Source organism: Geotrypetes seraphini, chromosome 14, assembly GCF_902459505.1.
Source record: "Geotrypetes seraphini chromosome 14, aGeoSer1.1, whole genome shotgun sequence".
Taxonomy (NCBI): Eukaryota; Metazoa; Chordata; class Amphibia; order Gymnophiona; family Dermophiidae; genus Geotrypetes; species Geotrypetes seraphini.
Window position 1 is genome coordinate 6,470,352 of NC_047097.1, and position 144,179 is coordinate 6,614,530.

General features: G+C 41.3%; 2 protein-coding genes across 8 annotated transcripts; both read left to right on the plus strand.

Annotated features, from left to right (window-relative positions):
• Positions 1-20,892: 20,892 nt before the first annotated feature.
• RBPMS2 (RNA binding protein, mRNA processing factor 2) lies at positions 20,893-101,874 on the plus strand. 2 transcript variants are annotated; one of them, XM_033920536.1, is made up of 8 exons: positions 20,896-21,393; positions 53,819-53,896; positions 57,533-57,571; positions 65,204-65,266; positions 72,241-72,391; positions 78,353-78,501; positions 100,267-100,341; positions 100,856-101,874. In XM_033920536.1, the coding sequence occupies exons 1-7, from the start codon at positions 21,328-21,330 to the stop codon at positions 100,330-100,332; spliced, it is 612 nt and encodes a 203-aa protein (XP_033776427.1). In that variant the 5' UTR covers positions 20,896-21,327; the 3' UTR covers positions 100,333-100,341; positions 100,856-101,874. The 2 variants fall into 2 exon arrangements, with proteins under 2 accessions (XP_033776428.1, XP_033776427.1); XM_033920537.1 differs by lacking the exon at positions 53,819-53,896 and having other exon boundaries at positions 20,893-21,393.
• A 4,732-nt stretch (positions 101,875-106,606) lies between these two features.
• TERB2 (telomere repeat binding bouquet formation protein 2) lies at positions 106,607-132,066 on the plus strand. 6 transcript variants are annotated; one of them, XM_033920531.1, is made up of 8 exons: positions 106,607-106,763; positions 108,115-108,187; positions 110,204-110,285; positions 115,481-115,620; positions 117,037-117,098; positions 120,056-120,141; positions 126,010-126,098; positions 131,665-132,066. In XM_033920531.1, exons 2-8 carry the CDS (start codon positions 108,124-108,126, stop codon positions 131,805-131,807), a joined length of 666 nt encoding a protein of 221 aa, XP_033776422.1. In that variant the 5' UTR covers positions 106,607-106,763; positions 108,115-108,123; the 3' UTR covers positions 131,808-132,066. The 6 variants fall into 6 exon arrangements, with proteins under 6 accessions (XP_033776422.1, XP_033776424.1, XP_033776423.1 ...); XM_033920533.1 differs by having other exon boundaries at positions 106,695-106,730; XM_033920532.1 differs by having other exon boundaries at positions 106,735-106,796.
• The last annotated feature ends 12,113 nt before the right edge of the window (positions 132,067-144,179 follow it).

A 144,179-nucleotide genomic window follows, 5' to 3' on the forward strand; every position in this document is an offset into this window, starting at 1 on the left:
GATAAACGTCTTCTCCGCTATGTAAGCAATGTGTATATTTCATATTTTATTATTGTTTTATTATTATTTTACTCTTAAACCCACTTATTGAGTTTTAATTTAGTTCTTAATATGCCATAATGCTGTATGGTACTTAGCTCGGGTGTTGTATATTACCCGGCTTTCCTCCACTGATACGACGGAAGATCTCCGTTTCACTCTCACATGAGTATTGAGAGCTTCTTCAGGACAGCATTTTGTAAATCAATTGTTTGGTTCTTATAACCGCGAAGCTGTTATCACCGCAATCTAGTGCATTGAAAATTGCCAATACGATTACCAGCGAAGGAGCTAGTTTTAACAGCATTCTACGTCATTTCTGACTTTTGTAAGCCAAGTAACTAAGATTAGCTCTGGCAACTGGCTATGGGCATTTGAGATATATAGTCTTCACCTGTGTCTATGAATAAGTTGGGATCTTCTTGATCTTTAGTTCAAGATTAAAACCATAAAAGTACATAATGGCTAATGAAATTTTCAGCACTATAGAAATGATAAATAGTGGTAGTAGTAAAATAGTAAATGATGCACTAGGCCAATGGAGGACCATTTTCAAAAGAACATCTAAGTCCGACTTTGGATGTTTCCCACAAAATGCCCAAAGTTAGAGGTAGAGAAACAGCCATTTTCAAACGGGACATCCAAATCATTTTTTTAAAATCCCCTACTTGGACATCTTAGCCACCAAAATGTCTAGGCTGTCAGGACGTATAATTTTATTTGCCAGTGGTCTCAAACTCAAACCCTTTGCAGGGCCACATTTTGGATTTGTAGGTACTTGGAGGGCCTCTGAAAAAATAGTTCATGTCTTATTAAAGAATTGACAATTTTGCATGAGGTAAAACTCTTTATAGTTTATCAATCTTTCCTTTTGTCATTTATAGCTAAAGAGACATATGATCAAGAAACTGTTTTACTTTTGTGATTATGATAGACATGCTGAGGGCCTCAAAATAGTACCTGGCGGGCCACATGTGGCCCCCGGGCCGCGTGTTTGAGACCACTGTTATTTGCCATTTCCAATCACAGAAACATTCAAGTTAGAAATGTCCAAATCTAGACCATTTAGACATGGGAGGGGCCAGCAATGTAATGGACTGGTCACATAAACATCCCAGTACAGCAGTGGGGCACCTTAGAGGGCATTGCTGTGAACTTCACATAAAAGGTGCCCTATACATCTCACCAATTTAAATGTATGGCGATCCCTCCAAAACCCCTAAAACCAATTATACCCACCTATCTATCACCCCAATGGCCCTTATGGATGCAGGTAGAACTTATATAATATATATATATATAGGATTTTGGTAGATTTTGGAAGTGTCTAAGTTATGTCCTGGAAAAGGTTGGATTATTGCCACAAAACATCAAGTCTAACCTGGCCTACAGCCCACACATATTCAACTCAATACACGCCTCTAATACACCCTTTTCTGAGTTGGACGTTTTGGAGGGTATTTGTATCGATTATCAGTACTTAGACATTTTGCAGAAAAAAATGTCCATGTGCTGATTTTGGGATGTTTTTGTGTTTTGAAAATGTGCCTAAAAGTGTTGTAGGAGGGTCTTTGTTTTTTTATTTATTTATTTATCGAGTTTTCATTAACATATCAAGTATCCACTTGTACAGAAAGATAAAGTTAAACAGAAAAAGAAAAAATACTTTACCAATAATAATGATTTAACCAGTATAATAGGAATTTAATTGCTTAACTTTAACTCAAGTCCTCAAAATAGAATCCAAGGCTTAGAATCAGCGAGCAATTAATAACGCAAATAAGAAACATAAGAAATCAGAAATATCCATTAGTTAAGGAAGCATATCAAACTTCAATAAGCACTCATGTTATCCCTGCTTTCAATCGGGCCTCAGACAAGAAGGTTGTCAGTTGGCTAGGGTAAAAAAAAATACATATTTTTGCATTTGATATTATATCACACATTTGCATGAGTGACGAAGGAAAAAGGTCGCCGCAAGAGCAATAACACCCGGTTTCATAATCAAAAATTCATGTCTACGTTTTTGTGTGTCTCGTGCCAGATCTGGAAACATTTGTATTTTAAATCCAAGAAATTATTTTTGTTTGTTTTTAAAGAAAAGTCTAAGTAACCAATTTTTATCTTGTGCTAAAGCTACTGTAAGACGAAGTGTTGCCGCTGTTGCCACTTCCCTATCCGAAAGTTCCAAAAGCGATGTAATATTAGGTGATTGTTGATCATCCTGTAATTTGAATTGTCCTTCTCTTCTTATAGGTAAATAATACACCTGAGAAAAAGGTGGCAACAGATCCTCTGATATTTCCAAAACTTCCATCATGTTGCGTTTTAACATATCTCTGGGAAGTATTGTCACTACTTTAGGAAAGTTGATTAATCTAAGATTATTGTTATGAGAAAAGTTTTCTAAAGATTACATTTTCCTTCTCAAATGTATATTATCTCTTACTAGAGTTTCCGTAATTTGTTTAGATGCTACAGTAGATGTAGGAGGGTCATTGAGCAAATATGGAAAGGATCCAAGCTTCATAGCATTTTTAATTGTTTTTATTTTTTGCACTGCTCACCTTGTGTAATGCAAAAGAACATAAGAATAGCCTTACTGGGTCAGACCAATGGTCCATCAATCCCAGTAGCCCGTTCTCACGGAGGCCAATCCAGGTCCCTAGTACCTGGCCAAAGCACAAAGAGTAGCAACATTCCATGCTACTGATCCAGGGCAAGCAGTGGCTTCCCTCATGTCTTTCTCAATAACAGACTATGGACTTTTCCTCCAGGAACCTGTCCAAACCTTTCTTAAAACCAGCTACGCTATCCGCTCTTACCACAACCTCTGGCAACGCATTCCAGAGCTTAACTATTCTCTGAGTGAAAAAATATTTCCTCCTATTGGTTTTAAAAGTATTTCCCTGTAACTTCATCGCGTGTCCCCTAGTTTTGTAATTTTTGACAGAGTGAAAAATTGATCCACTTGTACCCGTTCTACTCCACTCAGGATTTTGTAGACTTCAGTCATATCTCCCCTCACCTCTTGCTGCTTCTTCTGAAATTTGGTAATCAGCATGAGCATGACTAACAAAGACTAGACTTTGATACAGAGATTCAACTGTATTCTGACTTTATGGTACAGTTCAAAATGAGCATTAACCGACCAGAGGTAGACAACAAAGGAGGTGATCAGATCTGCTGGTCATGATGACTTCTATATACCTTTCCATGAATATAGTTTTCCTCAAACCATTGGATGAAGTCATCTGCTTCTGCAAGCTCAAACCAAGCCAGTGTAATTTCATTTGATTGTAGAAATGCCAGCGCCCTCTCTTCAGTCGGTTAATGCTTGTGTTGAGCTCAGTGTACCACAAACTCAGAATATACTTGAATCTTGATACTGAAGACTTGAAGTACCAGTTGATTATGCTCATGTTGGTGTCTTTAAATTGATTTCTGAAGTACTGAAGAAGCAGCAAGAGGTGGAAGGCTAGATTGAGCGCATTATATGAGACGAGCAATGTAACCCCCCCCCCCTGAAAAATGATTAGAAATGCTGTGGAGATTGGATCTTTTTCATATGATTCCCTCCTACACTTTAGATTCCATGCATGGCATAGTGCATAATCTCTAATTTTAATTTAATTAGCCATTACTGTATATACTTTTATGATTTTACTCTGGAATTGACATTATACACGTGATTTTTGAGAACTTGAAAGAATACATATGTATGTTGTTTCTGCTTATGTGTTTGATTTTAAACCAAATATCTCAAACTAATTTTCTTTTAAGTAAATTGTATCATTGGCAGTCAATTACTTTACATGAATGGTCATTAGAAAAATTATCCATTAGGCAAGCTGTAATTACACCAATTGATGTGGCTTGGTGAGGCTCCCAGATATGCATACAACTTGCAAAATAAGTTGTATATACCCTTGCGCATTTAGGTCTTTGGCTGGTGTAACTGCAGGAACATAATTGTTAGACGCTGCCAATGCTGGGTTATGCTAGCATCTTCTAATGGAATCTGGGCACCCAGATGCAATTATAGACTAGGCGCTCACTGTTCGTCATCAGGGGGCAATTCTGTCCAGGTGCTCACATTTACACATGCATTTTGTTTAGAATATTTGCATATGCATATGTATGTGTGCATTAACAGGTGTATAAGCCAGCTTGCTTAACTTACATAGCATGTATTTACAAGGAGCCATAAGTAGGAGCAGAGAATGGGTGGGGCATAGATGGGGTTTCCACTTACACATATAACTTGCTGGTTAAATTTATTTATTTGTATTTAAAACATTTCTAACCTATTTAATCTTAAGTGGTTTACAAAATATATATAGAATCATAATTTGACATACAAAAATGAAAACAAACACAGCATAATATATCTAAAATTCATCTCAACCAGTAATATAATCCAGTTAAAAGCCTCCACAAACAAAGTTGTTTTCAATACCTTCTTAAATTCTGAATATCAGGGAGCAGCCTTAATGGTCCAGTCAAATTATTCCATAATGAAACACCTGCCACCAAAATTGCAGATGTTCTAGTATTTCATGTAACAGCTCATCTGTTGCCATTTGCAACACTCCCTCTGATCTTAAGGATCTGATTGGTTGATTTAAGCATGCTCAGAGAGGATATTCAATGGCACTTAACTGGGCGGAAACCAATGACTATGACTGCTGAAGCTCTGTTTAGTGACTGCCAGGTTAGTGATAATATTCAGTCTGCTAATCAGGTAAATTATGACAGCAAAAAGACTATTCTAATTGTATCCACTAAACTAACTGGGCACCAGTTTGAATATCAGTTGGGGCCAAGTTAACTTCTGGGTGGCTCTACTGACCTGGATAATCAATGCAGGAGCCTGGACATGGGCCAGCTTTTAATATCCAGACTTAATCCCTCAGTTGTCAGGAGCTTATAAACCACTGACAGCTAGATACTTGGGACATGGGTTGGCCATTTTGGAAACAGATTACTGGGCTTGATGGACTTTCAGCTGCCCCAGTATGGCAATTCTTATGTTCTTCTTATGAACATTGCCCCATATTAGTCAACTTAAAAAAAAAGTCACATGCCTCTTCTTCTTTCCTTCCCTTCTACAGTCAACATCACCACTTGCCAATTTCCCTTGCCCCATAGACCTTTCCTTTTGAAACAGAGGCAGGTCCAAACCCTGATCATTGAAATGATAGCAGTAGCCCTAGGCCATTGTTTTGGCTCAAGTGTTGGGCTTGTGAATCAAACACAGGAAAGAGTGGGGAAGGGACATTGTGCATCAGCCTTTAGAACAATCAATTTATTAACAGTATATATAAAAACCTCACACACATATAAATTGGCACAAGTCTAAAATAAGAGTCCTTAATCTTTTCCAGTTGGACCCCAACATGGTCCGTGTTTCGGCTTTTGAAAGTACACCTTCCTCAGGGGTATGCTTCTGATCCAGTAGATGGCGCTGTTATAATGGAAATCTAAAATGGATGGATCTAAATTTGTGTAGAAAAGACTTGCAAAAAACCAAAGCATTCAGATCAATTGTTACAATACAATCCACACGCAAACAGTTGTTTGTGAGGTTTTTATATATACAGTATAACCTTGGATTGCGAATAACATGGTTTGTGAGTGTTTTGCAAGATGATCAAAATGTTTGATAAAATTTTTAACTTGATCAACGAGCATTGTCTTGCAATACGAGCACTTCGATGCGCGCCACATCATCACAGTACGCACAACATATGCACGTCGCATCGCTGAGCGCAGCTGAATGCAGCAATTAAGCTTAATACAAGCATGCACAGCGTACACACACAATTTACCCGCAGTACAATATACCCTAGCCCAATACATCCCGGCCTTGCCTTCACTGTTGCACAGTCCCTGAACCCCCTACTCATTGGCTGAAAATCTACATAGTCCTACCCAGTTCCCTGAGTGCCCACCTAATCTCAATTCACTGCGGGAGAGTAGTGACTGTTCTAAACGAGCGAGGTCTTGCAATACAAGTATGTACAGTATATTTTATATTAAAGTTTCTGGGTTGTGGAACGAATCGGCTGAGTTTCCATTATTTCCTATGGGGAAATTCGCTTTGATATACGAGTGCTTTGGATTATAAGCATGCTTCTGGAATGAGTTATGTTCGCAAACCAAGGTACCGCTGTACTCTTAATAACTGATTTTTCTAAAGGCTGATGCACAGTGTCCCTTTCTCACTCTTTCCTGTGTTCAGTTCCATTATCCGTGAGGTTTTATTTTCCTTTCTGTTTTGGTCTTGTGATCCAAGCACACATTAGTTCAGTCTCCAGACCCTGCAAATTCATATAGAGCCACTGCTGCTGCTGCTACATCAGTTAGGCTTTGGACTAGTTCCTGTTGTGAAAAATAAAGGTCTGTGGAGCAGAGGAGAAAGAACGGGAATCTGCTGTTTTGAAGGTTGGCAGTTAGCAGAAAACTGGCACTTACATTGGGCCTCTTTTCTGCTCCTGTCAACCACCAGAGTTCTATAAAGAAAACCCACAAAGCTGGCCAAATTCCATCAGGTTGGCAGTTCTACATACAAATCAGAAAAATAGTAAACCCCCCCCCCCATATGATTGACAAAGTATTGGGGAGATGCAAATCCAGTATTTAGTTCACATCTGACAGTGTTCCAAGATCACTAGTTGAGTATTAATCAGAATGCATAACTGTTGCTCTTTGCATTCTAGGTGGTTTATAAGTAAGTGAATACCTTTTTCAGGCGTAAATATTAAAGCAAATCTAAGTTACTTATAAAACAGAAGATAAGTATTCCCAAATATTCTTGTTATAATTAGTGAAAAACAAACTGGAATGTTAGCATGATGTTTAGAATCCAAACAACAGCTGGAATACACTGGAAGAGAACCAGGTGGGAAATTGCAGAGGCTTGACAGTTAGGTTGTGCGTTTCAGCCAATCAGTGATGATCCTGATCCAGTCAGGAAGAAGGGATACATATGCTACAAAATGCAGCCAATTCTCGTAACCTCATGGTAGCCTAGTGCAAACTTTGGAGGAAATATGCAAAATTACATCAGACAAGATTGTTAAAGACTCTTTCTAAGCATCACAACATGCAGCACAATTTTTGTAATTCATTGCTGTAATGAAACGGCTGCAATGTACTGTACAATCCTTTCATGAAATATGTCCATCAGTCAGATTGCTAGAGAAACTGGGCCTCTTTTCCCTTGAAAAGATGAGACTGAGAGGGGACATGATCGAAATATTCAAGTTATTGGAGGGAATTGACTTAGTAGAGAAAGAGAGATTGTTCACCCTCTTCAAGGTGAAGAGAACGAGAGGGCACTCTCTAAAGTTAAAAGGGGATAGATCCCATACAAATGTAAGGAAGTTCTTCTTCACCCAGAGAGTGGTGGAAAACTGGAACGGCTCTTCTGGAAGCTGTTATAGGGGAAAACACCCTCCAGGGATTCAAGACAAAGTTAGACAAGTTCCTGCTGAACCAGAACATACGCAGGTAAGGCTAGACTTAATTAGGGCACTGGTCTTTGACCTAAGGGCCGCCAAATGAGTGGACTGCTAGGCACGATGGACCACTGGTCTGACCCAGCAGTGGCAAATCTTATGTTCTTATGCTTGCACACCTACATCGATGTGCTCTTAAACCCCCCCCCAAAAAACAAAAAAAACCAACACCAAACAAACAAACAGTAATAGCTCAACATACCAGAATAAGGTATTTTTCATTTTCAGAAAACAGGACAAGGCCTTTTTGTTTATGCAAACATATTCTTGAATATGCAATGTCCATAAGAAGATTTTAATCTTTGGTTAGGCTAGTTGTGAAGAATGGGTCTTCATTTTATTTTTGTTTTGTCTATTCTAATATATGCTTTTTAATGTGTAAGAAAATATTATGTATATCGATTGTGAGCCACCCAGACTGGTAGATGGTGTGGGGTAGAAAATTTAAAAATAGATAAATATTGTACCCTGTATATAGTAGTGCTGCCGGCTATATGCTCCCTGTGGATTTAGATGGAATGCCTATGCTCCACTCTGGCATTATCTGGATAGAGGCAAGAATTTTCAGCAGTACCCTTCCCTATCCCCAACATAAGATCATAGGAAAAGCCATGCTGTTAGGTCAAGCATCCTGTCTTTGACAGTGGCCAGTCTGGGTCACAAATTTCTAGCAGATCTCAAAATATTAGACATATTTTATAAACTGTTCTCCGAGGGGAGCTCAGAACGGTATACATGAATTTATTCAGGTACTCAAGCCTTTTTCCTTGTCTGTCCTGGAGGGCCCACAATCTATCTAATGTACCTGGGGTAATGGTGGACCAGGTGGCCTGCTCAGGGTTACAGGAGACAACGTGGGCTTGAACCCACAACTACAGGGTATCGAGGCTGTAGTTATAACCCCTGCATCACACTCTCAGCCATTGGCTTTGTTTTGAAATTATGCATTGAGTTATGAATTGTTTAGGAACTGTTTGGAGCTGTTTTTATCAACTGTATTACCTTTGTATTAATATGTTGAATTTACATTTCTATTTATGAAATGTATTCTGATCAATTTCCCCCAAATTTTGCATATGGTGCCGCATGTTGCACGCACATGGTTTATATATCTTTACACATCCAGGGGGGTGAGGGGTTGGAGGGAGGGGAATAAATATTGATAGTGATATTTGGGTAACTTTATTCTTTATTTGTATTGTATATTAGGATATATTATGATATTATTATATGCAGGAAAATGAAATTATTGAATGATATTTATGTTACCTGTATAGATAATAGAGTAATATGTGGAATATCAAACCCCCAAAAACAAAAAGAGTGCACACAGCTGGTTTGTATGCACAACTTAATTAATTGGCATAATTGGTGCCAATAATTGAAACATAACACCTTGTAATTGATGCTAATTGACAGTAATTAAAAGTTACACACACAACTTGGAAAGCCCAAATTCTGTAAAACGTATGCGCCAGTTGTAGTGCATGAATTTGAAAAGGGTGTATGGCCAGAGGTGGATCATGGGTATTCCTAAACGTTATATGCACTTTTATTTATTTATTTAAAAACATATACCACATTTAAACCTAAGCGGTTCACAAAGTACATGCACGGTTTTCAAAAACAATACAATGAATATTTAAAAAAACTCTCCAACAGTATTATTAAAGTGAGCAGTTTTCAAAAAAAGGCCTCTATAAATAAAGTCGTTTTTAGCAACTTTTTAAATCTCTGAATGTCAGAGAACATCCTAAGTGACCCTGTCAGATTATTTCATAGTAGCACCCCTGCCACTGAGATTACTGAAGCCCTCATTTTTGCATAATGTATGCTTGACAGCCCTTCACTAACTACCCGCAATGTCCCCTCTGACCACAGGGCATGACCTGGTTGATATACTTCCAGCACCTGAGTCAGATACCAGGGGATCTGAAAGTGTATCACTTTAAAAATCAACAAAAGAACTTTATAAACAATCCGATATTTCACTGGCATGATTATAGAATAAGCCTGATCCATGCAAAATTTAGTTGCAGACATTTTATCTGGCCTACATAGGTGCACCTAAAAGTTATGTGATGCATAGGTTCTTACCACGACTCTATATAAGGTACGTGTACCTTGTAGAATCACGCTAAGTGCCATTCTAGTCAGCGCTGATATTTTTTGGTGTTATATAAAGAAACAGGCCCTTTGTGCAGTCCTATGATTTCAAAAAGGTGAGATAAATAAATAAATTATAGGTGTATCAGATTAGAAGTATACAAGGGGCCGCTGAAAAGTTCTCAGCCCAACCAAGACGAGAATGATGTGGAGCCATGAAACTTACAAGTTATTCCACACTTCTCTTGACACTTTTCATTTCAATGAGGCAAATGCATCTAGCAAATGGGCACAAGTAGAGGGAAATCAAGCCATTGTGACATCACTGATGAAATTGGCTCTTAGGCATTGGTGGAATGAGGCATTATGACATCACAATACAAGGGGCCGCTGAAAAATTCTCATCCCAACCAAGAAGAAAATGATGTGGAGTCATGAAACTTACAAGTTATTCCACACTTTTCTTGACACTTTTCATTTCAATGATATGAAATGAAACGAAAAGTGCCAAGAAAGGTATGGAATAACTTGTCAGTTTCATGGCTCCACATCATTCTCTTCTTGGTTGAACTGAGAACTCTTCAGCGGCCCCTCATAATCTGTGTAGGGCTACACACCACATATCTGCACACACACAAAAATTATTCCAGGAACAAATGTGGAAACAGTTGTCCTGTAAATCTTTCTTTCTCAGCATGTCAACTCTGTCTCTTTTCTGTTCCTGCTTGCATTAAGTCATTTCCCTCATGGGGGTCTGGGGTAAGGGAATTACTCAGCCATATAACCTTTACAGGCACTTTATTTCTATTCTTTGTGACTGCAAATTTAGAGCTCCCCCCTCCCCCCCCAACTTTCCTTGCGGGAGTCATGTCGGGCTGCCTTATGCTGCTATAGGGCAGCAAAAATAAATATATTCTTTGCTGTCATCAGGTAGAGGTAGCCGAAGAAAACATGAATCAAGGACAGTTAACAGCGGGATCTGGATAGTCCCTGCTGCTGTCCATCAACATCCCCCTTTGCTACATAAATAAAAACCAACACACTTTATTATGGTATATAGCCGCAGCTCTTTATTTAATCCACCATAACAATAAATTAACTTGAGTAACTTAACATCATTAACATATTGAACCTCAATTGACAAACAACATCAGCAAGCTCCTCCCGAGCTGCCCCGTGTAAACATTAACCTTTGCCCCCGACCCCGCCACAAACAGCAAGCGTCTGAGGGGTGGCATGACCTCATGCCCCTTTAACCCGGGCCACCTGACATCCAAGGCACGGCTCCCAGCCATCCCACCGCTCATCACCGGATGAGCCCCAGCACCCAGTAGCTCGGGAGACCCGCCTCCCCAAGCCACCAGGGCCACCAAACCAAAGGCGGGTGGGTGGGAGAAAAATCACCCTGGAGGACCTGAGACAAACCAAGTCCTCCAGGGTCCCGATTTATCTATTCCCCTGCCTGCCCCTCTACCTCAATTTCAATCTATCCTAGACTCGCCTTTTGGCGCGAGCCCCTCCTCTATTCTTTTCTTAAGTTTACCTAACTAACGGTCCTCTCCCCCCCCCAACTTGCCTCGCGGGCAACACAAGGTCCTCCCAGCCTCGTGTTACCCTACGCCCGTCGAGACAAGCTCTCGGGCTCCTTTTAACTGCTACTATGGTAGTTCTAAGGCTGGCCCTTGTGCATGTGTTTAGCTGTACAGTGTGGATGGAGCAGAGTGGAATAAGGCACAGAGAAGAGATCTGTGACCTTGTTCAGTCACTTGTGGCTGATCTCATAAAATCTGCTGGTAAACATTTAGCAATTCCCATAGAATCAGTCACCAGGGTGTAAAGGGCAGATTCACTTTACTGGTTTCCCTTTCTTTTATAAACATCTGCTTTAGCATATAGCTACCCCACTACAGCAATGTCGGTTTCAGGAATGTAAATATCTACTATACATATGTTTAGGTGCATGTTAGACTGGGTGAATGTGCTTTCAGATTTGTTCATAGAGGTCTATGTGGGGAAGAAACTACAGAGGCTTGGCAATAAGGAATTCCAGAAGACAAAGGACAGTATTACCAGGAATAAAAATGGCCCTTGAAAGATATAATCCTTTCTTAAAAACCTGATGTGGCCATGTTTCACCCTCAGGCTGCGTCAGAGGTTCAATGATACAGTGAATGCCAGGATCAGCTACAAGGTTATTTCTACCGAATAGAAGAACTATGAACTGAGAGCGTTTTCTGTAACATTATTGTAGTTTTATGATACGATGTGAATGATAATTTTGTCAGTTTTTAATGTTGTTTGTTTTATGTGATTATGCATGTTATTGTAAGACATCTAGGCTTTAAGTGGATAACTATTTTTAATAAAATAAATAAGTAGAATAAAATAAATATCAAACCACTTTCATAATGTCTCTCAAGGAGCATCACAGCTGATTGACTCATGCTGTAGTACTTCTCCACCAGAGCCACCGCTGGAAGGCTATCCCACCATCCTTTTTTGAAGAAGTATTTACCTATGCCAAGAATCTCTGATTGATGGAACTCAATTCATGATATCTCACTATCTAGTGTTTTAAAACCTATTTTGTGTGCTAGTCACTTGCTTGAAGTGAATCACCATTTCTTCTCTCTACCAGCCATGCCTTCATTTCCTTTTTTTGCAGCTGACATGTCACTTCCTCACTGCTCTATCCCAAAATGTACTCTTTGAGCCAAACAGAGGGGAACTAGCAGAACAATTGTGGAGGAAATCCAGAAAAGGGGCGACTTCCCTTAGCTAACTGCTGGAATCCTCATTATGTCGCTATGGATAACAGGCCAGGATATTTGTAGCCACATATTTGACAAATTTTACAATAATATATACAGGATGCCTTAGTTTTCCCAACTTTTTTTTTTTAAACTGGAAAAGTATTTTATGCCTGAAATTACCTTACACAAGGAATGATGTACATTGCCAGTAGGACGAGTCATAAAGACCCTTGCTGGGGAAGGGAGTTCTTTCCTGACTTCTGATCTGAGCTGGTGAGGGAACAGTCATGTCAGAGTACAGATCTGCTGTTTGAACCCAAATTCTGCCCTGGCTCTAGACTGGAAATGAAACCGTTTAACTGCTATTGGGAGCCAGGAAAGTATAACAGTCTTTTCAAGCATGGGAAACTGATAAGGATCAGGACCCTTTTAAGGTTCTCTTTTGGCACAATGCCAGCCACCAAAGAAATGGGAACCAGAAGCTCTTGTGTAATTTATAGCATATCATAGGTTTCCAGCACCTCTGGCCCCTGCTTCCCCCACTCCAGGCAGTCCAATTCCAGCTGACAGCAGGAGGAGGGGCACAGCTGGCCGTGCAGTGGGCCCAGCGATTCTCCAACCTGCAATTCCAGACACCAGTGATTCTCCTGTGATATAGATCACAGCCCTTTTCTTGTCTTTACTTACTCCCTTACATCCATCTCTGACATTTTCAACTTTCTTCCATTTTATTTCTCTACTTCTACATCCGTTCTATCAGCTATCCCAGGGGTAGGCAATTCCGGTCCTCGAGAGCCGGAGTCAGGTCAGGTTTTCAGGATATCCACAATGAATATGTATGAGATGGATTTGCATGCATTGCCTCCTTGAGATGCAAATCTATCTCATGCATATTTATTGTGGATATTCTGAAAACCTGACCTGGTTCCGGCTCTCGAGGACCGGAATTGCCTACCCCTGAGCTATCTGGATAGCGAGTGACACTAAAAATATTTGGCTATATCTGTAAACACTGTGGTCGAATTCAGAGGAAATGCCAACAACAGAATTTAAATATGGGGGGGGAGGGGAATTCCTTTGCTTCATAATATAGGGAGTTCAGTATCAATATTGGTTGCTTTTTTCTGTACTCTCAGTATTTTTGAGAGTTTTCACAAAATGTTTAGCAATGGTGGTAGCTTCTCTTAAAAAAAATGGAGACTCTGTTTTCCCTTATCTAGAGATGATTGGTTAGTGAATGACTATTTTGCTGGAGAGTTCAAGTTATGTTCTCAGATGATGACTCAGCTGCTGGAGTCAGTGGGGTTGTCACATCTCCTGTCCCAAGGTCAAACCTTTAATCCATTTCTGAACTTAACTTCCTGCCAGTACTTAGCTTTTATAAGTGTTTAAGGGTGGTCTGGATATTGTAATCTTAGAACTTTTCACATAAATTTATTTGATTGGGACCTGGGTGGGACCATCAAATGCAAGGAGGCCATATGCAATTATTCCACAAAAGCTGCACTTTTCTCTCAAACAATAAGGTAGACCAGTGGTTCCCAACCCTGTCTTGGAGGACCCCCAGGCCAGTTGGGTTTTCAGGATAGCCCTAATGAATATGCATGAGAGAGATCTGCATATAATGGAGGTGCCAGGCATGCAAATCTGCTCTGTGCATATTCATTAGGGCTATTCTTAAAACCCGACTGGCCTGATGGTCCTCCAGGACAGAGTTGGGAACCCTGAGGTAGACTACTCTAATATTTGCACTCTGAACCATTGAATAAACTTAAAAGTCTGTTTTGGCAAGAAAATGGGACAATAGCAGTATTAAACCAAACAACGAGAGAAAGTCTTGCCTTAGAACAGTGCATCGCAAACTGTGTGCCGTGGCACACCAGCGTGTCTCCTGAGATTTCAAGTGTGTCGCGACACACTGGCAAGGAGAGTTATCCACACCAGAGGCACGTCCTGTAGGAAGTCAGCCAGCGCAGGTGACTCTCCGCCTGGCCGGCATCTCTCCTCCTCTCCCCCTCACCTCCCGGATCCCTCCACTGAAGCAGGTCGCGGCCTCTGTGCACTTCCAGGTGCCTTCGGGCCGGGGCACTGGATTTAGTGTGCCGCCAGCCAGAACGTTTACGAGACACTGCCTTAGAGTGTTAAAACAAACAGAGAAAAGGCGAGAGATGTTTTTAGCGCATGCAGGATATTACCACGCGCTATACCGCACGCTACATGGCTAGAACTAATGCCAGCTCAATGCTGGTGTTAGCGTCTAACGCGCGCTATTCCGTGCATTAATGCCCTAATGCAGCTTCATAAAACGAGCCCTTGGTGCTGTAAGTGGTTGGTAGATTATATCTTTTGGCCTCTGGAACTTGTAGAGATGATAGGAGGCTCTGTCTAGAAATATGCAATCAAACCAAGATTCTCCTGTTCTCCTTTGGTCCTAGGAATGAGCTTAAGTGGCTACTGTCACTGCAAATGCTCCTAGACTTCTCATTATAGATTGTCCTCACTAGGGTAGCCATGTACTTTAAATCCTATATTTGCTTGGGCTTAGATAGCTAAGCTGGAGAGACAAGGAGACAAAGACACAGATTTGAACCGAATCCAGGATTCTTTACCCAAGAAGGTTCCCTTCATAATTAATCTCCTCCCCTCATTATAACACTAGACACTGTGGGAGTTCTCTAGCAAGAAAGTACCCTGAATGCACGATTCCATGCTGTCTACATATGTTCAGTAGTTCTTGTTTGTTTAAGTTTTGGAATTGGGTAAAGCAGAGCATGCCTTTAAGGATGAGACATGCAGTACATGGGATTACCTTCTGTTTTCACTTTCTGTCTTAAGCTGATCTGTCTTCACTTGTTCAAAAGTCAGCTTATTATGCACTGTCCACTGAGGGAGTGAGCAGCATACTAGACCTAGGCCTGAGCTCAATTTCATTGTTTCTGAAATGTCTCTAGGAGGAATTATGTGTGCAGCAGAATGACAGAAAAACTTGCCTTATGGAATTTCATCATTTATCTCAGCTTCCGAACTATGTGAATGAATTATAGTAGATATTGCTGAAAATCTGTGGTATGTGGATAAATTATGGTGACTGCTTTGCACCTGGATAATCTGTGCCAGTGGTTGGGTTTAACCCAGCACAGAATATCCAGGTCAATAGAACTTCTGCAACTGTAATGTTTAAATACTGAGCAGTTAAAAATCAACATTTTAGCCATCACAAGTCAAGTATACTTGACGGAGTGTAGGATTTAAAGGCTGTAGGATTTAAATTTTGATTGTAACTCTCTTTGGACATTCTTTTGATGAAGACTGTAGTGAAATGGAACTAAGCAAATAAATATTGACAAATAAAAACAAACCATTTTATTGGTCATTCTTTGCAAGAAGGTGTTAAAGGTCTCAGTCTGGGAGATCTACGGGCAGATGTTCCGCTTGGCAAGAGACTTTCTGGAAGAACAAAATGTAACGGTAGACAAACCTAGTAGCAGAAGAATCTCCAACAATGGAGAGTCCTGTTCTCCTGCTCTTAGCTTAGTTCTATTTAATTTCAATGTAGTGATAGCACGGCTCCTGAATCAGCTCTTTAAACTCAGAATCAGAACTGAAATTCTTGATCTGTGAAATTATTTTTCTTCCTCCCAACTCAGCGGAATGTTAGAAAGAAATTACACAAATGGGGGTCGAAAAAAGTTATATTCTGGAAGCAAAAATAATTCTCTGAAAATTCAATAGAACGGAAACAGATTTGTCATGGAGAAAAACGCAGTGAAAAGGCATATTAAGTTGAAAGTGGGCCTTAAATAAATGGCCCATTGCATTTCTATAGGAGAAGCAGCTCCAGCATTGTACATAATGGTTACAGAATTGCACTTTTCAAATGGCCACTTCTTCCGATCTACTCTCTCAAGTCACAAATACACACACATATGCACAAATACATGCATATAGACCCACAAACAAAACAGCACACATGTACACATGCACATATACAGATAAGCATGCAGAGACACACACATACACACAAACATAGATATCCATGTTCTGCTTTAGGGAGATGGCAGGAACCTCTAGTGGTTCTAAAGTATTGTATTGTGACCTGATTTCAACCCCACACTTTTCAGGGGAAGATTCTCCTGAGAAGTGAGGTAACATTAGGAGGAGACTCCTTTTGGGAAGGAATTTTGGATTGGTATAAAACCCAAGTCTTAAGAATGCTAGCTGTCTTTAGTTTCTGGTTCCTCGGCCACCACACTGCAAGGGAAAAAAGGATTTTTCAGTAGCCCAACCATTGTACCATCAGGAGCAGAGAAGTGTTGAAAGGCGACAGTGGGTGCTTAGGCTTCTGCACTTTCCCAGAAGAAATTAAGCAAGTCTGAGTATAAGAGACTGGGAGCCACTGGTATTGGAAAAGAAATGATACAGTGAGTATCCCTTGAATCTGAGCAAAGAGGGCCAGGCAGCCAAAAGGAACTGCATCTGACCGCATCCGAGTTCAGTCCAGCTCTTGAAGCTATTCAAGAGAAAAGAAAAGGAGTTTCCTGGAGAGTCCTGTATGAATTAAGTGACTGTAAATGTCTGTTATTTTTTGCTCTCTGCCTTTAGTGTTGCAAGTTGGTCCTTTCAAAACTTTTAATTCAAAACCCCAATTCTGGCCTGGAGTGGAGAGTATGGATTAATTTGCCAATTTTTTAGTCCTGAACTGGCCTCAAAATACAGTATCCAGCGAGAATATTATGTTATGTTAATCAGGTTTTCTACTCCACCTTTACCTATTCAGTTCAAGGTCAGATTACAATAGAAGAGATTGGGTCAGTTACCCAGGAAGTCATAATGGACAATTTTACAAGGACATTCAATAATACAGTTAGGTTATAGTTACAAATACATAATCCATGTTCAAGTATGTCATCGGTGGATTATAGGAGCGGAGGCAACATGGATTCACTAAAGGCAGGTCTTAGACAAATCTGATCAATTTCTTTGACTGGGTGACCACAGAATTGGATAGAGGGAGTGCACTAGATGTGGTGTATTTAGATTTTAGCAAAGCCTTTGACAGTGTTCAACACAGACGTCTAATAAATAAACTGAGTGCCCTCGGGATGGTCCCCCAAATGATGGGCTGGGTCATGAACTAGTTGAGTGGAAGACGACAGAGTCGAAATGGTCAAAGGAGATCGCTCTGAGGAAAGGGATGTTACCAGTGGTGTGCCTCAAGGTTCTGTTCTTGGGCCTGTTCTTTTTATCATTTTTATAAATAATATTGCTGAAGGGCTGTCGGGTAAGAATTGCCTCTTTGCAGATGATATCAAAATCTGCAATAGACACTCCAGATGGTGTGAATAATATGAATAAAGACCTGGGGCTCCTTTTATGAAGCCGCGTTAGCGGCTTTAGCGTGCACACCTTTTAAGCGCGCGCTAACCCCCGCGTTAGCTGAAAAACTACCGCCTGCTCAAGAGGAGGTGGTAGCGGCTAGCACGGCCAGCACATTGGTGCACGCTATTACGTGCATTAAACCGCTAACGCGGCTTCGTAAAAGGAGCCCCTAGTGAAGCTTGAAAAAAAGGTCTGAAATTTAGCAGCTAAAATTTAATGTTAAGAAATGCAAGGTCATGCATTTCGGCTGCAAAAACCTGAGGGAATGGTACAGTTTAGGGGGTGAAGAACTTATGTACACAACAGAAGAGTGGAACTTGGATATAATTGTATGTGATGATCTTAGGGTGACCAAACAGGATGAAAAGGTGATGGCGAAAGCTAGAAGGATGCTAGGGTGCATAGGAAGAGGCATGGCCAGTAGGAAAAAGAATGCATTGATGCCCTTGTATAAGACTCTGGTGAGACCTCATTTAGAATATTGTGTACAATTCTGGAGCCTTAAAAAAATATATAAAAAGGATGGAGTCGGTCCAGAGGAAGGCTACTAAAATGGTGCATGGTCTTCGTCATTAGGCGTATGGGGACAACCTTAAAGATCTCAATATGTATAATTTGGAGGAAATGTGGAAGAGGGGAGATATGATAGAGACATTTAAATACCTTCATGGTGTACATGAAGTCGACATGAGTCGAGTCTTTTTCATTTGAAAGGATGCTCTGGAATGAGAGGGCATAGGATGACGGCATAGGAGTAATCTAAGGAAATACTTTTTTTACAGAAAGGGTGGTAGATGCATGGAACAGTCTCCCAGAAGAGGTGGTGGAGACAGACACTGTGTCTAAATTCAAGAAAGCCTGGGATAGGCACGTGAGATCTCTTAGAGAGAGGAAGAGATAATGGTTACTGTGGATGGGCAGACTGGAAGGGCCATTTGGCCTTTATCTGCCATCATGTTTCTATGTTTCTATCATTATGTCCCAGGAAAATAACCCTGCAAGTTGCTGTTACATCCCCTGAATTTGTGCTCCCAGTCTGCCAAGCAGTGTATTAACACTGTGAGGACCACTCCAGAATGCTCATACAAACATGCATGTGTGTCCACATATAGGGTCTGTCCCATTCCCACTCTATTCCTGCAGGCTCCATCTTTGTTCCTGTCCCATCTCCATGAGCTCTGTCCCCATTCCCAACCCACCCCATCGGACTATGTCCTTATTTGCACAAGCCTCAAACACTTATGATTTTATATGTAAATCTTTTTATTAAAGTATAAAAAGGGAACATATTCTGAACAACTGTTTATAATTCATAAATAGAGCCTTTCATTTTTTTGTACAACCTTACCAGCGATTCAGTTGCCTATGTTTTTACATCATCTGAGAAGGTAATTGGATTGTCTTTCAGACATGGGTGTAGAAGAGAACCTAAACTGTGTAGTGGATGAACGGGAAAATAAATGTCTATTAAATCCTGGAAATGTTCCTTGATGCCAGCAACGCTGGACGAATCTGCTACAGTAACAGTAAGATGGGCACATGATGGAAGGACGTTGCAGATGGTGGGAGTCTGATCAGCAGACAAGACACAAATAATGTCATTTAACAGTAGTTCATTTATGGCTCCTTTAGAAAAGCACGCTAGCGGTTTTAGCGTGCGCTAAAATGTCATGCGTGCTAGCCGCTACCACCTCCTCTTGAGCAGGTGGTAATTTTTCAGGTAGCGTGTGCTAAAAATGCTAGCTCACCTTTGTAAAAGGAGCCCTTAAATCCAAAAGGAGTTTTTGCAGTTTAAAAAAAAAAAAAATCATTGAATTCAGTTGTCAATTGCCTAACATGTTTTTACATATTGATACTAGTATCAGGTTTTTAGAGAACGGCATAGGGACAACGTTTGTCGCCGTTCCTACCCTGTCCTTGCCCCGTGGTTAACCGCAGGGACCTGGCTCCATGTCATTCTCTACCAGGAACCCAGAAAATCTGATCTTCTGGTTGGTCTGCTCTGGGTTTCTGTGAAACCTGCCATCTACAGGTTCAGAGGCAACGCCTGGCTGGGAATACACCCTTAGATTCTGGGATGCTCTTCAGGGAAATGGCGTGTTCTCGCCTCCAAGCTGCGTTCTATATTGCTGTGTCAAGTGCCTCAAAAGCTAATCGTGCCCATAAGGCACAAGAACAGCAGGTGGGATCCGAACTGGGCACTCTTAGACGCCAAGGCCATTGCCCTAACCACTAATCTCCCCCTCCCCCCATTATGAGACTTTCAGCAGTAATTTCAATGGGTAGAACCAGAAACTGGTTTGGGATGCAAATGCAAAACTAGGGCAGAGAAAATAAATAAATCTTCCTCCTGGAACTAAATAACTTGACAGCTCAGGTGATGGTTTATAAAATGGAGAACCCTGTTTTTATTGTTCTGTTTGCGATTTTGGAACATGTTATGCTATAGAAATCAGCTGTGTTGACTCTGTTGCGGTTTCCCTTCCGCGTGATCAAGGGTCAGACCCAAACGAAACAATATTTTAAGGGCAGAATTGTTCTCAAGCTTCTATTTGTATGCAGATCCTCCCACTTCTATTATCCCTGAAACTACAGAGAACAGGCTCTCAGCATTAATTTTTTTTTTTTTTGGAACGGGAAAGAAAACCAGTACGAGCTATCTCGTAAAAGAATCCCTTCCACAAAGCCTGATCCCCCCGGGGAGGTGAACCGTTTCCAAAAAAATGCGCTTGTTTTAAGAGACTGAACTAGATCCCCGCCCCCTTTAAAAAAAAAAAAAAAAAAAAGGTCAATCATGTAAGTTCATCGAAGTTGCAAAAGTTTTCGTAGAGAAGGGGGGGGGGGGGGAAGTTTGCAGCTGGCGAGTAATTGGCCGGGCGGTTTCCCAGGGCGACGGTGATGCAGTGGGGAGGGGGCTGGAGCTGATTCCAGCTGAGTCCCATTTCTAGCATCAGGGCAGCTCTCCTGCCTTACCCTCCTCCCCCGCCTTTTTTTTTTTTTTTAACTTTAATTGATGATGGAATAGAAAAGGAGGAGAAACCGAATCAGGGCTTTATTCGGAACCGCTTTCCCACTGCTTAATTTTCACGGTTCCCCCCCCCCCACCCTTCGTTAAATATCTAGTACCGGTTGGCTACATGTGAACGCGCAGGGTATATAACGTCACTCCCCCCCTCACTCTTTTCACCTTCACAGCGCACCTTGTCCACTTAAATCACCTTTCCTTATTTTTTTTTTCCTCTTTCTCCCTAAAGAAAAACAAAAGAAAGTAAACCTCTTGGAGTTTCACTTGGGGGCACTTCTTTCAACTTTTTCACGGCTAAGCACCAAGGTAGTTTTTTTTTTTTTTTTTCTCCCCCTTACTAAAATATATCTTTGACCCAAAAAAAAAAAGGAAGCCAAAAATACTTTCTAAAGCAGCACTACCAAGAGAAAGAAAATAATAATAATTGAAGAGAGAGAAAAAAAAAAGTCCTTCAAACCAACTTGTGGAATCTGTGGACGAAGCAGCTGTGGAACTTCCCACCATGAGCAACCTCAAACCGCAGCAGCAGCAGCAGCCAGACCCTGAGCACAGCAACGGCGAGGAAGAGGTGAGTCCTTTGCGCCTCGCAAACCGAGCCTGGCTTGCAGCGTCGCTTCCGAGCGGCCGGGTCCAAAACGAGGGGGGTAAGTCCGAGCTTCATGAAGGAAGAGAAAGTGAAAGATTTGGGAAAAGAGATGTGGCGTCCCCCCCCCTCTTTCTCGGTCTCATTTTTTCGCCTTACTTCCTGCTGAAGCGATAGAATGAACTCGGTTTTCGGCGCCGGTTTTAATCTATTGGGGGGGGGGGGGAAGGGGCAGTTACTGCGAGTTCTAGAACGGGGGGGGGGGGGAGGGGAAATTCCTGCGAGTTCTAGAACGAAAAGGCTGTAGATTAAAGAAACTCGAGTTCACGTCGAAGAGGCACGAGACGTTTATCTGGTTGATGGTGGGCCGAGATGTCTCTTGATGGCGTTTGTTCCTTTGACACTGGGGGTAACCGAGCTATTGAAGTTTAGGATGCAAAAAGAGTGTTGTTAAGGTCGTAAGTTTTAACTTTCGTGTTGAGGAATGAGCTAAAAGAAATCTTGCCCAGTCCTTTATAGAAGTTTAAAGCATTCTAGGATTTTATTTTATTTTTTTTTCCCGCTCCACAAGGTGCCTCTGGGGTCACGAATGGGCTGCGCTCGGCTCTTACTAAGGGCGAGATGACCGGTTTCCGCTGGCTGTTTGCCCAACTCGGTTTACTACACAACGATGCAGACTTTACTGCTAATATGGCCTTGAACGCCAGTTAATGGCTCGTTTAGGTTTCTGGCCCAAATTTTGATATTTAGTTCAGTGTCAGAATAGTTTGTCTTTATTTTCACTTTGGTGGTCTCCTTTCCAACTATTTTGGAGTGGAATGGCTTTGTATTTCAGAAAAAGTGGGTGTCGAATTAAAAAAAAACACTTGTGTTTAATTCTTTCCAAATAATGTAACATGTCTAGATACATTCTAAGTGGCTCTTAAGTGAGCCTTAAGCTTAACGGCCTATTGGCTTGCTGCTCTGAATTTGGGCAGGGCGGCACTCCATAGTCCATGTACAAACTTTATAGGGTATTTAAATAGTGGAGCTGCAGTCCCTTGCGCTGTCCAATAGAACCATGAGTTTTTGGAGGGAGCGACTTCAGTAACCTTTTTTTAAAAAAATTGGGGTTTATTAACAGTCTTTATGAAGGTCACACAAGGCAGTGTACAGTTTTACGTTCTTTTAACAGCATAACAGTAACAAAATGACCACTTAAATAAGCATGTTTACAATGAACATGGAGAACTTGGAGATGGCAAATTGAATCCTAGTAATTAGACTAATACAGCATCAGAAATATAAACACACTATACAGCAATAAATGTAAGTATCAGAAGAGCACGGATAACACCATAATAGGCAGTGTGAAAGAATATTCTTATACTATGTCAGCAGAACACAAATCCAAACACCTTTAGTAGTATGCATTAAAACAATAACATAGTATATTCATCACAAAAGTATGCTTTCTTTGAACCCTTTCAGCTGTCAACTTTCCTTTCACTTTCAAGACTGGAAAAGGAAAAAGAGACAAGAGCCAACTCTAAGAAAATTGAATTGTAAAGGGACATTCCTGGGCTCAGTTACAACCTAACTTTATTCTTCTATACTGCCATAATCAAACAATTTCTAGGTGGTTTACACTGAAGAAGGCTGGACAATCAACAAAATACAGCTAATTGAAATACAGCAAATTTCCTAAAATATTCAATAAGAGTTTTAGTTAGTAATCAACAAAATACAGCTAATTGAAATACAATAAATTTCCTAAAATATTCAATAAGAGTTTTAGTTAGTAGTAGTATCCTCAGGAAATAAATTTATCAAACAGTGTAGACTGCATTACTTTTTGAAATGCACCATAAGGCAACATAATTCCATCAATACAATTACCCCACCAGATCTGCTACTTACTTGCTTGAAAGGCTAGTGCTATATCCAAAAAAGTCAAGTTGTCGTCTTTTGGCTTAATGTTTTATGTTAAATCTGGCGTTAAGTCTTGGATTCTATGAATATGAGGGCTTGAGTTGAATTTTTAAGCACGAGTACTTTTACTTTAAAATATTCTTTTTGTACTTGTATAAATGTGCTTGAATTTGCTTTCTGTACAAGTTTATACTTGATTATTTACATTTGAAAGTTATAAACAAATATTAAAAAAAGGTATTATGCTAATGTTTTATTGTATTTATTGTATGGACACCATCTTAGTACCTAGCTAAAGGGGCAAGTATAGTTGAGGTAAATGGTATGACAAAATGGGGTGTACAAAGTCAGTGGGATGAATAGACTGACTAAACTTGTCTTTTTTTTTTTCAATATTTTAAACTGTGTACATGTACCTTCCCAGATTTAGGCTCGCTGTTGCTTCTCTGATTATCCTAAGTACTTCTAACTCTGGAATAGCAATCTGTTAGGAGAGCCATGCTACATTTAAAAGCTCCAAAGTAATGGAGAGAAATTGTAGCAATGAGGGCCCTCTTGTGTAATGTCTGCCTTTCTCTCAAGCTTTTTCATCCAATATCTTGAAAAGCTGGTCCCTGTAATATGTATTCAGAAGAATTTTCAACATGCTTTTAAGGTCATGTTTAGTCTTTCAGTACTAGATCTGATACTTTCAACATGTTGTCACAGTAGAAAGCAACATTGGAGCACTTTGGGGGTGGGGGGTGGATGTTGATTGCATTCAGTAGTCAACAGCCTAGGTATTTTAACTGCTAAGCTAGTGGTATTCCTCATCTAGGCCATTAGGCTCTTTACAGCAGAGACTTGAATGACTTCCTGCTTTGCTGGAGATTATCCTTTACCAGAAAATTTTAGCTGCATGGGCACTTGCTTTGAAAGGAGATTTCAAGGAATGGTGCCATTTACTATGATTGGTATAGTAAACAAGCACTGTCTAGGGTTTTTGTTTGATCTTGGTGCTATACGAAACAGTTTTGTGAATCCATTAAGTCTTGACCTATGTATTCTAGACAAGTGGTTCTCAAACCTGTCTTTGGGGGACCCCCAACTAGTTTAGTTTAAAGGCTATCCTTAATCTGCGTGAGCCAGATTTGCATGCCTTCCACCTCTTTATACACAAATTTCTCTTGTGCATATTCATTAGGGATATCTGAAAACCCGATTGGCTGAGGTCCCCAAAGACATGTTTTGAGGACCACTGGTCTAGACTTTACTTTCAGCATAAGAATTTGGTGATCCCTTTACAGCAGCGGTCTCAAACTCAAACTCTTTACAGGGCCACATTTTGGATTTGTAGGTACTTGGAGGGCCTCAGAAAAAAAATAGTTCATGTCTTATTAAAAAAATGACAATTTTGCATGAGGTAAAAATCTTTATAGTTTAAATCTTTCCTTTTGGCTTATTATTATTATTATTATTGCCATTTATAGTTAAAGCGACAGAGTTTGATACCATTGCTTTAAAGCCTTTAACTCATCTAAAGTCTACATGTTAGCCAGCTTTATTTTTATGCTTTTACTTTTGGTCCCCATCCTTCGGCATGCTATTACATTTCTTGCTAAACTTAAAGGTTAGCCTCCTTTTTTTTCTATCAGGCATTTGTCCCCTCCACTAAGCAGTTCTAGAGGTTTCTACTGCAGCCCAAGGCACTTAAAGCTCCAAATGCTTATAGAATTTGAGCATTGGAAAATTTAGCACCCGGGGCCATGGTAGAAATCTCTATTGTAGCTTAGTAAAGGGCCTTGGGTTCTGTTGGCTGTTGGCAATTGGGATATGTCCAGTGGATTCTAACCGTTGTTCCTACTTAAATCTTATTACTGTCTAGCCTTTTTCTTTAGTTTTGTGGACTTTTTGGATCTAAACTGTAGAGTCGTACAAAAAATTCAATAAGGAGAAAGTAATACTGTAGGTGAAAGCTACATCTGTTTTTTGTTTCAAATAACTTATGGTTAATGGAGAAATCATGTTCACTAGATAATACTGGCCTTGCCTATCCTAGAAAATATATATATTCTTTTTAAATTGCATTTCAAAACACATCAAATCTCAAATGGACTTTAAATAAGAAACTTTAGTATTTCCATGTTTTCCAGTTAGACTTCCTCATAGCATGTTTCAGCCCTTCACTGGACATGTTAATTTAATATGCTACTTTTCAGAATAACTTTGAAAACTACCATGTATAAAGTCCAATTTTGTTAACTGCAGAGCACATATAAAGACAGTGGGATCATAACCATAGGAAGTCAGCATTTCAAAATGATTGGGAGTACTCAGCTCGGCACATTTCCATATCTGTAAAAGAAAACAAAGTTTGGAAGGTCATAGGCACAAGTAGCTAGGCCATATTTAGATGTAGAATATAGCAGTACACACTGGAAGGACTTGTGACTAAAAAGAGATAGGGAAGCATTGGATGACGACCAGTCTCTTCTTCCCAACCTTACCCCATTCCTACTTTTTTCCCCTTCCTGATTTTCCTGCCTAATTGAGCATTTTTTTCCAAGTGCCCTGGCATGTTTATGTTGTAGTCTTTCTACCCACCCCACTCTGCCCTCTCCAACCCCAGCACTATGGTATAAACAAATGTTTTCTCTGGGTCCTGGCTCACACTCGCTATCCAACACCAGATCTGACAGGATTCACATGTCAAATCTGACATTGTAAAACATTTTGGAAATCAACATTGGTTGAGATACCAACCAATGTTGGCACTGGCAAATGGCCATTGAGATAAGTGTTGTTTCTTCTATTTATTGTTGGATACAGACAACTTTTTACATTTTATTTTTTCTTGTTTTTGAGATTTATTGTTGCTTGGTATGAAAACAGAATAATTTAAAATAGTCTTAACCTGAGTTGGATACAAAAGTTTACAGTTAAGGGTGGGACGGAGGTTTGAAGTAAATGATTATATGGTACTTTATAAGAACCCGAAATAACATACGAGGGTCTATGTACTAAGTTTACAGCCTTTTATGATGATACTTCAACCTCCTAATTTATTTATCACTTGGGAGATCTATTTATAAACTGTGGTGCCGTATGAACGGTCTCGAATAAAGTAGAAGTTATACATTATACATTGAGTCAGTTATAAATCTTGACACTAGTGTGTAAACTTCTTCTTTTTTTTTAAATTTCTTTATCCAGAATATCCCCTTTTATCTTATTGTGGGTTGGATATATTGTAAAGTGATCCGTGTGGTTTTCCCCTGAAAACAATGCAGTCCCAAATCAATAAGACATCCCAGAAAGCTTTTTTTATTATGAGAAATCTACATAAAAAAGAAAATTCTTCGACCCAGCACAATTGTCCAATCCCTAGTCTTAGGTCTACTGGACTATTGCAATTCCCTCTATCTACCTTGTCCTGCCAACATGATAAAACAACTTTAGACTATACAAAACACCACCCTCAGACTGATCTACTCCCTGAGAAAATATGATCATATTACAACTGCCTTCTTAGACTCTCACTGGCTACCTATGCAAGCACGAATTCAATTCAAATTCTACTGCCTATTATTCGAAGCATTAAACGGCTCTGCCCCCTCTACCTAAACAACCGCTTAAACCAGATCCTCACCTCAAGACAAAGAAGAACTCCAAACCCTTTTGCCTTCCCTCCACTCAAAGGCACTCAGCGCAAGAAGATGTTTGTCAGCTCTTTTGTAATCCGCCTTGAACTGCAAGGTATAGGCGGAATTAGAAATTCCTAATGTAATGTAAAAACCCAAATAATAGCAGCATTCCATGCTACTTTCCCATGTCTCAACAGCAGACTGCACTTCTTCCAGGAAGTTGTCCAAACCTTTTTTTTTTTAAACCGGCTACAATAACTGCTCTTACCACATCCTCTGGCAACATGGTCCAGAACTTAACTATTCTGAGTGAAAACACATTTCCTCCTATTGGTTTGAAAAATATTACTCTAATTTAGTGTCCCCTAGTCTTTGTAAATCTTGATGCAGTAAAAAATCAATCCACTTGTACCCATTCTACACTACTCAGGATTTTGTAGACCTCAATCATATCTCCCCTCAGACATGATTCAGTGTTTTCATAGTCTTTTGCCTCCCCATTGGCAGCTACAGGCAGGAAGTTCCTCTACCCTATCACCTAAACTATAAAATTATGCTGCTTTATCACTTTCTTAAATTGCCCATCCATCTTGCTGTTTCTCACCTAACCAACCCCTACCCTCTTCCTGTGAATCAGTCATTGGAATGCTTTTATTACTTGTATATTCAGATTAGAAATGGGCAAATCTTGGATAAATATAAGGTATTGCTTTCAAAAGGTAATAAAAAAATGTATCTTTCTTCCTTTGTCCCTTTTTCTCCCTAGATGTGTTTCCTATGATAGGGTATTTTGAATTACATCTAAATATTAATCTCTTGTTCTAGAAGTTCATAACCTTGCATTGCATGCTCTTGGCTATATATGTTGTGCTTTGTCAAATCAATGGTTCAGGTAGTAGCCAATCTGGGTTTATTCTAAGTACCAACAGCTGCTAATGAGTTACCTTTTTTGAGTCTTTCTTGTTCATTTCTCATGTCTGCTTGACTAATGATGTGCATTCATTACTAGATGAGGACCTCCTTTCTCCCATATGTCTTTAAAAATATTTGTTTAACCTAAATGTCCAAGAAAATGGAATGAATAGAATCTGCTTGGCAAACAAATAAGAACATTTTTTTTTTTGGGGGGGGAGGAGTATGAAGCACTTAAATTCAGCAAGGTTCAAAGGAAGATGGTGGTAAGCTGAAGAGACTATCGCTGCTACTTGCAGTGCAGATTAAAGTGTTTGAAAATGTTTTCCCAAGCTGCTCCCTAAGTCTCTTCTAGAAAGGAAGCAGGCAAGCAACTCAATTATCTAAATAAGCGACCATGGAGTTGGAGTAGTCGAGATGGCAATAGTTTCCACTCCTGATTACCAACAGCTAATTACCAAGTAGCTTTCAGGACACATTCTTGTAGGTGGGGGATCTTGGTCTATAAATACCATGATCGGTTGCAGGCACAGCTGGCAAAGCTGCTTAAACTACTTCTCGCTGATAGCACATGGGTGGCAGCTAGAAGAAGAAGACTCTAAAGTTGGGGGCGCACTAGTAGATGGGCTGTGTTGCACGTATGAAGGCCATATAATGGCCATATCCTAGTGAAAATAAGGGCAATTATGAAATACTTGCAGCTAGGCTAGAGGATGATGGTTCTGGGCTATTGCAAGACTAGAAAACATTAAGGCTGAGAAGAGGGTGGCTTTATTGTATTTGTAGTAAAGCTCTGGTCCTGGAAGCAAAGGAAATGAGTCCTGTCTTAGAGCTACCAATCAAAGTGCTAAAACTAGTAGGGCATTTCTATCTTTGGGGCAGCATTTCAGACATGGTTTTGCCAAGTAGATTTAAGAATGTACACTTCAGAGTATATTGGTTCATTAATGTGTTAATTTTAGCATGTGCACAATAGATTTAATACTCAAAACCTATGAATTAACATTTACACTAGTCTGGCCTTTCAGGCCGTTTCTCTTGATTCCCCCCTCCTTTTTGTTTGTTCTTTAATCGTTCTTTACTATTCAAATATTGTAGTTCTTTCCCCTTTTCCTCTTCCAATTAGTCTCCGTCTTGTCTGTCTACATCATGTTTTTGTCTTGAGTTCCTTCCCCTTTGTTTAACTATAAACTTGCCAGTTTAATTTTTGTAAAACTGCTTTGAATATGGATAAGGCTGCACTGGTGCCACTCAGCAGCTCCTGCACTGATGTAGCCAGAACTGATTTGGGGAGCAAAGTTAGTATTCTGTTTTGGTCCCTATCACGGTAAACAGAAAAAAAATCACCAAATAGTTCTACAGTCGAAAGGGAGCAATCAAAAAAACAAAATGTCACAGTGAAGACAATGGCCTTTGCTAAGACTTGGACAGCGCCCACTGTTCAGCTTTCAACACAGTATTTTGGATGCTTTTGGCAGTTTTACACCTTGTGGTTTAACCTGTACAGACACCAAAAGAAGGTTGTCTTGTACTGAAAAACAATCTGTCAGGTCCACACCACAGAATTGATACTGTGTAAGATTTTGGATTTCTCAATTTTACGCATCGTTACCTGTGGAGACGATTTCACAATAAACTGTTTATGAAGACCATTTTCTTCACAGTGCTTTTTTTTTTTTGTCCCTACCACTGCTACTGGGAGGCTATTCCCAGTCATTCAGGAAATACTTTTTTCACAGAAAAGGTGGTGGTGTTAAGTTTACCTCCTCAGTTTCCCCATATTTGGGAAAACATTCTTGTTTATATACATTTCAAGTATTTAAATCTTCTTGTCCCTTTCTCTGCTTCAAGGTAAAGCATTTTGGTCAACTTTCCTCTTGCCAGGTTCAATCTTTATAGCCTTAGAGAATCCCCAAAACTAAACACTGTCAAGTGAGGCCTTACCAGTGACTCGCAGAGAGAACATAGAATAGCCTTACAGGGTCAGACCAATGGTCCAAACCCAGTACCCCGTTTTCACGGTGGCCAATCGAGGTCACTAGTACCTGGCCAAAACCCAAGGTGTAGCAATATTCCATGCTACCGATACAGGGCAAGCAGTGGCTTCCACCGGTGTCTTTCTCAATAACAGACTATGGACTTTTCCTCCAGGAACTTGTCCAAACCTTTCTTAAAACCAGCTACGCTATCCGCTCTTACCTCATTCTCTGGCAACATGTTCCAGAGCTTAACTATTCTCTGAGTGAAAAAGTATTTCCCTGTAACTTGAATGTCCCCCCCCCTAGTATTTGTAATTCTTTTTTTTTTTTTTTTTAATTCTTTATTTTCAAATTTACAATAAGTAACAATATATCCAAACAAATTAACAATAAATATAACACTTAATAATCATCAATGGTACAAATAATATGCTCTTATCTCCCACCCAATCATTATGTCATGCTTATAAAATGGAAAGATTTATTGCAATACAGCGCGATTTTTATTTCAGGAAATTTCAGGATGTGTGGGAGCCATTTACAAAGTATTGTACCGATTAGATGACATTTTATTATTTTTTCCCTTAAATTTACAAGTTTGATTGTGAGGGGGGAGGGTGAGGGTAAATTGTTAGTATTTGTAATTCTTGACAGTGTGAAAAATCAATCCACTTGTACCCGTTCTATTCCACTCAGGATTTTGTAGACTTCAATCATCTCTTCCCATCAGCCGTCTCTTTTCTAAGCTGAAGAGCCCTAACCGTTTTATTATCCCAGGACAAGCAGGCAGCCTATTCTCACATATGGGTGACGTCATCCACAGAGCCTGGATGAGGACAGCCTCGCAAGCAGACTTGCTTGGAGAAACTTAGAAGTTTCGAGTCTGCTGCACACAGACTTGTTTGCCAGAATCTGCCTTTTGCACCTTCTAAGGCCACGTGACTTACTGACCTGTACTTTTCCAATCTCTTCTTTTTCCACCTTTGAAGAGGACCATATCGGCTCTTCAGTGTCATGAAACCTGGTTTCCAAGATCTATCAAACACATCCTTAAGAGCAGTGGTCCCCAACCCTGTCCTGGAAGATCACCAGGCCAATCAGGTTTTCAGGATGGCCCTAATGAATATGCATGAGAAATTTGCATATAATGGAAGTGACAGGCATGCAAATCTGTTCCATGCATATTCATTAGGGCCATCCTGAAAACCTGATTGGCCTGGTGGTCTTCCAGGACAGGGTTGGGGACCACTGTTTAAAGAGGATCAGCCAGCATCGCCTGAGCTTCCTCTATCTGAATTGTATTTCATCCAGCCCCATAGCTTCCGTCAACTTTATTTTGCATAGTCATACTATATGATTAAACAGAAGTGTGCATCTATTCTCTTGGGTACTTTTCTTTTTCCTTCTATGAATCTAATCTAATCTAAACCTTAAGTTTATATACCGCATCATTTCCATGAGAATGGAGCTCGACACGGTTTACAAGAACTTAAAATAGTGGGTAGAGAAGAAGAAAAAGGATTACATGAATTTATGTGTAGAAGGGGGGAGAGAAAGGGGGGAAGGATAGTTACAATTTGCTGAAAAGCCAGGTTTTCAGTTTGTGGAATAACTGAAGGGAGCTCAGGTTCCGCAGCGGGGTGGTGAGGTAGTTCCAAAGACCTGTGATTTTGAAGAGAAGTGATTTTCCCAGTTTGCCTGAATAGTGGATGCCGCGTGGAGAGGGGAAGGCTAGTTTAAGCCTTTGAGCAGTTCTGGAGGAGTCGGGACTGGAGGAGTTGAAAGACAGTGGGATAAGAGGAGGCAGGATTCTGTGAATGATCTTGAAAGCCAGGCAGGAACATTTGAAATGGATTCTGGAGATTATTGGGAGCCAATGAAGTTTGGCAAGGAGTGGGGAGGCATGGTCAGACTTGCGTTTTGAGAAGATCAGTTTGGCTGCAGTATTCTGGATTAGCTGGAGTCTTAGAATACTTTTTTTGATAGATTTAAGTAGATGGCGTTGCAGTAATCTAGTTTGGAGAGGATGATGGGATTGGACAAGGATGGCAAAGTGTTGTTGGCTGAAGTAGGATCTAGTTTTCCTCAGCATGTGAAGGCTGAAAAAGCATGATTTTGTCAAGGAGTTGAGGTGGTCATTGAGGGAGAGAGTGGAATCGATAGTGATACCAAGGACCTTGCATGAGAACTCGAGCTGTAGTGTATCGCCTGTGGGTAGTGTGAAAAGTGTGGGCAGGTGTTCGAATTTTGGGCCTGGAGGATGGCCATGAACAAGAATGGGGAATCACTTTTGTTTGCCCCCAGAACTAAATGATAGCAATTACCCCTCCCCCCAGCACACTGTATCCATGAAGCTGCATGCTAAAGGACACTGGCTTACAATAAATGATTTAAAGTGTATGCATGTCTTATAAAATTTATACACTGCCTAACCCTAGCTAGTTTACAAAAAACATAACATTACAATAAAACATTAAATGTCACTGCATAACCCTCACAATCTAATTAAAATGCCAATTTAATTAGGCAGCAAAAAGCTGAATTTTAAGCATTCTTTTAAGACCATCTATTTGCACACAAGTGCCAATTATACTAAAACTAAACAATTGCACAATTATACTAAAACTAAAACAATCGCACTAAATATTTTAAATGAAAAGTTACAATAAAACGATAACTAACTGTAGCTGCAGACTTCCAGCAAGTGATTCAACCCAAAATATCAAATCTTCAATCCAGCAAAACATTGATGGCTTTTTAGCAGTATGCTTTTTGAGAGATTTAAATCTAGGGAATGAGTTCTGCACTGTATATATGTAAGAGGGAAGATTATTTCAAAGAAATAGAGATATAAAATAAGCAGTGTCATGAGTAAGCTAGTCTGGGAGGTGGAAGGACCAGTCTATTAGAATCCAGTGAACGAGATGGTGCATATGGAATGGTAAACACCAAAAAGTCCAACAGGACAGAGAACCCACAGGTATAAAACAGTACAAAAGGAAGTTGGAACGGACAATGAACACTTCACTGAAGATCACTGATGGAAAACCAACTTATTTGTCACAAAAGGACACAAGCAGAAGCTGTGGACCCGACACAGCACTGTTTTGGTGTCTGGGGAACGCCTGCATCAGGGGTTACTGAACATAACGCAACAAAACACATCTTATAAAAATTAAAAATGTAAATTTTTTTTAAAAAGCCATACAAATAAATGAATACCAGAGGCCAATCATGTAAATAAATAAATAAATACATATACCAAACAAAACATGATAATGCAAATACCTAAAAATGAAACCAAACCTTTAGTGTAAGTTCATAGATGGCAGGTCTGGGATAAAACAAAGCTGTGTAGTAAAAATATGGAAATAGGACCATCAGAATACCATATTTGATCAGGAGAAAAACTAAAAAAAACAAACAAAAAAAAACAAACTACAGCATAACACATTTACATAAGACAAGAGTGCAAAACATGTAGCTGCATATGGAATGGTAACGTTAAGTATGGTGGTTGCTTTGTATGTAGAGCTTTAAAAGTTACTAAGACAAGCAACTCGCATAAAAATATTTAAAGCAGTATATTCAAGCTTTTATATAATATCCCTACTGGTTCATCCAAGTTCAAAAAAAAAATATTTCTTTAGGGCCTCAGCGATGCCATCCTTACTGGCAGGTATTCAAATATATTGTCACTGGTTCTCATAAATCTTCACTTTTTTTTCATTCCGTTTCAGTTTTAATCAAACATTTCACTATCTACCATGTAATGAATCAGTTGCAGGGGACTCGACGACAAACATAACTTGTGTTTTACTGAAATGCTATATCAAATGGAACTTGGCTTCAGTATGTTAAGCTGCAGGATCTTTGGAGAAACTGAGCAGTTAACAGAAGGTGGAGCAGATGAATAAAGTGGTTATTAAAATTGGATCTTGGGGGAATCGCACCAATAGCAATATTTGAGGCCTCTGCTTGTTTTGCTGCCCCCTTACTCTGGCTTTATACTCTTGTTCCAAACATAATTGGCTAATCTGCCATGTTCTTACTCTTTCATATTTTGAGGGGCACTTTGGGAGTCCTTTTTTAATGTCAATTTGTTGTGGATGGAGGGGTCACTAGGGGCTACAAACCTACTTCATCTAGATCAGTTAATACCTTTGTACTATCAAATGACAAATCATGGATTGCCTGGAACATATGAGAACCATAAGAATAACCATCTGAATCAGATCAAAGGTCCACTAAGCCCAGTATCCTCTCTGTAAAAGTGCTCAATCCAAGTCATAAGTACTTGGTAAGGTCTATATACAAGGCACCCATTTCCAGTAATTTTGATTGTCAGCATGGCCTTCCCAGGTCTTGGTATGGATCTGACTCGGTTGCTTGTCTGTGTACCTCCTTCTTTTTTTTTCTTTTTCTCTCTTGCTGAGAGGACTGGGGCTTCTCTACTAAGGTCCGCACCAATATTTCACAACAAAAAGGAAAACGCAACCCCACATATCAAACAAAAGCAAGTAGGGAAGAGAATGTACATGTCAGCCTTTAGAATTGTGCTTTATTAAACATACCCATGCTATTAAAACAAGTACATATATAAATATAGGTCAATTTGGAGAATCCTTTGTCCTCTTTCATTGGACTCAACACAGTATGTTTCGGCTTGGGAAAGAGCCTTCTTCAGGGGTATATTAGTAATCTCCAGTAGATGGTGCCAATATGAGATACTCTAGGCTTGTGATGTGAACTAAATCATATGTGGAAATAGATAAAATGGTCTGGTTTGCCGCTGGGAAATCCACATATAAACAGCCTGATCCTTCCCCCACTTGCTTTTTATTTTCTGCTTCTCTACTAAGGGCCAGTTTATTGAGGAAGATTCAGATTCCTTATTTGGCACATGTCAGTGCCTAGAAGGAATTTATTTTTTAAACTCTGGTCCTTGCTGAACCACTGAATATGCAGATTTCCTCCTTGTCACTGGCTTTATTTTGAAGCGTGGTGCTCTGGCCACATAGTGTCTGCCCACCAGGGAAACAATTTCTACTCATTTTGTCTTTTTTTTTTTTTTTTTTTTATGAGATAGTAAAATGCTGCCAATCTTAACAAATTTGTCCAAAATATTCATAAACCCAAGTGTATTACTATTTACTATTTTATATTCCACTCATTATCTATAGTTGGTTGAAAACTGCCCCCCAAAAACCCAACAAAACACGCCTTCCAGGAACAGTCTGGTTGAAGTTTTTTGTTTAAACTGGTTCTTTAAGCATTGAGCTTCCTTGACAGGGAAAATAAGTTTCACACTAATTCTATAAACCAGTCGTCGTCTCGTGTCTATCCTTTGTTCAAGCCTCGATTGTAGCCTATCTATCTATCTCTTATGGTTACAAAGCGCACACAGACTTGAGGCATTGATATTCTGTTAAGAGCAAATCTGTTTTGGGTGTATCCAGACTATGCCTAACAATCTTTATCTGGATATTAGAACAAAAGATATTAAAGGCCAAGATGAATATAAATTAGTTTAACAATGGGGATTGATAACATTACACTCTACTTAGATGTGAATTGGCCTGAATAGAAAGCAGATCTAAGAAAGTTCTTAAAATCTATACACTTCTGCTGTCCTGTTTAGTGAAGATATTTGAGGCTTATGCCACAAGCTATTTTTATTGCCTTCAGTTAGCAAATGCAGAAATTGCTTGCAGGCTAAAGCTGTTAGTCCATGTGATTCTTGTGACATCAGAAGTGACAGCTAAACCCAAGAGACTTACTAATGGTACTCGGTGGTCCTGTTCTATTCATGTGTCTTGTTTTTTTTGTTGTTGCAAAGCTTTTTTCATTTGCTCCTGTACAATAGATAGACAAGTTCACTAGCAGCTTATATTCCATGTATTGCTCTTAAACTTAGAATGCCACAGCTAAATATCTTGACTTACTGAAATGTTTGGATTTCAGGTTACTCAGGTGAGGAATATGCACCCATCTTTCTCCAGTTAAGATTATGCTAAAATGCATTGGTTGGTGTAATTGTCTGGAACTCCTTTGGATAGTAAAGGAGGCAGCAATTGCCATATTGGTTTATACACAGAATTGCAGTATTGATGAGTGCTTTTTAATATGCTTGTTGACTTCTAACTTAGAGGGGGATTAAGCAACATCAAATGGAAAACAAAGCAACCAGGTCACACCTGTAAGAATTATTAAACTTAGTTTCACACAATATCCTAGCTTACATGTTGACTATTCGTTAAAACATTTAGCCTTCCCTAATCTCCAGCCTTTATGATTCTAGAGGCTTTAAATAAAAACTTAACCATACTCTGATTTTGGTTAAGATGGGGGGATATAATACACCATCTACAGAATATGTAGTCAACTTTGACCTCAAGATTACCAACAAAAGGACAACTGACACACAATGCAAGATGTGATAGTTTGATATTGGAGAGAGTTGTCATTCATTTCAGCTGTAGGAGCTGGTGTTTGAGGAACAGAAGCTATTAAACATGAATGCTATTTACAGTATCAGTTGCATTATCTGTAGAAAATAGTGGCCAGTAGTATGCTGTCTTTCACTGATCTAGTGTAGTAAAGCTAGAAAGCCTGAATTCAGAGAATTGCCTTCTGGTGTAATGTCTTTAAATGGGTTATCCCTTTGTGCGTTTCACAATGGCAACAAACCTCACTTCTAGGCGCAAAGACTGGCAAACATTGGCACACAGCTCACTTAAACACAAAATCCAATGGGAACTCATAGCTCTTTAGGAAGGCTTTTAATCTGAGTATTATATAGACTTCCTTCCTGTCCTCGTTGTGAAATATTAGAAAGTGAGCAGAGTGTGATCTTCGGTAGGATGTTTAGGTCTTTCCTATTTTAGTGGAGTCCTTTTCATCTTTCCAGAAATTGGGATATGTTTGTAGATTGTTCTGGTTTGGCAAATGTGAGGGGGGTATACCTTGAAGGTTTGAGCAATGGTGTCTAATGCTGGAGCTTAAACACTAAACTAATCTTGAAGAGTAAAACATTAACACTTTCTGCAGCAGTCGGCATTTGTGAGGATTTCATGCCTGTCCTTTTTACAATGAGTAAGGAGGACTGCAACTTTTTTTTCTCTGGCTTGGTTTGTAGCGGAATTGTCAAAAGTATATAGGAATTGCTGATGGGTAATGTATGGCTATGAACAAAATGTTATACTGCTGATATTTAAATACAATATTTATGGAAAAAGCTAAATAGTATTTCCAGCAATGGGGGTGGGGGAATTCTATAACAGCATGTCTTAAATAGAGTAGACCCCCTATTAAATACTAGTGTAATTGGCATTTAACAGCATGTGTTTATATATTCAGAGAATGCATGTGACTTGTAGCAGTCTAAGTTAATATGTAAATCCCACCCATATGTATTGCCTATCTGTCAAATATGTGCCATGTAAATGTTCGTACTGAAATTTTAGTATTTCTACACAAATTGATATATAAATATTGGCAACAATTTTATACAATTTTTCCCTATATGTATGCAACAATACAACTTTTTTTGTGCAAATACTGTTGGTATATTTCTATGCACAACTGTTTGTATAATATCTGGTTATAACCTTGGATGTTTACACACTTTTTTTTTTAACCATGTGTGTTGGGAAACAGAATCAAGCTTAGGTTTAATCATGTTACTCATTTCTACCGAGAACTGCATTGGCTGCTGGTTGAGGCACAGATCATTTTCATGTTAGGTTGCATCTTATTGAGTAGCAGCTGGTGAAGCCCTGTCTTGGTGTTTTGTTTTTTTAAAAAATTCTTTCTCCACTCAAATATTCTCGTAGCTCTAAAGCCTTATTGACTTTCCTAACGGTGAAAGGTTGTAAACTTAAGATATCATGATAGCATGCTTTCCTATGAGGCTGCAGTGTGGTATAAGGATTTCAAATCTTTGCTATTTTCTTCAGTTATTTTCATTTTAGAAAACAAACTTAATTTCAAAATTTTTGGGCTCCTAATTTTACTCATCTTGTTTTTTTAGTTAATCTTTTGTAAACCGCCTAGAAATTAAAGGTAATGCAGTCTAGAAATTTGATTTTTGTTATGCTGTTATGTTGTTACACTTATCCCTCAGTTTTTCAAATGTATGTATTGCTGTTGCTCAGTATAAAAACATAAGAAGTTGTCTCTGCTGGGTCAGACCAGGGGTCCATCGCACCCAGCAGTCTGCTCCCATGACGGCCCATCAGATCGATGACCTGTAAGTGATCCTTTGTTTAAAACCCTTTAATCCCCATTTTTCTTCTATCTAGACCCTTTCATGGTCATATCTCTACCTCTATCTATATCCCTCAATCCCCGTATCCTTCAGGAACTTGTCCAATCCCTCTTTGAATCCCCTTAATGTACTCTGTCCTATCACATTCTCCGGAAGCGCATTCCAGGTGTCCACCCTCTGAGTGAAGAGAAATTTCCTAGCATTGGTTCTAAACCTGTCCCCTTATTCTTGTAGTTTCCAATAGGCTGAAGAATCTTGTCCCTTTCCACCTTCTTTATGCCCTTCATGATCTTGTAAGTCTCATGTCTCCTCTGAGTCTTCGTTTCTCCAGGGTGAAGAGCCCCAGCCTTTCTAGTCTCTCTGCGTATGAAAGGTTTTCCATACATTTTATCATTCTTGTCGCTCTTCTCTGACAAGTATCGCCATGTCCTTTAGGTACGGTGACCAATATTGGACACAGTACTCTAGATGTGGTCGTACCATCGTGCAGTACAGTGGCATGATGATGACTTTCGTTCTGGTTGTAATAGCCTTATTAATAATACCCAACATTCTGTTTGCCTTCGAGGCTGCTGCGCATTGTGCCGTTGACTTCATTGTTGTGTCCACCAGTACACCTAAGTCTTTCAAGATTATTTCCCTCTAGTACTAATCCCCCCATTTGATAGCTAAACATCAGGTTCTTTTTCCCTATATGCATGGCCTTGCATTTCTTTACATTGAAGTTCATCTGCCATTTATTCGCCCACTCCTCCAGTTTGTTCAGGTCCCTTTGTAGGTCCTCACATTCTTCCACAGTCCTAACCCTGTTACAGAGTTTAGTGTCATCCACAAATTTTATAACTTCACACTTTGTCCCTGTTTCCAGGTCATTAATTACATTACATTAGTGACTTCTATTCCGCCTATACCTTGCAGTTCAAGGCGGATTACAAAAAAGCTAACTGGACATTTCCAGTAACGTTACAATTGTTTTAATAAAATACATTGAACAGCAGCTGTCTGAGTACTGACCCCTGCGGAACTCTGCTCGTGACCCTCCTCCAGGTCGAGTAGTGACCCTTCATTCCAACCCTCCAACGGCTTCATGTTGGCCTCCTTCTGGAGTTCATAGGTAGTCTAATGAAATTTCTCTTCTGCCTTCTGGAGGCTAGTTCATACCTGTATTCAGACTGTCACACACTTGATGGCTGCTTATTTGAGTATTTACCCATTTCCAAAATTGGGACTACTTTACTGGTGGCTTTTACTGCAATCATAGCCTGAATAGTTAAAAAAAAGGATCTTTTCAAGCTTTGCTTTCAGAAGTAGAAGAAAAGCAGAGGGGCAGGAGGGGAGAACCATGGCTGCATCAGCATTATGGGGTTGGATTAACATAGCATGACTCAAAACTGCAGGCAAATCCTATTTGTATAGGGCGGCAGTTAGGGATATTGATGACTTGCTGCAATAACAGCATTACTGCTTTGTGCCAATCCGCATTATTACAGGTTTGTGATTGTACCAGTATGTATGAACACTAGCACATGTTGGACTGTGTATGTAAGAGTCCTGTTCCGAGTTCTTAAGTAGTCATATTTGAGTGCAGTGAGCCTGTAGGAAAAGATGGATTAGGAGTTAAGGTATTTACAGTTAAACCCTTGATTTGTGAGCATAATTCGTTCCAGAAGCATGCTTGTAATCCAAAGCACTCGTATATCAAAGCAAATTTCCCCATAGGAAATAATGGAAACTCAGACAATTAGTTCCACAACCCAAAAACTTTAATACAAAATACTGTACGTACTTTTATTGCAAGACATTACTCATTTAGAACAGTCACTGCACTCCTGCAGCATCAGAGAACCATCAGCTCAATTGTGACGCGTGTATACTGTATGTACTCGTAATGCAAGACATTGCTTGTATATCAAAAATTTAATCAAATGTTTTGCTTGTCTTGCAAAACACTTGCAAACCAAGTTACTTGCAATCCAAGGTTTTACTGTATATTGAAGAAATGTCACATGAGCATATGTAAAGGTCAATGATGTAGCGAGTTCTTCAGAACATATAGTAGGTTTTAATTTGTAAACTTTCATTTTGTTAGCTTGAAGGTGCTATTATAAGATCTGTATTTGTGATGTAGCTTTGAGACATCCCTTTTGTCTCTTAATCAAGGAATAGCAAACAGGTTCTTCAGATCTGCACCAAAATATGCAGAACCCCCCCCCCCAATGAAATGCTCAGTTTTAATAAAAGAATTGCCTAATGTGGCCCATGTTTACTGATTCAAGGGCTGCTTCAGGGATCTAATACCAGAAGTACGAATGCTTGAAAATGCACATAGAAACATGATGGCTGCCAAATGGCCCATCCAGTCTGCCCATCCACAGTAACCATTATCTCTCCCTCTCTGAGATCCCACATGATTATCCCAGGCTTTCTTGAAATCAGTCTTTCTCCACCTTAACTATGAATGCTCCTCCAACAGCATTAACAGACTATTTTCAATACAAATTTCAATGCAAATAGCAATGAGTTATGTTCCTGAAGTAACTTACTATAACTTTTGCTGAACTGTTTTTGTTCTCATTCTTCACTATTTTTTTTCAAACTCTTCAAGTGGAAATGTTTGCTTGCAGCAGGTTCCTGAGAGGTATACTGGAAGAATCTGGGCAAGGTTAAGACATGCTTGGGTCCAATGCCATGTTCTCTAGGCCATGTGCATGTGAAAGACATCTTGTGTGCAAGTTTCTAGCCTCGACAGTGTTTATAACCTATTTATAAAATAGGACAACAAAATCTTTGCATGTACTCTTGTCTGTGCACACATACAGCTTAAGAGGAACACTGATCCAGGGAAGAAGATAGGGAGGGGCACCCCTAAAGCTCAGGCAGGTAGACTGGGACCTCCTGTGGTATGGAGGCCCAGGGAAATTGCCATTTTTGTACCTCCTTCCAGCTCCTCAACCAATGCTGGCCCTGAATCAGAGAGCTGCATTTGCTCATTGAAGTTACCTTTGGCTCTTGAGTCTTAAGTACAAAAATCCCAGGAAATAAAGATACAGAGATCCAAACACAATAAATCTACTTCCAAAAGTTACTCTAACCTCTGGCTCTCTGCCCAAGCTTCTATTGGAAGAAGCAACTAACACTAATGGCTGCACATACTGCAGCAGGACTTGCTTTAGCGAATGACACGGGGACTCGTTTTCCTATCCCCACAAGTTATTTTCCTCTCCCTGCCCCATTCCTGCAAGCTCCGTCCATCTGCACAAGCCTCCAACACTTTAAAATCATAAGCATTAAGGCAGAGCTTAAGAATGAGGCAAGGGCAGCGACCAAAGAAGTCAAAGGGACATGGGAGGGGGGGGAGAGATTTGTCCCTGTGCCACTTATCTACTCCTACCCTATCTGAAATCTTTCCTGTGTCTGATTTCATGTGACATTTTTTCCTTGTTAAAATTTAGTGACTTCTATTTGCCCAATTCCTGCTTGCTTAATAGGTTACATAAGTAAAATTAAACAATATGTTAATGGAATAGTATGCTGCTTATGTTGACACAAAATTGTAGTAATTCATTGCTTATGTTGGGTTTATTCCTGTTGTGCATTACCTTGGGTGAATTTCTTCAAAGGCAGTAAATCCTAATTTAAAAAACTCCTCCCAGATTTTCTCAAGCAGGTAACTGCAATTCATTTACTTTATGCATGGAACACAATGTAAGTAAATACATAACATCTGTAGTCATCAACTTTCTTTTATTAACTTTTTATAACATTTTATTTTTAGTGCAATTTTCAAACAAACTCACAAGTGCACACTTGTTGAAGCAATACAGAACGAGAACCAAGAAGAAACCTAATAGGAATATATACCAAGGAAACCAATTTAGAGTTCTCTCTTAGACCTCTAAAGGGAGGGGAGGCTTTAGGAAAAAGGCACAGACAATAAGAGTATAAAAAGCTGCTAACATGAATTAGGCTCCGATACTCTTTAGATGAGCAGTCTAACTTGAACTTCAGGTGGACAACTTTTTTTTTTATTTTTTATAAATTGATAAATGCCCTCAAAAGTTCTGCCTGAAAATAAACATAGGTAATACCCAAATTTTATACGACGAGGTTAAGCCAGGAAACATTTTAACACCCAGTGCCAACACTTCTTGTCTCATTTCCAAAAAAGCCATACCAAACATCCTTACCAATATATAAGACAAATTTAAAGACCTTTCTGTTTAAGTGTAGCTTTACTTCCTAATTATCTTTTAGGTAGTGTGGAACATTAGCTTTACTCCCATCATATTTTTATGGTTGCTTTTTTATATCCCCCTATTTTTTGGCTATGGTCACTATATCTCATGTATTTCAGTCTTTTTTTTTTCTTATTTTTAAACTCCCTGGTTTCTTTCGTCATTTATTGCAATAGGTAATATCAAACTTGAAACTTGTCTACAGTGTGACATCTGGGTAAACCCAAATCTTCCCATAAAGATTTGGGCATTTCTGAAGTATAATTTCAATCAAACTTGTCAAACAAATGAAACCATCAAAATTGACCTTTCAAAAGTTATCTAGTTATCTGCTAAAGATGAATCCAAGATTTCTGAGATGCTCAAGACCTTCGTTTCTCTGCAGCTGCCACACACTTCTTCCAACAGTTCTGCCACTGTCAGAAGCAGCACTGGAATGCCCTTTTCAAGACTGGTCCTTCACATTCTGCATGATAGTCTTCTCTTGACTGAAATCTGGTCCCTTTCAGGGGCATTTTTAGCTTGGGGGGGGGAAGCCTGAGGAATTGCAAATGTTTTCTGTTTGGCTAGGAAACTCCATCAAATGTGAAGAATGGGCAGGTGCATTATTGTGATGGAGCTGCCAATTGCCTGTTTTGTACGGCCGTTTGCATCTCACCGCGTTATGAAGGTGACACGGAACCTCTTGGTAGTACCCCTTGTGATTTGATGATCTGCATCACCAGGGTCCTCATTTGGTCAATGACCTCATTTCTGGATACCAGAATATGCTGGATACCAGAACATGCTTCACTCTCCACTGATGTGTGGCCATCTCTGAAGCGGCTAAGTCGGAGACCTCACTGGAACACTTCATGTCGCCATCTTGAAATGCCTCCAACTTTTTATAATCTTTTCTGTAAAAACTAATCAACTAGGAAACTTAAACAAAATGTTTGTCTACAATTTTTAAGGAGATGAGTATAAAAACTTGAAACAAGAAAAGAATGAATACTACACCAAAGGAAAGGAGAATCTTATACTTGGCAATTTACATATCACTAATGCTGAGGAACTAACCCTAGAGACTTGATACCCTCTGTCAAATTCCCAAAATTCAAGAAGTTTGGGCTTGAACAAGTATTTACTTACATAATTCTACAATTGCAAGGAAATTGCAACAACTTGCACCCAGAGCAAGGATTCTTTTTTATTTTTTCATTTCAATACATCAAAGTACATAGATGTAAAAGGAAATACAAAAGTATAATCACTCAGCCAAACAAACTAAGCACCAAGAAATAAAACAAAGTAATTATCATATACAGTCCACAATGTGATTAGGAGAGGCAAGATTAAAGTAAATCCCTCGGGGAGAGGGGATTCATATACAATGAAATAAAGAAAAAAAGAGCAGCATTAGTTGTTAACCTATTCTTGAAATAATCACCGCACTACTTAACATGTTTCATTCTGGATGGGTCGATACACCTTTCACCTCAAGAAGAAAACCTAATTGGGCAGGTTCAAAAAATATATAATTACTCCCCTGATGGGAAACAAAACATTTGCAAGGAAATCGCAATTGAAACACTACCCTCAGGGTTATCACTTTTGGGGGCAATAATAGGAATTCTTTCCTCCTAGATTGTGTCCATTTTGAGACGTCTGGAAATATATATTATACCCTATCACCTAAATAGGTGATTTGTGTTAAATTAAAATAACTTCAACAGCATTTCTTTATCCTATAGAAACAAGAAACTAACTGTCACCCGTTCCTGAATTTCAATATCAGACGATTGCAATATAGTGGAAACATCTAGTTGTGTATCTTCATCTACTACAGTTTTCCCCTTTTGCATTTGTTAAGTAATATATCCTCTAAAGGGGGAAGACTTGCTTCCGGAACCTTTAGAACTGTTACCATGAAGTTAGAGTTCATGTGGTGACATGAACTTAGCAATCGGAAAATTTAAAGTCGTTAAATTCAAAGTTTGTTTTTTTCTAAATTTTCAATCTTCCTCAAAAGCACTTTATCAGACATTTGTTTAGTAACCAAATTCAAGGTCTCTGTTAATTTCTTTAATTTGTTTAAATCCACCTGGTGCTGTTGAACAGAAGTCTCTAAATGGGTTATCCTAGAACTTGAATTTTGAGCAATAGAAACAAAAGTTAGTGCATACTGTCAGTTTAATAAAATGTAAGGATGGTCGCACCCCCACAATATTAGGTGGTAGGGGTTAAGTGAAATGCGCACTGACCAACGCCAGGTCCCAGGTTCAGTTCCCTCACCGATGACTCACCTGGAAGTAGAATCAGAGGCACAGCCAGAGGTTTTTGCATAAAGAATATATTATAGAAATAGTCTTACAGAAAAGTAATATTTATAATCATTACAATTAAGTAGAGAGTATTACACTTAAATAGAGAGCCCAGCAGTTCCCCTGCCTTACAGAGTCCAGAAGGAATTGAGTGAAGTTTCAGGGAAAGGCAGAGAGAGAGAGAGAGAGGGGGATGGGGTGATGTTTCGTGTTCCATAGATAAAGAGAAGGATAGACAGAGAGATAGAGAGAGCTCAAGAGAGAACCAGAGTGCCAAGCCAAGAGATAGCTAGATAGAGAGAGAGAGGGCCAAGACACCTCTCCTGATAGCTTGATAGGAAAAGAGACACCCATTGATAAAGCCGAGAGCAGGCTTTTATACCTTGGAATCTTATTCTGAATAGAGAAAATATTGTATCTCCCAGTATCTTTCTGTTTAGAATTTGTAAACTGTTTGAGACAATGGTTAATTTAATTGACAAAGGAGGGTGTAATACCTGCAAGCATGGTGATGGGATTAGGTCTCTGGCTTCTTTGTTTCTTGATCTGTGCACTTGGACCTAAGCACCCTCATAATCGGACATTAACACCTTTTAGCTAGTTATGATTCAATCATTCAATCAGGGAAACTTAACAGTCTCTCTGCACTAAGGGTCTATCTACCTTCCCATGCCAGAGCCAGATTGATATAATCTCCCATAAACCTCTAGGCTGACACATACCAGATGTAAATTCTCAATCACCGTCCAGATTGAATCCAATGTTACTACCTGTGGTCTCACAAGCGGAGATAAATGCCAGATTTTCTTTGGTTTCTTCCCTGGAAAGTAATCTCTGGGCTCCAACTACCTCACCACTGCTTGCTCCCAGTGTCTCCACACTCCCAAGACGCAGCAGCTCCAACTCAGGAGTCGGTGTTTTCACTTCCAAGTCTGTCGGGTCCAGACTGTGCCTTGCTCAATATACTCAGCGAGCCCTCCTGCAAAGTTTGCATCACCGGTGATTCTCTGAGGATTGGGGGGGGTTCGGTCCTCACGGGCTCAACGAGAGTGACATCTCGCCGTCCAAGCTGCGAGTTCCCCCCACTCACAGCAGCAGAATTGCCCGACATAAGGCTGGACTGTAAAAGCTGTAATTAGTCTGCTGCGGCGTTGAAGAGCCAGAGGTAAGTAGACGGAAGCACCTCTTTTCCCCCTTCTTTAGGCATAAAGACTGCCAACTGTTAATTCTAGAAAATATTGCCTGCAGTTTGGGGGACACTCCTCTCGGCTAACTGCTCAGGACACCATCTTGCCTGAGCCTCCCCAGAGCAAGGATTCTTGACTTGTTTGAGTTTTACCTCCTTTCCTGGGTGGCCTTAAGATTGGGAAAAAAAATTCTAATTGAGTCTACAAACTGAACCTGCATAATCTACAAAACTGAGTGGGCTGGCACTGAACACCATAAAACACATGCAAATACTGTAGTATTAGATTATTTTTTAATGGACCCTCTGTGAGGTTCTGAGCCATGAAGAACAAGTAACTGTTCTATTGCTCAATTAACCTGGAAAATACCACCTCAACTTTTTCTTGAGGCATTAACCACACACATCATAGGGTTCACACATGTATTTAGTGAACATGTGAAAAACAATGAAAAATCTAACTTTGTGGAACTTCAGAAATCTTAGCAAAATATTAAAGTTCACAATAGCAGCCCCCCCTCCACCATTGCCAGTCAGGGCAAAACAATAATAGCAGCAACTATACTTAAAGCACATTTAACTATTGGATAAGTCTCAATCACAGCAGCATCCCATTCAGTAAGTTTTTTTTTTTTTTTTTTTTTTTTTTAATTTTTCCAAACGTTCAACTATTGGTTCAACCAGACTTTGTTTTAGGGCACTAAAGGCCCCTTAGGAACCATAGAAAACATTCATGGAGTTGCAATTGTTCGTCACTGGCTGCAAGTTCCCTTTCCTGTAAGCTCTGCCTTAACAGCACAAGGCTTGGATACTTATGATTATAAAGTGTTTGAGGCTTGGTCAGATGAGGACAGAGCTTGCAGGAATGGGGCAGGGACAGGAAAAGAACTTGCCAGGACAGTGGAAATTGAGTTCCTGTGGGGATAAGGAAAAATTTGTCCCTGTGCCATTCTCTAGATGGCAGCTTCATTGATCTTTCCTTTCTGGAAAAGCAAATCACTTGTGGAATTACACTTTTCAAAGAAAATTGGATAGAACTGCCCCACTATAAATTAACCTTCCATACTTTACTAGTTTTTCTAAATTTGCTTTGAGTAATGCAAATTTTTTTCTAGCATTTAACTTGCACCTGTAGTTCTAGCTTTAGCCACTGCTGTTTTTATTTAAAATTTGATAAAATTGCTTCATCTTCTAAGCGATGTACAAAAAATAGGTTTAAAAACATTCAGGAGGGTACAAATTTACAGACTTAACATACCAAGACTAACAATGGCAATGGGGAAGGGGGGGGGTAAGAAATACAATATGAAAAAGGAAAACCAAATATGGGACTGTTAAAGAAACAAAAATGATTGTGCACTTGACCAGGCTGGATTTTCACAAAATACACCTAGTCTACAAGCTACTCAGTTGCTTTACTTCATTGCATTTCAATGAAGATAATGGGCATGACTAAAAGGCTTATGCGATAGTTGGCTCTATAGTTAAGGAGACTCGCCCCACTTCCCCAAGATTGATCCCATAAGCATTAATGGTTTTAATTGGTCATGGGGGTAGCTGTCGCTTGTCAAACTAACTTGATTTTAGTGGCAGAGGAAGATCTGGCAAGAGTGACCTACTTACCAGTAATTGCTTTTAGGCCCTTGTGTAGATCTCATCTCATTTAGATCAATAAATAGCATTATTTAATGTGTGAAATGATCTCTGCATTAACAATGAGGTTTTTTGGAACATGTCAGGCAGGGTAAACTAAACATTTTGAAGTAAAATAGCTTTTAACACTAATATAAACATTAGTCCTTGTCTGAAACTAAATTTTGAGAGATACAAGGGGGTGCTGAAAAGTTCTTAGCCCAACCAAGAAGGGAATGATATGGAGCCATGAAACTTAACAAGTTCCACATTCACCTCTATGTTCAACACTTGGCACATCATGTCTGAAGTTTCTGCAACCCTTCCCAAAAAATATTCTTGTCTGGTCACTGAAATTACTTGCTGTAATTTCACTTTTCAAAGAAAATTGGATAGAACTGCCCCACTATAAATTAACCTCCCATACTTTACTGCAATTGCCTCAATCACTCAAAATTGGCACTCATATTCTTTTAAGGTTTGGAAACGGAAAATAGTCAGATGGAGCAAGATCTGTTGAGTAGGGAGGATGGTTTATGCACTGAAACTTCATCTGCATCAAAACATCCATTGTTTTACCAGCCTTCTGAGCAGCTTCCTCCCCTTTTTCTTTCAATACCTCATTTAATTGGCACAGCAAGTTACAGTGGAAGTCTGCATTGACTTGCCTCTTGGAAGAATCATTACAAGTCAACTTCCTGATCACAAAACTGGCTTTCTGCTGACTTTTGGGTCTTGAATTGCCTTGGAGAACCTGAGTGCTGCCATTGCATGGTCCGTCTCTGGATCATAATGGTGTAACCATGTTTCAACAGTAACTAGTCGTTCTAAAACAGTTAACAGCTAACTGAAAATGCTGCAAAATCAACTTGGAAGTGTCCACTCAACATTCAAACATTGGGCACCCACTTGGTTGCCAGCTTATGGATTATACACCAGCATATTCCCTGGATATCTGTAGTCTCTTGGCAATTGTTTTAGCTGATATTCACCAATCTGCCAAAATCGGGTCATGGACATGGTCAATTTCAGGAGCTAATGCCGTTTGAGGCTTCCCAGACCTTGCTGCATCTTTGGTCTGTCTCCACACAGTCTCACTGAAGTATGATGGTATTTGTCACTCATGTTTGCATAATATATTCATGGATTTCCTTTGGCGTTTTCTTCTGCAGGAATAGGAACTTCATGACAGCTCAGTTACACTTTTGAAAATTCCAAACTTCATTAAAATGGTTCAATCAATAATCTAAAACAATGTCAAAACCTAGCATTATGATTCTGTAAATTGGCACCTTTGTAAAATAACACTTTTCAGCTACAGTGTTAATGCTCAGAATTTAGGAAGTTGGTTGGGCTGAACTTTTCAGCTCCACCTCACAAAAGCCTAAAGCTTGGTTTTTTTAACTAGTGGAATAAGTCATTTGAGTCATGGTCATGCAGGTTTTGAAGACAAGTGTATACCAGGGGAGGAGAGATATGAGGGACGAAAAACATGGAGTGGAGAGTGGAGCTTGGAGTTGATTTTTCATCTGAACCAAATGTAAATGGAAACTTGACTAGTCTAGATTTTGTTTTATATTCTGTTCATTTTAAGCTTCATGCACACAGTTATTGGAGCAACTACTGTGGGGGGATGGGTTGCTATTTAATGTAAAGGAATCTTATGACAGTATTCAACTATGCATTAGAGTTGAACTAGTCTGTAGTGGAGGTGGTAGAGGAGCAGTCTAGTGGTTAGTGCAGCAGCCTGGGAAACTGAGTTCAATTTCCACCTTGGCTTCTTACGACTAGGCAAGCCACCTGACACTCCATTGCCCCAATACAAAAAATCAGTACAGATATATAACATGTAAACTGCTTTAATTGTAACCACAGGCAGTATATCAAGTTCATCCCCTTTCATAAGAACATAAGTAATGCCTCTGGGTCAGACCAGAGGTCCATCATGCCCAGCAGTCTGCTCACGTGGCGGTCCATCAAGTCCAAGACCTGTATAGTAATCTATCTATATCCTTCTATCCCCTTTTCCTTCAAAGGTGTGAATTTAGTGCTCATGTTTTCTGCACTGTTTTTCTGCCACAGTCCACCTCAACAGTGAAGCAATTTCCTGTTCCGGTTGGGTAGACTGTGGCAAAGGAATTGTGCAGAGGCTGCCACGGGTAGCTTATTGGCAAACTAATCCATACTCTCCAGGCTAGAACTGTTTCCAAAGGACCAACAACACTAAAGGCAGAGAGCAAAAAATAAGATTTACAGTCACTTAATTCCTACAGGACTCTCCAGGAAACTCCTTTTCTTTTCGCCTGAATACCTTGAAGAGCTGGACTGAACTCAGATGCAGTTCCTTCTGGCTGCCTGGCCCTCTTTGCTCAGATCCAAGGGATACTCACTATCATTTCCTTTCCAATACCAGTGGCTCCCAGTCTCTTATACTCAGACTTGCTTAATTTCTTCTGGGAAAGTGCAGAAGCCTAAGCACCCACTGTCGCCTTTCAACACTTCTCTGCTCCTGATGGTACAATGGTTGGGCTACTGAAAAATCCTTTTTCCTTGCAGTGTGGTGGCCGAGGAACTAGAAACTAAAGACAGCTAGCATTCTTAAGACTTGGGTTTTATACCAATCCAAAATTCCCTCCCAAAAGGGGTCTCCTATCGTTAACCTCACTGCTTGGAAGAACCTTCCCCTGGTTCTGAAAACTGTGCTGGTAAAATCAGGTCACAACAGTGGCGTAGTAAGGGGGAGGGGGTGAGGAGGGCGGTCCGCCCCATGCGCAGTCTTTGCGGCGCCGGTGCTCCTCCTCCCCTCTGCCCTTTCCCATTCCTCCCCTCCCTCACATGCGTGCACCCCTTCCCCATACCTTAACTTCAGAGTGTGCAGCAACATCACTTGCAGGAGGATGTGACATCGGAGAGAGCTCTGAAGCTGACAGAGCAAGTTAGTCACTACGTGTGCCGAAGCTAAAAGGTACGGGGAAGGAGTGCACGCAGCAGGGGTGGGAAGAGGGTGCCACCACTCCAGGCGCTGCTCACCATTGCTATGCCAATGGGTTACAATACTAGAATCACTAGAGGTTTCTGCCATCTACCTAAAGCAGAACGTGTGTGTGTGTGGGGTGGGGGTGGGGGTGTTGTGTGTATTTCTGCATACTTTCTGTCTGTGGAACATTGTCAAAAGGCTTTGCTAAAATCTAAATACACCACATCTATTGCACTTCCTCTATCCAGTTCTCTGGTCACTTAGTCAAAGAAATTGATCAGACTTGTCTGACAAGACCTGCCTCTAGTGAATCCATGTTGCCTCTGATCCTGTAGTCCACTGGATACCATAAACTTCACTATTCTGTTTTTAAAGCACTTCCATTAAGTACCACAGTCACTTACCAACCTGTAGTTCCCTATTACTTCCTTACTTTTCCTTTTGTGGAGAGGGACCACATCCATACTTCTCCAGTCCTCCCGTACCACTCCTGTTTTTAGAGAAGTATTGAAAAGGACAGCCAGCAGAGCCGCCAGAACTTTCCTAAGTTCAGTACCCTCATACATACATCATCTGGCTCCATCACTTTGTTCACCTTTAGTTTAGCTAGCTACTCACGAACACAGTTCTCTGAAAATCGATCACTGTCTACCTTGCCTCCATCCCTCTTGGTGTTTGTCTTATGTGGTCTTGCTCCCAGTGCTTCATCTGAACACAGAGCAGAAATATTTAAGGCTGAATTGCTTCTTTATCAGCTTCTACATATTTCTCCCCTTCACCTTTTTGAGTCTCACAATGCCACTTTTGCACTTCCGCTAAGATAGCTAAAAAGTCTTCTCGCCTCCACCCCGCCCCCCTTTCTTTTTTACCTTGATGGCTGTTTTCTTCCATTTACATCTTTGCTTTCCTGACGCCTCAACTCTTCCCAACATTTTTGTCTCTTTCTGTGATCTTTTGTAGCTTAGGAAAGCTAATCTTACCTTCTCAGCTACTATTCAGAACCAAAACAGTCTTCCTTTCCTCTTTCTTTTACTTCCTTTCCTTACAAAATGGTTTGTTGCCCTTACAATAGCTTTTCTGTTTTGTCCATTGCTTTCCTACTTCAGATGCTCCCATCTAGATGACAATTTTGACATAATCCTCCATCTGAACAGTTTAAGTCTAGAACCTTTACTTTTGAATGAGCCTGCCTTTTCACATGTCTTAATATTAAACCACACCATGTAGTAATCACTGGATGCCAGATCACCCACTGTAACATCAGAAATACTTTCCCTGTTTGTAAACACTTAAGTCCAATATGGCCCCATCCCACAATGGTTCAGTTATCAACTGCTTGAACAGTCTTCCTTGTAGAGAATATAGATCCCACTATTTCTAGAAGACCCCCACAATAGGGATACCCAAACCTAGACATAACATTACAGAACAAATGCATCGTGAAAAATGCTTATGGCAAACTACTGGGTTAGAGGACTTAAAACCCTTCCTCACCCATCAAGCAATATCCAGCATAGCCCTGGTACTCTCTTTGACTACTGTAATGCAATCCTGCTGGGTGTTGTGAAGTACATGATCAGGCAGATTCAAATACTGCAAAACGCAACAGTAAGACTTTTGGGAAAATCAAGGCAGACGAGTGCCACTCTGCTACTGGCTCCCAATTGAAAGGATGACATTCAAGATCTTGTTGCTGATGCACAAAATCATTTCTCAGAACCATAATATCTAGTGGCCAGACTACGTTACCATACACCAGCATGTGCCCTGTGCTTGAGCCAAGAATGCCTATTGGAAATACCTTCTTTAGACATCAAATACAAAAGTGCTACGAGAATGTTCTCAGTGGTAGAACTCCGTTCTGGAGGAATTAAAACTAGAAAAGGACACCGGAAATTTCAAGAAAGGGATAAAGACATCCTCTTCAGGCTACTTTAATAAAGCAACATAGAGAAGATAGATGGCTAGTCCCCACTTGGAACACAATATAGAACACGATACAAGTATTGCATGCAAATAAGTAGGATGATTATGGTAAAATGTCTGTATTGAAAACCATCTTAAAAAAACCCACCAACTGTTGTAACACTTCTCACAGAAGCTCATGTAAATTGTTCTGAATTAACTCCCCAGTCAGTAGTAGTGATGTAGAAGCGTAAAAAACTTCTGGCATGTGGGTCACCTATTCCTCTTTTTACAGCTATATTCTGAATGTCTACTATTAAATATCCATTTTTCTCTGAAGAGGCCTGTATATTACACAAATGTAAATACATTTTCCATTCCCTCTTTCCAGATTGATCCACAATGCCTCTTCCTTACCCTGCAGATCCTGCAATTGTGTGGCTTTAATATGATCTTTTAACATATATAATGCTACTTCCCACCTTTTCTTACCCTGTCTTTTTCCTGAATAGATTATAACTTGTCTCTGATTGCCACTAAATCCAACTCAGCCTCTAGATCCAGAGCTTTGCTTTCCATACTTTGAGCATTGGTATATACAGTTTTCCAGACATTGCCCCACCTTTGCCTTTTGTGTAGAGGCATTTAGTGATACTCACCTGGGGCTTTTGCCCCAATGCTTCTAGTTTAGTCCTCTTTAGTAGGTGAGCCAGTCTGCTGCTGGAGACACTTCTTCCTTTAGATAGATGCACACCGTCCAAGCTCAGCAGCCCTGGGAAAATCATCCCTGAGTCTCAATCACTTTAGCAAAATGGGCTACCAATCTTTAGCACCAATAGTATTCTAAATTTATGCACTATAAACTAACATTTATTTTCTGTATGAGACAGTTTATGCTCTGTAGAGATTATAATTAAAACAATTTCCTGAAATTGCTTGTCAATATGAACATGGTTCAGATTCAAAAGGCTATGGTCAGTAAAAGCAAATGTTTAAGAATAAACCTATTGGTAGATGAATAAAGTAACCAAGTTAATAACTTTGCATGTTTATAGAATTAATTACCTGTTCACAATTCTTTTAAAATTCTAAACAGGTTGCTTTAATTGGGAAGCTTAGAATATGGATGTATTTTATAAAATGTACTATTATACAAACTCTCCCATTAAGACACTAAAATTGTGTACATATAAATGCCTAAATGCCAGGTTACTTAAACATAAAAGGGCATTCATAAATTATGAATATACTGTGACTCCCTGTGCTACAGTATAGAGCACATTTGGACATGCAATTGGTACTAGCTTTCCTTAGGAGTAATGAGATACCCAGTGGTGGTGTTAGTCCTTAGTCTCTCAGGTTTCATGTCTTAATGGTTTAGGTGAATACCGGTAATATTTGGGTACTGACTTTACAATGATGTGACTAATGCATTTAATTTTTTAAAATAAGATAATTGATTGAGAAAACTCTTGTAGGTGCGAACATTGTTTGTCAGTGGACTTCCTGTGGATATTAAGCCCAGAGAACTTTACCTACTTTTTCGACCATTCAAGGTAAGGGCTCATCAAACGTTTACTGAGTTATTGCAGGATCCATGCATGGTACAGTGGCTTGAACAAACAAACCCAAAATTAAACCAATTCTGCTAAGATGGTGGCCTTGAATTTTACAGTAACTTTATTTTCTCAGTGCAGCTAAACTACGAGTCGCTTTTCATTAAAGCACTAGTAAAACATGAAGTAGTGACATTATCTTGGTGAAGGGCATGGTCAATATTAAATCTGGGATAGGTAGAAGCTAAATCAAATCAATGTTGCTCTTTGACTCCTCTGATCAAGAGGTGAAGACATATTGGTGGCAGAAAAGGAACTTGGTTCTTGCATGCCCTGCTGCCTCATAAAATCTGCCCTGTTTTCAGAAGGGAGGTTCATATAATGGAAGGAAAAGAGAAAGGGAGGCTAGGGTGAGCAGGAGGGAAGAGAGGGTGGAGGTAGATCTCCTTGTACCACAACTATTTGCTACCTATGGAATTGTAAGCAGAGCTCAATCATCCACTCACATAAGTGCATAATTTCTTTCCCTCACACCAAGCACATTGTACTCGCATCCATTGCATTCACTTGGGCAAATACTACATAACTGGGTCTAAGACCCATTCTACCCGACACATTTGTCTCCTCACACTCCCAAATGCAAGTTAATCCTAAGAAGGAAGGTAGACTCACATAGCCCTTAATAGTTGGCATTTGGATAAACTAAGAAGGTATCCAAGGTATTTGGTTCATCTAATTATAATACAATGATTTATTAATATAATTTAAATGAAGTATTGCCTCTTAAGTATATTTGCATATGCTAGTCTAATGTAAATATACCGTATATCTCTTACCATCCTTATAGAGTACTCTGAGTTGGATAGAGAGATGGGGCTTGCTTCTGCCATCTCCAAACAAACAAGTACATGTATGGGATAAAACTGCCTCCCAAGGAAAAAAAACAGCTGCTCCTCTAATAGAGGTGGCTGGTCAACTCATCCCTGAAGGTTGTCCTTGAGAGAAAGCAGACTTTAGGGCAGTTTGTCTTTTGTGAACTTGGTGCTAGACTTGTCCCTAGTCTTAACTCATATCACCTAATTAAGCATTAATTAGACAGTTTAAACTAATTTTGTTCTCTACTGCCTGATTTGGAGGGGGGGCAGAATTCAGGTAAGGTCTTAAATCTTGATTCTGGAGGTAAAATAAGTTGCATTGCTAGTCTCTGAATCACAGGAATCTAAACAGTCATGAGCATTAAAATAGCTCTCATAATTGTTTCAGTATCTTAAAACTTCCATAGGGTAATCAGGTTTCTAGCCAAATTGAGCCAACTTGTTCTGTGGTTTCACAGGGCTTAACACAGGACATTGCATGACTCTCCTAAAAGCACACCTAGCAAGTCAGCTTTTCAGGATTACTACAATGACATGAGTTATGCCTATGATGACTCAATATAAGCATGTCATGTATATTCAATGTGGTGTAATCTTGAACTGACTAGGTGCATTGCCAAGAGAATCTAATCTTTGGTTTATATACCAGGTCATCTCCCAGTGGAGCTTGACTCGGTTCACATATAATTAAGACTAGAGTACATAGCAGAAAACGTAGAAGGAAGAACTAATTAAACTAAAGTGCATAAGAAAAATAACTAATTCATTGAGACTGCAGTTAAAACCATTTAAAAATCGCAAGAACAAAGTTTTTCAGGAATTTACAAAATTGCAGCTGGCCTAAAAGCCTAATGGAGTCGAAGTAGAGAGCTGCACTGGGACGACGGGAATCCTCCGGGACCCGCGGGGATCCCGCGGGTTCCCCCCTTGGGGTCACGGGGATCCCGTGGGGACGCCTCCGAGGGTCACTGGGTTCCTGCGGGGCTGGATGTATTCAGCCGTGAGGCTCGTCTCCCTACCTGCCCTGCAGCACACAGCTGAACAGAAGTCTTCCTGATGTCAGCGCTGACGTCTGAGGGAGGGCTTAAGCAAAGCCTTCCTTCCCTCCGACATCAGCACTGACATCATGAAGACTTCCGTTCGGCTGTGTGCTGCGGCAGGGTAGGCAGGGAAAAGGCAGTGGTACAAGGCGGGGGGCGGTCCGCCCCGGGTGCAGCACAGCCAGCCAGGTCCTCCGACCAACTGACAACAGGCCCGGTCCGTCAAACCTCCCTGCCCTGTAGCCGAGAATTTAAATTACTGTCTTACAGCAGCTTCAATACTCCAGCTGCTGTAAGAAGGTAATTTAGATTCGCGGCTACAGGGCAGGGAGGTTTGTTGGACCGGGCCTGTTCTGTTGTCAGTCGGGCGGGTAAGCGCCACAAAGGTAAGGGGCAGGGAGGGAGAAAGGGAGGAAAGGTGGAGAGGAAAAGGGCTTAAGGTAAAACTGAGGGGGGAGAAGGACGCTGAAAGCACTGGGGAAGACGGGGGGGGGGGGGGGGGAGAAGGACGCTGAAAGGACATGGGGAAGACAGAGGGGTGAGAAGGATGCTGACAGGACATGGGGAAGATGGGGGGGTGAGAAGGACGCTGAAAGGAAATGGGGAAGAGAGTGGGGAGAAGATGCTTGCAGGGAAGAAGACAGAGATGCCAGACTATGGGGGGAGCGTAGGGAAGAAGATGGGTGCCAGACCAATTTGGAAGGGGAGAGAAAGGGAAGCACAATAACAGAGCAAATGGAAGACGCAGAGAGAAGAGAGACAGTGGATGGAAGGAATTGAAGGAGAACACGAGGAAAGCAGAAACCAGGCAACAAAGGTAGGAAAAACATTTTTTTTTTTTTTTTGCTTTAGGATAAAGTAGTATATTAGTTGTGTTGATAAAAATTTATAAACATTAGAGGCTCTGGTAGAAACCCGTTTACAAAGTATGTATTCTTCCCAATTAATATTTCCAAATTAAAGTCTTTTTGCTTATTTGTAAATGGGTTTCTACCAGAGCCTTTAATTCAGTAGCATAATTAAATGAAATAACTATCTGTAGTTTATAGGGACGGTGGGGACAGGTGGGATTTCTGTCCCCACGCAACTCTCTATCGGGAAGTTCATTCCAGATCTCTACAAACCTGAAAACAAGATCGACTGAGCTTCTCAGCAGATTTAATTCCCTTAAAGGAAGGGAAGGCTAACACCTTTGTTTTTCAAATGGCCAAAATTTTTTTTTTTTTTAAAGGGACAAAAGGATCAAATATTCCATAGAGAAGCTTGAAATTATGCATGCACATTTAAACTGGATCCTAAAGCGAACTGGGAGCCAGTGAAGTTTTATCAACAAAGTGGAAACAGTACTGGTACTAATACTGGGCTCTACTCCAACTTTTTTTTTTTTTTTTTTTTTTTTTGGATTGGTGGCTTCTTCCCTGTTTGAACTTCCCAGTTAAGTTACTGAGCGATGAGCCTTTTTGACTACCCTTGTATAATCAGCTGCAGTAACAGACTGGAAGGCATGTATTGGGATTTTCTTTTGATCCTTGTAAGCATGGTCTCCAAGATTGCTAGGTGCTGCCAGTGAAAGATGCTTGTTGCACTCAAAATGCATAGTCCAAATCCCTCTGCCAGTTCTGGGAAGCATAAAAATTGGCTAATGTTAAAACTATAACTGCCTGCCTTTTTTTGTAAGGAATTTCGTAACAGTAATATACTGCTATTTTTTTTCCCTTCAGGGGTATGAAGGTTCACTGATCAAGTTAACATCAAAACAGGTACCGTACTCTTGTTCTGATTCATATAGTAACATATAACAATCAGCTTTTACCGCAGGGTTGTGAAGTTCTATGCGGTTTACAAAAGATTCAAATGTACAGTTGAATTTGAATTAGGATTACAGAATTTGTGGTTTAGTATGAAATGTTGCCCTGTGGTAGTATCAAATTGGATGATCCAATGCAAAACTCCTCCACAATAGCATGGGGGAGGGGAGTCACCATTCTCACCCCCTTTCCCAAGCTTCATTACTAGTGAATGGGCATGTACTGGTAAATACTACTGGTCGCATAACTAGACCTGAATGGGCCCCAGACAGAAAAATTGAAATGGGGCAACTCTCATACCATCACTTCCTAGATAGTACAGACTGGTGGGGGGGGGGGGGGAGATATTACAATGAGGAAAACTTATTGGTATTTGAGGGTTACTTTGGTTCTAGAGTCTTCTGCTTTTGTCTTTTTTCCCTTATTTTTCAAGTGTCTCCTGTCCTAACAACTGTCTACCATCCAACCTTGAGACTCAATCTCTTGTGTCCCTGTCCCTTCCCAAGTCCAGTCCTTCTTCTTCCTTTGTCTAGTACCCCTTTCTCTCTTCATCAGCTCCCCCTTCAGCAACTTGCTGTCTCTTCCTCTTGTTCCATGTGTCAAGTGTAATCCACCTAGAACTTGTGACAATATGGAATAGAAATTCATGTAATAAAATATAAATAAACTTACATCTTGGAATTGTTCATTTCTTGGACAATGGCAACCACTCTGAATGTACTTGGGCAAGATTCCATGAGGTCTCCAGCGCTCAGTTGTCATCCAATGTCAGGTAATTTTCCCTTCTGTGGACCCTTCAGACAAACCACAGATGCTTCTGGTGGTTTTCTCCCCAAATCTTCAAGTGGGTCTACTCTGGAATCTCCAGAATGGTTCCTTGTGGCCACATATGCCATTCTGTTAGGCTAGGGGAATCACTGCCTTCACCAAATGGCTCAGGGTCTTTAGTCAGTGATGGAAGCTTCTTTGTCAATCTAATCATCTGGCACTAAGGGCAGTAAGAAAAGTGTGGCTTGCTTTTGCTACTCTTCAAGGAAAGCAGTACAGGTTTCCTCAGATATGTTGGTGGTTAATCAACAGGCAAGGGTGGGGGGGGGGGGGGTAGAAGAACAAGTGTACACCTAGCCAGGAGAGACAACTTTCTTTTTTGAATTGACTGTCTTTGTAGCATAGTAAAGGATGGCAGATAAACCTGCATTATATTACATTTGAGATTTCTATTCCGCCATTACCTAGCAGCTCAAGGCAGATTACAAAAAGAGTTATAAATGGAGGGTTACAAAGTAAGATCACATGTCATTTCCAAGAGAGGGTCAGGTAGTATCAGTGGGTTAGGGGGAAGATTGGAAGAAGGTACTCTTGGTATTAAGCCTTCTTCAGGGATTTCTTGAAGAGTATAGTTACTTCCTTTCTGAACATCTTGTAGTCTGGGGTTATCAGTAGATTAGCGATTTTGGTTATCTAATTTTGCTGCTTGAGTGGCTAGTAGGCCGTTGCATAGTTTTTATGTTTTACTACTTTGATTGGGGGTGTGTGAATGGGGTATTTCTATGTCTGGTTGAGGTAGTTTGGATGAGGCAGTTCAGGTATGTTGGGCTGTTTCTGTTCATAATTTTAAATAGTATACAGTAGAATTTAAAGTATTCTTTCCTGGATTGGAAGCCAGTGTGAGTTGATGTATACCTCTAATGTGGTAGTGTTTCCTCAATGAGTAGACAAGTCTCAGAGCTGTATTTTGAATTGTTTGTAATTGTTTAATCAATCCAGTCTGCCCAACCATCCCCTCTTTAAATTACTGATTTAATTTAAATTGTCCTTTTTTCCTAGTTATTTCTGGGCCAGAAACCCAAAGCTCTGCCCAGTACTGTGCTTAGGTTCCGTCTACTGAAGTCTCCATTGAAGTTCACTCCAGCCCATCTAAACAATCCCAGCTTTTGAAGCCCTCCCCAGCACATCCTCAACCAAATGGCCATATACAGACACAGACCTTGCAAGTCTGCCCACAGTACTGGCCTGCCGCCTTCAATATATATCATGTTCTGATTTGAGATCCTGTGTTCATCCTATACTTTCTGAACTGACACCATTTTCATTTCACCACTTCCTTTGGAGCACATTCCAGGCATCAACCACCCTCTCTGTAAATTTCCTAACATGTTCTCGAGTCTACCACCCCTCAACCTCAAATTGTCCTCTAGTTTTACCATTTTTCCTTTTTCTGGGAAAGATTTTGTTCTATGTTAATACCTTTCAAATATTTGAACATCTGAATCGCATCTACCCTGTCCCTCCTTTCCTCTAGGGTTTTTTGTGTGTGTGTATATTTTTTGTGTGTGTATATTTACGGTGGATTTGGGGACTCACTTCTTTTGTATTATCTACTAAACCAACGATACAAGAAAGATTCCATTGTACAACCTCCAGCATCAATGAGCAGATCTCAAGAACATTTAGTGGAGATATACATAAGTTTGTCATCAAGCATATCCAGCTAAGTATATTTTTTTATACTTCTTCACTACTATTATTCTGCTTGAGCAACTTATATTCAATCAACTATATAGGGCTGGTAGGTAGGTGAGTGCAATGATGGAATGTTACTACATCTTCATTCTAATAACCTGTTGGTTTTGAATAAGATTTCACACTGAGCACTCTATAAATTATTTTTTAATAATTTAATATATACTTTAAATACTTTGATTCACTTTTAGTGTTATGTGTATATATACACACATACACAAAACCCTAGAGGAAAGGAGGGACAGGGTAGATGTGATTCAGATGTTCAAATATTTGTCTTCCTCTGGACAGCTTCATCTTCTTCTACTGGTTACGTCTCTCTATACAGCCTAGCATCCTTCTGGCAATAGCCACTGCCTTGTCACACTGTTTCTTTGCCTTTAGATCCCATAACACATTAGATTCTAGGAATTTCACTATTTCTTTCAGTAATGCTTCCATTATTTTTCCAATAAGACCACTTTGTGAATAGGGACCACATCTGCTCTGCTCCAATCCCCAGGAACCATTCCCATTTCCAGAGATTTGTTAAATCTTTAATAGGATCCACCAGAACCTCTCTGAGCTTCCTCGGTATCCTGGGATGGATACCGTCTGGTCCCATTGCTTTGTCCACTTTCAATTTTTCAAGCTCAAACACTTTTTTCCTCTGAACAGCAGGGAATCTACTCAATTTTTATGTGTAACTTTTCCAGACAAATGCTGTCCTTCACGATTTTCTTGTGTTAACACAAGTATTTAGCATGTTTGCTTTTTCCTCATCACTCTCCACATAGCGGTTCTTGGCATCTTTTAGTTTCACAATTCCATCTTCATCTTCAATTTCACTAATTCTGAAAAAATTGTTTCCCTCTTACATTTTTAACCATTTGCTTTTCCACTTGGACTTTTGTTATGTCTCTCGGCTTCTTTCAGTTTCACCTGGTAGTCCTTGCTCTACTCCCCTTGGGTGTTTAAAAAAAAATAAAATAAAATTTGCAGGAACAACTTTTTTGTCTTTTCTACACCACTAGTTTGGAGAACATATCGGTTTCCTCCTTCTGTTTTCTTCATATACAGATCAGTAGCCATTTTTATTGCTCCTTTCAACTTAGACCACTGTTTCCACTTCATATGTCCTCCCATACTAACAAACTTTCTTCAGGTACTCTAAAGTCAGTACTCAAAAGATATTTTGAAATCTAGGACTTTGGGCTAGATTCACTAAGCCCACCGATAAAAGTCCCGACCATTTAGTGACCCCTGACCTGGACCTGATTCACTAACTGCCTCCAGATCCAATTCGCACATGCAAATCAGGGGGAATGGCATGCAAATATAGGCAGGCAGCAATTCACTAAATAAAGAGGAACACCGACTGGGCTGGCCGATCCCAAAACAAGTGACTGAGGACAAGTCGCACACATCCCTGCTGACTCTCCTGCTCCATTGCTGCCCTGAAATCCCTACCAACTTCCAGCCCTGCTCTCTGCCCTGATTGGTTTGAGGCTTGTCTGCTCGCTTGAGCTGCGGCGGGGAAAATGAACAATTTGCTCCTTGCTTTCCGCCACGATTATGCTTGCTGCCCTGATTCTTGATGGCCACACTGATTCTTCTCTGCCTCGATTCTCCACCCTTCCCTGCAGTGTGAGCCTGTGGTTTTAACTGTTTTAAACCCATGGGTTAAAAACATGGGTGCACAAGTAAAAATTTAAAAAGACATGAAACACATGTGCAGACCATCTACAGGCAAAGTAGATGGTCTGCGCATGCGTCGGGATCGCTGGAGAGCGATCTGTGTAGCTGGTGGGGAGCGTTCCGCTGATTTATTTGAATACAGGCCCATTGTGGATCAGACACGAGCAGAGTGAATCTAGCCCTTTTGAGGTTTTGCTGTCCACTTTAGCGTTCCAGTCCACATCACCCAACAGCAGCACCTCTTTCCGAACTGTTGGATATCTGCAATCAGATCTTTATCAATTTGCTGTGATTGAGTCAGGTCTGTAGACTACACCCATGTAGATATAGATCGCTTTAAAAAGATGGAATTTCTATCGCTGCTTCTCCTGAGGTCCCTTACATTTCAGTCGCTTGGATATCTATCTTTGCATAGAGAGCTACTCCATCTTTTTGACCTTCTCTGTCCTTCCTAAAGATTATATCCTGGTATGTTTACATCCCATCCATGGGATTCACTGAACCATGTCTCTGTGATGGCAACAATATCCAGGTCTGCATCCAACAGGACTTGCTGATCATTAACTTTGTTTCTTGACTGCAAGTGTTTGGTCATTGCTTTTCAGCTATTTTCAGTGGTGGCTTCCTCCCTTTTTTTGTATAGCTTTTTGTTTCATTTTGCATCCTGTTTCATTGCTAAGAAGTGAGTTGCTAATATTTGTTGCAATCTTTACTGCCATCACATCTTGTCTTTTTTTGCTGGGGGTGGCATCTAATTGTCCTTCATACATACACCACCTCTAACTTCTAGGTTAAACGCCTAGAAACATTGTCTAAATGTCTCAGCAAGGATTCTTTTTCCTGCTATAGTAAGGTCATGAACCTCAAGGCATCCAGAAACCATGCTCAAGATCATAAGTTATTCAGCTGTTGCAAAAAACCAGGTTCAGGGAATAATGGCTGAACTCTAAGGAAAAATCTGCTACAGCCTCGACCACAAATTTTAGCATTTCTCTAGGAAGGTTTTGAAAGTATTTAGTTCATTCCCTCAGTTTAGATGGCAGCTTGGAGATGTGGGGGTCCATTAGCAATGGGTTGTGCTCCTCAGTTTGCCCCTGAAGGTCATGAAATGGGATACTCTGTAGGGCGGCCAGCCAAGGTACCCCTTTTAAGAGAGATGGACAGCTGCGTGCATCTCTAGATAAGTTCATTAGTTTTCTTGTTTGAATTTTTATGAGAATTTATCTTCTGACATTATGGGAATAAGTGATATTTTTTTATTTCTTTAACATTTGAAGTTTCCTGTTCACGTAGCATTTTTGAAAATTATAAACAATATTTGGGTGAATATAGATTTTGGGTAATACCCATAGTGTGCTTTAGGGTGCACATACTCTGGGATATATCCTGGTGGAGACTTAATTACTATGGGCTCCTTTTTACAAAGGTGCGCTAGCATTTGTAGCGCACACACCGGATTAGCACTCGCTATAGCATGTGCTACCTGAAAAACTACCGCCTGCTCAAGAGGAGGCGGTAGTGACTAACATGTGCAGCAATTTAGCACGTGTTATTCCATGCATTAAGGCCCTAACGCACCTTTGTAAAAGGAGCCCTATGTGAAAAGGTTGACTCCCAAGAAACTGGTTGTTCACCCTAAATAAAACAAATTTGTGTGTTTTGAACAGGGTTATACAGCACTTATGGTCCTGTGTTAACTTGGAAACTAGAAACGGGTTTATTCTTGTGAGCTTGTTTTAGAAGCCACAGCCTGTATGTTTTCTTAGCATCTCATCCTGATGTGTTTTTTTTCTCAGACTTCAATCACTTACTCCCTCCATGTAGGTACATTTGCCCTGATGGAACTTCAGTCTGGTTTTCCAGGCTTTTCAGAGATTCCTATTGCGAACCTTTTCTAAAGCTACACTAATGAGCCTTACATTTTTTTTTGTTCAGCAATGGCTTCAGTCAGAAGGGTTAAATAATAGAAAACACCCACCATGGAATTATGTCCTGCCGAGAACTACTTTATTCAATTATTACCAATCTAGACCTTATTCAAATGTTTGAATCTAAAGGGCAGAAAAAGCCTCAGAATATGGAGCAATTGACCCAACTGGGTTTCAAACGTGAACAATTCACTCGATACCATTTAAATCATAGGCAATATACCCCTTCCTTCCTATTTATTTTAATCTTTATTTTATATAAATTTACTTGTCTTATTTTAAAAAGGTTAAGCACCAATTTCTTAATTCACATTAAAAAAATCAGCAGAAAATGTCCATTCAAATTATTGCACTTAATTTATAAAGAAATTGTTTCTGGTTCCTCAACAGAGCATAAATATATAAACCAACTTCCAAATTTTATGGCAGTTAAATTACTTATCTGCCGTAAGCTTCTAAATCAGTCCTTGGCAGTCCTAGGCAGTTAGGAAACCCAGTCAGAGGTCATTTCAGGCTCTGTAAAGGGATCCTTTGCTTCACATCTTAGAAGCTAGTTGCTATTCAAACAGTACCCTCCTTCCTACCCAAGTTGGTTTCCTCCATCTAAATCAGCCACTTATCTACTATCCTTTCATCAAGGTTTACTTGGGTCACCAGTGCCTCCAGATGGCTCTGATCTTTTTTTGTTCTCATCTCAGGTACTAAGAAGGGAATTGCTGCCCAAATGCCACCAATTGATTGTTTGAAAGATGCTATTGCTTCGGCCCACTTACTAGCAGGAAAAATAGCACCCTTGCATCTTAGGACTCATTCTGCTAGGGTGCTTTCTCTTTTGTGGAAGTTCATGCAGTATTTTTAGATGTAACATGCAGGTGTGCTATATGGTCATCTTGTGCGTTTTCAAAGCATGGACTACTGCAAAGTGTTATTTTAATGGTCTCATGGTGAAGAACATATGATATCTCCAGTGTGTACAAAATGCAGCAATCAGACTTATTAAAATTTGATTTACTGCCTAAATTGTCAATGCAGTTAATACAAATCATTTACAAATCGTTAAAATTTAGGGGAACATTTAAGACTAGATACTAACAGGACTTAAAACAACCAGGAGAGAGGGGAGAAATACAATATATTATAGGAAAAGAACAAAAAAAGTTAATTCATGGAGGGGTGAGTGCTCTTCCTTCAGGCTTCAAGGCTTGATGGACCTTCAGTCTTACATAAGAATTGCCATTCTAGGACAATTTGCTTTATCACAAAGGTAGCATTTTCTAAATTCATGACCCATTACCATTAGGGAACACAATGATAACTTCAGCAGAGAAGCTGTTTAGGGTCTGTTTAAATAGACATGTTGCATGGTCTTTCTAGATATGTATATCTTGTTTAAATGTTTATTGAATAAAATCTTATCCTTTAAGATTATTTTAAAATGTGTTTAAATTTCTTCTAGCCAGTCGGTTTTGTCACATTTGATAATCGGGCTGGTGCTGAAGCGGCAAAGAATGCTTTAAATGTGAGTATTTTGAAGTGAAGTCTAATGTAGCCCTTTGGGATGGGGGGGGGAATTATTAGGACACTTTTTTTTATTTTTTTAAATGCCTGTTCTATGTATATGTATGTGTAATCTAGTATAATACATAATAAAACCTGCTCCTACGTAAAAATGTACCTCAGATAGTTGCAAACTTCATATCCTGTGGAAGTACAGGTGTCACTTGCAAGCTCTATCCAAATAGCAGAAAAATTTATGTATATTCAGCATAATGTCAACAGTTATGTACAGTGCAATTTTGTAATGGGCAGTGAGCAGGACCAAGGCACTGAAGACATCAATTATGTGGATTGGTGTCTGAAATGTCCTTTCCATATTGGGTTGTAAAATATTGGCAATCTTTATGGTGTCTGAACAGAATTCTCATACATCAGATTGAGGAGACTATTGAAAACATACCTTTTTAGACAATAGCAAATTTAGTATGAGAAGGTGGTTTTCAGTAGGACCATAATAGTGTAATTTCTTTTGTAACTTGTTATAAATTAAGTTAAATTATAATCAGGGGTATTAGCACCCCCTTTTTTTCTTGTAATTCACACTCCACCTGCTGGACAATGTGGTGCAACAGAATTTATATTGTCAGTGCTGCGTGGGTCTTTATTTACCAACTGTAGTTCACCTGGAAAACAGGCTGCCCTAGAAAGGCGTTGTGGTGCGTTTTTTTAACCATTTTTCTTTGGCAGACTAGTCTACATACAGGGTTGTTGGCACATGTTCACTACAGTGGTGCTGCAGGAAAACGATGTTCTGTTCAGTTTATTTTATTTCTTCCATTTGTGCGTTGCACATACTTATACAAGCTCTAGGCAACATTAGAGGAAGAAGGTAGGGAGGACTATGGAGGGCAGGAAGAAATGGAGAGGAGAGAAGCATGTAGAATATTTCATAGAAATTCCTAACTTTACAGATAGGAGCACCATCTATGTAAATGATATCTAAATGAGTTAAAGGAATATGTAAAAAGGAATAGAAGGGAGGAACTGTTAAACAATAGAATTCAGAGAAATTCAAATGCTAAAATAAAAATAGGGGTAAACAATGGAATTTCTCAGGATTTGTTGTTTGTGTTGTGCAAAGTTTGCCTACTGCAGCAGGAAAATACATGATACGAGGAGCAGTGCTCTGATTCCTCAAGAGTACAGCAACCAGTTATGTGGCTAAGGCAGTGATAGACCCATTCATTGGCAGGAACTACCACCAAGTTTCAATGCCTGTAGCGGTGGCTGCCAAACATGGAGCTGCCTTGATTTTCATTCCCCACTGGCAGTGATGGATCCTTCTCTTGCAGTTAGGTTGCAGGATGGGTCCATCTCAGTTGACGGATGAAACAGTAGCCTGGGACAGAGGTGCCTCGTTTCTATATCTATTGCTTTTGCTTATTGTATATGAATTAAATTACCCACTTAGCGGGTTCTTTGTATTAGCATTTATGAACTGAATTATACATTTCCTTGTTATGCAATCCCTTTTTTTAAATAGATTTGAAATTGCTTTAAAAGTATTAACTTTGTATGCAAGTATATCTATTGTAAACTGCCTATCCAGTTTACCCATCTGCAACATCCACTATCTTCTCCTTTCCCTAAGAAATGCCATATACCTGTCCCATGATGCCTTGAATACAAACAGTCTTGGTCTCCAACACTTCGACTGGGAAACTATTCTATGCATCTACCACCTTTTCTGTAAAATTTCCTTACATTTATTCATGAGACTATCGCCTCTTAACTTCATCCTATACCCTCTCATTCTGGGGTATACTTTAAAATGATATGCACCTCGTGCATTTATGCCATGTAGGTATTTAAATATCTCTACCATATCTCACTTCTCTCACCTTTCCTCCAAAGTGTACCCAGGGAGAGTGTGGCATAGTGGTTAGAGCTACAGCCTCGGCACCCTGAGGTTCTCTGTTTAAACCCCACTGTTCCTTTTGACTCTGGGCAGGTCACTTAATCCTCTGCTGCCCCAGGTACATTAGACTGAGACTTTCCAGACAGATGGGGGAAAATACTAGAGTATCTGGTTTGTAACTCATTCAGAGCTCCTTTGGGAGGATGTGCTTTAAATATTGATCTTTAAGTCTCTATACCTATATTGATGAACACAGACCATAGACCATTTTAATAGCCTTCCACTGCAGAGACTCCATCCTGTATCTTTTTGAAGGTGTGGTCTCCAGAACTGCACATAATATTCTGAGGTCTCACCAGAGTCTTATACAGGGGCATCCAAACCTTTTCCCACTGGCCATACCTCTTCCTATGCACTTTAGCATTCTTTTGCTATCTGTTTCCTTTTCAACCTGTTGGCTACCTTAACGTCACATACTATCACATCCAAGTCCCACTCTACTCTTACACAAAAGTTCTTCACCCTCTAAACTTTACCATTCCTTTGGGTTTTTGCAGACTAAATGCATAACCTTGTATTTCTTAGAACTAAATCTTAGCTGCCAAATTTCAAACAATTCAAGCTTTGCTAGGTCCTTCCTCATGATATTCACACCATCAGAGGTGTCTGCTCTATTGCAGATTTTGTTATCTGCAAAGAGGCAAATCTTAACCCAATAGTCCTTCAGCAATATCACTTACAAAGATATTAAAAACAGGCCTAAGAACCAAATCTTGAGGCGCACCACTGGTAACATCCCTTTCCTTAGAGCAATCTCCTTTGACCACTACCTTCTGTTGCCTGCCACTCGATCAGTTCCTGACCCAGTCTCTCACTTGGAACCCATACCAAGAGTACTTAGCAGTGGCATAGTAGGGTGGGATACAGTCCATTCCGGGCACCATCTTGCTTGGGGCACTGGCACCCCTCATCTCCACCCCCTCTTCACACTCCTTCCCTTGCTGCCCACTTCTGCTTCAGCGCTCTGACATCACTTCTGGGACCTACACCTAGGAAGTGACATCAGAGCGGCGAAGCAGACACAGGAGTAATTTGGTGAAGGCTTTGGTAAAAACTAAATAACCACATCTAATACACTCTATCCAATTCTCTGGTCACCTAGATAAAGAAGTTGATCAGATATGTCTGACAAGACCTGCCTCTTGTGAATCTACGTTGCCTCAGGTCCTGCCTCTAGCATAGCTGGTTTTAAGAAAGGTTTGGACAATTTCCTGGATGAAGTTTATACTCTCTTATTGAGAGACATGGGTGAAGCCACAGCTTGCCCTGGATTAGTAGTATGGAATGTTACTCCTTGGGGTTTTGGCCAGGTACTAGGGACCTGGATTGGCTACAGTGAGAATGGGCTACTGGGCTTGATGGATCATTGGTCTGATCCATTAAGGCACTTATGTTCTTATGAAACATCACTATTCTGTCTTCTGATTAATGTACTTACCACAGAAGTTAGACTTTGGCCTGTAGTTCCCTACTTCCCTACTTTTGTGGAGAGGGACTACATCTGTCCTTCTCCAGTAAAGGTAGTTTAGAAAACTTTAAAACTACAAAGAAAATTCAGTTGAGAAATTGAGCAAAACTCTTCATGAAACTTTTGCTTAGTAGCTGACTTTGGCTTCATTTAGGTAGATCTTGATGCCAGCTGAGGTGTGGGTTTTTCCCCCCCAAGATAGTACTCCAAGACTTTTTTTTAAAGTAAGGTTAGAAGTATAATTGTTTGGTATGACTATCTACTTTTTTAAAGCTCAATATGTTCAAAACTCAGCAGCCTGCTTATTAATGGGTATGCCTCATTTTGAACACATTACTTTGAACTCTTCTAGCCCTGCTTTGGTTCCATCTCTTTTGGCATGTTAACTTTAAAAAGTATTTTGATGTAGCAGGCGATTCCCTACACCAGTGTATGAAAGATTCAATAAAATGTTATCGCAAACTGTGCCATGGCACACTAGTGTGCTGCAGCAGATTCCAGGTGTGCCATGAGACGCTGGCAAAGAGAGGCACCAGCCCCAGATGACTGCTTACAGGGCATGCCTCATGCCAAGAAGCACATCATGTAGGCATCAGTTGGTGCTTTTCGGTCGGTGACCCCTACCGGCGTGCAAATAGGCTCAGGGCTTCAACTGGAGGGCTTCTGTGCACTTCCGGATGCCCCAGCTGCTGCACCATTTAATGTGTTGATGGCATCAAAATGTTTGCGGGTCACTGACAGATTACTACTGATTAACTTCAGCTAGATCTTGCTAACCAATCCTTTACTATTGGTGGGTCTTTAGAACAGGATCGCTTAACCACCAACCATAATGGAAAATTTCTGCAGTTTAGGAAGCACTTTTTTTTTAAAGAAAAACATTTGGAGGTAGACTGAAATTGGTACTACATATAAAGTTAATACATGGTGTTGGGAGGGAGGGGGAAGACCCCCAAACAGTTTTCCAAATAACACAGATAAATGTACTAGTAAATTACTATTGTAAGGTATTATTGCAAGATGCTGTATTGCATAATTCCGTTTTCAAAATGTTCAGGAAGTGATCATTTTCTGTCTTAGCAAAATGGTGTTGGAGTTAATTTTGCTGACAAAATAAGACATGGTGTTTTCTAATAAAGTCTGGACTAATGTATTTTCAAAGGTCATACTAAGGCCAGCATTTAAAAAAGTAAAAAACCAATGGGCTGCTGTCGCAGCCATTATAGTAGCAATTTTTAAAAAAGCGAGCTCTCCAAAAAATGCTTTATTTAGTGGACATATGGCGTTGCTCTTATGCACAGCTGATTAGCTTTTAAAGGTTATCCTTTCAAACCGTCCATTTATTTACATTTAGATTTTCAGTATAAGAGGAAATTTGCAAACAAAGTGCTTATCATTGAAGATAAAACCCCTGAAGCAGGCCACACAGCCAAAACACTTGTCGGGTCTTGAATGAATAAATAAATGAACACCAAGGTCACCTCTTGCTTTTTTGTTCTAGACTGGCCACAACAAATCCTGGTATGGGTACTTGATAACATCTGAAAGTGGAGGATCTCTTTGGGTAGAGAGCATCTGTTCAAGGCCTGATCAGATTGTCACATGCATCTTGTTTGTGTTTAGCTCTTGAGAGAGTGAATTAGAGAAGAGGCTGTTTAAGGAGAGAAACTTTCTGGAATTATTTCAACAAGATACTAACTTCCAAAAAGTCTTAACATATAGAAGGGTGTGGAGGATTTTTTAGAATTGGTGTCGTGTTTCTTCTATGGTAGTCTGTTCCAGATATTTTGGGTTTCTTGCAAGATTTGAACAGGGTGCTAAGTTTCCACCTGCTTGCAGGACAATGCAAACCCAAGTGTCTGGAGCAGAAGTGGGCATCCATTGTCCTCAAGGGCCACAACAGTGTTTCAAATTCTACACTATGCACAAGATCTATATTGCTTACAATGAAAACAGAACATGCACATCAATCTTGTGCATATAGTGGAACTCTTGAAAACCCCACTAGGTTGTGGCTCTAGGTTGTGGCTCTCAGGGGCCATAGTTACCTACCTCTTGGGCTGGAGAGACTCAAAAGAATTAGCAGGTAAGAACTAATTTACCCTTTGTCTTGAGACCTGAATGGTATTCAAAGCTTGCTAAAGCAGGCTTCATACTCTGCTTGCCGACAGGAGAGAACAAAACTCTTAATCTAAGGATACTTAGCTGCTCCAATGGGGCATATACCATTCAAGACCCAGCTAGAAAGTCTGAGCACTGATCCCTTCAAGATGCTTACAGGGCAGTGCACCATTTTCTATGGGGCTATTTGATTCCTGGATCACTAATGGGGAGTGTGTAGTGCAGGGTGCAGCTTCAGCACCCTGAGGTTGTGGTTTCAAACCCACGCTGCTCCTTGTGACCCTGGGCAAGTCACTTAATCCCCCATTGCCCCAGATATATTAGATAGATTGTGAGCCCACTGGGACAGATGGGGAAAAATGCTTGAGTACCTGAACAAAATTAATGTAAACCGATCAGAGCTCCCCTGGGAGAAAGGTATAGAAAATTGAATAGATAAAACTCCTGGGGACCTGATAGATTGACTGTCCTTACAGGATGTCAATATACCATCCTAGATGCTAAGGGGTTTGTTCAGCAACTTTCTACCTTTTTTTAGTAGTCCATAGCCTGTCCTGATTTAGTGCTACAATACCATGAAGCTTTCTCTGTAGCTATTTAGATCCAGCTCATTTTTTTTCAGTAGCAGGTAAAGGTGAATTATATTCAGGTACTAGCTTCCCTATCATCGGAAGGCTTACAATCTAAATCTAACTGAAACAATAGAGGGTTAGGTGTCTTATATGGTTGGTTGTCTGGTGTTATAACCACTAGGTGTCTACTCTACTGGTGGTTCCCTTCCCTTTCTTTTATTTTGCAATTCAGCCATTGCTAGGACACATTCCCTAAAGGAACCTACTATACATAGCACAAACGCAAATACCACTTCTTACTCTCTGGTATTCCTACCCACAGAAGCAATGAACCTTACATTTTAAGGCACACACTAATAACCTTTAGTTCTTAAGCATTTTTCTTATAGAAGTAAAAAAGGGGAGAGGCTTTAGTAGATCTCTTAAACATGACATTTCTATGCAAAGTTTAAAAATCTATTACACACTTCTCTACGTGGAAAATATTTAGTACAGACTAATGTACTATTAGACTACAGGTATGTTTAAAACCATCTAGGCAGATTTTTATGCATTTTTGGAATGGAAGTGGGATTACTGTTGACTGGCTAGAACTAGCCAGTACAGGCAAACTAAATTCAATACAGATGAGCTAATGTTAGCCTATGAACACTGTACTAAACAGTGAGCACTCTTTGTGATTAACAAATTCCTATAAAGGAATCTTGAGATCCAAAGCAAAGAACTCCTAACTTGCACTGCTTGCTCAGACTTCCTAAGTTAACTTTTGGCTGTTGGCATGTTGGCTAAGTTAGACCTAATACTTTAAGGCTGGAGATAAGGTTGCTGTCTTATTTTTAAACTTTTTCTTCCTGTAGGGTATTCGCTTTGACCCAGAGAACCCACAGACCCTGAGGCTGGAGTTTGCAAAAGCCAACACCAAGATGGCAAAAAGCAAGCTATTGGCCACACCAAACCCCACCAATATCCATCCTGCCTTGGGAGCACACTTCATTGCACGGGACCCTTGTGAGTAGTAGATGGTGTCTTAACAGAGTGAAAAATCAATTAGATTGAAAAATATTTCATAATTTTTAATTAAATCCAATATAGCAAATTCATTATGTAGTGAAGTTAATTTAGTGCTTCAAGCCTATCCTTAGGCTCATGTAAACTGTGGTGATGGTGGTTACAATTCATCAGACCTGATGACATGATTAATTATAAATCCAAGAAATTCTGAACCAAATTTTTTTTTCTTGGTTGTTTTCCTCCTCTACACGTAGCTGCGTCTTGTGGTCTGGTGCGTCTTATAGACCAAAAAATACAGTACTTTTTTATACCCATAGATACATTGAAATAGCTTCTAAGTAAAACATTTAAGTAAAAAAAATGTTTTAACTTCCTGATATACATCTAAATCTCATTACTATTCAGGTTTGTAGCCATCTGTATAAAAAAAGGAATTAAGGTGCCCTACATTAAATTATCAGATGTACTTCTACCCTGGGAGGACATGGTAGAAAAAGATTTCCATTACAGGAATGGGAGTAGGTGCTATTAGGATAGTTGGCAATTCTTTGTACAATACAAATGTTCCTAGAAGGTGAAGGGAAAAACTTTATATGCTAGATGTTTCCAATCAAGTAATTTTAAATGTGAGGCTAAGAGGAATAGAAATGATGCGCCACTGAAGCTAGCGCTTGCCTAAAATGGCTTAGTTGGGACATTTTCACACAAACTGTATTTTGGGGACAGACCAGATGGTAACTACATACATTACAGAAGATGGGCTTTTCAGTGACCATATACTTGAGCTAGTAAAGGTGTGTGTTCGATGATGCAACTTGCTTACACTACAAATATTGCAGAGGCATATTTTAAATACAACATTTCTAATGTAGATTAGCAAGGCATTGTAGGCATAAACTTGTCTTCACTAATGTAGATCACATTCTAAAAAGTTAGACCTTATGGCAAGTTTCACTGATCTACTTCAACTTGCTCCACTTCAATTCACCATGTTGGGTCAGACCACAATCCATTAACCTAGTCATCCCTGCTTTAACAGTGGCCAAATCAGGTCATAAGTACTTGGCAAAATCCCCCAAACAAGATTCTATGCTTCTACCCTTAGGGATATGCAGCAGTTTTGTTTGTCTATTTTAATGGATTATGGACTTTGCCTACAGGAATCTTTCTTTCAAACTTAAGAGTAAATTCATATTTCACATGTTCTTGACCCAGGATTTTGTAGACCTGATTCTCTCTCTCTCTCTTTCTCTCTTTCTCTTTCTCTCTCTCTCTTTCTCTCTTTCTCTTTCTCTCTCTCTCTCTTTCTTTCTCTCTCTCTCTTTCTTTTTCTCTCTTTCTCTTTCTCTCTCTCTCTTTTTCTCTCTTTCTCTTTCTCTCTCTCTCTTTTTCTCTCTTTCTCTCTCTTTCTTTCTCTCTCTCTCTTTCTTTCTCTCTCTTTTTCTCTCTCTCTCTCTCTCTCTTTTTCTCTCTCTCTCTCTCTCTCTTTTTCTCTCTCTCTCTCTCTCTCTTTTTCTCTCTCTCTCTCTCTCTCTTTTTCTCTCTCTCTCTCTCTCTCTTTTTCTCTCTCTCTCTCTCTCTCTTTTTCTCTCTCTCTCTCTCTCTCTTTTTCTCTCTCTCTCTCTCTCTCTTTTTCTCTCTCTCTCTCTTTTTTTTTCTCTCTCTCTCTCTCTCTCTTTTTTTTCTCTCTCTCTCTCTCTCTCTCTCTTTTTTTTTCTCTCTCTCTCTCTCTCTCTTTTTTTTTCTCTCTCTCTCTCTCTCTCTTTTTTTTCTCTCTCTCTCTCTCTCTCTTTTTTTTCTCTCTCTCTCTCTCTTTTTTTTCTCTCTCTCTCTCTCTTTTTTTTCTCTCTCTCTCTCTCTTTTTTTTTTCTCTCTCTCTCTCTCTCTCTCTTTTTTTTTCTCTCTCTCTCTCTCTCTCTCTCTCTCTCTCTGTTCATAGTTGAGGCAATTGAAAGGTTAAGTGCCTTAAAGATGACAAGGAGCATCAGTGGAACTTGAACTGGGCTCCATGTGACTCAAGTATTGGGCAATGAGAATTGCGCACAATACTCTGTTACATAGTAACAGTAAATGTCGGCAGAAAAACCAAGGTGGCCAAAGTCGAATCTGGCATTCTGCACAGGTTCCATATCATGATTAAATATGGTATACTTAATCTCTCTGCCAACTTTGGGCCACAGATTGTAGGTCTGCCTGAAACCAGTACTACTTCCCAACTGCAGGAGTTGCCATCAAATTAAGACTGAAGTAGGCAGATCTACAGTCTGGAAACCATAAATGCACCCCCCCTCAATCTGACACATTGGTCTGTCTTCCCAACTGCTGTCAAAGCTCACTTCACTTAAGAGGTCAAGCATTAGACTACTATGCAATTTCCACACTTTGACCCTTTTCATCAGCAAATTCACCGTTTATGTTCACACATCTAACTTGAGCAACTTGAGCCAAGGCAAGTTTGAAAATTCACAGTAGAACTCTAAGTTTGAACAATTTGCATTGGTGGTTTTTAGCTTCGTCCTGACCAGTTGTATCTTCAGGATATATATTTTAGGCCCCAAAAATGGACCATTGAGCCCACTGATGACCACTGTCCTCGCACTCCAAACCCCCTTCTTCCAGTGCTGATACCCTCCATCACAGACCCTGCAGATTCTCCTCTCCCCCCACCTCCAAAAGGCCAGGGCACTGCTGCTCTCCCTTAGCATCCAAGATGGATCAGTGCTGCTGTCCACCTCTTCCCCCCTCTGACTGGTACTGTGCATATTGAACACACGCTGGTGCTGAGAGCCTAATGCTGAAGTTCGACACTGGGTTGCTGTGAGGCCTTGAGCATGCTCAAGGTTTCCTGCCCTCTCAGAGAATCTCATGAGGCGGTGGGTTCAAACCCCCATGCTGCTCCTAGTTACCCTGGGCAAGTCACGTAATCCTCCATTGCCCCTAGTATATTAGATTGAGCTCACAAGACAGATAAGTAAAATGCTTTGAAGTATCTATGTAAACTGCTTTGAGTATGGTTGTATAACTACAAAACAAGTCCCAATCCCTTTCCTCCATTGCCTTTTAAAACACCCATAGCTTCTAAGTATTAATGAGGCTTTGCTTTGCTTACGAGAAGCTGTGTCCAGTCAAACCCCATAGGAGAATGTCATTTTTCTGCTGGCAGCATATAGCTCAACTCTTGCAAAATGTGTTGGACATGAGCTACAGAGCAAGATGGGCAAAATGTTTTGACATAGTTCAGGAATCTAAGTGCATGGTGCATCTCATTTTTGCATTTTGTACACTACAGAAACAGACTTTGTTCTATTTATCAAGTGCAATACTGTAGGCAGTCCAGCCTCATGGGGTTTCCAGTTCCTTTTCTCCTTGCATATTGAGGTCATGCAGACATTCTTTAAGGCTTCGTGTAGGAGCAGTTGGGTAGCATGAGGATGTGCTTTTTGCTTGTTTTACCAATGAACTGTATAGGGATGGTGTAATAGCAATGCTGTCTGTTCATAACCCTGGTTGAACAGGGTTTAGTTATTTCAAGTGAGTCCACTGCACCACTTAGGAGTGGCCCTGCATGTGAGTGCTGGCACTTTGGATACATACTCTGGGGAGGATTTTCCACACTGAATTCTGTCGGATAACATCACCCATCAGTGAGTGTTAATTCTGCTGGTCCTCAAATTACTGTTCAGGTGCTATGGAAAGTATCCATAATAGCAGTTGCCAATGATCTATACCAGATTCCAGCTGGAACCCAACCTGTCCAATCTAATTCGCCAAACATTCAAAAACCCTCATCGAAGCCATTATTTTCAATTTCTTGAATAGTACCTCTCTTAAAAATGAGCCAGTATGGACTCCAACTTGATTGACAACTACAAACAATACCTGAACCCAATTAAAATTGAGCTTCCATGGGTACCTAACAAGTGGGCACATACCTGATAAAGTCTGTTTTGGGGAAAATATGAACTCTCCCTCAAATTACAAGTCAGGAACCTTAGAATACAGCTAGATTCAACACTTAGTCTGATCCTCCAAATCCAAGAAACCTTCCAGAGCTGCTTCTATCATTTGCAGCTACACAGCCTCTCTCCTTATATTGGGAAGGCAAAACTTGTTTTGGATGTGCATGCCATGATATCAAGATCGGATTATTGTAAGGCACTTTACGCTGGTCTAAGTGGCTGAAACAGCTCCAATTGATTTAGAATGTTGCAGCAAGACTAATAGAAGGCTGTAAGATGTGACCATATTGCACCATTTTTGCAAAAACTTTAACTGTCTGATCTTCAAGGCCCTCAAAGAAAATTGCCCAATGTATTTGCAGGATCTCCCTCTACACATCTTAAGACCACTAAGTTCCTCCCAAGTAGTATCCCTAACTACACCCTTTGAAGGACATCACATGATGTGATAACTCAACAGCAAGCCTTCTCCAGAGTAGCCCCTACACTCCTGGAATGTACTCCCTGAAAGGCTTTGCTCAACACAACTCTACTTCAAAAAGCAGGTGAAAACTTGGGGTTCTTCACCCAGGCCTGTAATGGAAGAACTAACTAACTTGCTAGTTCATGGGAAGAAGCATAAGTGAACATAGATATTGAGGGGCTGCCGAGTTGATGGCACTTGTAGATCAATAAGAGGAGTTTGTAGTGTATTTGGAAATTGATGGGGAGCCAATGAAGTGATTTGAGGCAAGGGGTAATGTGAGTATGGTGGCTCTTTCAGAATAAGCCATGCAGCAGAATTTTGGATGGATTGAAAAAGATGGTTGAGCAGAAAACCTAAGAGAAACAAGTTGCAGTAATCTAACTGAGAGGTGATAAGTGTGGATAAGGCTTTTGGTAGTGTGCTCAGGAGAGGTCAGATTTTGGTAACAGGAAGAAGCGACAGGCTTTAGTGGAACCAAGCCAAACATTTCAGATAGTATGCAAGATATTCTTGGATAGGTGCAGACAAAAACATAAGCAACATGTTTGCAGGTATGTTTTGTTTGGCCTAACGTCTGTACTACTTGGCCCAACAGTGAAAGAAGAGAGAGCTTCATGTTTTTGTTTACCAATGGTATAATGGATTCCTAGATTTTGGGTTCTGTTCTGCTCCCCTCTTGAAGAAAATGCTGTACATGCAAGTGTGATTTCCTCTAACTTATTTCAAAATGGAATTTTATTGAAATTGGAATGGTTTCTGGCTCAGTAATCTTATCCTTAAGCATGCTGTAGACTCTCATCCTTTACCTTCTGAAGTCCCAAAATTGAGCATTGTGACTCTTGGATGTTCTGATTTTGTGCTGCACTTGTTATAATAAAGTTTAAATTTAAACTGCCAAACATTTTGAGATCTGTTTCTTAATGTATTGTCAATTCCCTCAGGGGTGTCCACTCTGTTGGTATCACCTTATTAACCACTACCTTCTGGTTTCTGTAGACCAGTTTCTAATCCAGTTCACCATTTTAAATCCAAACTTCAACCTGTTAAGATTTAAGATCCCCTTTGAGGACCATGTGAAAGGAAAAGATTGGTAATATGGTTTAGCAAATGTTCAGATTTCAATTTATTTATTTTTTTACTTTAGATTTTGTATGATAGAATCTTGTCTATATGGGATAAAACATTGGAAATGGGTAGAGGAGGGAGGTGACTATAGTGTTTTATTTGATCAAATGATGTAAACCTAGCTTACCTTTTTATAGCTAAACTCTTGCATGCAATAATAGTTGATCTAAAACTAAAAATACTATCAGCTCATTGAAGGAGCAAATTGTTTGTTTGGACTGAGCAGAACTTCATGAAGGTTCTGTTTTTATTTAAACTACATGGTAAACTTTTATGAAAAACCTGTCGGGAGTGGAAACTTTTGTATGCTGCTTGATCCTTTGACGCTCAATTCTTACTGCACTGCATGGGGGGATGCTTTATTTTGCCTTTATATAAATGTGCTATAAAATTTTTCTTAATGTCTAGATGACCTGACAGGAGCAGCTCTCATCCCTGCATCCCCAGAGGCCTGGGCTCCCTATCCACTATACACCGCGGAACTGACCCCAGCCATTCCCCATGCTGCGTTCACTTACCCAGCGGCGGCTGCAGCTGCCGCAGCACTTCACGCTCAGGTGAGTCTGTCCAGCACACTGCTTACTACATCCCTTTCAAGGCTATGCCCACTTCCAGGTGCTTTGGTAGTACACAATGCATGCCACCCAGTACTACTGGCCTAACATTGTTCACAATCGATACTTGCTGCTTTCACCTGCTTGACTGCTACATCCTTGTTTGTGTGAGTGTTTTGGATGAGAGGCAGACATACTAATCTTATAACCTATTAGGGAAAATGAGAAATGGAAATAGATATTGTACAGTTGCTTAGACTTAACATGTGTTCTCAGAGGGAGTAGGACGAGTGATGTCAGAGCCTAGGCTACAGAAATTTAGAGACTTAGCATTCTAGAGCAGTTCACTGAGCAAGTGATGTAGCTCTGATAGCAAGTCACACAGGGCTACCTTGGTTATGTAAAGGTATTTCTAGGAGAAGCCAGTTTTTGTTGTTTTTTTTTGGGGGGAAGGGAGGTAGTCTGTCAGGACAGATTTGCTTAGGTTTGTGGATCTTTTAACAAGATATCTTTTTAAACTGGGAGTTGTAGGCATAGGTTATCAACATAAAAGGTGCTAAATCCATTTTTTTTTTTTAAATTTCCAGACTACTAGACTGCCCAAAGGGATGGGGGATGACATTAGATTCTAAGTTTCATTCTACAAATATCGGCGATTTGCCTCTCCAGATGTCTGTTAAATGAGAACATATAGGCAGAAGTCAAGGTTGCAGCATCCAAAGCCAACTTCAAATGGCCTGCATACCGCTGCTGTTCTAACTCAGGCCTGCACAACATCTGGGCCGCATGCAGCCCAAAACGGCTCACTGCAGCCTGCGTATCTGCTCTCCCTACTTGCTGTCTTCCTCGGATTCCCCCTCTGCATCCTCCAGATTCCTCCCTTTAAAGCTAATTACGGCAGCTTGCTAGGTTGCAGGCTGCTGTCAGTCTCTGCAGCACGTTTCCTCTGCCGCGGTCCCGCCCATGATGTTAGAGAAGGGGGCGGAACCACAGCAGAGGAAATGTGCTGCAGAGGCCAACAGCACCCTGTTTCTTACTCCGTGCGGTCTCTTACTTATCCTCTCGCAGTTGCTTGTTGGTGGCATGGGTCATGTCCAGCCACGGCTCAGTGCACCCAACAGCTCCAGCTGCCGCTAAGCAGCGGCTGGAAATAACTCTTGCCCAAATCTCAGGGCTCCTTCTTGTGAGGCAGCAGCACTTGGAAGCGGCCGACAGAAGCAGTAGAACAGGTGGGGGTGGCTTGTGCCCCTGCAACTGCGCTATATTTCACAGGTGCTGCAGCTCTTTCTTGGCCACATGCTGCTCCTTGACCAGTAGCAGCATGGAAAAATGGTCCTTGTTGGGGTCGGTGGTGCACAAAGCAGCAGAGGTAAAGCCCTGCCTGTTGCGAGGGCCCCAACAGGACGCTGGATCTGGACATGGGGGGTTGGAGATAGACAAGGACCTTGAGGAGGGATGAGAAAACAGACTTGAAGACAGGACAGATGCTGGACTAGAGAGGGTAGAGAGGGGAGGACTCAGTGTTAGCAGAAGGAAGATACCTATCCTGAAAAAGCCCCTACTCAAGATACAACACCCACACCAGCCACCACAAACCAATCATAGTCATGCGCACACCACACATCCTCCCCAAACAAGCACCCCCTACCTCCCCATGGTGAGAGACTAGAGGCAATTGCAAGAACACTCTCCATAAAAAAAGGAAGATAGAGGGAGAAACCTGAAACAAAGGGGAGGCAGAAGAGAGGGGCAGATGTTGGACTTGGGGGTGTATAGAGGGAAGAGAGACTGCAGAGAGGTGGAAAGATTCTGGACCAGGAAGGAAGGAAGCAGAGAGAGGAAGAGAAACAGGCCAGGACCAAAGGGAAAAGACAGGAGGCAGGTGCTGGACTATGGGAGGTGCAGACAGAAGAGACAGAGGAGGAGATACCCTGAGGAAGAACAGTGAGATGGTAGGTCATAAGAGGAAGGAGAGAGGGAGTCCTGGAACAAAGGTAGGTACAAAGGAGAACTGACACTGGATCTAGGGAGGATAAGCAGAGGGAAAAAAGACCTGGACCTGATGATGGATTGTGAAAAGTGTTGGATGCAGTCAGAAGGAAGTACAACCAGAAAGTAATTAAATCACCAGACAACAAAGGTAGGAAAAATTATTATTTTCAACTTAATGATCGAAATGTCAGTTTTGAGAAATTATATGCTGGTGTGTACTGTGTGTATGAAAAATGAAAGGAAAAAATTGCATTACAAATTAGTAAAGGGGCAGGTTCTGGGGCAGAGCTTGGGAGGTCTGTGATTGGGGGTACTTAGCTTGAAGTAGTTGAGAACCACTGCTGTAGGCAATCAGCTGCCGCCAGTGCCTCTCCTCTCTTGCCCTCTTCCCTGCTGGCACCCCCGTCTGGAAGGCCTCTACGCATGTGCGGATGTCATGTATGCGCATGATGTCATCACAGCAGTATCTATGCACTTCCGGATGCCTTGAGTCGTGGCCACTACCTGTGGCCCTCGCTACATTTTTCAACTTCCTTTCGGCCCCGGATCATTTTCTTGAGTTGTGCAGGCCTGCTCTAACTTAAACCTGGACATGCTCCTCTAGTCAACTTGCCTGGGCACATGTAAAATATAATCTCTCAGAGTAGTGGGCACATGACTACAGCAGTCCCAGGTTTGAGATTCCACCCAACTTGTTTCTGTTTTGAAGGGCTTTGGTTGAGTCAAAGTAGGGTAAGGCTTTTGCCATCTGAACTTCAAAAGCATGTTCACCTTGTATGGACTTGTGGCTTGAACAAATACTGATTGGTTAAGGTAAAAAAAAAAATCCTTGGGTTAAATCTTTTGTATAGGGCAGATGAGATTAAGGCTATGGAGCCCATTGATTCTGCATGTTTGCAACCAAGAATAGATCCTCCCTCGACTAGATCCTCCCAAAAACTGAAACTATCTTTCCCTTCCATAAAAGGTATATCCCGCGCAGGAAAACTTGGAACATCCCTCCCCTTTAGAACCATTGAACTCTGGAACAATCTTTCATCCCCGCTCAGAAATTCTAGCTCCTTCCAATCCTTCCGCAAACACTTGAAAACTTGGCTCTTTTCAAAAATCTAATCACCTCCCGTGCTCTAGTATCCTGTCCCCCCTTATCTCCTCAGTCCCTCTCCTATATCCTTTCTTTGTAGTTCCTTTCCTTTCAAACTCTGTAAACCGTGCCGAGCTCTGCGCACGCGGAGATGGTGCGGTATACAAACCTAAGGTTTAGTTTAGTTTAGTTTAGGTACATCAGCTCACAGGAGTGGCACAAAGAAGGCTTTCATCAGCTGGATTAGTACCATGCTAAAAGCCTAAAACCGGGGCCCTGATAGGAGGCTTCAGATGTAATCCCTGCAAGAATCAAACTACCAAGCCTGTAGATGGGTTTACTTCAGGCTGTTGTGTACAAATTGCATTGGGTTGAAGCCTAATTTTAAACATTCAGATTTGAGGTATTTGAGTGGTGTTTAAGACAGGAAAAAAGATCCAAAACCTTTGCTCAAACTAGAAGGCAAATCCTTCTCTTACCAGAACCCCACCATTCTTGTGGCTTCTGTCAGACAGAATATAAACTGAAATTCTTCAACATCGCGCTCTTTAAATATCAATTATGTTCTGAACAATAGTGTTTACAAAAGATTGTCCTGCCAAATATTACAATATAACTAAAAAGACTCGGCACTAATGATTGAACAAGTAATTGTAAAGGAACCCTATCAAAATAAGATCTAAGATTTAAATTTCCACAATAAAAAATCATTTTTGCACAACATGATTGGCTTGCAACATAGATACATTTTTATTGATTTGTACCCCAAGGATTCTAATAGAAGAAACTAAAGGATAAATATTCCCTCAAAGTTATGCTGTCCTTATCACACTTGGTTGAAGTAACTATTCAGCTTTATTCATAACTTGAAATCTGACATCCATCTTTCTGTGGATAAAAAGCAAAGTTGCTTACCTGTATCAGGTGTTCTCCATAGACAGCAGGGGAATGCAGCCACACTCGATTGTGAAGTCTCTGAGCCTAATGATGTCGGTATTCTCCCCTAGCTATAGTAAGCTTTTGAACTTACTGAGCATGTGCAGGATTGTCCCCTAACTCGAGCACCTGCCTTCCCTCTGCCTGTCTTGTTTTCTTCCTAGCAATAGAAGAGACAAGGGAATGGAGGAAAGGCGAGTGTGGCTGCATTTCCCCTGCTGTCTACAGAGAACACCTGTTACAGGTAAGCAAATTTACTTTCTCCGGAGACAGGCAGTGGATATGCAGCCCCACTTGATGGCGAGTCCCAAAGCTGAAAAAGCATATGGGAGGTGGAAAACAAGTCTAATTCAAAGATTACGTAAAACTGATTGTCTAAAGCGAATATCGAGCTAAAGTGTGGTCCAAGCAGCACTGCATTGTAAAAGTATGCACAGAAGACTAGGTTGCTTGTTTGTAAATACTCTAGATTGGGGTGGATTTCAAGTTGGGTATTGGAGCCGCAGTAGCTCGTAGTTGATGCCCCGCCAGGAGGTGAATATGAGCTCTTGCACAGCAAAAATGGATGCACTGCAAACCAAAATGCAGCTTCAGAAACATCCTGAATTAAGATGAAAATTCACCATGCAGAAGCTGTAGGTCATTCTCTATGATCCACAATTGAGACAGGAGGGATCAGGTGTGCTCTAGGGTAGCACAAATTAATACAATGTGCTACAGAGAGGAGAGAGTGTTCTTTCTCTATTCTATCATATTGCATTTTATTTTATTTTTTGTTTTCTGGTGTTTCTCAGTAGCTGATGTAGAGGAAACGAAGAGCTGAAACTCTTGTCAGCGTTGGCAGATGTATGCTGTCCTCCCCCGCTGGACCGAAGCAGGGCCCTGAGGGGAGGGAGCCAAAGGAATCTTCTGCCTCGCCGATGCTGAAACTTTTTTTTTGTCAGCATTGGTGGATGTATGCTGCCCTCCCCTGGCAGCTGTGCAGGGAAGTTACAAGTTGCTGCTCATTGGAGTTGGGGAAGAGGTGCTGGTGTTGCTGCTGATGAGGGGAGGGAGAGGTGGTTCTGGTTGCAGGAGGGGGTGGGAGGGAGACACTGTCTCCCTCTATTCCTTGCAATCCATATCTCTACCTCCCTGTATCCATTCAAGCCAAAGAGTGGGAGGGGGGGGGGGGGGTGGTGAGGGTGGTATGGGTATAAAAATGAGGTGTGTAGAGGAGTTGCTAGACATGGAGGGAAGATAGGGACAGACTGGGGGAATGCTGGATGGAGATGGGATGGGGGCATAGGAGGGCAATACCGATTTCAGGGGTACATAGGGACAAGGACAGATAGGAATGCAGATGAAAGGTGGACATGGAGAGAGAAATGTCAAATGGACAGGACACCTGCAAAGACAGAAGAAAAAATAGAGAAACTAAACACCAAGCAAAGCAAATGGAAAAATCACATGCTCAGACGACAAAGATAGTAAAAGATATTACTGAATATATTGGGATGGTTCTGTGTGGAACTGTCAGCAGCTGTCTCATTCTGGTTTCTCATTAAGTGTTGTATTGTTAGGACCTGGTGCAATATTTACAGTAATTTGTCACACAAGGCTGTTGCTCTGAGTCCTGGAAGTTGGTGCTGTTATGCTATGGTAAAGTCCTAACTCATGCATAAACTTTTTTTTTTTTTTTTTTTTGCAAGTGTTTTACAGTGGCAGGATTGTGTATTGGCCTTTGAGGTGATGTTATAACAAATTCTATTAAAGTTTTAATATTAGACAGGCTTCAAAACATTTTGCAGTAACTGAGGTGCAAGAAGAGCCCCTTGATCTTGTAACTCTCAATCTCAGACAGCAAAATCCAACAAGCTCTCAGAGAAGGGCAGAGTGGCTGAGGGCAGGTGAAATGTGACTGAGCAAACTTGCCCATAGTGACCAATCAGTTCATATTTCATTTTCCCAAAGAAAAGATAACTATATTCGACACTAATGGCAACTTTTGTAGATATCATACTTTCTCCTGTTATAAATAGGCCCCGTCTAAGTATCATTGTTCATTTTCACTCAGTTTGTAAGAATCGCACACCACCTGTCAAAGGGCCAGTTTATGAGAGCATGAAATAACAGACCATGCCAAGTATTATTGCCTTAGTTTGCACGTCAGTTACAGTGACCTGTATTTATGTATGTTGCTTAGTTAGTAAAATGCTTATTTCAAAATCTGTTGCTTGTAGCTCAGAGGTACTTCTGTTGAAAATTTTTTGGTCTAGGGGGTACTAGACTTGAAGTTGGGAAAATGCTGCTTTAGGACACCTAAATGTAGGTACCTACTTACAGAATTGCCATCTTAGTAGGAAGTCCAAGCTGTACAAATGCTAGTTTTCAGACCCAAAGTATACAAATAAGTGAGATGGGTTTTCTGCTTATGCATAATACTGGCACTTTTTCAAATTTATCATTACTTTGGGAAATGTGAGGGATGAAGGAGGAGCTGGATTACAGAGCAAAGTAACTCTTCTGCTCCATTCTTATCCTCCCCTGTTCCTGCATGCTGTGAAAGGGGGGAAGGATTAGAATAGAAAGCATAAGACTTATAAATCAGCTGTGTGTGAATATGCATTGCCATACTGGAACAGATCAAAGGTCCATCAAGCCCTTTATCCTGTTTCCAACAGTGGTCAGTCCAGGTCACAAGTACCTGGCAAAATCCCAAAAGAGAAACATTTTATTGCTTACTTGGGAATAAGCAGTGGATTTTCTCAACTTAAATGGTTTATGGGCTTTCAGGGACATGTCCATTTATTTTTTTTTTTAACTTTGCCAAGCTAACTGCTTTTCCCACAGTTTTTGTCTAGATAACTTTAGATCTATGAAGTGACTTTCTACATATGGGCTGTAGTTAAAATAATTAAATAAAAATATTCCATGAATCTAGATAACATGCATGGCTTTCTTTGAACTTTGGTCAACTGACTTTAGTGCATGGAAAATCTGTTTACACAGTTCATAATTTGGCTAACACTAGTTAATAGTGCTTAACATTTTGATAGGACATGTCTTCTGTGCCACCTCAAAACACTTCCTGAATCCCTCATCTCCCACTTTCCTTTCCCCTTGTCCAGATGGATGCCTGGATGATTTCCTTGTTTGAGCTTTAAAGGAAAGTCTTAAAGATCTTGGGACTGCCCTTGTGCAAGGAGTCATGCTTTAAAGATTGTCACCTTTCCTCCTACCTAGAACATTGAGTAAATATCCAGCATAGTAGTATCGTGGATCCATAAGAAATGGGTACATATATGAATGCATATTCTAATCACAAAAAAAGAAAATAAAGGTAGAAAAGAATTTTGGCTGGCCATTTTATTCTTCCAATCACATTAGTTCTAGGTTCTGGTTTGTTTGTCTTCTTTGGTTTCTCTTTGTCTTCTCTCTAACTCCATTCGCCAAGGTCTCCTGACCATTTGACATTTTATTCATGCTCACCAGAGTCTAGGATGATTCATTGCAGCCATATTCAGCACGATGAACTTGCCATGATATATCTGATTCAGCATGGGGGGAGCGGCAGCAATGCTCCCTACACCCCAAAACTATACCTACAAGCTAGAGAATGACACGGGGGCCATTTACCGCAGTAAACAGTGGTCACCGCAGTAAATCTGCAGGAATGAAGAAATTTGCAATTGGTTTACTGCAGGAATGGGGACAAGACCTTTCACTGCCCCATGGGAATGGAGAGAAGATCTTTTACCACCCCATGGGAGCGGTGAAAAGTCTTGCTCCTGTGGTAAAATTGCGCTTGTGTCACTCATCTCCCCAGCTCTCTTGCACCTATTTTACCTTCAGAAGACAGCCATGCCATGATGAAGACAGAAGGAACCCAAACCCAAAGCCTGAGACCAATGTGATTTGAAGAATAAAATTACCAAACAAAAGGTAGAGAAAAAAATTGTATATTTTGTGATTAGAGGGGACTGCAAAGCCCGGCTGTGCTACTTTAGCTTCCAGCTGGCTTAGGGCTCTCTGACCAGGGGGCAGTTGCCCTAATTGCACTCCCAAACACCATTCCTGCTATGTGTAACTGAAGTAATCTGTTAGCTTTTTTTTTTTTTTCTGTGTAGCATTCTGTAGTAATTTGGTTCAGTTTTCACAATAGTGAAGGGGATATTTGTGAAAGGGAGGGGAGTCAGGAGTTTTGTTGATCCTTGCTCTGTATTTGTGTTTATAAAATAACAATTGTACAGAATATTGTCTTTTTACACTTTAATAAAATAAGTTCAGTATAAAATCATAACTATTAGAGGCTTGTGTGGATGGGATCTGACAGTTTGCAGGACAGGGCAGGGACGGGGATGAGCTCGTGGGAATGGTGATAATTCCCCCCCATGTCATTCTCTACTATAAGCATCAGCCCTAGAGCAAAATGATTATGGAGCTGGGTAATCAGGGGAGAACTAGTTGGGAGCTCTTCTCTGGCATAAAACTGAAGAGGAGAGACTCATAGAAGGCTAATGCTGAGTGCCCTTTTTCCAAATTGTTTACAAGTAATAGCAAAGAAATGCAGTATGTTCCAGAAACAATTACTATATGAAGTTTACTGAACTACAGGACTGCAAACACTTTAAGCTTGCATGCAGTAGATAGCTGGATGTTTTCATTTTGTTACCAGAGTTCTTAATTGAAGTGGGGTTCCAGAGGTAGTGTTAGTCTGACAAATGAAACATTTCCTGCTCTTGTCAGCTGTTGGGTAGGGTAGAAATTAAGTTCAGATCGTTTAGGTTTAGTTTGGAAGTAGGAATGCAACTCTTAAAGAGAATTTTTGATGGGTAGAAGTCACAGGTTAGTAGTGCTGGTTGATCATGGATCTACTGCCTTTCATGTTAAATGGTATGCAGTGATTTGAGGGAGAATTTTTTTTCAGTAATGTAGTGGCATTTAATTACACATGGATAACTAGGGGTTAGGTTTTTGGGGGGAGATGCTTCACTGCAGGGGAGATAAGCTGGACAAGGACACATGGCATACAGGGAGCATAGGGAAAGGGTGCAATTCTGGACCTGGGGGGGGAAGAGACAGAGATGCTAAGGAGCGATGCTTGACAGAGCAAGATAGGAACACAAGACAGAAGCTGAAGATAGGGGGAGGATAGAGATAGGGACACAGATGAGATTCTGGATAGGATAGATGATGATGGATATGGAGAGGGAAGAAAGAGGGGAAACAGAAGCAGACACTGGGACCAAAGCAAATTGGAAAAATACTACTACTATATCATTTCTATAGCACTGAAAGGCATAAGCAGCACTGTACATTCAGATAAAAGCAGAAAAGTATTCCAAGTTACTATTTGCCTTTCAGCGCTATAGAAATGATATACATAGTGTACATGTAATAGATGGCCCGGCTCAGAAGTGCTTACAATCCTATGTACTGTCTGTCCATATTAGAGTTGGAGTTTCTTGCAGAAAACAAAAGGATGGACATGATTGGCCTTATGGTGAGTGGGAGATAGGAGTTGAAAGCAGCTTTGAAAAAGTGGGCTTTTAGCTTGGATTGGAATATTACTAGACAGAGCATGATGTAATGGCTCGACAGTCTGTTCAGGCATACAGCACAGCAAGATGGAAGGGACGGAGTCTGGAGTTTGGCAGTAGAGCAGAAAGATATGGATAAGAGGAACTTACCCGATGGAGTTCACTGGGGGTGGGGGAGAGGAGGAATGCAAGTATAGCAACTCTCGCAGAATGAGTTGTGCAGCATAATTTTGAATCGATTGAAGGGGGAGAGAGGGTTGAGCAGAAGACATGAGACAAGAAAGTTGCAGTAAGCTAAGTGAAAGGTGACAAGGGTATGGATAAGGGTTTTGAAAAGGAGAGGTCAGATTTTGGTAATATTATAGAGGAAGACATGACGGGCTTTAGCAGTTTGTTTGGATCTGAGCAGATAAAATACGATCATGTTACACCTCTTTTGATCAACGCTCACTGGCTGCCTATAGATCGAATTTACTACAGAATATTATTACTGACATACAAGACCATAACTTTAAGCCAACCTGATTTTATTAACACTATGCGTACTAGCATTATCACAGGACAAGCAGGCAGCATATTCTTGACTGATGGGTGACTGCACCGACGGAGCCCCGGTACGGACAATTTTAGAGTGATTGCACTCTAAGAACTTTGAAAGTTCTAGTAGGCCGCACCGCGCACGCGCCTTCCCGCCCGACAGAGGCGCGCGGTCCCCAGTTTCTTAGTTTCCGCGGAGCTAAGACGCGTGTTCCAACTGCTGTTGGAAAATTTTTTCAAATTTTTCTCGCCTTCCCGCTCGCGCGTTATTTTCTTGTCGTGATTTATTCACCTTATCGTTTCTTTCTTTTATTTTTAAAAAAAAAGTCCTTTTTTTTTTTTTCCGGTCAGCCCCGGCAGGGCCTGTTGGCACCATCGAAGCCTCGGGCTTCGATTTTTGCTACGGCCGTTTTTCCCTTCATGCCCCCTTCACCGGGTTTTAAGAAGTGTCAGCGGTGTGCACGTCCTATTTCCCTTTCCGACCCACACAAGTGGTGCCTTCAGTGTCTGGGTCCGGACCATAGGGCAGAAACGTGCACCTGCTGCAGTTCTCTCCAAAAGAGAACTCTAAAGAATCGCCAAATTCAACAGCGAATTCTTTTCGGTGCCGCCATGGAAGTTCCCCCGGCATCGACACCATCTTCCTCCAAATCGGCACCGGTGACTTCGACACCGCAAGATCCATCCTCGGTGTCGCACCCTGTAGGTAAGCCGGCTAAGAAGCCATCCCCTACTGTCCTTAGCCCGCCAGTCGAACAAGCAGTGAGCCAAGTCCTGCAGACTGCACGCCGGCCTCGCAAATGCTTCGCTCCTATTGAAGTCACTGCCTCTTCATCGGCATCGACTTCGCCTGAGCGTTGAGCTGCATCGCAGGTACCGAGCAAGAAAAAAAGCGGTACCGGTGCCATCGGGACCGTCTCTGGAGAGAATAGCATCCATCCTTCAGGTCCAGCTTAAGGAGCAGTTACAACACTTGCTCCCGGCTCTGCTGACTCCGAGCCTTCCAGTGTCGGTACCTACTGAGCATTCGGTGCCGATCGTCGAACAGCCTGTTTTGTCGGCATCGACGTTGTCGGCACCGCAAAAATCTGTTTCTATGCCTGTTCTCTCGGCGGAACCAAAGTCTCTTCGACGCACTGCTTACTCGACTTCGGAGCCGGTGCCGTTCTCTGACACCCGTACTGCTGTACAGTCACCCGGTACGGTGTCCATGAGGTCTGGTAAATCGGTACGCAAAACCAAGCATACCGAACCTTCTACCCCACTTTTTCAGGGCCGTCTGTCATCGGTACGGGACCCTGATTTGTGGGATGATTCTGATGACCCCCTCGGTACCGAGGCAGATTATTCCTCGGAGGAGGATGTTACATCGGTGCAGGATCCTGCTGGTAAGCCAGAGCACTCGTCCTTCACCAAGTTTCTTAAGGAGATGTCGGACACCCTTTCCATCCCTCTAGAGTCTGACTCTAAAAAATCCAAAGCATTTCTTGATGCTTTGGATTTTGACCAGCCTCCGAAAGAATTTTTAAAGTTACCCCTCCATGACATCTTGAGGGAAACTTTTTACAAAAATTTAGAAACTCCTCTCACCGTTCCAGGAGCCCCTAGGAAGCTGGAATCGCTTTACAAGGTGATTCCTATTCCAGGGTTTGACAAACCCCAGCTGCCCCATGAATCTCTGCTGGTGGAGTCCACCCTCAAAAAATCGGCAGGCTCTAGTGTATATGCCTCTGTCCCTCCTGGCAGAGAGGGCAAGGCCATGGATAAATTTGGTAAAAGACTTTACCAAAATGCAATGCTGGCCTACCGTTCAGGTAATTATGCGTTTCACTTCTCTTTTTACCTGAAACATTTGATTCAGCAAGTCTCTTCTTTTCAAAAGTATCTTTCTGACCGTAAGCTTCCTGCATTACAACAATGCACTTCCAGTCTCCTACAACTCAGGAAGTTCATGGTCCGGTCCATCTATGATACTTTTGAACTCGCATCCCGAGCCACGGCTATGTCTGTAGCGATGAGACGATTGGCATGGCTCCGAGTCTCTGACCTTGATGTGAACCACCAGGACCGCCTTGCCAATGCTCCCTGCCTGGGTGATGAGCTCTTTGGAGAATCTATGGATACCACCACTCAAAAGCTCTCTGCCCATGAGACGAGGTGGGATACTTTGCTGAAAAATAATAAGAAGCCTCCTCCTCCTTGTCCATTTAGACAGCAGCCATCATATCAGAGGCGGTTTTCTGCTCGGCCAGTTCAGCCTCAACCTCCACAACCTCGGAGGCAGCGGCAACAGCACCAACAAGCACGTCAGCAACAGCCGCCTACCATAAAGCCTGTCACTCAGACTAAGCCGACTCAGCCCTTTTGACTCCCTTCTCCTGGGCATTGCCAGTCTCCCTCTCTCCTGTCCTCTTCCACAGCCCATAGGAGGTCGATTAACCATTTTTCACTCTCAATGGGAGGTAATCACCACCGACCAGTGGGTGCTCTCGATCATAGCCCATGGCTACTCCCTCAATTTTCAGACTCCCCCGCCGTTAGGCCTGCCAAAAGAGTCTGCTTCCAACAAGTCTCAGTCCCTCCTTCTCGCTCAAGAGGTTCAATCCCTCCTTCTTCTCAATGCCATCGAAGAAGTTCCTCAAGATCAGCGATGTCAGGGTTTTTACTCCCGGTACTTTCTAGTTCCCAAAAAGACCGGAGACCTCAGACCCATCTTAGATCTCAGATCTCAACAAATGTTTGGTCAAGGAGAAGTTCAAAATGCTCTCTCTTGCCACCCTCTACCCTCTTCTCGCTCAGGGCGACTGGCTATGCTCCCTCGATCTCAAAGAGGCTTACACACATATTCCTATCCATCTGACGTCCAGGCAATATCTGCGCTTTCTCATCAATCAACATCAGTACAAAGTGCTACCCTTCGGCCTGGCCTCCTCTCCCAGGGTATTCACCAAATGTCTGATTGTGGTAGCGGCCTATCTCCGCTCTCAACTTTCAAGTCTTCCCTTATCTGGACGACTGGTTGATCAAAGCTCATTCCCCTCAGGCGGTTCTGCTTGCCACCAATCAGACCATTCACTTCCTTCGACTATTAGGGTTCGAAATCAATCTACCCAAGTCTCACCTCATTCCGACCCAGTGACTTCAATTTATTGGAGCCGTTCTGGACACTGTTCTGATGAGGGCGTTTCTTCCATCCAACCGCCTTCACGCCATCCTCCATCTCTGTCAGCAGGTGTTTCAACAGATTACCATTTCTGCGAATCACATGATGGTGCTATTGGGGCACATGGCTTCGACAGTACATGTCACACCCTTCGCACGTCTCCACCTGCGTACTCCTCAATGGACCTTAGCGAACCAATGGTCCCAAGCGACGGATCCTTGTTCACAACACATATCTGTGACCTCGTCTCTTCGACAGTCGCTTCTTTGATGGTTGACATCTTCAAATCTATCCAGAGGTCTGCTGTTCCATCTACCTCCTCATCAACTAGTCATCACCACAGATTCCTCCCCCTACGCCTGGGAAGCTCACTTGAACGAATTCCAAACTCAGGGATTTTGGATTGCCCAGGAAAAGAAACACCACATCAATTTCCTGGAACTCCAAGCGATGTTCTATGCCCTCAAGGCGTTTCAACATCTTCTCTTTCCTCAAGTACTACTCATTTGCACAGACAATCAAGTTGCAATGTACTACATCAACAAACAGGTAGGTTTACAAAATTAGAAGCAGATTTACAGCATTGAATAGCAGATTTACAACAAAATTAGAAGTAGGTTTACAAAATTAGAAGCAGATTTACAGCATAATTAGAAGAATTTTTGACAGAAAATTGCAGGCCGAATTACGATACATTACAGTGATTTGCCGCAGTCAGCCGTGAAGTTACAGCGATTCTTAACTGTCTGCACAGAGGGCAGGTTTACATCAATATTACAGAAATTGCAGGTTTGACCGAGCTAGGTAGGGGAGGTAGAGAGTGGGGGAGGGAGGGACTGGTGAAGGAGGAAGGGGGCAGCGGTGGGGTAAGTGTCCTGTGAGGTGAATGGGTTATTAAGGGTTGTGTTTGCTGAAAAGGTACGTTTTTAGTAGTTTTCTGAATGATAGGTAAGTGGGGGCCTCGAGTATCATCTGTGCTAGCCATGGGTTCGACTTGGCTGCTTGGAAGGCAAAAGTTCTATCCAGGAATCTTTTGAGAGGGCAGTGTTTAGGCGAAGGGAAGGCGAACAATTGAGTTCTCCGTGATGTCCTGTTGCTGCAGTAGAGGTTAAAGTGTGTGTTTATCTCCACATGAAAAATCAATCGGTCTCCTCTATTAGGTAGACTTCTTTTACAAAACTATCTTCAAAAACTTTCATAAAGATTAGAGTGTGAAAGAAAGACTTATCTTTAAACAATCTATGGCAATCCGTTTCTTCCTTCTTCATAGATCACCCCAACATCTTCATCCCGACACACTACTTCTGTTTCGTCTCTTACAAGGCTACATCAGGGGGGGAAAAAACCTTAACAGCAACTTCTATAATCAGCAAGTATCGTAAATGCTCTCACGCAGCTCCCAAAAAAATAAGGTAATGGCAAAATCCCAAGATGGCTGCCACTGTTTGCAAGAATATTTCAGCGTTCTATACCTAGACCTTTTTTTGGGTGGTGACTCCTGAAGTGGAATCTAGCATCAACTAATTTTGACTTGCACATTGTTAGGAATAATTCCATCACTGTGCATTTGTCCACATTCAATTTTAACTCATTTTGATGCCCAGTCTTCCAATCTCCTAAGGTTATATTGGAATTTCTCAAGGTCTGTATGTAATTTAATAACTTAAATTTGTAGATAACTATTAAACATAGAAACAGAGTATGATGGCAGAAAAGGGCCGGTGGCCCAACAAATCTGCCTACTCAAGAACCCTCCCTCCCTTGAGAATCCATCTTAAGCATAACTCTGTAGCAACCCCATCTGTTTGTCCCATCGTCTCTTGAAGTCGAGCACGCTACTGGCCTTGACCACCTGGCGTGGAAGACTATTCCATTGATCGATCACCCTTTCGGTGAAGAAGTATTTCCTGGTGTCACCATGAAATCTTCTCCCCCCTTAAGTTTTAGCAGATGCCCTCTTGTCGCCGTGGGACCCTTAAGAAAAAAGATGTCTTCCTCCACTTCAATGCTGCCTGTGATGTATTTGAATGTTTCTATCATGTCCCCCCTATCTCTGCGCTCCTCGAATATAAACGCAGTCTGCTCAGACGTTCTTCATTTGGGAGATCTTTAAGTCCTGAGACCATCCTAGTGGCCATTCTCTGGATTGACTCCGTTCTCTTCACATCCTTTTGATAATGTGGCCTACTGGACACAGTACTCCAGTACTCCAGGTGAGGTTTCACCATGGATCTGTACAACAGCAGTATGACTTCAGGCTTTCGGCTGATAAAGCTCCTTCTGATGCAACCCAGCATTTGTCTAGCTTTTACTGAAGCTTTCTCCACCTGATTGGCAGCTTTCATATCTTCCTGGATGATTACTCCCAAGCCCCTTTCTGCAACAGTTAAGTTTTCACCATTCAAGGTGTATGTTCTGCATGGATTTCTGCTTCCAAGATGCATTACCTTACATTTTTTGGCATTTAAAGTTTAGTTGCCAAGTACTTGGAACAATTGTTCCAGTAAAAGTAGGTCCTGTTCCTTGGTTTGGGCCTAGTTGCGCTGTCAGGTTCTGTTGCCCTGCCCACAACGTTGCATAGTTTACCATCATCGGCAAATAATGTAATTTTGCCTGAAGTCCCTGAGTCGGATCCTTTACAAAGATATTAAACAGCATTGGGCCCAAGACCGAGCCCTGTGGCACTCCACTGGTCACTCTTGATAAGTTTTTGAGGGAATACCATTCACCATCACCCTCTGAAGTCTGCCGCTAAGGCAGTCTTCTACCTATGCTGTCAGTTTCTCCTAATCCTAACGTGTTCATCTTGTTCAATAACCTACGTTGTGGGACACTATCAAGCCTTACTGAAGTCCAAATACACGATGTCCAGGGACTCTCCCCAATCCAATTTTTTTAGGTGAAATCTGTTTTTTTTTATTAAGAAACAAACCAGACAGCTACCAATGCAAACAGCAGACAAGAATTAAAGTAAAGACAAGGCTCCCCTTCCCCCCCCTAAGAGGACTAGACTCTGTCCTCTCAGGTTACAAAGAGCCCCAAACCTCCAGCCCCCCTCCCCCCAGATCAGACAGGCGGAATGGTATACAACTGCAGTCTATTCAAGATACAACTACGAACCCGGGGAGACACTGTCCAAATAGGGAGTCCAAATATGAACAAAGTCTCTGATCCGTCGACGAGAAGAAGCCAGGTTGGCCTCCCAGCCTAAAAGGTCATGCAATTTATTCCTCCAGTACCAGAAGGAGGGGGGAGTATCGGCCAACCAGAAATTCAGTATACACTTTTTCCCCAAACTAACATTTGCTCAAAAACAATTTCTCAGCAGAGGTATACACAGAAAACAAAGAAAAATGAGCGAACATGTGATATGCAGAGACAGGAACAGAAACCCGTAAAAGACCCTGAAGAAAGGAAGCCAAGGCCCCCCAAAAGCTCTGAATACTCACAACCCCAAAGGCTATGAAAGTAAAGAGTTCACCTCCGTATGACAGGTGAGACAATATTGGGTATCGACACAGCCCATATGGTAGGCCCGACTCTGGGAGGCATACACTCTCAACAAGGTCCTGAAGTGGCGCACTCGAAGCTCTGCACTATACACCAAAGCGGGGGTACAGCGAAGAGCCCAAAGCAAACCCCTCCCCCAGCTCCTGCCCCAAATCCCTCTGCCAATCCAGTTTTTTTGATACCCAGTCAAAGAAGCTTATCAGATTGGATTGACAAGACCATCTCTTTATAAAGCCCTTAATCTTTTGTCATCCAGAATCGTGTCCAATATGTTTAATCAACATTTCCATGAGTTTACTCACTATTGATTTGAGACTCACTGGTCTAATTTCCAGCCTCTGACCTGCGTCCCTTTTTGTGGAGCAGGATAACATTGGCAGTTTTCCAGTCCAAGGGAACTTTTCCCTTGTTTAGGGAAAGATTGAATAGCTCGGCTAACGGTTCTGCCAGGACATCTCTCAATTAAGTCCACTTTACTTGTTCCCATGTCCATATCATAAATGTGAAATAACACAGGTCTTGCCACAGATCTCTGGAGCACTCCACTATTCACCATCCTCAATTTGAAAGAAATAGCCATTTAATCCTACCATCTTATTTAATATTTCTCAATCCACAGCAGAACATTCTTCTCGTATCCTACGGCTTTATTTTTTTGAAATCTCTCATGAGGGACTTTGTCAAGCATTCTGAAAATCTAAATACACTATATTGGCCAACATAACTTTATCCACATGTTTGTTCACACTTTCAAAGAAAAGAAGCAAATTAAGGCAAAATCTTTCCTTACCTGAGCCCATGTTGACTCCCATTAAGCTGTCTAGTAATTTTGTTCATAATTTATATCATTCTGTTCAACATGAACACATCAGACTTGCAAGTGTGTAATTTCCCAGATCTCACCAGGACTTTAAAAAAATTAGTGTTAACATTGGCCACACTCCAATCTTCAGGTACTACAGACTATTTTAATAATGGGTTACAGATCACTAATAGCAGATCAACAATTTCATGTTTTACCCTGTGGTGTATACCATCTGTTCCAGGTGAATTACTACTCTAACTTGCCAATTTGACTTGATTTGCCTTACAGGCTCAATGAGATTACTTCCCTATCACCTTTTAAAACCATTTCTGGCACAGGTAGATAATTTTCTCTTCAGTAATGACCAAGCAAAAAAAATCATTCTCTGCTATGGCCTTGTACTTCCTGACTATCCCTTTTACTCAGTTCCACTGATCCCCCTCAAAGGCTCTCTACATATAAGCTGACTTACTATGAGTGTTTGCTTTTTATGGCAAGTTCCTTTTCATATCTTTTTAGCCTTCTTTTCCAATGCTTTGCATCCAATTTGCCAGTACTTGCACTGCTTTTTAAAGATTTGGACACTCCCATTTTTTTATAGCCTTTTACGTCTGCTTTTAACCATGTTGGCTGTTTTGCTCTTTTTCCACCTTTTTATTATGTGGCTTGAATCTGGTCTGGGTTTCCAAAATGGCATTTTTGAACCACCCATGCTTGATTTAAAGTCCTTTCCTTTGTGGCTGCTCCTTAACTTTTTAAAACCATTTTCCTTTTTTATAATTGCCCCTTTGAAAGTTTAAATACTGCTACAGTAGATTCCTTAGTGTCTTCACTTCACTTATTTAATCAAATTTGATCATGTTGATTGTTTTCCAGCATACCAAATACCAGTAAGTCCTGCATTATACTAAACTAGATATAAAATGGCTCCATTTCTTGTTGGTTCTTGGACCAGTTGCTCCAAGAAGCAGACATTTCATCCAGGAATTTTACCTCCCTAGCACTTCCTGACATGAGTCGTCCAGTCAATTCTGGGGTGATCATTCAAATCACCAAAAAGTCTGCTTAAATAGAAGTTCTGCTCTAATCGGGCACTTATGCAAATTTTCCAGGTCTATCCAGCTACCTGATCTGATGGGGAGTTTTTCATAACAGATTTAGAATTTTTCATTAAAAGTAGTGGTACTTATCTTTCTACAAATCCAAGACCAGTGAAGATTAAGATCCTTAACATCCTGACAGGAAATCTGTTTCACCTTTGCTGCTTAAGGTGAGATTTTTTTTAACCTCCTTTTCAACAAGGCTGAGGAATTTAAAAACAATTTAGACTTGCAATATCATCATAACCAGCTGCTTGCAGACTTTGAAATGCAGTACTTTTTCCATTGTAAAAAAAGCTTTCCACTCAGTCACAGAATTAAAATCAAAAGGTTGCACAGTATCAAAGGATAATAGAACAGCAGATGATCCAGTGTCCCTATATCAAGATGACAGTGCCAGCATCTATTAGATTTAGAACTATCTAATTTTTGTAAATGGAACAGGGGTCCAGAAACTTCTATGTAACAAAAAACCCCAAAAACCATGTTTGTCTCATAGATGCTGATACTGTACATCTCATCCTCCAAGTCCAAATTTGTGGCCATCGAGATGCAGAAATATGCTGCTTTATCGCAATGCTCCAAATGTCTCTAAGACTAGTTTTTGGGCTTTTTATTCAAGAATTCAGATATTAATTTATACCAACGGGCAGCCTGATGTCCTAGCAAATCTGTCTGGAAGCACAGAATCAACTTTTGGAAGTCAATATGGGGGACAGATTAATACCATACTGGAGTCATCGATTCCATTGATATATGAAGTGGTTGTATGTGGATGATATTGCATATTAAACCCTCATTGGATAGGTATAAATGTCGGCTTTTCCTTATGACCAGGATAGCCATGCAAATGGAAAAATTGGGATCACTTTAGTTTTCATTTTTGGTGGGCGAGCTTATGCTTAACTTATAAGTATGAGAAAATGAATGCTGACATGCTGGGGCATAAGATATTCAAATTAGTTTGGGGTCCATTGATGTCTTTTGTAGATTTGTTATAGTTGTCCTTAATTTATTTTCCGTTTTACACCCACACATCCAGGGGGGTAGGTGGGAGGGGGGTATATATTTTGTTTAGGTATTATTCCTGAAGGTAATGTTAAATGGGGGAGGGAATTTTATTTTTGTATAGACACTGATTGATTATAAGTGCTTGTTTAATTATTATTTGTATATGAGTTGTATTGCACTTTTTGTTGACATTAAAAACTAAGTTTTAAAGAAAGGTTGCACAGTATTAGAAAAATCTTGACTGTAGTTGTTTAATAATAATAACAGCTTATATACCGCAATACCGTGAAGTTCTATGCGGTTTACAAAAGATTAAGCAAAGGTACAAATTGACTGACTTCAAGAGGGGAAGAAGAAAAGTAATTAGACAGGAAATTCATTGTTGAGGAGAAAAGTGATCAAAAGGACAGTAGGTCGCTATTGAGGGGCCTTACTGCAGAGATTAGTCACTAAGCTTTTCAAGACCATACATTTCAAGGAATCAAATTCAGTTCTTTACATTGGAGGACCATTGGGCTCACAGTTTTGAGTCTTAATGTGCCTGTGCCCAAACATTCTTAAAGTCTGAAGTTTGTCCAATACAGTACAAGCTACATGGTAAACTAGTATACAGACCACATAGTACAATTGACAGTCTGTAGCAGTTCTTAAAGGGTACACCCAACTCAGATGATCTGTATGAGTCAACACCCCCAACATCATGAAACATACAGAACTGATCTCAACTCTGGTCAGATTTCATTGGTTCAGTCTGAGAACCTTCCCATACTGCAGTTTGGCATAACTTGTCACTTAAAATTTCTAGGAAAAGCCATTATGAATAATTTCCTTTTGGAAACAAAGGATTGTCGACCTTTGCTTAATCATACCCATCAAATGAGGAGGCTGTAGTTTTTCATAACAAAACACACATTTAATGTTTTCATATAATCTTGTAACAATATTGTCTTTAAATTGTGCTAGGCTTGTTTTGCAGTCTGCTTCACCACACACTTTGCATAATTCTGAGCTAAAAAGTGCTACCAAGTCCCGATGCTTTTTCTTTATAATCTGTCTTAGCTAAAAGTACAGAGTAGTTGTAATATAAAAATTGAGAAAAGGGTATGCTATTCAAAGGTTCAAGATGCATAACTTTCACACAATCTGTAGGTTTCTTAAAGTGTAGGAAAAGTAATTGAGAATACCCAAATATCTAAAGAAAAAAATTGAAGAATTTAACTGTGCCTCAGATTTAATGATGGGATTGAATCCATTTAAATCCTCAAATTTCAACAGTTCTCCAATTAATCCTTTCCACAGCAACAAAAATTGATGAAAACCTTACCAATCTGGTGTAAGGAAGCTAAAAATGTCGAATGCCAACTGATCTGTAGACTTTAGTTTTTTGTCCAGTAGATACTGAATGTTTTTACAGATGTTATTTTGCTGTCATGAAATCCATAAAGGACCAGTACAGTAGAAATATATTTAAACAATAGTAGCTAGTGAGCTGTAGAGGATGGCAAAGGAATACCACATGCTCTTTCCAATGCTAATCTGTGAAAACGAGACATCAATCCTATATTAAATGGTTATTGATGCAGTAAAATAGAATACAAAGCTATCTAATTTGTCACCTATGATATTGAGTCTGGAAAGTACACTACCAGCGCTTCAATGGGAAATGGGGAAGTAACTAGTGAGCATAAATCCAAATACTGCAGGGAAAGGGATTGGTACTTGTATACTGCCTTTTTTATAGTTATACAACCACACTCAGTGGTTTATATATAGATACTTCAAGCATTTTCCCTATCTGTCCCAGTGGGCTCACAGTCTAATCTACCTGGGGCAATGGAGAATTAAGTGACTTGCCCAGGGTTACAGGGAGCAGTGTGGGGCTTGAATCCATACCTCAGGGTGCTGAGGCTGTAACTCTAACCATTGTGCCACACTCCCAACAGCATATGAGTGAGTTGCATGTTCTTGCAATTGCTGAGTTTTCTTGTTTCTAGTGTGATTTACTACTAAAGGGACACTTTCATTTTATTTTTTGGCAAAGTAAAGTCTGTATTCTATTCATGTGTTAAGTTCTGTGCAATACTGAAAGAACTGTGGCTTTCTTGCAGATGCGCTGGTATCCTTCTCCATCCGAAGCTACACAGCAAGGATGGAAGTCTCGTCAATTTTGTTAAAGCTATTTGGTAAGTACTACTCGATACCTTTTTTTTTTAAATCTAGGTCTATTAAAAGGAAGGTGATCAGTCCTTTGTATAGTGGCATAACTGAAATGAAGAGAATTTCAATTGAGCTCTGATACTTGTATAGGGTATTTACCTTCTCTTCACACATGCCTATGCAGCACATGGAACCTTCAATGTTCCTGGGGCTAGAGAAGAATTGATCAGCCCAAGTATATTTTCACCTTACTAACCTGAGCACATCATAGCTGTATATCCTCCTCTCATGCATATATGCCTGATCCCGGGTTTCTGAATATGAACCATAGACTAATTTGGGGATTGATCAAAAGGGAGTTGGTGCCACTTTTCTACAACTGATTTTGGTATATCTAATTACCCCCATCTCAGTCTACTGAATAATTGATTGTTCTGCTTTCCTAATTGACAATTTGATCGTTCAGTATGTAAAAATGTAAATCTGATCCTCAGGTAGTACTATTAATATAATTAACAAAATTTAATTTTTTCTCTTTAGATTCTCTTCTCGGTTTGAGTTCATTTTGCCTCCATGAAGTGACTCTGTCAGGGATGAACCCATTGTCAATTCAACTTTTGTAGGCACTATGAAGTGTCTAATTGTACTGTAACCTCACTTTCTCCCCATAAGGAGCTGTGGGCTCCCTTGTTCATATCTCCACAAAGCAAATCAGATTTTGATGTGACATTTCTCTTCCTTTCTGGTAAACCAAAGCCTGGTCCGAGAGGCTCAATCCTGATTCTACCTAACCAAAATAACTGATGCAAGATGAAATTGAACTGAATACAGACCAATGTTTGGGGGTCATCTAAAACTTTGTGCAGCTCTGCTGAAGAGAAACCAGTTTTACATGATGGCTTCCTGGCATGAATTAAATGTTAACTTTTTTTTTTTTTTTTTTTTTTTTCTTTTAGTGCTTGTATAACCATAGGAACAGGTCTTGGCCTAACTGATTTCTTCTATGAGGACTTGGCTGTCAAATACCAAGTCTATTTCTTGTTTGCAGTAAAACCATTGGCATTTTTAAGTTAAATGCACTGTTTAATGTTTCTCATCCTGTATGAAGCCTAGGTTTTCTTCTATTTCATGCAACAGTTGTAAAATAGGGCATCTTGCTCCCTTACCATCTTCCTCTGATTGGGGAACTTTCCAGTCTTGCCAAATATTTACCATCCTTGTGGGAATACAGAAAGTATGAGTATTTTTGTACCATGTGTAATAAGGAAATATTTATGTATCAAAGGATTTGTGTGTATTTGTGTGCAATTTAATTATTAAAAAAAACTAATCTGTAAGATAAGTTAATGTTTAGCTAGAGCCAAAAAGAAAGACTATTCTGTTGGACATAACATTATAAAGATTTGTGCAATTTTTTTTGAGTTTTTGTTCGCATTCTATTGCTTAAAGTGCTGAAGTATTTACGACCATGGCTTGTGCAAGTATTAAGCCTGCAATGAGTGGCTATGTTTCTGATCCTAGGAGAATGTGAAACTGGATAATATATGAAATGCAAAAATCTTTGTCTTTTGATATTTTTGTTCTACTGACTGAGACTATAGGTATAAACTTATGTTAGGTGGCAGTACATCTACAAATAAACTTGCCGGAACTTTTGATTTAAAGTTTCACAAGCTCAAACTTGGTTGAGGTTGGATGTTGTAAAGACACAAGTGCTAGGAGGGAGCAAATTCACAACTTTATCAACATTTCATATTGCTGTATTCCAGAACTGCCATTCTAGTGCTGTGGCTAACTGAACTAGCAAAGTGTTGGCAACTTTTAATGCCTCCAGTGGACAAAATGTTTGTTCAAAGCTTAAATACCCTACTACTGACTAGCACAGTCAAATCTAGCAGTTTGTATGCACTTTAACAATGTTGTGATACAGCATGAGCTTCTGTATTGGTATATCCAATACAGAGTAACTTACATGAGCTATTGTAAAGGTGTTACAATGCACCCTCCTAGGTAATTATACCCTTTTACATTCATCTTATACCTCTACAGCACTTCTCTCAAATCATATACTGTATAGTCAACTAAGAACTTCCCACACAATCTACCTATAAATATAGATTGTCGTCCCCCCCCAAAAAAAAAACTGGCTTAAATTTAAAACAAGCTCTTCTGAAACAGTAAAAATCAAAGAAAATTGCCCATTAAGCTCTGGAGTTACTGTCTACAAGAAACAAATCTTCCATTTCAGATTACCCCATTTTGCTACTCCTCTGGTTTGCCTTGGACTTTTCAGCATAACAAGGAATGGCTCTTCCACAACTGAGACTCAGACTAACATGCAGGTAAACACTAGGAAGTAAAAGGCCCCACTAATGCCATCAGGACAGTGTTGCTTTGATCTTACCTCCAGTCTCAGTGTTAACCAGCCATGAGTATCTGAAGATGCTGCCTTGCCCATTGCAACCAGGGTTCACCACAAGCAGCAGTCTCTGTGTCCCATCAGGAGGAGGCAGCCAACAAGAAGCAGAGCTGGTGTGAAGCAGAGCCTAAGCCTCAACACAGCCACAAATATTGGTTCTTAAAGAGGAGATGAGCAGCACCAAACTCCCTGCAAAACAGGTACAAAGGGCTTTTATACCAAGGCCTCAACCATTATATAGTTTAATGGTCAGAATTCTGTAACTTCAGTTTTGTTGGTTAATAAGTTTGTTCATAACACAAGCTAAAATTAAAGGAAAACTATCCAATAAATTGAAAGAATAAACTGAAAAATATAATTAAGGGGCATTTGTAGCAATCATCTATGGATGCCATTTGCATATTATACTAAAGAGGATGAAGTCAAGTTCCTCCTGTATTCAGTATTAATGATTCTTCATAAAGAGAACCTATATAAACTCCCATAAGTAGTGAAATTTCTGCATTATTAAATTATTCATTTGGCAACCTATGGTATAGAACTTGTCTGTGGTTAGAACAATTCTACAGTCTAGTCTTACACTCTTTCTAATCTCATCCAGAGTGCAGTAAAGTTTTGTTGGTTTTTTTTTTTAATGTTTAAGGCAGCTAATATTTTCATTGGTTAAAATGTTTGAGATTGACTAGACAGTTTAATGCAGGCTTGTTCCTATGGCCTGAGGGCCAGAAGCTTGGCAAATTCTTGAGCATACAGTTGAATTTCTGCTTCCTGCCATGATATAGTAGTCTATAAAACATGAACTGTGCAGTGTTTGGAAGTTTAGGTTGATCTCATGATTTAAGTCTCATGAGACTCGAAATTGAGACCAACCCAATCTTGCACCAGGGGCCTCACTCAGAACAAAGTCATAAGAACATAAGAAGTTGCCTCCGCTGAGGCAGACCAGAGGTCCATCTCGCCCAGCGGTCCACTCCTGCGGCAGCCCATCAGGCCTATTGCCTGAGCAGTGGTCCCTGAATAATTTTATAACTTGCCTCTGTTCCTATCCCTCTAACCTACCTCTACTCCTATCTGTACCCCTCAATCCCTTTGTCCTCCAGGTACCTATCCAAACCTTCTTTGAAGCGCTGTAGCGTGCTCCTGCCTATCACAGCCTCCGGAAGCGCATTCCATGTATCCATCACCCTCTGGGTGAAAAAGAACTTCCTGGCGTTTGTTCTAAACCTTTCCCCTTTCATGATAGGGAAGTAGGCATTCCATGGTTTTGTTCTGAAGCCAAGGGGGGGGGGGGGGGGGTACATGACTGGGAGAAGAGGGTGAAGGCTGGGGGAGGGGGAAGGGAAGCAGGATGCACTGTTGTATTTTGCCACTTTTTGACAAAACACACACACGATGTACATTTGACCCTTGAGTGCTACAAAATATAACATGGCCCCTGATAGAAAAAGGTTGGACAAGCCTGGTTCAATGTTTGTTTAGCTGCATTAGGTATATTTCAATTACCTGTGTAGATTTTTTGGGTAGGGCTATCTTAAAATTAAGCAAACTAACTAGGTGACTGCTTCTGAGGGTGGCAAAGAACAGCAGCACTTGAGCAAAATGACACCACAAGAGCAAACCTATAGCAATGTGGACCATTTTCAAATGACCCATTTACTTCTGGAAATTACCCCAGTTATACATTGCTTACAAAGCACAGTTTAAAAGAATGTCTAGTTGTACATTTTATGGGATGCAATCCCCCCTCTTAGTCGATCAGAATAGTAGTCTAAAATAGTGACACGGGGACAAATTTTCCTGTCCCTACAAGTTCTTTTCCTCCCTCTGCCCCATTCCTGCAAGCTCTGTCTTCATCTGCAGAACCCTCAAACACTTTAAATCATAAGTGTTCACAGTTTCTGTGGTTAAGGCAGAGCTTACAGGAATGAGGCAAGGACAGTGACAAAACTCATGGGGACGGGACAAGGAAATTGAACTCCTGTGGCGATGGGGGGAAAACTTATCCCCGTGGCACTCTGGGCTTTGTTATTTATGCATTTACTAGTCGTTAAGCCCGTTACATTAACGGGTGCTAGAATTTGTATGTCTGTATTTTTCTTTGTCTCTGTCCTCCCTCCATTTCCCTCTGTAGCGTTGTCTGTTTTCTTCCTCAGTCTGCACTCTCAAGCTGTAACATTACTGCTTAGCTTTTTCTCCCTGCAAGCATGTATGTGTCTCTCTCTCTCCTTGTCCTCTGTGTTTTGTTTTTTTTTCAATCTGTCTCTTTAGCCCCCTGTCCTTCTGTGACTGTCTGTGTCTCTCTCTCTCCTTGTCCACTGTTGTTTGTTTGTTTTTTCAATCTCTCTTTAGCTCCTGATCCCCTCTCACTGACCCTTGCGCGACTGCATGTTATTCTGGCTGGGTTTCCATGGCAACCCTGCTCACGGGTCTGTGCGTGTAGGGCCGTTTTGTCGGGTCTGGCGGCGCCGTGTAGGGCAGAAGCGGGGAGGCGGGGCTTTGCACCGGCCGGGCGGCTTGCACCGCCAGCCCCCAGGAGCCCGAGGCCGGCGGCGGGGGAGGCAGGGACATGCCTGGTGTGCCATGGTGCAGGAGGAACAGAGATCGGCAGCTGGCTGCGGTCCTGCTTGTGGAGGCGATCGGCTGGTGATGTATAAGCGCGCATGCGTGCTCCTTCAGCAACAGACCTACAGCGCACGGAACACGCAAATAGGAGTGCGCATGCGTGGCTAGCTCTTTATTATATAGGATGATGATTGTGTGTGGTGAATACATTCCATATTGGGGGGTTTTAGACTAAAGTGGCCTCTTATGAGGAGAGAATGAATGTACAGGTAGTGGTGTAATAAGGAGGGGGGGGGGGGGGAGAGCAGACTGCCCTAGGTGCCATCTTGGTGGAGGTGCTGGCCCCTCTCCACACCATGCTTGTACTCTCCCTTTGCTAGCCCATTCGTGCAAGCTCTGTCCTCATGTGCACAAACACTTTAAAATCATAAACGTTCAAGGCTTGTGTGGTTAAGGCAGGGCTTCTAGGAATGGGACGGGGAGAAACAGACTATGTTGGAGAGGGGGGAGGCACCACCTACCCTTGTTATGCCACTGTCTGCAGGCTTCTTTAGTCTCCCCCCCAAATATTTATCCATGTCTATAGGAAAATTTAATGGAGACTTAAGAAAATTCAAGTATCTTAAGTTATGGCCCTTAATTTGATTAAGTCTTTACTGGGTATAGTGCTTATCTGTTAAGAAAAGCAATTTCAAAACTTTACAAAGTCTGAGCTTTAGATTTAAGAAAGCGATGATCTGTGGCCTGTGCCTGAGCTACATTCCCCTTGAATAATATCTTAAGAACCTGAGAATAATTGCTAGTAATTATTTGTAAAGAAAGTTGATTTCATGGACTGCATAGTGTCCCAAAGTGGCTCTGTTGCAGCAGCTAGTCTTTCTAGTTCAGCCTCAAATGCTAAGACACAAGCTGATTTGTGCTGTCACACCCACTCTCCTCCTCCTCCAAGAAAATTTCAGACGTTTCCTAGTCTGATCTATGATTACTTATTTGCATCTGCAAAAAGGCAGTCAATACACCTTAATAAATACATTTGATGACGGTCTCTCTGAAGTCCGGTTTCTATGTGCAGTAGACTGCCCCCCAACTCTGGGGGTTGGGTGTGTGTGTACCTTCAGTGCAATGTATGCTCTCATATTCCCCTTCTGTCTACCAGGACTGAGGACTCATAGCCTGGCCTTTTTATTGTCCAGGTTACATTCAGCTGCAGTGGAAAGTAACATCAGCCAATTAAAATGTTCAGAGGGGCTCCAACAAACGCTGACATTCCAGCCTGAACTGTTTCTTTGTTGTGAGCACATTTCATTGGCTCATCTGCACACCACTGTGTCTAAATTTCATTGGCTGGTTCTTGGGTTAGTCGGGTCTTCACTGAAACGTGCTCCACGATTGGTTTCTCGTGTCCTGAAAGGCTCAACCACGCTCCATTAACAAGTTTGTTGGTCACTAGAATCCGAATTGGTTTAGGTAGTCAAAGGTTCTGTACTTCAAGCAGTTCTAGTGAGTTTGTTAAGCTGGCAAGAGCTTCATGTTTTAGCTGTTGGAAGTAGGGGGAGCTATTACTTCAGAAAGGGTGTGGGAGACAACCTGTACCAGTTAAATCTGTAAGAAATTTAACTGGTCATGCCTTTCTTTTTAGTTAGAGCTGAAAGTTTCATAAAAGCTCTTAGTACTCCCCCCATACACTGAAGACCATAGAGCAGTGTCTCACAAACTTTGCAAGCCGGTAGCACATTAAATTGGGGGGGCCACAACTCGAGGGCATCCGGAAGAGCGTGGACGTCAACTTCCGTGTATGCACGGAGAACCTCTAGACAGGGCGCTGAGATGCCAGGAAAGGGGAGGGGGGGTACTGAAAAAGAAAAGGCATGGGGAGGAGAGGCGCTAGCTGACTGCCTACAGGATGCGCCTCGCCGTGAGAGGCACGTCCTGTAGGCAGTCAGTCGGCGCTGGCGCCTCTCCTCCACCCCGGCGTCTGGCGACACATCTGGAATCTCGTGAGGCACACAGTTTACGATATACTGCCATAGAGTTTAAGGGCTAGATTCACTAACCCGATCTGTATCCGGTCTGTGAGGGATTGGAGGCAGGCCGACCGATTCACTAACCATCTTCATGCAAATGGGGGCGATCAGAGGCATGCTCCCATCTGATGACACAGATCGCTGGGTAGCGATCCTGATGCATGCGCAGGCCATCTACTTTGCCTGTAGATGGTCTGCGCATGTGTATGCTGTCTGGTTTATGTTTTTTAAACTTTTTTTTTATATTGGCCCTGACTCTCCTGCTCTCTGCCGCCCTTCCCTGGAATTTGAGTCTGTGGTTTTAAACTCGCTGGTGTAAAGCGGGTTAAAACCATGGGCTCGCACTGCAGGGAAGGGCGGCAGAGAGCAGGTTGCGGCATTGAGCAGGAGAGCTGGGGAGCCAGAGAGAGAGTCAGGAAGGCAGAGAGGTTTATTTCAGGGCTGCAGGGCTGGCAGGACAGTTGGAAAGGACGTGAGCGACTGGTCCCCAGCAGTCGCTTCTTGTTGATCGGCCAGCCCAGTCGGTGTTCAAGATTTTTCTTTAGTGAATTGCTGCCTGCCTACTTTGCATGTCGTTTCCCCTCATTTGCATGCACGGATCGGAATCGAATCGACACAGAGGTTAGTGAATTGGGTCGGAGGAAAATTGGGTCACAAACTGATCGGTAAGCGATCGGTTTAATTAGTGAATCTAGCCCTAAATTGCCCAGGGCAAATGGTGCTCATAAAAGCCTTATTGTTTATAAAGGCACATTATGCTTGCTTGCTTTCTCCTCTTTGACTATTCTTTGCAGGCAGGCCTTATGTTCCAAGGTGAGAAGGCGTGGTTCTCTCGGAGTGTGAGCCGGGACCTGTGTGAGTTCTGGGGTAGGTCTGTATATGCTGATTTTCCATTTAATGGGAGACAAAAGTACATTTACTGCCTATTCCCAAATAAGAAGTAAGTGTCTTTCCATCCCAGACAGATGCTTATTGTGAGAAGAGGCATGTCAGCTTGGAGAGCTGTGGAAAGCTACAATAATACACTTTAAAATAGCACTGTGAGATTTGTTGCAGATAGGTTGGACTTTAACATAATGATCTTCCTGGGAAGCTGAGTGTGGCGCAGTGGTTGTAGCTACAGCCTCAGCACCCTGAGGTTGTGGGTTCAAACCCTTTGCTACTCCCTGTGACCCTGAGCAAGCCACTTAATCTCCCATTACCCCAGTAACATAGTAACATAGTAACATAGTAGATGACGGCAGATAAAGACCCGAATGGTCCATCCAGTCTGCCCAACCTGATTCAATTTAAAAATTTTTTTTTTTTTTTTTTTTTTTTCTTCTTAGCTATTTCTGGGCGAGAATCCAAAGCTTTACCTGGTACTGTGCTTGGGTTCCAACTGCCGAAATCTCTGTTAAGACTTACTCCAGCCCATCTACACCCTCCCAGCCATTGAAGCCCTCCCCTGCACATCCTCCTCCAAACGGCCATACACAGACATTAGGTAGATTACATTAGATAATTCAGGTACATTAGATAGATTGTGAGCCTACCAGGACAGATAGGGAAAACACTTGAAGTACCTGTATGTAAGCCACTTTGAGTGTGGTTGTATAACTGCAAAAAGGTGGTATATCCCTTTCCTCTCTTTCAATATGAGATGTATATAATCCCTGAGGAGATAGTGGTGGTAAGAATTTTGGAAGCTGTTCATCAGCAGCTAAAATGAAGGTACTTGATTAGCTGAAAATGAGAATTTTGGAAAGGGGCTTTAAAATAGGAATGGCCACTTTGAATGTGAGCAAGGGAGGAGATCTGATCACCCTATGCTTTTTATGTGCTAAGAAATATTCAGCCTTTATTTTTCTTTCCCAAGACTTGTCCGATACCTTTTTTAGGCATAGTAGAGAGAGAATTTTAAAAGCATTGCAAGGTAACAACTAGATATTTGGGATTGCTGCCGGAGTGTTGGTGCTGGTTCTTGTGCAGCATACAAAAGATGTAGCTTATTTATTGTGGTGGTCTTCATCCTGGTCCTGGAGGGCCACCAGCAGGTCAGGTTGTCAGGATCACCCAAATTAATATGTATGTATGTGCATGCAAATCTTTCTTATACATATTCTCGAGGGCCACTGTGGCCAGGTTTTCAGAATATCCTAATGAATTAGGAGCAAAAAACACTGCATCATTTCCCCTTATTTACTTTGTTTTGCTTATAAATATTTCAAGAACCATATTTGTCTGTCATTCCCTCTGTAGTCTCTTACTCTCTCTACCTCTTCATCCATGTTTATGGTTCGAGTGCTGGTTTGTTGGAATGTGCTGCCCCTGGAGATAAAGCAAGCAAATAGTGTCCTGCAGTTTAGAAAATTATTGAAAACCTTGTTTGAAAGGGTATTTTCTTGATGATGATGCTGATTTTTGTAGGGTTTTCCGCTGTCTGTTTTTAATAGTGTTTTAAGGATGTTTTGTGTTGAATGTGTTTGTCATTTTTATTTATTTATTTATTTAGGTATATTCCGCCTATCAAGGTTATCTAGGTGGTTTACAATCAGGTACTGAAGCATTTTCCCTATCTGTCCCAGTGGGCTCACAATCTATCGCACATACCTGGGGCAATGAAGGACAGGGTCACAAGGAGCAGTGCGGGATTTGAACGCGCAACCTCAGGGTGCTGAGGCTGTAGCTCTAACCACTAAGTTCGATTATGTATGTTTTTGTTATCCGCATATAATTATTGGATGTGCAGGTTATAAATTTTTAAATAAAATAAAATGTGGACTTTGAACCCCAGTTTTTCTGGTTTCCAGCCTTATACTGTAACCATTATGCTTTCATCCCCTCTTGGGCAGCCATTTCAGATTTCTTATTAAAATTTTTCATTTGCCCTTAATTTTGCAGTGGCTGAAGGTGGAGTGATCACCAGTGCTCCTGCTGCTAATTACTTATTCAGCAGCAATGCTTCTTTCCCTGACACACAGAGGTACTGCATTTGGTTCTTACCCTTGATCAGTAAAGATGTGTAGCAGTAGCTAGATTTGTGTACTGACACATATACCTCTGAATTCTATAAATGTTACTTTGAGTTGTATGTGCAAAATTTGAATTGCACCCAATTTGCATGTGCAACAGAATTGACAAGCCAATTAGTGCAGATAATTGGCTTCCTAACAACAATTATTAGCGGTAATTGGTTTTAATTTAAATTTATGCAAGGGATACATGCCTAAAATTTATAGGCAGTGTCAATAAAGGGGGGTGGGTGGGCGTGGAAATGGGGAGGGTAATGGGCAGATCAGGGGCATTCCTCAAAGTTGCGCACATAATTATAGAATAAGAGGCATCAGAACCTAACTTTGTGTGCGATTTTGTACCACATTTTCTTTGGTGCAAATGGTCGCTGCTAAAATTCGATGCGGCTCCTGAGCATAGGCATTATTCTATAAATGGTGCCTAAGACTTTTTTCTTTGCTGATTTTTTTTTTTTAGGTGCAATATATAGAATTCAGTCCCTAATGTAAGTCATACTGACACAGTAGGACTTGCATTACATTACAGCTCATTCTTTTCAGGAGTTTATTACAATTCTTTTTAAAGCAAGGTACATTTTAATGTAGACACAAAACCAGAATCTACTGCTACTACCGTGTTTCCTCGAAAATAAGACAGTGTCTTGTATTCATTTGGGGCCCAAAAAAGGCACTAGGTCTTATTTTAGGATAGGGCTTATTTTTTTCATGTACATGATCATCTCTCCCTTCCTTCACCCCAATTCTTCCTCTTTCCTTTCCCCCACATGCGCAACATCTTTCCTCCCCTCTAACCCATCCCCTTGTGCCTTCCCTCTGCAGCATCTTTCTATCCCTTCATCCCTTCCATCCCTCATGCAGCAGAACCCTTGCCCAGCTTCCATCCTTCCCTCCCTCCCTCCCATCCCTTGTACAGCAGAACCCTTGAACACCCGCCGCCGTGTAGCCGAACCACCAAACCCCTGCTGACCCTCCATCCTTGCCTCCCAACCAATCCCCGCCAATCGTGAACATAAATACATTCCGGCAGAGGAGCGTCAGGCCAGCAGCACTTACAGGCTGCTTCGGGGCCTTCTGTGTGGTGGGTTACTGATGACAGTGCTCAAGTGGGGGAATTACAGAGGGAATGATTTAGACAGATATTAGTGCTTAGAAGGTGGGTTGGAGTTTGGAATTGAAAGCATCTTCAAAGAAGTGGACTTTGAATACTGCCAGAGCCTGCATAAAATCAGCTTCCTTACATTTATTGTATGTTCATCATAAGTTTGTAGTGATTCTGAACTTATTTATTTATTTTAGAACCATAAAATATGTCAAATCAGATTGTTAATTCTATTAGCAAGATAGTATTTTATATTGAATATTAGAGGTACTAACAGAAAATAACTGTAAGTTGAAAACTGCAGCATCGCAGAATATTACAGAGATACAGTTAGTATGAAATTAAGGTGCACAAGACATCAACTTATTGTGGTTTGAATGTTTCAATTTTTGGCCTATCAATTTTTTCCTACTCTCCTGGCTGTCTGTCTCAAATGGAATCTGCCTTTTTGGGCAGCACTGTGAACCTTCATTTGCAACTTTCTGGATATTTTACCCCTATTTTTATACTTTTCATATCACCTGGCCAGGCTGTTTGCTGCAGTAATATAGTCTTTTGCTAGGGATACAGATCATGATTCCTTCCAGAACACAGCTTCAGTTTGGCCACTAGATGTCAGTATGCTCAAGATTAAAATTTTGAAATACGGTAATACACTCCTCCCTCGATATTCGCCCGGGTTAGGGGCAGAGCCGGCCCGCGAATATTGAAAATTTGTGAATAACTTTTGGGCCGGCTCTGAACCACCCCACCCCGCCTCCCTCCTGCCTTCCCTCCGGAATCCCGGACCTTACCTGGTAGTCTAACACAGTGGTTCCCAACCCTGTCCTGGAGGACCACCAGCCAGTCAGGTTTTCAGGATAGCCCTAATGAATATGCATGGAGGAGATTTGCATGCCTTTCACTTCTATTACATGCAAATCTCTCTCGTGCATATTCATTAGGGCTATCCTGAAAACCTGACTGGGCTATCTCGTGCATATTCATCTCTCTCGTGCATATCCCAAAAACCCTACTGGCTGGTGGTCCTCCAGGTCTTTCGGGGCAGGAGCAATCTTCCTACGCTCCTGCCCCATGCAGATCACTCATACAAAATGGCTGCCATGAGTTCCCTTAGTCGCTCAAGACTATGACGGGAACTCACGGCGGGAGGCAGGAGGGAGATTGGGTTTATTCTGGTTTTAGGAAATCACAAATAATCGAAATTGTGAGTCTTAAAACCACGAATCGGGAGAGGGAAGTGTAGTTTCAAATCATATATAGTACATATCATTGTTCAATGGGATATGTGACCACCACAACCATTGCTTATGACAGTGGTTTTTATTGCAATGCCTAGGGGAAATGGTGGCCCCTGGAGACCTCTAGGGTGGCCCTCATTGCCATTCTGATTTTTTCCCCCCAATACTCTGCTTTTCTATCCAATTTTACGAGAGGGTGCTGAAAAGTTCTCAGCCCAACCAAGAAGGGAGCCACGATACTTGCAAATTATTCCACATATTCACCTCTAAGTTCAACACACTTGGGACATCGTGTCTGAAGTTTCTGTAACCTTTCCAGATCACTGAAATACTGCTCCACTGCTGCAGTCACCTCTGAATCACTCAAAAAATTGACACCTTTTCAAACTCTTTTTAAGGTTTGGAAACATAAACTAGTCAGATGGAGCAAGATTTGATGAGTAGGGTGGATGGTCTATGCATTGAAACCCCAACTGCATCAAAACATCCATCGTTTTGCCAGTCTTGTAAGAAGGTACATTGTCTTGCAAAAAGAGAATTCCTTTCCACAGCTTCTCTCTCCTTTTTTCTTTCAAGATCTCCTTTAATCTTCTGCATTAACTGTTTGGCCCCATAGAAGAACACCTTCCTGATCCTAAAACACTGTGGCCATTACCTTTCCTGTTGACTTTTGGGTCTTGAATGTCCTTGGCCTTGGAGAATCCAAGTGCTACCATTGCATGGACTGTTGTTTTGTCTCAGGATCATAGTAATAATAATAATAACGGTTTATATACCACAATACCGTGAAGTTCTATGCGGTTTACAAAAGATTAAGAGAAGGTACAAAGTGATTGAACATAGGAGAGGGTAAAAGGTCTAGAAAACCGATACTGAGGAGAGGGAGAAGTACGGGTCAGTTGTCTAGATACAACAGGAACAGATATGTCTTTAGGTGCTTCCTGAATTCCATGTAAGTGGTGGGAGAGAGCAATTGTTCTAGGTCTTTACCCCATAATGCTGCTTGGTGTGAAAGGAGATGTTCGTAGTGTTTTTTCAGTTTACAACCTCTAACGGGGGGGGGGGGGGGGGAACGAAGTTCGAATGTGAGCTTCTCTTGTGTCTGTTGGTGGAGAAGGAAAAAAGGTCCTTTAAGTATTTGGGGGCTAGTCCATACAGAACTTTAAAGCAGAGGTAGGCGAACTTAAACTTTACGCGTGCTTCCGTCGGTAGCCAGTGCAACTGCCGGTAATAAGGTGCCACATGATCGAATTTCTTCTGCCCAATGATAAGTCTGACCGCTGCATTTTGCATTAGTTGTAAGCATATTCTTTTGGGGGATAGCTAAGTAGGCGATGTTGCAGTAGTCAAGTTGACTTAGTATGAGGGATTGCACCAGGATTCTGAATGCTGACGTATCAAAATATGATTTAACGGATCTGAGTTTCCAAAGGGTGAAAAAACCTTTTCTGATTAAGGAGTCCACCTGGTCTTTCATGGTTAGGCATTGATCCAGAGTTATACCCAATATCTTCATGGTGGACTGAATAGGGTAACTAAGTTCATTGATGCATAGTGGGGTTTTGGTGTCAAGTGGGTGAGGAGAGGCAACGAAGAATTTCGTTTTTTCTGGATTAAGTTTGAGCTTGAAGTCTGTCATCCATTGCTCCATATTTCATCAACAGTAACCAGTTTCAAAATGTTGGCTCCAACTTGTTGAAAATGCTGCAAAATCAACTTGGAGGTATCCACTCATCATTGTTTCTCTTCAGCATTCAAACAGTTGGGTACCCACTTGGCTGACAGCTTCTGCATATCCATCATCTCGTGGATTATACACCCAACATATTCCCTGGATATCTGTTGTGTCTCAGCAATTGTTTTAGCCAATATATGCTTATAAGCCAAAATCAGGTCATGGTCGTTTCAGGAGCTGACACAGTTTGAGGCCTCCCAGACCTTGCTGCATCTTCAGTCTCAATCTCCATGCTGAAAATTTGCACACCACTTCTTCACTGTGGAGTATGATAGGCATTTGTCACTCAATGTTTGCATCAGTCATTCATGGATTTCCTTTGGAGTTTTCTTTTGCAGGAATAAGAACTTCATGATGGCTCAGAGTTCCACACTTGAAAATTCCACACTTTTCATTTAAATGGTTCAATCAATGATCTCAAACAATGTCAAAACTTAGCATTACGATTCTGCAAATTAGCACTTTGCAAAATAAGATATCACTCTTTTCAGCTACAATGACAAAATAACGCTCAGAATTTAGGAAGTTGGTTGGGCTGAGAACTTTTCAACACCTCTTTGTAGATCAGAAAGGGGGAAGTGGGAAGAAGAGTTGAATGCATGAAGGACATTTCTCAATAGAAGAAGAGAATGCATTTGTAAACACCACCCCCAATAAAAGTTTGAAGGCAGGCTGGAAGTGATGAACACACACTGGTGGCTCTCCTTCAGCTCATCTGAATGCTAAGTGGCCCCAACATAAAAATTAGTGAAGACCATTTGGCTTATGAAGTGGTATTGATTATCTTGGTTTTAACATTTCTCTTGCTTGCCTTCATGATATGTCCATATGAATATTACCACCTCATTATTGATGATGCTACTAGCTTTTCTTGTCTAAGATCCAAGTGCAGAGGCTGAGCTGTGAGCTGAGGAGATTTTGTCTTTTTGGCCTTTTTAGCTAAGCTGGAAGTCCATACAATTATGTCCTTCACCTGACCCCACTAGGAAATGCAATGTCATTGCCAAAACAAGAAGATTGAACTTCTGCCTAAAAAACGTGCATTGTTACAGTTTAGCTATCTCTTTCCAGATTATACCAAAGTTTAGATTATGTTAACGACAAGGCCACAGTTTTCCATTCCAGTTATCTTTCCGCAACTGCAAAGTCTAAAGTTCGAAATGCAGTGGCTTTGGGGCATTTCATTCTACCACCTGCCTGCTTGCATAAAGGTTTGATCTTTTTTTAAGCATTTCATATGCTTTTGTTTTAAATGATTGTTATATGAAACTGCCAGTATAAACTTATGCCATGACAATTTATAATCCACTAGTTACCAAACAATTCATATCAAGGACTAATCAAGATCTGTAAAGCTCACAAAACTTATCAAGAAATTTTTGTGGACCTTCAGAATGTGAGCTGATTTCAAATTTTATTGTATGAATCACTCATTCCACTCTTCATTGGTCCATTTTTTCAGACTTTTTCTTATTGACATCACTATGCTTATAAACATTCCGTTTTATATATTTTTTTATATTCTTCCACTTAGTCTTAGAGCTGTACTTCATTTATCCAGCCCATTCATTCATAAATGCAGATCAATCATCCTGTAAATACCCCAACATAGTACCATGTTTGCGTTTGGCTGCATAAGGGTTTTTTTTTAAAATTCTACGAGGGATCTTCAAAATATTTCCCCACTTATTTTTTTAACGCTAATAAATTTCTCAAAAGCAAATTACATCACTACCTGCATGGTGAGTCAGCTTGCCTGACTGACTAGTCACATGACATTCTACAATAAGCTCTCTTACCACTTCTCCCAGCCCAACTATTTCCTGCAAAAATAGGAAAGTGTGGAAACTTTTTGAAGAACCCTTGTATAATGGCAGATTTATATATATATATATATATATATATATATATATATATATATATATGCTATCAAACAAAAGACAAGTCCAAATATTTCAAAATGGTTGCTACATTTCACTCCCTTATAATCATAACATGTGAGGAGGACTCTCCAATCAGATTCAGCTAGAGGCATCCAATCAAATTTCAGTTGGCATAGAAACTACATTACCCATAAAGCTTCTTTTCTATAAGGCAACAAGATACATTCAGTTAAATTAAAGACATCCACTCCAACTCTTCATTCGAATCTCCTTGTGAAATAGTTTTTAACCTGAAAATCCAGTATTGTTCTTTATAATTTTAATATCCTTTCCCAGTTTTGAAAGAATTAGAAGCTATGAGAAATATTTGGATCAGTTTCTGAGTAAGTCCTGAAGTTATTTGGTGAAATGTTGTGTACTTGTCTTTTGTTTGATAGCTAATATTATTTTAAAAATTTCTGGTGGACTCTTATCATCTATTTATCCCTCTGCCTCTTCTTTCTATAGTCTGCGTGTCATTGATGGCAAATGCGTCCCTTAGGGCAAGAGTTGCAACAATAAATCCATGACATGCCACAGAGAGCTCTTTACTTAATAATATACATGGATATGTAGAGAGAGAGATTTATATATAAATACATATATAGACATCTATATCTACCTCCTGTTCAGTTCTATGTATTGAAGATTTAATGAAAAGTGGAGGAATGCTCACCATGTTTACATCTTTTTGGACAATCACAGAAATAAGAAGAGAAATTGGTAGATTTATTTGGGAACAGGACTGTGATTTGCTGGAAAAAAAGGTAATTATGTTCTATTTGTATTAGAATATGACGAGTTCAATATTCAGCTGCCCAATGAATGTATAATTTGAAACCTTGTAACTTAGTAGGATTCAGATTGTACCTATACTCAACAACAGGGCCAGAGTTAAATACAGTATACCGAGACCCAAAGGGCCCTGGGCAGTTGCACTGTTTGACCCGACTCAGCAGCACTATGGAGGTAATTCTCCTTTTAGGTGTCCTGATGCTGCGCAATGGGAGCCTTTTCCATAATGGCATCCGAGCACCTAGATTGCATAATCCGGCATCGGTGTGCCCAACATTGTGTGCCTGTAGTAACACCAGTCATAGACTTGGCGTATCAATGTTCATGTAAATGCAGAAAAGGTGTGCGTAACCTACAATATTCTGTAATTTATGTGCATAACTGGGAGCCCCATCTGTGCTCTCCCCTTGTATTAATATGCTATGCCACTTACATACACAAAACATGTTTAAGTGTACATTTCCCTGTGAGAGTGCTAATATTCTGTAACTTCATACAAATAAGTGGTGCATGAAAGTTTGTGTATTTAAATCACTTGTATGGGGCTAACCAGGCATATTCAGTGGCACTGAATAGGCCCAATTAATGCCTAAGCTGAAACGGAGTATTTTGTAGATGGCCCAGGGGCAGGGTTGGCACTTATGTGATTAAAATGTCATCGTTCAACAGTTCACCACATAAAGTAACCGTATAAAACACAGTCCTATCTTTGCGTTGTTCACCTTATATGGTCAAGTGCTGAATTTTTGCACTTACCCAGATGTGTTAGCTAGCCATGTATACCCGGATATTCAGTGCTGGTGCCCAGACATGGCCTGGCGGGTGTAAAGCTAGTGGCTGTTGAAGATCTGCAACGTGACATAACCACGCTCGAGAAATGGGCAATGACATGGCAAATGAGGTTCAACATGGATAAGTGTAAGGTAATGCATTTCAGTATCAAAAATTCCATACACGAATACAAGATGTCCGGGACGGTACTTGGAGAGACCCCCCCTAGGAAAGAGACCTGGGAGTACTGGTCGACAAGTCAATGAAGCCGTCTGTGCAATGTGCGACGGCAGTGAAAAGGGCAAACAGAATGCTAGGAATGATTAAGAAGGATCAGATCGGAGAAGGTTATCATGCCACTGTACCGGGCCATGTTACGCCCTCACCTGGAATACTGCGTCCAGTATTGGTCTCCGTACATGAAGAAGGACATGGTACTACTCGAAAGGGTCCAGAGAAGAGCGACTAAAATGGTTAAGGGGTTAGAGGTGTTGCCGTGAGAGATTAGGGAAGCTGGGCCTATTCATCCTTGAAAAGAGGAGACTGAGAGGAGACATGATCGAAACATTCAAGATAATGAAAGGAATAGACTTAGTAGATAAAGACAGGTTGTTCACCTTCTCCAAGGTAGAGAGAACGATAGGGCACTCTCTAAAATTAAAAGGGAGTTGAATCTGTACAAACGTAAGGAAGTTCTTCTTCACCTAGAGAGTGGTAGAAAACTGGAACGTTCTTCCGGAGGCTGTTATAGGGGAAAACACCCTTCAGGGATTCAAGACAAGGTTGGACAAGTTCCTGCTGAACCAGAATGAACTCGGGTAGGGCTGCAGGTCTTTGACCTTGGGGCCGCTACGTGAGCGGACTGCTTTGCACGATGGACCACTGGTCTGACCCAGCAGCAGCAATTCTTATGTTCTGACTGGCACCATTACCTACCAACGTTGTCTGAGCTCTATTCAGCCTCTGCCTCTGGGCATTTCTGTGCTTATTATCATAAAAGTATTTGCTGTCTGTTGGTAAGGCTAATGTGGTATATAAATAAACATTTATGCTATGTTTTACACCCCCCCCCCAGTGCTGCTGTCACCCCAAAAAATGCTTTCTACAATTACCCTCACAGTACCATTTTCCAAGAACTTAAACCTGTGTTGACAGCATTTGACTATTCCCCCTTTTTATTAATTGGAAAAAAGGGACTTCGGTGTTTACCAATTAATATGCCAAAGACTGAAACAAAAAAAGTACATCTTCTTTGGTCCACAGACTCCAATACAAGTCCTTGAATCATGTTTTCATCATGTATATAAATCAAAATAGCTCTTTAGAAGACTATTGCATGAAGTCTCATCTCTCCTGGTTAGTGTTATTTATAGCTTTGATGCAATATTCTGAGTGTGGAACCTTCCTTTCTTTTCAGATGAGCTTTAAGGTTCACGAGAAATTGTAACAATTATACTGGGGCAGTTTTTTGCAAGATTTTGATTTATTTACAATTCTATGCATTTCTTGCCCACGTGTACTTTGAACGATGCCTTCCTCAAATGAAATTAATCAGCTCATTTCAGCTGCGTAAACGCCATTGAAAATGTAATATTTTTTTTTTGGGGGGGGGGTCATTTCATTAAGGGCTCCTTTTACTAGCGTTATTAGTGCACGCATGATTTAGCGTGCGCTAAACCCACGCTACGCTTCTAGAACTAATGCCAGCTCAATGCTGGCATTAAGGTCTAGCGCGCACGGCAATTCAGTGTACGCTATTCCACATGTTAAAGCCCTAATGCTTTGTAAAAGGAGCCCTAAATCTTTTTTGGGCATATATGTGGATACATACATATGTATAAAGCCTTTTTAAAATTACTGACACTTATATGTATGTGGCTTGTTAAGAAGGAATGTATGTTGTCAGTAGGTGAAGTGTAGGAGGAGTTTGAAAATATAATTGCTTTTTATTATATACTTTAATCAACATGCCTATTTGTGAACTTTACATGCAGACATTCACACCTGCATGTATACTAGTGTTTTGTAAAGATACAGAAGCGCCTATGGGTCTTTATAAAATAATGCTTAAGTAGGTGCATACTTGCTCTATTGTAAAATTACCCTCTTCAAGTCTACGCAAAAACATCTGTAGTAAATTGGGCCAAATTTTCTGCAGCAGAATGAAACTACCCAAGTCAGAAGCGAAGTCAGCACAGAAGAGAATGACCAGCCAGTGACAATTGACAGGTCTCCAAATACAAGGTGATTTTTTTTTCATATGTCTTCCAAAATGAATTCCACATTTTTTTTCTTTCATTCTGGAAATTAGAACTTGCTCTGAATTTGAAGAACAGATTCTATTTTTCAGCTGTTAATGAAAAACCATAGTTGTACCATTGCTTTAACCCCTCTTCCTCTCTCTACCACATCTTGCTTCAAAATTGCCGATACTGCACAACTTGGAGTGCCACAGGCAATATGTACTTGGTGAGATTTTACTTTTATCTGCTTTGAATCCTTCTTAGGAATCCAACGAAAACTGCAGTATCGCCAGCCAAAGCAAAAACAAAAAACAAACTGCAGACTCCTATGTACGAGATGCAGGCAATGTTTATTATTCCAAATATTTTATGCAGTTGAAAATACCACCTTATAATAAACCAAAGGACCTGACACGGCCCGTGTTTCGGAAAACACTCCTTCCTCAGAGGTCCATGGTTGCTAAGGTATAAAATAAACCGCAATGAAAGGTATAAAACAACCGCCTGTATGGTATCCTTCTCCACTTAAAACGTGCGACGCAAAACTAGTAAAGCAAAAGCAAAAAAGAACTGAAATGTCCCTTTTACATTACATTACATTACATTAGGGATTTCTATTCCGCCTGTGCCTTGCGGTTCTAGGCGGATTACAATATAGAAATATCTGGAATATTCCAGTAGAGTTACATTTCAGGATACCATTCCCCTTTCACTTTAGTAAAGTTCTCTTTACCAAAGTGTAATACAAATATGCAGTTAGCATGTGGCAACTGCATATTTGCCTCTCCATTCCCTGTTAGGGGGGGGGGCATGCCCATCAAGCATCTGCTCACAGAATTAACACAAAGGGAATTCAGTAAATAACTCTCAAAGTTAGGTGCAATATGCCAGTATTCTATAAAGCCCAAAAAATAACTGGGAATACTATCTAACTGCCAGGTCAATCCAAATACATGGAATACACCCCAAAATACCGAAGATCACTTGATGTTGAGTTCATAGATTTAACACCAAAACTGCTCAGAACCATGTGGTTGAGAAACAGCAACCAGGGACAAGCCCCTAAATGAGCCCCTCCCCCTTGTTCAATCACAGCACTTAATTGGTAATGTTTTTAAAGCTGTTGCAATGTGCAAGACTCTTCTTTTCGTTATATTTTAATTCGTGAACTATTACTGTACTTGGTAAAAAATGGTAGAAAAAAATTTGTAAATACTCTGCTGGGTTCTGATGCGTGTTGCCGAGATGGCTGCTTCAGAGAACCCAGTCTTCCTTTAAATCAACCAAGAGGTCAACTCTACCTTCCGTTCTTCACACTTCACTTCCTGTTTCCTGTTTTGGAGGAGGGGACCCTAGCTCTGGCCCCAGAAACCCTTAAAAATACTTTTTCTGAATACCCTCTCTCCAATTTTCCCCATGGCGCAACTAGGGGGGGGGATATTAGAAAGCAGCCAGCTCCCTGAAATCCAATGGGATCCACACAGGGGCCCCATAGCCTGTACTCAAGCCTCTAATAAATCACAAGGTGAGTTGGATCCCAGGGGAACAGACCCCAAGTTTTGAAGAAGCACAAAGCAGGCTGGCTCATCAGGTACATCTGGGAATTGCCATGTGAGTTGCAACCCGCCCTTGCGGAGACCACTTCCTCTTCCAGGCAGAGTGGCCCCAAATATGGGGTCCTTCTGGTATCAAAGCCTCACAAAACGAGAAAAATACCCAAAATTAATAAAAAATCAAATAGAGCAGATCAGAACATACCACCTCAGTTCACTTGCAGAAGGAATAATTGAAGAAGGCTCTATATACTGCACTAGTGAGGGAGGAGCTGACAGATGTGATTGACTTCCTTCTGCAACAGTTCACCTAACGTACAGACTCTTGTGTATATCAAGAGAAAGATCATTCAGGTAGGAACCTAATTTTTCAACAACCAGTTCACCAAAGTAAATCACTGAGTAAATGGAATTAACTGTTCTCATAAAACATCATATTAGGCTTTTTGCAGAAAACTTGAAAGCTTTATCAGTCTGTGGCTTTGGCATATGTTTATGTAGATCAAAAGTGACAAACTCGTGGTAGTATTACAGCCAGTTTCATGTCTAGTTTTCACAGTGAGATCTTCAAGTTCCTTTGGTGTATTTGGGCCCCTCAACACAAGGATAGTTTCAGATGTTTTGTTTTCAAATGAGAATATTTCAGGGCAAGCAGAATTTAAAGGATGAATTTCAAAAAGCTAAGGTCTGTTAAAAATGGCTTGAGCAAAAATGGTTAATTTATTTAGGGATCCTTTTACTAGCCTGCACTATTGCTGTAAATGGGCTTAGCCCATCGTAATGCAGATCCTTCCCGCATGCTAAGCCCATTTCTAGTGTTCCTGTAAAATAGGCATTTTTCTGTTTGAAGTTCTGGCCTTACAATAACGTTAGAATTATTGCACAACCGTTAGAAGAAAAAATTAATACAGAAACACTTATCACCTCCTATTTAGGAGGCGCGAAGGGCTCCCATGTTATGGCCAACTAACCAATTAGTATGTCGGTGATATCAGCACACCCATTCCCTGTCCCTGATATGTCCCCTCCCAAAAATATTTTGAAACATAAATACTGCATATTTATCATGCGCAGGGGGGCAAAACTAATGTAGAACCCTTGAGCACATCCTTTCTTTGTTTCTGCCTTAAGCATGTGTTAGTGCTTAATTCGGCTTAATAAAAGGGATCCTTAGTTATTAAGAATGATTTACTACCTTTACGAAAAAATTCAGCCAGAGCAATGTACAACAAGAATAAATCAAACATAGGCAATAGAAAATTACAGCATTAAAAGTATTCAGATAATGGTATAGTTTGCCACTTACACTTTCAACACAATGTGTAATAAAACTTCTTAATAGGTCCTATAAGGTGTAAGCAGTTGCGTAAAGGGGGGCAGTCCGCACTGGATACCATGTTGGTGGGGGTGCCGGCACCCCTCCTCCTCTCCACCCTGCCCCTTCCCACTCCTCCCCTTGCCACACACGCACCCCCCCCCATCCCCCGAAAGGTGCATGAATATGATCTCAGCTAGGGTAACAGAAACATAAACATGATGGCAGATAAAGGCCAATTGGCCCATCTAGTCTGCCCATCCACAGTAACCATTATCTCTTTCTCTCTCTAAGAGATCCCACGTGCCTATCCCAGGCCCTCTTGAATTCAGACACAGTCTCTGTCTACACTACCTCTTCTGGGAGACTTCCACGCATCTACCACCCTTTCTGTAAAAAAGTATTTCCTCAGATTACTCCGGAGCCTATCATCTCTTAACTTCATCCTATGCCCTCTCGTTGCAGAGTTTCCTTTCAAATGAAAGAGACTCGACTCATGCGCATTTACATTACGTAGGTATTTAAACGTCTCTATCAAACCTCCCCTCTCCCGCCTTTCCTCCAAAGTATACAGATTGATATCTTTAAGTCTGTCCCCATATGCCTTATCATGAAGACCTTATACCATTTTAATAGCCTTCCTCTGGACCAACTCCATCCTTTTTATATCTTTTTGAAGGTGCGACCTCCACAATTGTACACAATATTCTAAATGAGGTCTCACCAAAATCTCATACAGGGGCATCAATACCTCCTTTTTCCTACTAGCCATACCTCTCCCTGTACAACCTAGCATCCTTCTAGCTTTCGCAGTCACCTTTTCAACCTGTTTGACCACCTTAAGATCATCACATACAATCACACCCAAGTCCCGCTCTTCTGTCGTGCACATAAGCTCTTCACTCCCTAATCTGTACCATTCCCTGGGGTTTTTGCAGCCCAAATGCATGACCTTGCATTTCTTAGCATTAAATTTTAGCTGCCAAATTTCAGACCATTCTTCAAGCTTCGCCAGGTCTTTCTTCATGTTATTCACACCATCCGGCGTGTCTACTCTATTGGAGATTTTGATATCATCCGCAAAGAGGCAAATCTTACCCGACAACCCTTCAGCAATATCGTTTATAAAAATGTTAAAAAGAACAGGCCCAAGAACAGAACCTTGAGGCACACCACTGGTACCATCCCTTTCCTCAGGGTAGAAGTAAATAAGTCCTGCCACAGTATGTACAGCTGGGGTTACTCCCTGTGTATATGTGTCTGACTAGCAACTTATTTGCTTTATATGGGGAGTAATTTTATAAATGTTTTGCATATAGAATGGCTTTATAAAAATTTAAAAAAACAACAAAAGTTGGAAAAAACCCCACTGAAACCTATATTGCAAAAAAGGTAATAAACATTAACTTATAAAGGCTCAATAATATCTATTTTATATATACTGACTTCAATAGTTTCATCTTACTTGAAAGGTATTAATGTAGAACAAAATCTATTCCAGAGAAAGGAAAATGGTAGAACCAGAGGGCATAATTTGATACATTGTAAACCGCTTAGGTCACAGGTGTCAAAGTCGGTCCTCGAGGGCCGGAATCCAGTCGGGTTTTCAGGATTTCCCCAATGAATATGCATGAGATCTATGTGCATGCACTGCTTTCAATGCATATTCATTGGGGAAATCCTGAAAACCCGACTGGATTACGGCCCTCGAGGAGGGACTTTGACACCCCTGGCCTTAGGTCAATAAAATGCAGAAGCAGTATATCAAATCTTAAACAAACATAAACATAATTTGAGGTTGAGGGGTGGTAGATTCGAGAGTAATGTTAGGAAATTCTTCTTTACGGAGAGGTTGGTTGATCCGTGGAATGCGCTCCCGAGGGAGGTGGTGACAGAGTTCAGGCATGGGTGTAAAGTTCAAAGTTCACTATAAAGTGAACTCAGCTAGGGCAGAACTAAATAAGTCCTGCCACAGTATGTGCAGCTGGTGTTATTCCTTGTGTGCATGTGTCTGACTAGCAACTTATTTGCTTTTTTGGGGGAGTAATTTTATAAACGTTTTGCATATAGAATGGCTTTATAAAAATTAAAAACCAACAAAAGGTGGAAAAAGTGAACTTAAACTATAAAGTGAACTTTGAACTTTACACCGTGGCTGAATCTTTGACATCTCATCCTCACGACTCCTTTGTTGTGCCTTGATTGTCTCATTGTTGAGGCCTCCTTGGGCTCTCATTTCGGTGTCTTTATAGTAGTTCAAACAGAATTTTGTAGTTGAGCTTCTGATTGAATTGATATTCACCAACATATTCAATGCCTCATGGTTAACAGAAGAGTTTGCTTTGCCTCCTATTATGTGCTTTGTTCTTGTTGTATTTATCTTTCTCTGTCATTAGGAAGAAAGTTTGTGTTCTTGGTGGGCCTTCTGTTTGAGAAGGGGTTTCAGAATTTATTTCCTTTATTCTCCTAGGGTTCCTTTTACAAAGCTGCAGTAGAGGTTTCTACCATAGGCCGGCGAGGTAAATGCTCCTACGCTCATCGGAATTCTATGAGTGTCGGAGCATTTATCTCGCCAGTCTGCTCTAGAAACCAGTGTTAGTTTGATAAAAATGACTATAGTGTATCCAATAGACACAGCTTTTTATTGGTAATGGTGATGTCATTGTAAAGCTGTGCTCTTTCTCCCTCTTCTGGTCTAGAAGTAAAGGCAATTAACAGGTAAGCCTAGATCTCACTTGCAGACTTTAGATAATGTTTCTGATCTGAGTAAGAAGGGATTACCTTCAAAAACTAATCATAAACTACATTAAGTTAGTCCAATAAAAAAGGTATTATTTTTTTCCCTTTGTTTTTGTTTTATTTCTATTTATTACCTTGAAAAGAGGACTAACAAGGCCATCACACTATTTCGCACTAGATAATGCTAAAAAAACAAAAGGGAAAATCCTAAAATAAAACCAAATGCGTCTACAAACATATTTTTCCATGTGTGTATTTGCAGCAAAGAACAGCAGGGCTCAAGAACAGCAGGTCTGACTAAACTAGCATACTGTCCTCTTCAGAATTATCCAGTAAACAATATGGTAACAGGTAAGAGAATGAAGAGTCATCAAAATATTTATCTCTTTAATCGTGTCAACTATCTTCCATCTAAGTTAGACTCGGACAAGAGATACTACATCTCTAAATAAAAAAGGCAGTATATGTTGCATCTAGCCAGGAATACCATCTTTACTAAGAAATAATTCAGTTGGGCATGTTGAAGCAAGCATCAAGGGTTTTCCCTACAGAAAAACTGAGAAAACCTATATTGGATAACTGGAGCTCCTTGTACGTCAATGGCAATGGCATTAGGGTAGGCAATGATACAACTGGGTGTTTCCTTTTAGGTGCCTCAATGCTATGTGGCGAGAGCCTATTTTATAACAGCGTTTGAGCACCCAGATTCCATTGTAAAAGTTTAGCATCCGGCATCAACACACCTTATGCTTAAACACCATCCTTAGACCTGGTGTAACTGTGGGGGATCTCACAGGTCTTCCACTAAAGCATCTCTCTCCCCTTCAATCGATACAAAATTCTATTGCATAACTTATATTCCGCCAGTGCCGCTCTTTGTCTGTTTTGATTAGATTGTAAGCTGTGTCGAGCAGGGATTGTCTCTTACTTGTTTAGTGCTCCATAAGTGTGGCAGCGCTATAGACATTATAAGTACGAATAGGATCTAAATGTGGCAAGGGCACATGTAACTTATATATACAAGTAACAGTGTCACCCATGATGCCTCTTAACATGTGCCCTTACAGATTAGCGTCCAAATTTGGGTGCCTATGGAAGATGCACACACAAAGTAAGTCTGTTATTGAGAAAGACATGGGGGAAGTCACTGCTTGCCCTGGATCAGTAGCATGGAATATTGCTACACCTTGGGTTTTGGCCAGGTACTAGTGACCTGGATTGGCCACTGTGAGAACGGACTGCTGGGCTTGATGGACCATTGGTCTGACCCAGTATGGTTATTTTTATGTTCCTACATGTGCCAAGTATAGGACAATCAAGCCATTTTAACATCACTGATAAAGGTGGTTCTCAGCTCTGGAATGTTACTCTCATTGGGGTTCCGGAATCTTGCTATTCTTTGAGATGCTGGAATGTTGCTACTCCTTGGATTTTGGCCAATTAATAGTGACCTGGATTAGCCACCGTGAGAACAGGCTGCTGGGCTTGATGGACCATTAGTCTGACCCAGTATGGTTATTCTTATGTTCTTACGCGAGCCAAGTATAGAACAATTAAGCCATTGTAACATCACTGATGAGGTTGGCTCTGAGGCACTGTGGAATGAGGCATTATGACATCACAATCTCAGCTCTAGAATGTTGATCTCATTGGGGTTCCAGAATCTTGCTATTCTTTGAGATGCTGGAATGGCCAGGTACTAGTGACCTGGATTGTCCACCATGAGAACGGGCTGCTGGGCTTGATGGACCATTGGTCTGACCCAGTAAGGCTATTCTTAATGAGGTATCCACGTTAAAATCGACAACAATTTGGATTTGCATGCTCATCTGCACTAGGTGCTGTTCTAAAACATTTGCGTCTCAATTCTAAAGCATGCCATGCAAAAGGAAAATGGCCATGGGAGAGGCACAAGTGGATCATGGGTATTTCTGTAAGTTAGATGCGATTGTTGTAGAATACTGTCATTTGAGCACCCAACTGCCCAAAAATAGATTTCCAGCATTTATACCAGGTTTTGGCAGGTGTAAACACTGGTGGCCAAAGTTAGGTGCACAGCAGCTGATTCTACAAATGGCATCCTGATTGTAGGCGGCAGTAGACATCTCACCGCTGTTTCACCTGCCAATCGGGACGCACGCTTTTTTAAAAAAAATATCCATGCAGCGAAGAATACCTACAGTATAGGCATTTGATTGCGCCTACAGAGGCATCTAGGGACGCCTATCGACACCCAAGGCCGGCGTGGGCATGGTTTCCACGGGAAGTGGCCTTGGATGTCCTTAAGCATCCCTATGCGTTTCCATAGGTGCGATACAGACACCTTAAAGCCTGTAAAATGATGGCCTACATTTAAGGTGTCTGTTAGAAAGAAAAGACGCGATTCTTTAAAGGATGCTGATGCATGATTGACAAGTGATCAGCTAGTCATATATAATAAAATGCTAGAGTGCGCATGAGCTCTCGAAAATTCGTGCGGTGTGGCGCCGTGAGGTGTGCTTCTGTGGCAACATTCTAACCTCACGGCGCATGCGGGGGCTGAAGGCTCGCGACTGTGCTCTCTCCCTGCCTCGGCGCGTCACCGCCCGCCCTCGCTCACCGCTGCCTCTCACTCGCTGCCTGCCCGCATCCTCGCCGTGTCACCTCACTCGCCGCCGCCGATCCTCTTCAGAGCAGCCTGCGATCGTGGCCGGCTTTAAAGAACCTCGCAGGCCGCTCTCCAACCTCAGTAGCACGCTCCCTCCGACGCACAGGATCGCGTCAGAGGGAACGTGCTACCGAGTTGGAGAGCAGCCTGCGAGGTTCGCTAAAGCCGGCCACCACGATCGCAGGCTGCTTTGAAGAGGAGCAGGCCAGAAGACGCCGGGATGGAGGGGAGGGTAAGAAGGGGATCAATACCGGGAGCCAGGGGGAGAGGGAAAGGGAAAGGGGGCTGCTTTGGGGGGAGGGGTGTGCTGGGGACAGCTTTGCTCTGGGAGGAGACAGAAAGGGCCATGGAGAGATAGGGAGAGGGAAAGGGGGCTACTTTGGGGGGGAAGTGTGCTGGGGACAGACGGGGGGGGGGAAGACAGAAGAGGGCCATGGAGAGACAGTTAGGGAGAGGGATTCTAGCACCCGTTAAAGTAACGGGCTTAAAGACTAGTATTCTATAAAGGAATTGGGACTTGCATACTGCATTTTTATAGCTTTACAACACTCAAAGTAATTGACATACAGGTACTTCAAGCACTTTCCTTATCTGTCGTGGTGGGCTCACAATGTATCTAATGTTCCTGGGGCAGTGGAGGATTAAGTGGAGCAGTATAGGATTTGAACCCACACCCTCAGGGTGCTGAGGCTGTAGCTCTAACCACACTCTCCTCCTCTATAAAGGGTCCTCAGAATGGAGCACCCTTTATAGCAGTCTCTCTCAAACGTTTTTAGCTCTGGCACACTAAAAGGAGCTAATGTTTTTTGTGGTACATTATAATTGAAATTATAAAATTGCAAAACCAACAAAAAATTAATCCCCCCCCCTGTTTACAGAAGCATAGTGCGGTTTTTAGCACCGGCTGTGGCGGTAACAGCTCTGACCCTCGCAGAATTCCTATGAGCATTGAAACTGTTACCACCATGGCTGATGTTAAAAGCCGTGCTACACTTTTGTAAAAGGGGTTTAATTTTAAGCTATGCATGGATAGTTGTAACAGTGGTGAAACTAAAGTAGATAGAATAGAATTGCCAATCAATGAGATGGATGAGTTTGTTTTTGAGTGCAAATTAACTCAAAATGCAGCTTAATAGTTGACAAGCCAACAAGCATTTCATCATCCACCATCTGCAGCCGTTCTCTTTTTTTTTTAAGTTTCATTTCTGTCGGAACTGAAAATCCAAGTTCGCAAAAAATAAGATCCGAACGGTAACAATGCCTTGATTGCTTTGTTGCTCAAGTTAGGATAACTAGTGCATAAAAAAATAAAATTACTTGCCATTAGTTTTCAAGGACCAATAACGTCAAAGAATGATGCTTGTCTGGGCGGTTGTATCCTTACGCGCACAGACGCTCATAACATTGACAGACTCATGGTATGTGACGTGATTGTCATCTATTCTAGTGTATACTTATGAAGAGATTTTTTTAAAAATAAAGTAAAATTCTAGGAATCTTTCATGGCACACCCAGAATCTCTTTGGGGCTCATCACTGCGCTTTATAGAATACTAGCTTAGGGGTCCTTTTATCAAGCCGTTAGCGTGTCGGACATTTCAACACGCGCTATCCCCCGCGGCCGGCTAAAAAACTAACGCCTGCTCAATGCGGGTGTTAGCGGCTAGCGCGGCAGGCGGTTTAACGCACGGTATTACGCGCGTTAAACCCCTACCGCAGCTTGATAAAAGGACCCCTTAATGTTCTTTTTGGCACCTAACATTGGGCCCCCTTTAGTCCCGTTTTAGTTGCTTTGCTGCCACTTACACACGAAAGCAGTGGTGTAGTAAGATGGGGGGAGGGGGCGGCACTCATCCTCTCCTCTGCCCCCCACCACCGCACGTCCCTACCTTTCCCTCGTCCCTCTTTAATGTTTTCAGCGCAAGCAGCAATCCCAATTTGCTGCTCACGCCAGCATCGGCTCTTCCTCTGACTTCACTTCCAGGACCCGCGCCTAGGAAGTGACGTCGGAGGAAGAGACTACGCTGGCCCGAGCTGCACATTGGGGTTTCTACTTGCGCTGAGAATGTTAGAGGTATGGGGGAGGGGGCGGGGAAGGAGTGAATGGAGTGGGGGATGGAGAAGAGGTCGGGGGAGGGCTGCCACCGCCCCAGGCGCCTCTCATCCTTGCTACGCCAAGGCATGAAAGTGCTTGTATTATGTGCATTTGTGAACAAAAGTGGTCTGCAAATGTAGCTACCCAGTTATAGAATTGACCTTATTGTGCCTGATAGACATAACTTTTTCTGCAGAGACAATCTTCTTTATAATTCAGTTTATTCCATTACTGATACTTACTGCAGTTGTCCCATGAAAGTTCTCTCTGTTTCCCTGCAAGGAAAATAATTGATGCTGGGAGCATTGATGCTTGCACCAACAAGCACATTCATTAATTTCAATTCTTCTCTGCAACTAGCCTTTGGTCTACTCTCCTATTCTGAAGCTTGTAATTCCTTTCTAGTTTCTAACGTAATTTTTAATCGTATACCGCTCTGATTGTCTTTTTAGAAAGGTAGTACATTTCTCACTCAGTATTCGTGGGGGTTAGGGGCAGAGCCGGACCGTGAAGTGTGAAAAATCGCGAATAACTTTGTGCCGCCTCCGATCGCCTCCCTCCGTGTGTGTTGCGTGTTTGTGGGGGGCCAGGGAGGGTGCTTCGGTCTCCTCTTTCCCCGCTTCGGTGTTGGGCCGGCGGAGCGAAGAGGTGGCGGCGGTAGGATGCAGGTAAGAGGCGCTTACCGGGGGGGAGACGGGGGGGGGTTGATAACCGGGGTAATAGGACGCTGAGAGCGGAGATCGTTCCTCTCTGAGTGCATAGGACCTGGGCCGGGCAGCCTATGTCGGGAAAGGCCGGGGAGCGGCTGGAGCCTGCTAGCGTGTGTGTGTTTAGGTCTGTGCAGACCCCGACAGCTCTCTCCAAGGTCCGGCTCCTCGGTGCTCTTCGTTTCTCTCACATCGCTGCGAAGATGAACCGGTCTGTTTTTGTGATGAGGCCCCCCTCCGCCTCCTCTCTCCTCCCCCCGATCCAAGTCCCGGGGCTGGTTTTTTTTTTTCCAAATTCTCAGGGGGGGGGGGCTGGGGGAAAAAAATTGTGAATAAGCGAAACCGCAAACGTCTGAACCGCAAATAGAGAGGGGAAGTGTATATCAAGAAACTAAGCAAACAATAAAATGATTTCAGTAATTTTTTTCAAAGTGTGTTAGTGCATTTTTTTTTCCCCTCTCCTTTGCAGGTTACATCTCGGTTGAAGGGTTGAGAAAGTTCACAGGGCAGCTTCATGATTTCACTCCAGGAAGAGCAGACTATTTAGTGTATCGCATTCAAGATGAAACCTGTGCTTTCTCTGATGTGAAAAACAAGTTGAAAAGGAAATAAGTGCAACGTCTATTTGTTCTTGATTAAAGACGGGCCTCACCTGCCATTTAAATGATTTATTGGATTTGTCTAGCATGGTATTTCAGTGGCAAAAACACTTTCATTTGTTTTAAAATGGTGATCATATGTCAGTCTTTTATTGTAGAAAAATTGTAATGAAAATTGTTCTGCCTTATCACAGGACTGAGCAAAGGAGCCTTATTTTCTTATAATAGAATACTGTACTTCACTTTATTTTACTGTATATTTTATTTTTCTACCATGACATTCATCTGAGATGTGTGAATTTGTATGGTAAAGGAAATAAAAATAGTTTAACTTGGTCACTAGGTAAAAGATAATAAGCAAACATCTTAATCTTTTGGCTGTTAGTTTCAATTATGTTGGCGGTACTTTGTAAGTCTTCTGGCAAAATCTGTTATTTCCTGAGAGAATCTTGAGTCTAGGGCCAAAAGCCTAACTTTTCTTAGGTGCATAAGGAGAAGACTGGCCAGTAGGAAAAAGGAGGTGATAGTGCTGTTGTATAAGTCCCTGGTGAGTCCCAATTTGGAATACATGCTGTGTGCAATTCTAGAGATTGCACCTTCAAAAAGATATAAATAGGATTAAGTCAGTTCTGAGGGCTGCAACAAAATTGGTTAGTGGTTTTTGTTCTAAGGCACAGGAGACAGACTTGTGTGGGTTAGGTGCCATCAACTCGGGTTCAAGTGCTAGCGACTTGATGAGTTAAAGATCCAAAAAGAAGTCGGTGAAGTGCTAGTCCGACGAGGTCCTCCAGCATCATCCCCATAGTAGCTTTCAATGTATCCAGCCACCTAGCTGCAGGTCGCCCTTGTCACCTAGTTCCTTCGATCTTCCCAAACATGATGTTCTTCTCCAGTGATCTCTCTTTTATAACAGTGTGGGTGGAGATAGGTGGGGCTTAAGTTGGAAGGGAGCCTGTGGACCCAGGCGAAGGGCCACAGCTTTGTGGCCTGATGCTCCCAGGAATAACACTGCTTGCAAGGTGGCTTATAAGCAGTGTTGTTTTTCCAAAATGAGATTTAGTAACCTGTGGTCTAAGTTTCTGAATCTAGTGGTTCATCAAAGTCAGTGGTATAGTAAAGGGGGTGGTCCGCTCTGGGCACCATCTTCGCTTGGATGCCATAAAAACTTAAGAATTGCCGCTGCTGGGTCAGACCAGTGGTCCATCGTGCCCAGCAGTCCGCACACACGGCGGCCCTCTGGTCAAAAACCAGCACCCCAACTGAGACTAGCCGTACCTGCGTACGTTCCAGTTCAGCAGAAACTTGTTTAACTTTGTCTTGAATCCCTGGAGGGTGTTTCCCCCTATGACAGACTTCGGAAGAGCATTCCAGTTTTCTACCACTCTCTGGGTGAAGAAGAACTTCCTTGTTTTTGTACGGAATCTATTCCCTTTCAATTTTAGAGAGTGCCCTCTCGTTCTCCCTGCCTTGGAGAGGGTGAACAACCTGTCCTTATCTACTAAGTCTATTCCCTTCAGTACCTTGAATGTTTCGATCATGTCCCCTCTCAATCTCCTCTGTTTGAGGGAGAAGAGGCCCAGTTTCTGTAATCTTTCACTGTACGGCAACTCCTCCAGCCCCTTAACCATCTTAGTCACTCTTCTCTGGACCCTTTCGAGTAGTACCGTGTCCTTCTTCATGTACGATGACCAGTGCTGGATGCAGTACTCCAGGTGAGGGCGCGTCTCGTCTTCTCTACCTCCTTGTATGTCTCTTTAAATGTTCACCGGTGCAAGCAGCATCTTTCACCTGCTGCATGTGCCAGCTTTGGCTCCCTTCTGCTGTCACTTCTTGATCGCGGGACCAGGACGTGACGTCAGAAGGGAGCCGAGGCTGGCGTGAGTAGCAGGTGGAAAAAGCTGCTTGTGACGACGAACATTTCAAGAGGTACGCTGGGGGGTAGGCGCTCAATTGGAGAGGGGCGGGGGTATGTGGTGGAGAAGAGCAGGGGCCACGTGGCAGGGCAATGCTAGGCGCCACCATACTGGGCGCCAACCTCACTAGCTATGCCACTGATCAAGCTTAAGGTGAACCTTTACCACACCTCTGATGAAGTTCCTTCTTAGAACACAATTCTATAAGGACGTCAACATATAGGCTACACAGATTCAAGTAAATGATCAGAATACTGCCATATTTGAACATAAATGCTAATATTCTGTCTGCATACTGTTCTGTAACGTAGTGCCCGGATGCAATGGCCTGTACTTTGAAGATGGATGTATACGTGGGTGGTGTCTGGGCAGAGTGTGGGCAGGGCACATTTACATATGTAAAATATAAAATTTTATCACGGGTGCATCTCTGCACCTGTGTGGGGTTAGCAAAGGGGGTGTGAGAGAGGGAATTAGGATCTTTGTGCATCCTGTCTGCAGGGTATAGGAGGAATGGTGTCTTTGTCACTGCCTAGTTTTCATTCTTGCTTCTTCCTTATTGATGGGTGGGGGGGAGGGGGGCAGGGCTTGGGCTCAGGCTCTCACCACCTCCTTCACACAATACACATGTCCCTTCAGTTGATGAGCATACTAAATAGTATTTTTAGGAATGATGAGATTTTTCTTACCCCCCCCTTTTATATGCTAATATACGCATACGAATTTCTATGAGCGTTGGAGCTGTTACCACTGTAGCCGGCGCTAAAAACCGTACTTATGCCTTAGTGTAAAGTTCTTGTGTTCTATGGAGCTGCTTCATAAAATGTTTTCTTCCTCAATAGTGTGTGAAATCAAGCTTTAAAAACCTATAATTTTCTGCCATTCCAAGCACAAGAACAATGTATCAGGCAGAGCTGATCTTAGAAAACAGAAGAAAATATATATTACGTTCTCGAGGAACATTTTGCAAAATAATTTGAGTAACTGAAGAACACAATTTTTGTCCATGTTGGGCACTGGCTAGTGTTGGTGTGTCATTCTGGGCCAGGGTATGCATGTATATTCTGCCCTGGCAATATTCCTCACCCTAGCTTAGAAAACAGACCCTGACTGGCTGAAAAAAAAATTGAGGAAGACCATGGCAATTCAACTCACTGAAGTGTTGACAAGTTGCACTACTGTGGGCAGAAGACAGACAGGTACACCTGATGCTGGGAAAGTGTTGGGAAGAAAGGGAAGGGAAAAGGGCAAGCTGACAGGAAAGAAGAAGACAGTAGAGAAGGCCTAACTCAATTCTCCCCCTCCCCCCCCCCTTCTCTTTAGTGGCACTCAGATTACTGGGAAAAGGAAAGGGGACTGAGAGAAACAGCTGGAGACAAGGAGGGAGAAAATGTAGAAGGATTGAGTAATGGAGACAAGGAGGGGAAGAGAGTTGAGTGAGTTTTGGCTGTCTTGGGGTTGGGAGAGGGAAGAAAATGGGCCAAATTGGGGAAATGTGACAGCAGGGGCCAAGGGACTGAGTAGGCTCCTATGAATTTTAGCAGGTACCAGCTAGTATTGAATAAATTTCCTATGAAATAATTTGGAAAATTAGGAGGGTAGTTATGGGTTACTGTTAACTTGGATTTTAGCACGGGGGTCTCATTTTATGCAATGATACCCTATTCTAAAATAGCTCAACTTGTGGTAAAATAACCTGACTTAACAGTAGCTTGTGTTGATAATTCTCCCCTCCCACTTTAATAAATATGTTGACCTCTTCATATTCTTATGAAGTAAAACCTGATCAGTGAGTAGAAAGAAATTAAAAGAAGGTTTTAAATGAGTTTATGGTGAGGGCTTCATATTCTGTGCTGTACTTTGTACATTACTTACCTTTTCTTAATGGGATATAGAGATTTGAAGTTGTATTTTACCATTGAGATAGATGAATGGACCACCTCCATAAGAAGACAGACTTGAATTGCATCATCTTTATAAATATGTCACCTGCAGCATAGCATTCTAAATCGCTAATGACTCATCAAGTTGAGGACCACACATTCACTAGTCAGCAACTCTTTCCCAAGGTCAATTATAGTGTATAATAATTTAATCATAATACCATATAAGCAAAATCTTTTATAGTTGAAGGGCTATAGTAGGATTGAGTTGTCAATGACCTCAGAAGTAATATGCCAGGCCAACACTGACCAAATCATTCTACTTAAGTAAAGATATGCTATACCGGCATATTTAAGGGAAGCAGTCTGAAGGAATGAGTGTATATTAGCATGTATTTGACAACCAGATCTCCAACCTTCTGATGACCACCCCAGACTACAAGACATTCAGAAAAGAAATAAAAACTATACTTTTCAAGAAATTCCTGAAATAGCCCTAACTTCACGTACTCTTTAACAACGCTAAAATTGACAAAGGATCTACTCTTTACTACCATAGCAATGACAATTGTGCTCCCATTGAAACCCCCTTTTATAAATCTTTTGTAAGCCGCCTTAATCTTAACAACCAGAGAAATATCAAAAGATCTACTCTTTACCACTCTAGTAAATCTATTGTTCTCCCATTGTAACCCCCGTTTATAAATCTTTTGTAAGCCGCCTTGAACCGCAAGGTAATGGCGGAATAGAAATCTCTAATGTAATGTAATGTAATGTAATTTGATAGCATGCCTTAAAAAATTTATTCCACACAAATCAATTTAACATCCATCTAAAATTATTTTCAGCTGTGGAACACAAATTCTGTACATCAGGGAGCCTATGCCCAGGGACTGGTGCTGTGCAATGACTGCTCTGGAATGGGGGTGGGCCCGGTGGGGGGAGAGGAAGTTTAAAATGGGGGGAAAAAAACCCCTATGACTAAGGCCTTTGGGACTGTAGTCTCAGCTGAGGCTGGTTCTGATTGAAAGACAACAGAAGCAGAAAGAAACCGTAGAGCTATATATCTTGAAAATGAGAAAGCAACTTTTAAATAAAATTATTTTTCAGCAAATTTGAGTGTGACCACTTGATATGTCAGCAGTGGCTATTACAGTATTACTGTTTGAATATTTGTCTGGTAGGCTTCACAAGGTCATAGAGCACTACTGAGAGGGAATAGGAAGCTGTCTTCCAGCATGCCAGGGTCACACTTGTGGAACACTTGTTTGGGATGGTGTGGAAATACGATACATCAGCACATCAGATGTTTGGGGAGCATTTCTGGCTGAGAAATGCTTCTATTAGATTTTTTTCTGTTCCTCGAGTGACCTGTATCATAACTCTCAAATCTTGGAAGGCCTATGTGTGACATCAGATAAAATTCTAGGAAATTATAAATAAGTACAGTTTTGGATCTGGCAATGAGTGTGGAAAAAAGATCACCTGACTCCAGATCACTAGTGACAAACCGCAGTGCACATGAAAACAATGTTTCTTTCCTCTTGTTTATTTAAAAAGTGTAAAGGAGAAAAGGGACAGATGGTTGTGAGGAAGGAAAAAAAGGAGACAAAGGTTTAGAAGAGAAGCAGGGTGTTAGCATTTTCAGATAAGATCCTCCAGATATTGCCAGAATGATATTGTACCTTAATACCACATCATTCATCAGAGCGTTCAGAAGTTTTATTCAGACAACTGCTACAGCTGATCCCAATCAGCAGAAGTTGCAGTTGTAGAAGTATCTTCAGGGGAGAACAAAGTGAAGGCCGACAAAATCTCATCTGCTTGTTGATCCGTGTAAGAGAGGGTGGCATCCCAGCCGGTGGACGACATGTTGAATCAATCCCAAACAAAGGTACTGGATTCCCAATCAAATATACTGGGTCGATAGTCTAGCAAGTAGTCTCCCAAAGGATAGAACCAAACAAATAAACAAAAATAAAGGAGAACTCCTTATGTATAGAAGAGAAGACTTTCAACCAGAGAGGTGCTCAGAACCTTGAATAAAGGTGATGAAAAACACTAACTGGGGAAAAACCCCTATAAGTGTTTCAATGCTCTATCATTGCATCTTCTCCATTGGAAGAAAGAAATCCGTGAAAAACTTGTGCAAAAACTTAACTGGTGTCAAAAATATATATATATATATAATATAAGCAAAGCGTGTTTGTAATAATGTGCTGAAACTTAGCTGGCATGGGTGGTTAGGAAGCAGGCTCACTCCAGCAGGCTCTAACGCGTTTCGCCATTGGCTTCCTCAGAGAGCCTTCAAAAGCTGGAACAGAGTGAAACTTCTTCCTGCCAAAGCAAAGACAGATGCTGTTAAAATTACATTTTTATGAAATCAGTATATACACACACACTTAACTGAACTCTCATCGCCTCCAACGGTTACCTTCCTCGTCACCCAAAATTACATCACTTCCTGGTAATGTGACCTGCACTTGAACTCCCAGATCATATGCTGATGCAACTGTCAATCTTAGTGGAGGAACGCCCACCATTCCACTTCTCTATTCAGACTAGCCGGGCTGACAGTCTGCCAATGGAAGATCCAGGCTTGTTCCCGTTTCCATAGCAAAGCTTGCTTGTTCCCGCCCCTTCTTAAAGTAGGGGCTTCCAACCCTACAAACCAGTTCCTCTAAAGCAGGGGTGCCCACACTTTTTGGGCTTGCGAGCTACTTTTAAAATGACCAAGTCAAAATGATCTACCAACAATAAAAATGCTAAACATATATATATATATATATACACCGAGTGTACTTTGTATTTATGTTCAAATATTTTTTTTATTATACAGCCCCCCTCCCCTGAAGGCCTGACCCCCCCCTGAAGGTCTGTACATTCCCCCTCAAAGGTTGACTCCCCCCCTGAAGGCATGCACTACCCCTTGAAGGACTGCACTCCCCCCCCCCCCCCGAAGGCCTACCCTCCCCACATCCATTTACCTAATTCCAGCAGGGAGCAGTCTGCAGAGAGGATCGCTGGTACTTTAGCGATCCTTGCAGGTTGCCATAGGCCTTAGGAGCTGTCTTCCCTCTGCCCCAAGCCTGTCTCTGACTTAGAGGAGGGGCAGGACCACGGCAGAGGGAAGACAGCTCCTGAGGCCTATGGCAACCTGTAAGAATTGCTAAAGTACCACCTGCCACCGGCCGTCTCCCATTCGTCCCCTTTGGAGATCCCCACAGGAATAAGGAAGTTAATTAATAGAATACTTAGGCACAGAAAAACAAAGAAATACTTCCAAGAACTGCCCCATAAGAACTGCCTGTCACAATGCTCATTAGTGGAATTGAATAAAAGACAAGTACAATGGATTTAGAAGGGGGACGATCCGCCCGGGTGCACGGCTTGGAGAGGTGCACAGCCGGCCAGGTCCGGGTCATCCTGCCTTTCTTTTCCCCAGGTCCGCGCACGGGGCTTGCGCCTGCCTGGTCCCGCGCCGACGCTCGAATGGTGCCGTCAACTCCCGCGAGTCTCGCGATAACCAACAGCACCATTTGGGCGGCGGGTGCGAGCCCCGTGCGCAGACCGGTGGAAAGGAAGGGCAGGAGGGCCCGGACGGCTGTGCATCCCTCCAAACCGTGCACCCGGGGCGGGGGCGGACCGCCCCACCTCGGTACGCCACTGATTGGGAGGCCGATTTTGGGGTTTTTAAAATTGTATATCGGGCAGCATTAGGCCTCGCTCTTACCTCAATCATTACAGGCGCTTCTATTTCTTGTGATGCGCTGAGCTCTGTCCCCCACCGACCTTCACCCCGCCCTTCCAGCACTCTGATTGGCCAGCGTTCTTTAAGAGGTGGGCCAGTCAGGAGGGGAAAAAAAGAGAAGGGAAGAAGGGAACCTGCTTTGCGATCGACTGGGGTCGCCTGAGCGAACGACCTGTCGATCGCGAACGACGCGTTGGGCACCCCTGCTCTAAAGTGTGGGATGAAGTTTGCCAATGTTGTGTAAGAGGGGCTCCCATGTCGCCTCAACGGATCTTACTAAGGTGTTCCGTGATCCGAACCCGGATGGTCCTGGTGGTGTGACCTATATACAAGAGTTGACATGGGCATATAATCATATATACCACTCCCTCAGTACTGCATTTCTTGTATTGTTTTAAAGTATATGACTTTTACATTACCAGGAAGTGATGTAATTTTGGGTGACGAGGAAGGTAACCGTCGGAGGCGATGAGAGTTCAGTTAAGTGTGTGTGTATATACTGATTTCATAAAAATGTAATTTTAACAGCATCTGTCTTTGCTTTGGCAGGAAGAAGTTTCACTCTGTTCCAGCTTTTGAAGGCTCTCTGAGGAAGCCAATGGCAAAACGCGTTAGAGCCTGCTGGAGTGAGCCTGCTTCCTAACCACCCATGTAAGTTAAGTTTCAGCACATTATTACAAACACGCTTTGCTTATATTATATATATATATTTTTTGACACCAGTTAAGTTTTTGTACAAGTTTTTCACGGATTTCTTTCTTCCAATGGAGAAGATGCAATGATAGAGCATTGAAACACTTATAGGGGTTTTTCCCCAGTTAGTGTTTTTCATCACCTTTATTCAAGGTTCTGAGCACCTCTCTGGTTGAAAGTCTTCTCTTCTATACATAAGGAGTTCTCCTTTATTTTTGTTTATTTGTTTGGACACAACAAGTACTACACTCTGAACGGTAAATCATTTTTTTTCCGATTTAACCATTGTTATATCATTAACACACAATTACACTTCCAATCACAGATTTAAATATTGATTTGGAAGTCTGTGTTATGCATGTACACACACCTGCTTATACAATGCGTTGCAGCAGTCTATGCAGGAAATTACCAGAGAATGAATCAGTGTATTCAAGGAAGCTGGTTCTAATAGTTTGGCAAGGGAGCGAATCATTCTGAGACGATAGAAACACTTCTGAATAACTGTGCTAATGTGAAGATGATAAGAAAATTTATTATCAAAGGTAACTCCTAGTAGTTTTAAGGAAGGTACAATTTTGATAGGAAGGAAGGATAGAAGGAAAGAGATGCTGAGGTGGAGGAGGGAATAGAAACATAGAAAGACAACGGCAGAAAAGGGCCACAGCCCATCAAGTCTGCCCACTCTATTGACCCACCCCATTGAGTGCTAGTGACCTAGTTCCTTAACTTGACCCTCGTAGGGATCCCACGTGGATGTCCCATTTATTCTTAAAATCGAGCACGTGGCCTTGATCACCTGCACTGGAAGTTCCAGTGATCTACCACCCTTTCCGTGAAGAAATACTTCCTCGTGTCACCACTAAATTTCCCCCCTCTGAGTTTGAGGGGGTGCCCCCTTGTGACCGAGGGTCCCTTGGGAAAGAATATATCGTTTTCCATCTCGACGCGACCAGTGACGTACTTAAATGTCTCAATCATGTCACCCCGTTCTCTGCGCTCCTCCAGGGTATAGAGCTGCAGTTTGCCCAGTCTTTCTTCGTATGAGAGACCCTTGAGTCCGGCGACCATCCTAGTGGCCATCCGCTGGACCGATTCAGCTCGAAGCACATCTTTCCGGTAATGTGGCCTCCAGAATTGCACACGGTATTCCAGATGAGGTCTCACCATGGTTCTGTAGAGTGGCATTATGACTTCAGGTTTGCGGCTGACGAAGCTTCGATTGATACATCCCATCATTTGCCTTGCCTTAGATGAGGCCTTCTCTACTTGTTTAGCAGCTTTCATGTCTGCACTGATGATTACCCCCAAGTCCCGTTCCTCTGAAGTCCTAGCTAGCGTTTCTCCATTCAAGGAGTATGTTCTGCATGGATTTCCGCTGCCGAGATGCATGACCTTACATTTTTTAGCGTTGAAGCCCAGCTGCCATGTCGAGGACCAGTTTTCCAACGTGATCAGATCCTGCGTCATACTGTCCTTGAGGTTGCTTTCACTTACTATGTTACACAGTTTGGCATCGTCGGCAAACAGTGATACTTTACCCTGAAGCCCCCGGGTCAGGTCTCTTATGAATATGTTAAAAAGGGATGGTCCCAGGACTGAGCCCTGCGGCACTCCGCTAGTCACCTCCGAAGTCTCAGAGAGGGTGCCGTTGACCACCACCCTCTGAAGTCTTCCACTCAGCCAATCATTGACCCATGCAGTTAGTTTCTCACCCAACCCCATCGATTTCATCTTGTTTAATAGTTTACGGTGTGGGACACTGTCGAAAGCTTTACTGAAATCCAAGTATACTATGTCCAGAGCCTCTCCTGAGTCTAGTTTTCCTGTCACCCAATCAAAGAAGCTTATAAGATTAGATTGGCATGAAAGGGAAAATTGTTGAGCATGGGTGTGAGGGAAAGAGATGGTGTACATGGGGAAAGGAAGAAAGAGGAGAATGTTGGGCATAGGAAGAGAATTGTTGGACATGTTGGTGGGAGAGGAGTAAGGTAGAGAGAGATGAGAGGGAGAAATGTTGGATGTGGTATTGGAGAGGGAACAGTGGGACAGATACAAGAGGGAAGAAAGTTGGACCTGGTAATGGAGGGAATGGAGGAAGAGATGTTGCATGGTTCTGGAGAGGGGTAATAGAAGGAGAAATGTTGGGCAGGGGTAAAAGATACTGCACACAGTCCAGGGGGGATGAGAGAGGGAGAAATGTTGGATGTGGCAGTAGAAGGAGTTGGAGCGATATACCCTGGTATTTTATTTTGATTGTATGTTGAATGTTATGTATATTTTTGGTAAGATGTTTGAAATATTCGTGAAGTACTATTATGTGTGTGTGGTACTTCGCCTTGTGAAAGGAGGATTAGAAACAAATAAACCATATGGTGACAAATGTGAGGTGCTGAATTTTCGGCACTGAAAAGCATTCTAAAAGATGCTAAAAATTCCCCTATAGGAATCTAGTTTCAGAGGAGCTTGAAGAGTTGCTCCATCTTTGAGGGGAAAGATCATGAGTTTGGATTTGTTGATATTGAGAGACAGTTTATTGGAGTCTAACCATGATTTAATCGTCCCTAATTTCTGATTAATGGAAGCTACCTCTTCCGTACTGGTAAGATCGATGGGATGAATAAGTTGCACATCGTCCGCCTACGCAAATGTGGTAAAGCCAATAGATTGGCCCACTGTTAGAAGGGATGACAGAAAGATGTTGAAAAGTAGTGGGGACAGAATGGATCTTTGCGGTATTCCATAGCTAGTGGAAAAAGATTCTGAAGAAGAGCCATTGAAAGCGACCTTTGATGATCTGTCAGTAAAGTAAGAAACGAACCAATCCATGACCTGATCGGATAGACCAATATTGTGGAGTTGCGCTAAAAGCAAATTGTGATCTATAGTGTCAAACGCAGCGGAAAGGTCTAGAGAGATGAGCAGTACAGATTGGTGATGGTCGAGGTGGTATAATATTTTAGTGGTAAGTCCGAGCAGAGAGAGTTCTGTGGAATGACCATGACGAAAGCCAGTTTGGTTGTGATGGAGTACATTAGTTTTCTTGACAAAGTCTGAAATTTGATGAAAAACTATTTTTTCAGTGAATTTTGCCGTGAATGGTATGTTTGCTATGGGACGGTAATTAGTCAAGTCCTGAGTGCTAATATTCTAGTCTTTAATGATTGGATAGACTATTGATTGCTTCCAAATTTTTGGCAAGGATCTGGTTGTTAGACTTGAGTTTACCAAATCTTGGATGTATGGACCAAAAATAGAAAAAAAGAAAAGAATCAGCATCTCAAAATCTCTTCATTATACCCTCTCTAAAACTGATTAACACTTTGCGCTCCAACAATTTTGCAGTTACTGCTCCTACTCTCTGGAATTCACTGCCGAATTATATCCGAAGCGAACCTGATTTAAAACAATTTAAAGTAAAATTAAAAACATTTCTGTTCCAGGATGCATTTGGATAATAACTGTCCTGTTAAGGACAATATTTTATAATTTTAAGAATTATAATGTAATGTAATGTAATTTATTTCTTATATACCGCTACATCCGTTAGGTTCTAAGCGGTTTACAGAAAATATACATTAAGATTAGAAATAAGAAAGGTACTTGAAAAATTCCCTTACTGTCCCGAAGGCTCACAATCTAACTAAAGTACCTGGAGGGTAATAGAGAAGTGAAAAGTAGAGTTAGAGGAAAAATAAAAATAAAATAAACATTTTAACAAGACAGCATTGATCTAAATACTTTGGAAGGTAGAAGAGAGGAGAGAAAGGAATAGAAGCAGAAGGGGGAGCCGTTGAACAGTAGAATTCTGGAGAAATTTAAATGATAGAAATAGAACAAAACAAAGACAAAAGGCAAAACAATAGATAAGATTAAAGATAAATCATAAGCTGGAAAGAAAAATAAAATAAAACTTTGTCTTCAATCCACGGTTTCAGCGTCAGTGATGAAGTGGAGCAAGTAAGTTTAGGAGGAGTGATTGACGTTTCCAGAAAGGGCTTCTTCAGGGAAGAGACTTGGCAGACAGTCCCAGGATGCCTATGTCTCCTCCCCTGAGATGTTCTCCCATCCATGCATTCCCTCCCAGACACACTGCCCGTGCCCCAGCCGCTCCAAGGAGGCTGCCCCAGATGAGGCCCACGGTG

Coding starts and splice junctions, on each gene's coding strand:
- TERB2 (XM_033920531.1), top strand. CDS start 108,124: ATGTTCCAAGGTGAGAAGGCGTGGTTCTCTCGGAGTGTGAGCCGGGAC. Junction 117,099..120,055: donor GTGATTTGCTGGAAAAAAAG/GTAATTATGTTC, acceptor AATTTTCTGCAG/CAGAATGAAACTACCCAAGT. Junction 120,142..126,009: donor GACAGGTCTCCAAATACAAG/GTGATTTTTTTT, acceptor GTGTATTTGCAG/CAAAGAACAGCAGGGCTCAA.
- RBPMS2 (XM_033920536.1), top strand. CDS start 21,328: ATGAGCAACCTCAAACCGCAGCAGCAGCAGCAGCCAGACCCTGAGCAC. Junction 21,394..53,818: donor ACAGCAACGGCGAGGAAGAG/GTGAGTCCTTTG, acceptor AAACTCTTGTAG/GTGCGAACATTGTTTGTCAG. Junction 53,897..57,532: donor TACTTTTTCGACCATTCAAG/GTAAGGGCTCAT, acceptor TTTTCCCTTCAG/GGGTATGAAGGTTCACTGAT.